At 43.4% G+C, this 122,633-nt stretch overlaps 3 protein-coding genes and 1 long non-coding RNA gene across 8 annotated transcripts; 3 read left to right on the forward strand and 1 right to left on the reverse strand.

Annotated features, from left to right (window-relative positions):
* The first annotated feature begins 10,460 nt into the window (after positions 1–10,460).
* On the forward strand, positions 10,461–12,390 carry LOC144315961 (eukaryotic translation initiation factor 3 subunit L-like). Of its 2 annotated transcripts, XM_077901313.1 has the most exons (2): positions 10,576–10,803; positions 10,875–12,390. In XM_077901313.1, the coding sequence occupies exons 1-2, from the start codon at positions 10,726–10,728 to the stop codon at positions 12,204–12,206; spliced, it is 1,410 nt and encodes a 469-aa protein (XP_077757439.1). In that variant the 5' UTR covers positions 10,576–10,725; the 3' UTR covers positions 12,207–12,390. The 2 variants fall into 2 exon arrangements, with proteins under 2 accessions (XP_077757438.1, XP_077757439.1); XM_077901312.1 differs by having other exon boundaries at positions 10,461–12,390.
* Positions 12,391–20,118: 7,728 nt separating this feature from the next.
* On the forward strand, positions 20,119–22,843 carry MIXL1 (Mix paired-like homeobox; the record flags this gene model as incomplete). The annotated part of the gene is made up of 3 exons (XM_077902565.1): positions 20,119–20,346; positions 21,337–21,544; positions 22,235–22,843. Coding segments are annotated over 3 exons (654 nt in total), but the record flags the coding sequence as incomplete, so codon positions are not given.
* Positions 22,844–26,083: 3,240 nt separating this feature from the next.
* Positions 26,084–104,463, reverse strand: LIN9 (lin-9 DREAM MuvB core complex component). Of its 4 annotated transcripts, XM_077901317.1 has the most exons (16): positions 104,341–104,398; positions 98,824–98,919; positions 97,783–97,815; positions 95,212–95,306; positions 93,806–93,910; positions 80,717–80,850; positions 77,111–77,236; positions 74,024–74,181; positions 63,536–63,669; positions 61,108–61,227; positions 60,722–60,823; positions 55,245–55,325; positions 32,897–33,022; positions 28,427–28,606; positions 28,185–28,282; positions 26,084–27,518 (listed from the first exon to the last, which is right to left on the reverse strand). In XM_077901317.1, exons 4-16 carry the CDS (start codon positions 95,212–95,214, stop codon positions 27,413–27,415), a joined length of 1,473 nt encoding a protein of 490 aa, XP_077757443.1. In that variant the 5' UTR covers positions 95,215–95,306; positions 97,783–97,815; positions 98,824–98,919; positions 104,341–104,398; the 3' UTR covers positions 26,084–27,412. The 4 variants fall into 4 exon arrangements, with proteins under 4 accessions (XP_077757443.1, XP_077757441.1, XP_077757444.1 ...); XM_077901315.1 differs by lacking the exon at positions 98,824–98,919 and having other exon boundaries at positions 104,341–104,463; XM_077901318.1 differs by lacking the exons at positions 98,824–98,919; positions 104,341–104,398 and adding an exon at positions 100,731–100,762.
* On the forward strand, positions 100,877–114,223 carry LOC144315964 (uncharacterized). The gene is made up of 5 exons (XR_013381694.1): positions 100,877–100,987; positions 101,225–101,428; positions 105,311–105,467; positions 112,802–113,613; positions 113,784–114,223. It is a non-coding gene; the product is annotated as an uncharacterized LOC144315964 (long non-coding RNA).
* Positions 114,224–122,633: the final 8,410 nt, after the last annotated feature.

Below are 122,633 nucleotides of genomic sequence, written 5' to 3' on the forward strand. Positions count from 1 at the left end.
GAGCACCAGGGAACATAACCAGTCAAACCCAGGCGGTGAGAGCAGGCAATATTTTCTTATTATTTTTATTCCTTGCAAATTTTATTTGTTAATCTTTCCTAATCTTCTCTATAATTCATACATCTCAATATATGCTGTATTTTAACAAGTACAACATATAAATATATAACTCAAACCAATATATAACCCATTAATGAGATAATCATTAATATAATTATACAAATATCAATCATAATTAATATGAATCCTTAGTAAAGGAAAAGCCTTTATTCCTTATTAACTTTTCTCTAATATATTTATTTTTTAATTAACCACAAAAGGGTGTGTATTTATGGTAAAAATATACTCACACAGCACTGAAGGATATAAGGTGAAAAGTAAAATTCCCCTCCTCCCACCCCCAAAGCCCCAGTTCTATTTCCCAGAGGTTAGAGTTTCTCATGCAAACCTTCCCTGAAATTTTTTCTGTCCATATGCAAATATATACATGTAAATATAGCATAGACCTTTTAAAAAACACAGATGTGTGCTTCTAATATGCATCTTGTTTGGCAGTTTGCTTTCTGCATTTTACAATATCTTGGAGGACTTCTTTCCATAATAGTACACTGAGAGCTACAAGTTCTTTTTGGCTGGGCCTAGATTTCCTTTAAACCAATGCACCCCCATTTATTTAACTGGGAAGTGGGTGCACTCTGGAGCCCCAGGGGGTGCGGGGTACAGCAAACCTGACAAAAATGAACTCACCCATGCAGGCATGTTTCCAGCACACCTGGGGAAGGGCAGAGGGCCCACGTTCCGGCAGGTGGCTATGCTGTGTGGGTCATCCCTTCTCCCTGTGCTAACTGGGTAAGGGTTTGCATCATGGAATTACAAGGAAACTAGGAGTCCAGTGCCCACACCATGTGGATGAGAAATCTGTGGTTAAGGATTGGCCAAATCACTGCCAGCTGGTAGAGGAACCATACTGGCTCCCAAGTCCCCACAGCCAACCTGTCGACCCACCCTATGGCATCAGTTCCTCCCCACCTCACACCCCACCATCCCTGCCTTCCTTCCATCAAAGAAGGATTCTCCTGCCCTGGGAAGAGTTTTGAAACCATTGAGGGCCTCCCTCTTGTGCCCCAAAGAGAAAGGTAGGTAGAGGCAGCAAGCAGCCTTTGAGGTGACTTCTGTGGTGAGTATTCCATCATCCATCTGATGGATGGATTTTTATTTATTTATTTTTATTTTTTAAAGATTTTAAAGATTGTATCTATTTATTCATGAGAAACACACAGAGAAACACAGGCAGAGGGGGAAGCAGGCTCTATGCAGGGAGTCCAATGTAGGACTCAATCCCAGAACCCTGGGATCCAGCCCTGAGCCAAAGGCAGACACTCAACCACTGAGCCACCCAGGTGTCCCCAATTCCTTTTTAAAAACATAACTGCAAGTAAATAATCCCATCCAGCCATGTTGGGTTCTCCATTGCTTCTTTTCTACTGACCCTCCTTGGTGGGAACCCCAATGGGAAGGGAGAAAGGGACTCCAACCCAGCAGCCAGGAGGGAGGAGGTGCAGAGATCCACCTCCCCACTCTACCCTTCTCCACTTCTCCACACTCCCCCACCCAGCACAGGTAGTCAGTGGTGGGAGGGGTTTCAGCCTGGGGCCTGGCTACGTTGGTTTCTAGGTAGATGTGCCTGGGAGCTAGGTCTCCTTAGAAGGCTTATAGGCTGATCTACAATGAAGTATGCTTGGTCAGAGTTCAGGAGAAGATTTTGTAGTGAAAGCCCAATGTATGACATCCTTAAGGGTCTTTAGCAGTCAGATGGCAACATGGCTGCATCTTCCAACAGAGGTGGCAAGGAGGTGGCTACCTGGACACAGTGGAGGGTCAACTTCTGTCCCCCAGAGACAGGTGTTGTAGGAAAGTTGTTGCAGGATGTGACATAGGCCTGGGTGTCACCCAGGGCCTGCTATATAGCCTCAGATGTGGAGGGTAGGGGAAGATTCTGGAATAGTTAGGAGGAGCAGACAGTGATCCTAGCAACAGGAGGGGCCAGGTGCCAAAGAACTCGGTACAAAAGAGAAGCCCACTGGGTATCAGGCCACCTCTGTCCCTGCAACTCCAAACACAGAACCACTCTTTTCCCATTTCCCTTAGTCCTGGAGACAGATGGCCTGAGGGCCACTCTGGGTCAGGAGGCCTTTGCACAGTGTGTTCAAAATGGCCAGACTCCAGAAAGTGGCCTCTCAAGAAAAAATTATGGGGGCACCTGGGCGGCTCAGTCAACTAAGTGTCTGACTCAGTTTCGGCTCTGATCATGATCCAGGGTCCTGGGATCAAGTCCCTGGAATTGAGTCCTGAATCAGGCTCTCCACTCAGCAGGGGAGCCTGTTTCTCCCTCTCCCTCTGCCTGTTGCTCTGCCTGCTGCTCTGCCTGCTGATGTCTTCTCTCTCTCTGTCAAAAAATAAATAATTTTAAAAATCTAAAATAAAATGGAAATACAGACTTTATTCAGGATAATCTGGATAGGGGAGGGGACAGAGTGTGGTCTCAAATGCTAACACAGCACAGGCAAGTGGGGGTTACAGCCAAGGAGCAGGTGGAGCAGCACCTGACCCCTCTAAGAGGTCATTACTAAAATTATATTAAATTACGTGGAGAGGGTGGGGATGGGGGGGGGCTGGATCCTGGCTGAACTGACCCAATGGGATCCTCGCTGAAGACAGGCGAAGGTGGGCAGACATCATGTGGGGACCTTGGGGTCAGATGGAGAGTATTGGGGTCAGATACTGGGGGATGGGGAGGAGTGAGGGTGTGTTCTCGCCAAACTGACCCAGCAGGGTCCTTGCCAAAACCAGATCTGACACGGAAGTGCACAGAAGGGCCTGGGAGAAGGTTCAGGAGCCAGACTAACGTTTGGCCAAGCAGAGAGAATCCCTGTTGTCCGCAGGCACTACTGTTCTCTCTGTGCAGGGTCCAGGGGCAGATCCAGAGCACCAACCACCACCCCCCTCGCCCCCCTGGGAGCTGGTGAGACTCTGAGGCTGGCGCCCCCCAAGCCTGTCCTGGGCAGGGATGGAGGGGCTGGTGTGAGGCCTCCCAAGCAGAAACATGAGAGGAGCCAGGTCTCAGCTGAAACCCCTCCTCCCGCTGACCACCTGCATGGGCACCTCCTCACTCCTGGCCACTGACTTGGGGTCCCCTCTCTCTGCCCAGTGGGGTTCCACCAAGGAAGTAGAGTGAACTCAACACCATCTGATGGGATTATTTACTTGCAGCTCTGTTATTTATTTGTTTGTTTATTTATTTATAAATATTTCATTCATTTATTCATGAGAGACAGAGAGAGAGGCAGAGACGTAGGCAGAAGGAGAAGCAGGTTTCCTGCAAGGAGCCTGTTGCGGGACTCGATCCCAAGACCCTGGGATCACGCCTTGAGCCAAAGGCAGGTGCTCAACCACTGAACCACCAAGGTGTCCCTGCAGCTCTGTTTTTAAAAAGGCGTTGGTCGGGATCCCTGGGTGGCGCAGCGGTTTGGCGCCTGCCTTTGGCCCAGGGCGCGATCCACATCGGGCTCCCAGTGCATGGAGCCTGCTTCTCCCTCTGCCTATGTCTCCGCCTCTCTCTCTCTCTCTCTTTCTCTCTCTCTCTCTGTGACTATCATAAATAAATAAAAAATTAAAAAAAAAAAAAAAAGGCGTTGGTCAAGGGGGAGAAAATCCAACTGGTGAGATTCCCGGAATGATTTCATGATTTCATGGGCCTTGTTCTGCCTTCCCCGGTACAAGTGAGAAGGCACCCTGAATGGCTCTGAATCCTGGGTTAAATTTCTGAACCCCTCACCTAATGCCCCCCACGGAGACTCCTCATGTGGTGGGAGAGTGAGTTACGATTAGTGAATCACAGAGTTCTATGGATCTGGTTCCATTTTCACACCGGGCTGCACATGGAATCACCTGGGAGCTTTAGAATCTTCCCACGCCAGGGTCCCCACACCCCTGCTTGAGGCTCAGCGGTCTTCCGTCTGGGGTGCAGCCGGGAGTTGGGTTTTAAAACCTTCCTAGGTGCTTAAAAAAAACAAAAAACAAACAAACAGACAAACAAAACTGGCAGCCCAGGTGGCTCAGCGGTTTAGCGTGGCCTTCAGCCCAGGGCGTGATCCTGGAGACCCGGGATCGAGTCCCACGTCGGGCTCCCTGCATGGAGCCTGCTTCTCCCTCTGCCTGTGTCTCTGCCTCTCTCTCTGTGTCTCTCATGAATAAATAAATAAAGTCTTAAAAAAAAAAACCTTCCTAGGTGAAAAATAAATAAATAGAATAAAATCTTCCTTGGTAATTGCAAAGGGCAGCCAAGTTGGGGACCCCCACCCCCCAGTTAGCTTCTGCCTTTCCTACATCAGAAAACAGGCCTGGGGAGGGGAAGGTCTTGTCCAAGGCCCTGCCTTTCTGGCCTCCAGTCCTGGGCCCAGTGTCTTCAGCACTTTACCCCAAGCCCCCTCCTCAGGGACATGACAGACCTTCATCCCACATCAGGGCCCCCAGCTCCCCAGCCCTCACACCCTGGGTGTGGCTGATTGGGATGCTAATTCTCCAGCGCTCACCCTCCGGGCTTCACAAGTACCTGTCAGCTCACCACTTCCTCCGGCCTCCTCCAACGCTTCAAAACTGCGAGAAACTGAATATGGCCCCAAGAACCTTTCATCCAGTCCCTGCCTTTCATCTGAGCCCTTTAAAGTGCCGTGGAAAGCTTCAACTATCAGAGAACCTCCAGGAAGAAAGAAGGTGGGAGTCAGGTACCACTTTGCCCATTTCCCTGCTGACAAAACCAAGGCTCTGTGAGAGCTGCCAGGCGTCCCTACTTCCTCGAGGCCCAGTTCCTCCTGAGACGAATCAGTTAATGGGAAATCTACAGGCACTGACCAGACGCCACTGAGGCTTCCAGAAACAGATGGTGAGGCCCACAGTTGCTCTTGGACATATGCTCTCCCATGTCCTTTGTGTCTCAACACCTTCCCTGGGTGCTGTGCTCCTTGCCTCTGCACGCCCAGGAGCTCCTGGCCGTCATGTACCGTGTGAGCTGGGCCCAGAATTCCACATGCCCCTGGGGTCCTGCTCACACACACACCCCCACCCCGCCCCCTGAGAGCTCAAAGGCCAGGTGGGACGCCCAGGTGAGTACACCTGGGAAAACACTAAGATGTGACAGACGGGCAGTGTGGGTGCCGGGGAGCCCTGCCAGTCGCAGGCCATGGAGGGTGGGAGGGGGCAGAGGCAGAGAGCGTGCACAGGGCCCCCCACCTCACTCAATCCACAAGATGGCCAATGCCACAGGCAGGATGGTGTTCATTCTCATGCACAGGTTGGCTGTGGCTTGCACTTGGCCTGACTCCCCAGCTGGGCAAGCCCTCTCCTAGGCGAGCTCCTATGCTGCTCCAAGGCACATTTAGCAGCTCAGAGTGCTTGGGGGCCCTGCTCTGCCAGAGCTCCGACAATGGATAAGGGACTAGAGTGAAGACAAGTGTGAGCACCTGCACCCTTCCTGGTGTGGGAGTCTTGAGCGTGGGGAGCTGCCTGAGCCCATGGAGCATGCCGGTGGCAGAGGCTCCCTGGCCCCCCAGTGATGTACCCTGAGCCCCTGTGGTGTACCAGGTACTGGGCTGGTTGGAGAAAAAGTCAGACCCAGCTTCTGACAGGGAAGGCAGGCAGGTGAGATGGGCAGGCAGGCAGCAGAAGACCCTGACCTGGTCCTGGTCCAAGACAACTTTTGAGTGTTTGCAGCCATACCTCCATGGGGGACAGAACCCCAAGTCATATATCTCAGGCCAGGAGCTTTGGTGTCTGCGTGGGAGGACAGGTGTCACTTGGATGAGGCTGCAGGAGGTTGGAGGCTGTCCTGTTGGGCTCCAGGCTATGAAATGACCTCCCAAGGAACAGCTCTGTACCATTCCTGAACCAGCTCTGACTTCGATGAATAGCCGTGGGGCCGAAACAGGGCGAGGCCTTATGGAGCCTAAAATGGAGGCTCCCCAGCCCCCTTATCCAGCCCTGGACTCCACCCCCAGGCCTGAGATTCCAGGTCTCTCACCTCCAAGTGAGAGACGCAAACTTGTCTGCAAACTTGTCATCCAAATGAGACGTCCACTCAATCTAATTCTCTCTTTGGACCCGCCAGGAGGCAGAGATGTGCTCAAGTTTCTGATCCTCTCCTGCCCTAAATGCTTCCAAAACATCTTGGGGTTAAGACAAAGGTATCTTAGCCCCAAGGGCTCAGCATAGACCTGCCCTCCCTGGAGCCCTGTCTGAAGGGCATCATGCTCCTGGCCCACCTGCAGAGCTGGAGTCAGGTGCTTTCAGAGCAGGGCTGATTCCCTCCAAGCAAGGTCTTCCCAGAATGGGAGCCCCTGGGACTTCCCCTGGGGCATCCTGGACACAGCCCAAGACCTCCCAAATCCAGAACACATGGAAGGTTACAAGAATTTAAGAGTAGCTGCTGTACAAGAAGTATGGATAGTTTATTTATTTATTATTTTAGAAGGGGAGGCAGGGAGGAGCAGAGGGAAAAGGACAAGCAGGATCCCCACTAAGTGCAGAGCCCCACAGAGGGCTGGATCCCACGACCCTGAGACCATGACCTGAGCCAAAACCAAGAGTCAGATGCTCAACCGACTGAGCCGCCCACAGATATTTGACACATGTGTGAGGTAAAGCGTGAAAGCCCCTTGCCCCACAGATGAGCCTACCTACCCAGTTTGGACTGTGGGCTCTGAGACGCTTTGAAGGAATCACATATGTATTGGGAGCCTATTACCTACAGATTTGATGGCATGCTAGGCACAAGATCGTATCATGCATTCATGCTCACCAAGAAATTATTCTCGGGTTCGGGGAACAAGATTTGTCTGTATAAAAACTCTGCATGTCAACTTCCAGGTATGAACGTTACACACATGCCCATACTCGGAGAGGGGTCATAGTGGCTGCCCCCAGCTTGATTTATTTACAGGTTTCTCCTTTTTCCTGGGGCTCTATTTGATTTCTACAGAAAGTAGGACTCACACCAGGGAGCTGTGGGGTGGGAGGAGGGGTGGGCAGGCCCAAGAGGAACTGTGGATTCACGGCAGAGGGTTTGAGCTGGGGTGGCAGGGGTGGGGGGTATCTAGGAGGAGCATGAGCCCTCAGAGGAGCAGGGCCGGAGCAGGGGCCTGAGCAGGGGCAGGTGGGGTTTGGGAGGTGAGGAGGGATGGCCCCAGGTGGAGTAGGGGTGCGAGATGACCTCTGGCTCTGGACCTGTCTCCCCACCATCACCCTCTGCTCAAGTCTGGGAAGGGGACCCCTACACAGGGTCCCCACACTGGGCAGCACCTGGTAAACACCCCCATTAGGTTTGCAGGAGGCCATGTGCAGAACCTGCAACGGGTTCTCTGGCGGCTGTGAACCAAGGGCAGCCTTGCCTCTTCTGGAACGTTGTTTGGTGGGCTCCTGAGCCCCTCACTCTGGGAGAGGCCCCTCACCTCTCGTGGGCCCAGAGGCCCAGGGCCATGCATGCAGCAGGTGGGGTGTTGCTTCCAGCATGCTGAGGATGAGGTGTGGGTCAGCACTTAGGGCCTTCACGGGGCTCAGCCTGGCTGCGGCCTGGCCCCCATCATCCTGCAACATTCCTGCCTTTATGTCCACACTCTTCTCCCCAAGGCTTTGTCCTAATGCACCTACACTCTGCCTCTGCCCCTTGTGTAGGGAGCTCCCCAGGGCTCCCACTGAGCTTACTCCATTCTGATCTGGTGGCTGGGGCTCGTGGGGCCTGAAGCCCAGACACCCATCGTGCCCACTCTCCACACCACCCCAAACTCACCTCCTGTGCCTGTGTTCACAAAGCAGCGGACCCTACCTTCCCAGAGCCATGCTCTTGTCCTCAGGTTCAGTATCTTCTTCCACTTCTTTCTTTCTTTAAAAGATTTTATTTACTTTGAAAGAGAGAGAGAGAGAGCGCGAGCACATGAACAGGGGGAGGGGCAGAGGGAGAGGGAGAAGCAGGCTCCCCGCTGAGCAGGGAACCTCATGTGTGCTCAATTCCAGGATCCTGGGATCATGCATGACCTGAACCAATGGAAGCCACTGAACCCACTAAGCCCCCCAGGCACTCCCTTCCACTTCTTTCAAAGACACTGAGTTTTGCTTTTTTTTTTTTTTTTAATTTTTTAAAAAAATTTATTTATGATAGTCACACAGAGAGAGAGAGAGAGAGAGAGAGAGAGAGGCAGAGACACAGGCAGAGGGAGAAGCAGGCTCCATGCACCGGGAGCCCGACGTGGGATTCGATCCCGGGTCTCCAGGATCGCGCCCTGGGCCAAAGGCAGGCGCTAAACCGCTGCGCCACCCAGGGATCCCTTTTTTTTTTTTTTTTAACTTCTCATTCTGGAAGAATCTCAAACAGTAGAGTGGATGGTATAGTCAATGGTCCAAACCCAGCTTCAACTGTTGTCAATTCATATCCAATTTTGCTTCTTCTGGATTCCCCTCTTCTTCATCCTGCCCCCAAGCTACATTATTGTGGAGCAATCTCAAACATTTTATTATTTCTTCTGCCAGTATTTCTATGTATTTCTGAAAGACAATAAAAATACAGCAAATCACTATCATAACTAAAAAAAAAATTAATCGCAATTCTCTAATATCTCATAGTTAATGTTCACATGTCCTAACTAGTCCTAGACATGAATTTTTCTTCAGGCACCTGGGTGGTTCAGTCAGTTAAACACCTGACTTGGGTTTAGGTCATGATCTCAGGGTCCTGGGATCAAGCCACCTGTCCTTGGGCTCTGCGTGGAGTGGGGAGTCTGCTTGTCCCTCTGCCCCTCCCCCTCCACTTGTGCTCTTTCTATCTTTCTCAAAGAAATAAATATTTTAAAAAACAGAAATGAATTTTTCTTTTTTAAAGACATCTCTGTGTCCAGCGTGGGGCTTGAACTCACAAACACAGGCATCAAGAGTCACATGCTCCACCAACAGAGCCAGCCAGGTGCACCAGAAGTGAATTTTCACAGGTGGTTTGTTCACATCAGGATCCAAACATTGCATCAAGTTGATAGGGCTCTTTGGTCCCTGTTAGTCTATAGATGGTTCTCTCTCTGTCTCCCTCTCTCTCCTATTTATTTGATGAAGCGGCTGACATTTGTCCTGAATTTCCCACAGTCTGGGTTTTGTTGATTGCATTGCTGTGGCAATGTGTGAGCTGTTGCTAGTCCCTGTACTTCTTCGAAGCTGGTAGTGAGTTCCAATAGCCGGCTTACACTCGGGTTCTTTGGGGAGAATGATGCATTCATAGGCGGTGATGTGTATTTCTGCCAGGAAGGAGAGCTAGCAGCCAAGCTGATCATTGCTCAGGCTCATTACTTGACTGGAGGCTGCAAAATGAGGATGTCCTAACCCTATCATTCCTTCCCTGTTTATCAGCAGAGCACTTCCATAAGGAGAAACTTTTCTTTCTTTCTTTTTTTTTTTTTACCATTTTATTTATTCATGAGAGACAAGAGAGAGAAGCAGAGACATATATAGTCAGAGGGAGAAGCAAGCTCCCTGTGGTGACCCTGATGTGGAACTCGATCCCAGGACCCTGGGATCACGCCCTGAGCTGAAGGCAGACACTCAACTGCTGAACCACCCAGATGAAACTTTTCTTTATCAACAGTTTGTTTACCTTGAGCTACAGTCATACAGAAAAGGCAGGACAAATACTTGCTTCATTGTTTACCAGTTCTTAGTATACAGGATTTGTTCCCTAAGACAAACAATTTTTGTTTTTTATGACCATTATGAAATAACAGAGAGATATATATGTGTGTCTATCATCTATCTATCTATCTATCTATCTATCTATCTATCTATCTATCTCCTTTTTTTTTTTTTTTTAGTGCGAGAGCATGTATGTGCATGGCACATGAGCGGGGAGATTGGCAGAGAGGGAGAGGGGGAGAGAGAAAGAGAGAGAGAGAGAGAGAGAATCTCAAGCAGGCTCCATACCCAGTGCAGAGTCCGACGAGGGGCACTATCCTCATGACCCTGGGATCATGACCTGAGCTGAAACCAAGAATTGGATGCTTAACTGACTAGGCCACTCAGGTGCCCTGATTCTAATATATTTGATATGTTTCAACCTATTCATTATTCTTACTGATATTCAAGTCATCCTGTTCAACCAGTGGGAGCCTTTGCAACTTATTTCCTGAGAAGCTAGCTTAATAGTTTTTGTTTTGTCCTCTGCAGATATGATCGACTATTCCAGACTCATCCATTTGCTGCCTCTGACCTAAAATGAGCCATTTCTCACGGAAGGCCCAGTGTAAGGGGACCCTCCTCCTCGTCCTGGTCCTGGAGCTGAGTGCCTGGCCCAAAGTTGACACTCAGAGCGTATTGACTATAATCTGAAAGAGGCCTGCATCATTTCCTCTTCCACTGAGAGAGTGGAACTGTTTATTTAAAACCCTACATCTTGCTCTCCGGAGGTGCTCGTGAGCCCAGAAGCCATGTCTTACCCCGCTGATGATTACGAGTCCGAGGCTGCTTATGATCCCTATGCTTACCCAGGCGACTATGATATGCACACAGGAGACCCAAAGCAGGATCTGGCTTACGAACGTCAGTATGAACAGCAGACCTATCAGGTGATCCCCGAAGTGATCAAAAACTTCATCCAGTATTTTCACAAAACCGTCTCGGATTTGATTGACCAGAAGGTGTATGAGCTGCAGGCTAGTCGTGTATCCAGCGATGTCATTGATCAGAAAGTATATGAGATCCAGGACATCTATGAGAACAGCTGGACCAAGTTGACTGAAAGGTTCTTCAAGAATACACCTTGGCCTGAGGCTGAAGCCATAGCTCCACAGGTTGGCAACGATGCCATCTTCCTGATTTTGTACAAAGAATTATACTACAGGCACATATATGCCAAAGTCAGTGGGGGCCCCTCCTTGGAGCAGAGGTTTGAATCCTACTACAACTACTGCAATCTCTTCAACTACATTCTTAATGCTGATGGTCCTGCTCCCCTTGAACTACTTAACCAGTGGCTTTGGGATATCATTGATGAGTTCATCTATCAGTTTCAGTCATTCAGCCAGTACCGCTGTAAGACTGCCAAGAAGTCAGAGGAAGAGATTGACTTCCTTCGCTCCAATCCCAAAATCTGGAATGTTCACAGTGTCCTCAATGTCCTCCACTCCCTGGTCGACAAATCCAATATTAACCGGCAATTGGAGGTGTACACAAGTGGTGGTGACCCCGAGAGTGTGGCTGGCGAGTATGGACGGCACTCCCTTTACAAGATGCTTGGGTATTTCAGCCTGGTGGGGCTTCTGCGTCTGCACTCCCTTTTAGGGGATTACTACCAGGCCATCAAGGTGCTGGAGAATATTGAACTGAATAAGAAGAGTATGTATTCTCGTGTGCCTGAGTGTCAGGTCACCACATACTACTATGTCGGTTTTGCATATTTGATGATGCGTCGCTACCAGGATGCCATCCGGGTATTTGCCAATATCCTCCTCTACATCCAAAGGACCAAGAGCATGTTCCAAAGGACTACATACAAGTATGAGATGATTAACAAGCAAAATGAGCAGATGCACGCGCTGCTGGCCATCGCCCTCACCATGTACCCCATGCGAATCGATGAGAGCATTCACCTGCAGCTGCGGGAGAAATACGGGGATAAGATGCTACGCATGCAGAAGGGTGACCCACAGGTCTATGAGGAACTTTTCAGTTACTCGTGCCCCAAATTCCTGTCACCTGTGGTGCCCAACTATGATAATGTGCACCCCAACTACCACAAGGAGCCCTTCCTGCAGCAGCTGAAGGTGTTTTCTGATGAAGTGCAGCAGCAGGCCCAGCTCTCCACCATCCGTAGCTTCCTCAAGCTGTACACTACCATGCCTGTGGCCAAGCTGGCCGGCTTCCTGGACCTCACAGAGCAGGAGTTCAGGATCCAGCTCCTTGTCTTCAAGCATAAGATGAAGAACCTAGTGTGGACCAGTGGCATCTCTGCCCTTGACGGTGAATTTCAGTCGGCATCCGAAGTTGACTTCTACATTGATAAGGACATGATCCACATTGCAGACACCAAGGTCGCCAGGCGCTATGGGGATTTCTTCATCCGGCAGATTCACAAATTTGAGGAGCTCAATCGAACTCTGAAGAAGATGGGACAGAGACCCTGAGGACATTCACACTCTTGTTAGGAACTCATTTTAGGGTCTTTGTAGGTGGGGCCTATTTTTGTCTCCATGAAGCCTTTGCCTAGATCAGCCATCAGCAATTCAGCTGAGTTGAAGTTTATTTGGATTAAGGACTATTTGGATTTTAAATAAGTCTCAGTAAAAGATCTTCTTTGGAAAAAAAAATAAAAATAAAAAATAAAACCCTACATCTTAAAAAAAAATTAAAATAAAACCAGACATCCTGGTGCAAATTAAAATGAAATAGTATCTCCTTGGAAGTGCCTTCTCTCCTATGTCCACTGACAGTCTGTGTCTGATCGGACCAACTTCAAGTGGTATTTTACTTGCTCAGATGTCCCTCATCTGTTGTGGGCAACAATATCCAGCAAAGGGTAGTACTGTGGAAGTACACACCCACTGCTTGCCGGTCTGGAACCAATCTTAGGTTACACTGGCTATCTGCTAACACTTTAATAAATTATTTGGGAGTAGAAAAGACAGGTATTGGCAGATTCTGTGTTCTCCTAATGCCTCTCTCTCCGCTTGCCTTTGTCCAGGTGAGCACACGCAGGATATGTGATATACACTAATTCTGTACCAGACCATGTCCCACACAGAGTCAGAGAACTTTTGAAGCAAAGTTTTACCATATGGTGGAAGAGGACAAAATCGTCAAAATGGAACGGGGTTTGAGTCCAAAGTCGATGTGAAAGACGCCTCAAAAAGCTTTCACCAGGGACACCTGGGTGGCTCAGTGGTTGAGCGTCTGCCTTTGGCTCAGAATGTGATCCCAGGATCCTGGGATCGAGTCCTGTATCAAGGTCCCTGCAGGGAGTCTGCTTCTCCCTCTGCCTGTGTCTTTGCCTCTCTCTGTGTCTCTCACAAATAAGAAAATAAAATCTTAAAAAAAAAAAAAAAAAGCTTTTACCACCTCATGTGCTGGCATGGCCACTTCTGAAGAAAGACCACAGCAAGGATTGGCGCCCTGATCCGTGGCCCCATCCGTGGCCCCATCTGGGTGGCACTGTCCAGTGTGGAGATGAGGTCATTATTTTGATGATCCAGAGCTCTGTTTATTTTATTTTATTTTTATTTTTTTTAAAGATTTTATTTATTTATTCATGAGAATGCACAGAGAGGAGAGAGAGAGAGGCAGAGACGCAGGCTCCATGCACCGGGAGCCCGACGTGGGACTCGATCCCGGGTCTCCAGGATCGCGCCCTGGGCCAAAGGCAGGCGCCAAACCGCTGCGCCACCCAGGGATCCCCTAGAGCTCTGTTTAGAGATTTTTTTTTTTTTAATTTATTTATGATAGTCACACAGAGAGAGAGAGAGAGAGAGGCAGAGACACAGGCAGAGGGAGAAGCAGGCTCCATGCACCAGGAGCCCGACGTGGGATTTGATCCTGGGTCTCCAGGATCGCGCCCTGGGCCAAAGGCAGGCGCTAAACCGCTGTGCCACCCAGGGTTCCCTAGAGCTCTGTTTAAACAACACAAAATGAGAGTCCAGAATTCAAATCTAGTGTCTGATTGTGAGCCAACTAAATACCTCTTTGTATCTGCATATGAACAGTTATCAAAGAAGAGGAATTTGCTGGCTGACGACCTGAGCTGTCCTGGTGCATACAGTAGCCACTGGCCACATGAGGCTGCTTACGTTTAAATCAGTTAATGTGAAATAAAGTTAAAAAACAAAAAACAAACAAACAAAAAAAACCCAGTCCAGGGCATCAGGTCCATCGAAAGTGTCAATGGGCATGCTGTGGAAAGAAACACAGACAAAATGTACAGTTTGAGGACCAAATACTCGGCTGTCCTTTTGGTGCTTCCATCATCAAGCATGTGGACACACACCTGGAAAATCAGTGGTCTTCTCTGTCTGAGGTTACGCTGTTCCTTTAACTTCCTTGCTTATGTGAGCCTGGGTGATAAAACACTACCCAGAGGCTTTGGGTAGAAATATTTGAAAGAAGACACGGAGTCATCCTTTAAAAAAAAAAACAAAACAAAACTCCCTGTGTTGAGCTCCAAACCTACACCTCGCTTGTTATTTGAATTTATTTGATGTTAACCTAACAACAAAAGAGGCCCCTCTTAACCTTTTATCACTTTCCTGGCGCATTGATACCTTTCAGGGGATGTGGTCTCTCAATCTCTTGTAACCTCTGCTTCTGGAATACACTTCAGAAACTCCAGAGGCTGGGGCAGCGGGCAGAGAGGAAGTCAAAGCCAGGATCAAAGGAGCCCACAGCTCAGGGGCTCAGGGTGGAAGCAGAGCCATCAACTCTCCTTTTCCCGGTTCTCTGGTCAATAAACACCCCAGCTCCAGCGAGGGCGTGAGGGCTGGGTCTCAGGCAGCGCCGCCGAGGGCCAGACCTGAACAACAAAGCCGGGAAGACGGTACTTAGCACTTAGAGAGGAAAGGCAGGTGGCTGTGATGTTTGGGGGAGTCAGCAACAGGAGCTGTGGTGGGAAATGTGGAGGATGAGCAGGATGGGGTCACCCCGAGGGGCTCCTGCCTCCCCACTGGGGCTGCTCCAAATAATTATATATATATATATATTTTTTTTTTTGTTTAGCTTGTTGCTTTTCTACTGCCTCTTTACCGGCCATCCCTCAGGATACAGGGTGTGTCTCCGGGGACTGTCTCCTCTGTCACCTTGGGCTTCGGGCTGTTTCAACAAGTGTTACCCATAGACCAAACGCAAATAAGGACTGAAGCCCTGAGCAAGTCAGGTGGTTGAGCAGAGCTCAGGTGTGCAGGAGACCCCCTGATGGCGGCGACCCTTGCCTTTGGCTAATCCTGAACTTAGGTGAGGTGTGCTATCCTGGAACCGGTAAACTGGCTTTGGTGCAGGAAGGTTCCTTCTGGAGTCTATTAAAAATATACTTAGGGGCACCTGGGGGGCTCAGTCAGTGAAGCGTCTGCCTTCCCCCGCCCCCCCCCCCCCCGCTTATGTTCTCTCCTTCGCTCACCCTCTCTCTCATATAAATAAATAAATTTTTAAAAGTACTTAAATTTCACAGATTATGTTTTGGGAAAATAATTTGCAATAATTATTTTTTAAGATATTGTCAAGGATCGGGCTCTTTCTGTTTTCCATTTGGGTAAACAGGTATAGAAGAATTAGCAAATATTCAGTGTATGCCTGCAGCAGGATAACTGAGTAAGGAATCTAGAACTTGGGTTTCATGGAACCTGCTTATGATTTTAGAGGTGTCTGTCACAGACAAGAGGAGCAGAAAGTACCTGTGATTTTGAGTGAATGGACACATCCGAGCTTCTTTTTTTTTATTTTTTAAAGATTTTATTTATTTATTCATGAGAGACACAGAGAGACGCAGAGACACAGACAGTGGGAGAAGCAGGCTCCCTACAGGGAGCCCCATGTGGGATTCGATCTCAGGACCCTGGGATCAAGCCCTGAGCTGAAGGCAGATGCTCAACCACCAAGCCATCCAGCGCCCCCACATCAGAGCTTCTGAAGAAAGCTGTGGAAGCTTATAGTTTCCTAACCTACCTGATCAGGGTAAACCCTGGAACTGGGAAATCCATTCCTGGTGAAGCAGTATCTCTTTCCAGATATATTGCTCGCACCCTCTGCTTCAGTTTCATAACGCTAGTTTTATAAAAACATTCACATTTTAACAGTTTTCCCACTAATTTTTTTCTTTCTTAAGGATCCAACCCAAGACGCTTTGCCAGCTCAATGGGTAGAACATGCGACTCTGGATCTTGGGGTTTTGAGTTCCAGCCCCGTTGGGTGTAGACTTTACTTAAAAAAAGGGGCGGAGGGATGCCTGGGTGGCTCAGCGGTTGAGCACCTGCCTTGGCCTCAGGATGTGATCGAGTCCCACATCAGGCTCCCTGCATGGAACCTGCCTCTCTCTCTGCCTGTGTCTCTGCCTCTCTCTCTCTGTGTCTCTCATGAATAAATAAATAAAATCCAGGAAAAAAAAAAAGGACCCAACTCAGAATATCACTTTGCATATAGTCATCTGCATATAATTTAAAAATCATAAGAAAGGGATCTCTGGGTGGCTCAGCGGTTTAGTGCCTGCCTTTGGCCCAGGGTGTGATCTTGGAGTCCCAGGATCGAGCCCCACATTGGGCTCCTCGCATGGAGCCTGCTTCTCTTTCTGCCTGTGTCTCTGCCTCTCTCTCTCTCACTCTGTGTCTCATGAATAAATAAACAAAATCTTAAAAAATAATAATAAGAAAGCAGCACCAAGGAGTGTAAAAGGAAGCCTCCCTTCTCCTATTGCTCACTCCCAGTTTCAATCCTGGGTTTCCACTGTATTCCCACCAAGGTGGCTCCTTAGGTATATACAAGCACACAATTAAAACTTCATTTAGAGCAAAAGGAAGAGAGAAGAGGAAAGGCTGAAATCTTATTGCAATATGGAGGATTATGATACCACAAGCTCCCCAGAAAAGTCAGGAAGGAAAACACTTGTTGGCTGGGTCTGCAGGAGGAGCAGGCCACAGCCTAAGTGCTGGCACCTCTTACTGCCAGTTAAAAATGCAGAAAAGGCTGCATATGCAGGTTGCTCCATCCAGCCATCCCCTGTTCCACCCATGACCAGACTGCTGGTTCCTCTGGGAAGGTCCACCTTCAGGCCTGTGGGGCCCCACAGGGAGCAAGTGCCACAGAGGAACAGGGCTGGGATGCAGGACTAGGGGGTGTCCACAGAGCCAGAAACTTCCTGTGGCTCCTGACCGAGGCTGTTTCTGGCTTGCTGGATCCCCTCCGCTGTTAGACCTCAAGTGGCAGCAAAGCTCTGCCTTGGACAGAGGCTGGTCTTCTGGTCCCGGTAGCTTAGCCACAGTTAGGGAACTGGGGTCTGCAGGGATCTGGCTCCATCACCACTGCCTGCGACTGGGACTCTGATGAACCCAATGAGCCTGCAAGACAACCCTGGAGACTGGGGGGGGGGGTTGCCCTCCTTCCTAAGGTGCAGGGGGACTGAGCGGTGAGCACAGGAGTCTTATCTGAATTGTCAAACTATTCCTGATCCGTAAAATTGGGATGGGAATACCTGCTTCATAGGAACATATGCCTCACACAGGGATGCTTCATAAATGTTCTCAGATGGGACGCCTGGATGGCTCTCTTGGTTAGTTGTCGGCCTTGGGCTCAGGTCAGATCTCAGAGTCCCGGGATGGACCCCTGTGTGGGGCTCTCTGCTTGGTGGAGAGTCTGCTTCTCCCTCTGTCCCCTCTCCCTCCCCCTGCTCATGCTCTCTTTCTCATTCTTCTCTCAAATAAACAAAAAAACCCCACCTTTTTTAAAAAACGGGGTTTGGGTTAATGAAAGAATGACTGAGCATAGTAAAACAGAGGGTCTGACCTCTCACCCCTTATGCCCTCTGCCTGAAGACTGCAATGATCCCGCAAAGGAAAAGGAGGGGAGGGGGTGGGGGTGAAGATAGAGGAGCAGGCTGGGGACCGGCTCGGCTGACTGTTAGAGTCTCAGGGTTTGACACCCAGCCCCTGGCACCCCTGTCACACTCCTGGTCCCCCATCCCCACCCCCCTCCCCCTGGCCCCCGAGAGAGAATCAGGCACAGAGCTTCTGGCCGCAGCAGGCTTTCTGCTCGGATGCTAGGAAAGCCCACGCAGGACGACAACACCCCAGGCCGTCCCGGGGGGCCTCACAGCATCCCAGAATGGGTAGCCAGGCAGGGACAGTGCCTGAAGGCCCCTCCCAAAGGATAGCCACCTTGCAGAGTCCTGGCGAAGTCGGGGCTGCGGTTCTGGGAGCAGGAAGCCGGGCTCCTCCCCTGCGTGGAGCAGTTCGCAGGCAGGACCCACTAAGGGAAGCCAGGGGCATCCTGCGCACCGGCGGCGGGGAGGGTCTGGCGCCGGGGCCTCCCTGACCGCCCGCCAGCGGCGTCGGACGGCAGGCGGGCTTGGCGAGCGCCGCTGGAGGCCCAGGCCAGGTCCCGAGCCTGTAACCCAGGGCGCTTCCAGGCGGGCCGTGCCCAGGAGACCCTCCGGCCCCCCCAGAAGGGCCGCCCCCGCTCCAGGCTAGGTCTCGGCCTCCCTCGGCGGCCTCTTCCTCCGCACCCCCCACCCCCACTCCCACCCCCAGTCCCGACTCGGGATGCGCCGGGGAGGCCTGCGGGACCACCGGGTACCGGGTCTGGCACGTAGCGGGGTGTGTGTGCGCGGGTCGGTAAACACCTCCCGGGACGCGGACGCGGGCCAGGGTCGCTGCCCCGGCCTGGTGCGGCGCCGAGGGGCGGCCGGCCCGGGATGTGGATTGGGGCCGGCGGGGCGGGGCGGGGCGGGGGCATCGCTGGGGGGGTGATTGGGGGAGGCCGGGGCCGGCGGGCCGGGGGCATCGCTGGGGGGGGTGATCGGGGGAGGCCGGGGCCGGCGGGCCGGGGGCATCGCTGGGGGGGGTGATCGGAGGAGGCCGGGGCCGGGGGCATCGCTGGGGGGGGTGATGGGGGGAGGCCGGGGCCGGCGGGCCGGGGGCATCGCTGGGGGAGGTGATCGGGGGAGGCCGGGGCCGGCGGGGCGGGGGCATCGCTGGGGGGGGGTGATCGGGGAGGCCGGGGCCGGGGGCATCGCTGTGGGGGGTGATCGGGGGAGGCCGGGGCCGGCGGGCCGGGGGCATCGCTGGGGGGGGTGATGGGGGGAGGCCGGGGCCGGCGGGCCGGGGGCATCGCTGGGGGCGGTGATCGGGGGAGGCCGGGGCCGGCGGGCCGGGGGCATCGCTGGGGGGGTGATCGGAGGAGGCCGGGGCCGGGGGCATCGCTGGGGGGGGTGATGGGGGGAGGCCGGGGCCGGCGGGCCGGGGGCATCGCTGGGGGAGGTGATCGGGGGAGGCCGGGGCCGGCGGGGCGGGGGCATCGCTGGGGGGGGTGATCGGGGAGGCCGGGGCCGGGGGCATCGCTGTGGGGGGTGATCGGGGGAGGCCGGGGCCGGCGGGCCGGGGGCATCGCTGGGGGGGGTGATGGGGGGAGGCCGGGGCCGGCGGGCCGGGGGCATCGCTGGGGGCGGTGATCGGGGGAGGCCGGGGCCGGCGGGCCGGGGGCATCGCTGGGGGGGGTGATCGGGGGAGGCCGGGGCCGGGGGCATCGCTGGGGGGGGTGATCGGGGGAGGCCGGGGCCGGCGGGGCGGGGGCATCGCTGGGGGGGGTGATCGGGGAGGCCGGGGCCGGGGGCATCGCTGTGGGGGGTGATCGGGGGAGGCCGGGGCCGGCGGGCCGGGGGCATCGCTGGGGGGGGGTGATGGGGGGAGGCCGGGGCCGGCGGGCCGGGGGCATCGCTGGGGGGGGTGATGGGGGGAGGCCGGGGCCGGGGGCATCGCTGGGGGGGGTGATCGGGGGAGGCCGGGGCCGGGGGCATCGCTGGGGGGGGTGATCGGGGGAGGCCGGGGCCGGCGGGCCGGGGGCATCGCTGTGGGGGGGGGTGATCGGGGGAGGCCGGGGCCGGGGGCATCGCTGGGGGCGGTGATTGGGGCCGGCGGGGCGGGGCGGGCCGGGGGCATCGCTGTGGGGGTGGTGATCGGGGGTGGCCGGGGCCGGCGGGCCGGGGGCATTGCCGGAGGCGGGGCAGGATGGGCGGGGGTCGCTGTCCGTGGGGGGGGCTAAGTTCACGCCTCCCCTCCCCCGCGCGCGGCGGCGGAAGCGGCAGTTCCCACGGCGTCTGGCGGGGCTGGGGGCGGGCCGGCCCCTCTGGGGGACACGGGCCTCGGCGCGCCCGGCCCTTTGAGCGCGCCGCCGCCCCTCCCTCGCCCGCGCCCTATAACCCGGGGTCCTGGCCCCTCGGGCTGCGCACTCGCTGGCGCAGCGATGGCCGCGGCTCGGTCCCACCAGCTCGGCTTCGGGGCGGCCCCCGCCCTCCCCGCGCTCCCCGCGCCCCCGCCCGGCCCCGCCGCCCCCGCCGCCCCCGCCGCCCCGCCTCGGGTCCCGGGCCCCTTCCCCGGCTTCCTGGGTGCCCGCCCCGCGCCCCCCACGTGCCCCGCGGGCGCGCCCGCCCCGTCGGCCTCGCAGCGCCGCAAGCGCACGTCGTTCAGCGCGGAGCAGCTGCAGCTGCTGGAGCTCGTGTTCCGCCGGACCAGGTACCCCGACATCCACCTGCGCGAGCGCCTGGCGGCGCTCACCCTGCTGCCCGAGTCCAGGATCCAGGTGAGCCCCCCACCTGCCGCCCCCGGCCGCCCAGGGCGTGAGGTCGGTACGGCTTCATGGGGGCCCCTGCAAGGGTCCGAAAGTCCACCCCGAGCAGGAGGGTGAGAAGGATTTTCGCACTTTTACCTTGTTGGGGAAGAGACAGGTGAGGTGCGGTTGGGGCTTCCCGTGGTGGGACACTGACTCTCCGGGTGGCCCCTGCGCCCCCGAGGCCACTTTCCTGGGCGGGGTGTCTTGGGCCTGGAATTTTGGTTCGAAGGGATGTGACTTCTCGGGGTAAAGCCTGAAGCACGTGGAGCTTCTGGTGACACTTTGAAGAATCCGGTGATTTAGATCGGAATCCTGCAGGTTGCTGTGGACAAGAGCCTGCCGTTTTGCGCGCGAGTCTGCAGCGTGTTGGCCTGTGACACACGCGCTTTTAAGTACGAGTCCTCGGTGTAACCCTGGCGGGAGCGGGCTTGTCTCCCGCGTCCCCGGTGGAATGCTTGTGGGCTCCCGCAGTTGGCACAGAAGCTGCTTAAGAGGACACCCTCAATATTGGCGGGGAGACGGTGAGCAGAAACATCCACAGAGGTCAAGTCCGCAGAGCAAAAACGCCTTCTTGATTGACCTGACAAGGGGCTATACTTCCAGAAATTGAATTTCTAAATTGCTTTAACACCTGTCAGTCATCTTCAAGCATAGAAGCATTTCATTCTCAAATTCTAAGTGCTTCTCTTTTGCCCCCCTCCCCCCCCCGCCCCCGGCTTTTCATTGCAGACATTGCAGGTAGAACTGTGTGGTTTTTCCCATTTTGCGCCTGGGAATGGGGAAGCAGGGCGAGCCTGGGGGCCTGAACCCCTGCCTGTAGACTGGGCCACGTGGGCCCCGTGCTTTCTGAAAACGCTGAGGCTCTGGTGCAGGGAGCCAGGGCCGGTTGGACTGGAACTCAGGAGCCTGGAGCTGGCGGAAGGACTCCAGCCCCTAGCAGCTTCTTTCTCCCTCTTCCAGGTGTGGTTCCAGAACAGGCGCGCCAAGTCCAGGCGGCAGAGCGGGAAATCCTTCCAGCCCCCCTCTGGGCCCGAGCTTTTCCTCCACCAAGCTGCTCAGGAAGCGGAAGCGAAGCGTCTGAAGCCGCAGCTGCCTCTTGAAGTGGACGTGAACTGCCTGCCTGACGCCAACAGTGTTGGAGAGGGCGTTTCCCACCCCAGCAGCCAAGGTCAGAGCTTCGGAACCTATTCTCCCCTCTCCGATGACGCTGGCTCAAAGCTGGACTCATGGGAGGAACACATCTTTTCTACCTTTGGTCACTCTTGAGTCAGGGCGAGGTCAGGATAAGCTCTGAGGGGCTGTCACTGAGTGGGGCGACACATGTCAGAATGCTGTCCCTTCTGGCTCCCATGCCGGGGACACGCGCGTCCTGGCCTTGGTGGGGGTTTTCACCAGCGTCTCTTGCCTGGGAAGCTCCCTCTCCTCAGCCCGTGAGCCTGGACCCAGTTCTCCTTCCTCCGAAGCCCCCTCCCTGCCAGGCCCTCAGTCTTCAGACCCGCGCATCTCCAGATCTGCGCCCCTGCTCCTTCAACCGTCTTGCCCTCACCTTCCGTCCTGCCCTCACTTTCCAAAGGGCTTTGTCGGAACCCCTTGCGCCCTTCACAGGAACACTGCAGCCAGGCTTCCTTTCCCCCTGGCCTTGAACTGACTTGAACCCCGTCCACGCCCTGTCCCTGAGACTTACTGCTCTTCTAGGTGGCCAGTCATCTTTAGGCTCGAGCACGGCTCCAGTGATTCTGCACGCAGATAATTGCAAGAGCCCCCTTGGCATCCCCTGGCTTTTCACACATCTTCTCTTTAGAAATCTGTAGTAGCCTCCAGTAGCCACCAGATGGAAAAAACCTTCTGACCCTTGCAGACAACCACCTGACACTTCCAGCCATCAGGGCAGCTGTGCAGAACTCAAGGTCACTCGTGCACGGCTGTGCCTGTCTCTGGCCCCTCCTGATTGTCAGGGACCTAATGAGTACCTGGTTCCTTCAGTCACTCAAAGGACCCCCCCACCTCACATCTGAACTGTCTTCTAATCCTGATCTTACTTACCTCTTACTCCAGCCGCACCAGCACTGCCTGTAGCACTTGCCATTGTACCTGGTGCAACTTGGGTGGGTTATTAAATGCTTTTCACAAATGCTTCACTGTCATTCTGTTGAAATTAGTTCTGTCCTTTGGATTGCACGTTGTGCAGTACGTCACCCCACAATTGCTTGGCACACATTGTGTGGCCCTGAAAACTGTGGAAGAACAGAGTCTCTGCAGATGTAGTGGATCGCTGGAGGTCCTTGGGTCATCAGGCTGCTGTGCTGAGGGCTCATTAAGAGTGTCACATGAGTGTCGGTTTCAGATTTCTCTCACTTTATGTATTTTCAGAATGTGCAAACCTAAGGAGGGCACTTGATGGGATGGACACTGGATGTTATACTATATGTTGGCAAATTGAATTTAAATAAAATATTTTTAAAAAGGATGAATTGGCATCTGAGAACAACAAAAAAGAACGTATGCAAATTAGTGTCTAAGCCTGAGATAACTTAAAATCTTGTCTTGATGTTTTGAGGGTTTTTCAAACTTCTGGGGGTCTGGGGAGACCATTTGTCTATAGGGTGGCCAGGGGTGTATGGGTCACTCAGGGGGAGGCTTGCAGGAGCCGTGGGTGGAGCCAGGACTCCTGTCTGGGTGTTGCTAGAACAGTCTGAGTTCCTAAGAGTGTCTGGGAGATTAATACAGGCCAGTTGCCCTGGTAAGTGTTATTCAGATGACTTGCCCTTTTCAGAGAAGTAGCCAGGAGACAGTTCAGGCTTCAGTGGCAGATCTGATCTCTGTACCCTTGGAAACGCTCTGAAACTAGACAGGAGATGGTAAACATTAGTTGTGATTATTTACATGCTCACGGTTTGCCATGTGGAGCTCAGAACTCAGCGACGTGGAGCTCAGAGCCTCGGGTCTGTGGGTGAGGCCTGGCAGGAGGTTGTCACAGGGCTGCCTTCTGCTTTCAAATCTGGACTTGACCCACCAGATGTGAGGCTACATTCATATTCACGAGATGGAAAACCTGATGCCCAGAACTTACAGTCCATTCAGGGTCACATGTAAAGGTAAATCTTGTAATTAGCTTATGAATTATATTATTCACTTCTATTGCGTTGTTTTCCCCAGCTAACACCTACAGAGTCTACAAATATATATATATATTTTTAATAGATTTTATTTATTTATTCATGAGAGACACAGAGAGAGAGAGAGGCAGAGACACAGGCAGAGGGAGAAGCAGGCTCCATGCAGGGAGCCCGATGTGGGACTCAATCCTGGGTCTCCAGGATCACACCCTGAGCTAAAGGCAGCTCTAAACCGCTGAGCCACCCGGGCTGCCCAAAGTCTACAAATATTTAAATCTTGTCATTTTTAATTTTTAAAAATTGTGGGACCCTCCAAGAATGTTAGCCTGCACCTCTCTTGAACTCTTGAGACCCTAACTGCTAAATGTTACAGGCACTGGATTTAATTCTTGGGACTGCGTATGAGGTAGGAACTATCAATGTTCTTAGAGAGTAAGAAAGTTTTGGGACGCCTGGGTGGCTCAGCAGTTGAGCATCTGCCTTCTGCTCAGGGCATGTTTCTGGGATCTGGGATCGAGTCCCACATCGGACTCCTTGCCGGGAGCCTGCTTCTCCCCCTGCCTGTGTTTCTACCTTTCTCTCTCTCTGTGTCTCTCATTCATGAATGAATAAATAAAATCTTAAAAAAAAAAAGTAAGAAAATTTTGTGGTTCATAGTCACAAGTGATCAGTGACAGCCAGGACGCAAAACTAGGGATCTGTCCACCGAGTGTCGACCAGCAAATAATGCCTTCTATATTGCCTGGGCCTTTAAGTCAGGACCAGGATTAGTGAGGATGCTTAAAGACAGCTTATTCTAGTGACACTAACATCACTTTGAGCTCTTTTGAAACTTGTTGGTTCATTGCACAAACATTTGCTGCCTATAAGCAGGCACTTTATTGGGGCTTGGAAATAAAATAGTAAGCCAAGCCAGAAATGGTCCCTCCCCTCACGGAGCAGAGAGGCCAGGACACAGACAAAAGAAGAAATATAAAATCGCGAATGTGACATGCGCCACACGGAGAGGTACATGAGGACCTGGAGGTGTGTCGTGGTGAAGGAAAGCTTCCTGGAGAAACTTATGTACAGGATGGTCAGGGGATAGCAAGGTGAGGAGGGAACTGCAGGTGCAAAGGTCCTGGAGTACAAAGCAGGGCAGAGAAGTCGTTGGGGGACATCAGACCACACGTGGCTTTCTAGTTCTGAATTTGCTCTGAGAGCCTAAGACCTTAGATGGAGAGAACATGAGCAATTCTGCATTTTAAGACCATCAGTCCTCAAGGCTGCAGTGGAGGGGGCAGAGTGTGTGCTGCAGAGAAGGGAGGGGCACCGCTGACCAGGTGGGGGGTGCCTGGGGCTGGGCAGAGAGGGAGAACTAGTGCCATCGGCTCAGAAAGTACGTGAATTCAGGAGAAAGAATTTAATAGGCAAATCTTTGGGTAGATTCTCAACACTAGCGAGTGAGTCTGGTGTTGGGAACTCACCGAAGGTAATTCAGAACCAAACCTACACAGCAGCATGTGGTGTGCTAGCTTGTTTGCTGGTATGGCCTGGAGAGGTCCCTAGAGCTCGCGAAATGTGCTGAGTGGCAGCAGCATTGTTCAGATGAACGTACGGCTGCCCCAAAATGACTGGTTTGAGCAATATAGATTTCTTCTTCCCTGAACAGAAATAAAATTCAAATACATTCTTGGGTACAGTTCTAGCCACCAATGCACGGTGGTCCTGAAAGGCGTGAGCAGAGCTGGGTGATGTGTATTTAAAATGAGGCAGAATATAAATGTGATGAGTCAGCCTTAAGAAATTGACCCAAAAAGTGAAAAGTGTTGACATAATTCTAGCAGCCTCTCACTAGGTCTATAGTAAGCCAAGAGCTGGCCTAAGTGTTTTTTCAGAGATTTGTAGAGATGGAAGGACCTCTCCCTTAATCATATTGGATGATATTATAATTCAAAATGACTTGGTAGGGATCCCTAGGTGGTGCAGCGGTTTGGCGCCTGCCTTTGGCCTAGGGCGCGATCCTGGAGACCCAGGATCGAATCCCACATCGGGCTCCCAGTGCATGGAGCCCGCTTCTCCCTCTACCTGTGTCTCTGCCTCTCTCTCTCTCTCTGTGACTATCATAAATAAATAAAATTAAAAAAAAATAAAAACAAAATGACTTGGTAATCAATCTGTGGAAATCACAGTTCCTTAAAATATTTATTTAGGGAGCTGGGTGGCTCAGAGGTTGAGCATCTGCCTTCGGCTCAGGTCATAATCCCAGGGTCCTGAGATCGACTCCCATATCAGGCTCCCTGTGTGGAGCCTCGTCTCCCTCCGCCTGGGTCTCTGCCTCTCTCTGAATAAATAAATAAAATCTTTAAAAAAAAAAAGGGTTTTACTTATTTATTCATGAGAGACACAGAGAAGCAGAGACATAGGCAGAGGGAGAAGTAGGCTCCTTGCAGGAACCCTGATGTGGGACTCCATCATGGGACTCCGGGATCATGACCTGAGCCAAAAGCAGACGTTCAACCACTGGGCCACCCAGGTGCCCCCCTTAAATTTTTTTAAATTGAAGGGATACTTACCGACTTGTATTAATCAAATGAAAATGGTAGTCAATATTACTTTTCATAGATCAATTTATTTAGAATTACAAATATTAAGAATAAAGGATTTATGCATTTCTTAATTAACATAACAGTTTAGCTAAATATAAACTCTGCACTAAAGTTTTGCAGTGGCACCATACCAACAAAGAATATGGAAGCATTTTTAAACTATACAAAAATTTCAAATGGAAAATAATCTTGTTTTAGTTTTATTATACATTAACATATAAAAAGTCCCATCTTATGAGACATCTAAAAGAATCAAAGCCACTTCTACAGCTATATCTTAAACTCCAAATCTGAAAACAATTTTATTATAGTTTGACTTTATAATATTCTATATTAAAACAAAGAAAATTCCAAATACACACTTTTTACAAGATTAACATTTTAGGCAGGGTTTTTCCTTTAAAAAACCAAAAACAACAAAAAACCCCACAACCAAATACAAACCTTTTTTTTCTGCATTTCACAGCACTGGTTATTATATTTGTTTTCCTTATAAAATCTTTTGACTTTATAAATTGTGTATGGTTGGATTTTAACCAGTCATCTGGTTCAAAAGTTGTGCAAATAAACAAAATATGAAAATAGTGTGTTATCAGTCTTTTAAATAAATCTCATAACAATAGCACTTTTTGCCCTGAATTGACGGGAAAGTCATGCCAAATCCACTTGCTGAAATTTAGCATTTTGCAAGTCATTTTTTCCTGCTCCTTCATTTTCTTTCAAAAGACAAACAACAAAGGTTTCTTTTATAAATTATGATAAATTAAAATATTTATTATTATAAAATGATCTCTAGACCCATGTCATACCGCAAGTACCCATCATGTATACTTAAGTCCATACTTCCCAGCTATATTCCAGTGGCTTCCTCCAAGGGTGGACGTGCCATCTCTCGAGGGTGACCTCTTTCAAAGACAGAGAGTGATGAGCTGAGGGAGCCTGAGCTGTCATCTGGTCAGAGCTTCCACACCGTGCCACAGACATGCAAGAAGACCGCGTTTCTGCATGTTCTCCCCTGAAGCTGCTATCTGCGCCTGTCGGCCTGAATTCATGCACGTTCAGAAAAGGGTCAGCACACTCTTCCATGAAAGTGTATTACGTTCAGACATGTTCAGTTTAAAAATACTTGCTAATAAACATGTAACGTAAGCAATGCTACTGCAGCCGAGTAATAAAAGGAAAATAAATAGAATGCTGGTCAGCAACGCTGGTTTAAGAAGCAGTACAGTATGTTAAATGCCTTATCTGTTTCCCAGCACTTGGGTTATTTGGTGTTGGAAGCCTGTGTGAAGGAAGAACAGCGTCTTATGCTGCTGGAGCCATGAAGTTGGCTCAGTCCCTGTTGGTGTCATTGGCTGCAAAGGCATGCAGGTTTCCCATCTGGCTCAGGCCACTCTGAATGTGGGCAACATGGATTTCCACATTATTCTGAAAGCAACTGAAAAAGGCACATGGTTAACTGCTTTATTTCACTGTTAGGAAAATACTTTTTAAAAAGGAAGAGCTGAGTTTTAGTCCCAAGCCCAGCTAAGATAATGATCCCAAGGAAGGACGAAAGCTCCCATCCCATCAGTTCCCAGTCTGCAACAGTGGCGATGGGAAGAGCTGCTGGAGGGCATCCCTGGGTGGCTCAGCAGTTTGGTGCCTGCCTTCAGCCCAGGGTGTGATCCTGGAGTCCCGGGATCGAGTCCCACATCAGGCTTCCTGCATGGAGCCTGCTTCTCCTCTGTCTGTGTCTCTGCCTCTCTCTCTGAGTGTTTCTCATGAATTAAAAAAAAAAAAATATATATATATATACACACACACACACACACACACACACACACTGGAAGGGGCAAAGGAACCGTGGGAGTGTGGGCAGGGGAAGGCTCACTCTCAGACTGGGGAAACTCTACTCAGCGGAACCTCCAACCCAAACCCAAACATAAACAAAATCGGTGTGAAATCTCTGTCAATAGATGGGATATAACTGAAGAGCTCTCTTGTAATTTCCTTACAGGATAAAAATTATATGAATGCTTCACAAATATGCCTAATTCTTAAAACTTGTACTGAAAATCACCATGAACTTCTAGAAATGATTAGGGTCCACCTGACCAATTACCTGATATTAGAAGCATCTATCGTACTCTTGATATCATTTAATGAATCTGTAAGTGATTTGAACTCGAAGGAATTCAGGTCTCCTCCTTCTGCCAGACACTGAAGGAAGAAATAGTTCAAAATTTAGTTAAATTATAGTTCAAATACAGACACACCCAATACAATCTGTGTATTAAAATTGTTTAGCAACAAATTAGTTTGTGTAGGTGTTGAAACTAAGAAAACCTTTTCTCTGAGATGTACCTTAATTTGTAATAAAATAGCGGTAAGCCTGGAGATTAAATCTGTCAGATTTTCGTTCTCAACACAGGGCTGTCCAGTGGAGGAGTTGGCATGCCGGACAATCTCCTGTGCTTCCTCCTCACACCTCCGTCTCATGTCTGTGGGCTGGTCTGCAGGCTGCAGGCCCTGGTCTGGAGCAAGCTGGAAACAGAGGATTCGACCATCAGATGTACATTCATAAGGCCAGAATGTTTTCTGTGTGTTTGTGCCTTGTTTTCTTGGTTGTGGATTGTTATGAAACTAGCACTTATAATGAAAATGGGCCTCACCCGACCTTAGAAGTGATTTTCTCCAACAGTTTTCTTGATTTGTTTTATATTTTTGGCAACCTTTAATTTTGATATAATTTCAAACTTCTAAAAAGGAACAGAACAAAAGTATCTTGAAATCTTTTATCCAGATTCACTGATTATGGTTTATTCTGTGTGGCAGTATTTGCTCTCCCTCCGTGTCATAGATATAATGTCTTCCCCTAGGCTCTTTGAGAATAAGCTCCAAACACTGAGCCTCTTTACCCCTAAATTATTCCAGCTTCCATTTCCTAAGTACAAGGATATTCTCTCACATAACCACAGGGCAACTGTCACAATCGGGAAATTTATCACTAATAGAAGACCATATTCTTTTTTTTTTAAATTTATTTAGGGGATCCCTGGGTGGCTCAGTGGTTTAGCATCTGCCTTCGGCCCAGGGTGTGATCCTGGGGTCCTGGGATCGAGTCCCGTGTTGGGCTCCCTGCATAGAGCCTGCTTCTCCCTCTTTCTGTGTCTCTGCCTCTCTCTCTCTCTCTCTCTCTCATGAATAAATAAATAAAATCTTAAAAAAAAATTATTTGGCAGAGAAAAAGAGAGCATAAGCGGGGAAGGGAAGAGAGAGGGAGAGGGAGAAGCAGACTCCCTGCTGAGCAATGAGCCCTATGCGGCACTTGATCCTAGGACCCTAGGATCATAACCTGAACCAAAGACAGACACTTCACCACCTGAGTCCACCAGGTGCCCGAAGACCATCTCCTAACAGGGCACATGCACGTTCCATCATCCATCCCAACAGTGTCCTACACATAGCTCTCCCTCATGAAAACATCTGGTTGCCATGTCTCTGTAGATTTGTTTATTCTGGAACAGTTCCTCTTTTGTGACCCTGATATTTTGGAAGAGTACCAGTCAGTTATGTTGTATGCTGTCCCTCAACATGGGTGTGTGTTTCCTCATGATTACACTGAAGTTATACATTTTTGGGGAGGAACACTGTTAAGAGTGATGCTGAGTTCTTGCTCAGGGCATCATGGTCAGGAGGCACCTGATGTCGATCTGCCCCGATATGGGCAGTGCTACCTCTTACAACGTGGTTGAGCCAGTCAGGTGCTGGCCAGATCCACCTCCCCAACCTGAACAGGATCCTCCCCTTTGTAATGAGTAAGCACTTGTGAAGAAAGATTTGGAGGCTCCTTGCCATCACACATTTATCTGCTAGGTTACCATGGGTCTTGATGTTACTGGTTATTAGGGTGATGGCTCCCAGATGCCCTTCGTCTCACTCCTATCATTCCTTCTACAGTTACTAGCTGATATTTTACCCTAAGAAGTTTTCCTTAAAAGTTCACTGGTTACTTAGTGAATGTTAGTAAGGACTCATGGATTCTTACTTTATTCAAAAGGCTGTCATCTCCAAGCATACTTACTTATGCTGAAGCCCACAATGCCCCAGATCTAGTCAGTGGGGACCCACTCTGTCTAGCTGGTTCCACTGGACACATTACCTTAACCTGGGGGCACAGCAACATGGCCTGGGGTTCCTCAACCTTCTCTGCTCAGGCTCTGGGATCAGTCGCTTTTTCAAGCTCTGCTTCCTTTTATTGGAGAGCAGCATTTGAAAGCTAAGATGGGGTGTTGGGGGTGCTCACTGCCATCAGGGTGTGTGCTTCTGGGCTCTCTCGGCATGTGCCTATACACATACATACACACTTGTATCTGTGTCCCAGAAAGAAAATGAATCTTGGAGTCAGACCAAGTCTCCTATTCTGAGCCAACACCACGGGGTTCGTCGTAGTCTCCCCTCCTTCAGAGCTGCCTCCTCCAGAGGCGAGAGAGCAGACCTCCCTGGTCCACAATATACTTAGTTTCTCATTTGCTCCATCCTGGAATGCAGAGTTTCAGGACTGTGAATCCACATCACCAGGAGCAAAAACCTTACTAACCAGAGGTCAATGTTTATTTAAAGTTCGATTTACCCTCAGACTAAAGGTCTAAAAATACTAAGTTTAGGTCATTTGGATTCATTTTTGTCTCCTTTAGTGTTTATGTCATTCCTCTGACACAGAGTTGGGTTCATTTATTTCTACTTATATTCCATTTTAGAGTTCATCTGTATTTGTTGAGGAAATACACACTCAGAGAAATGTCACTCCCCCTCACTCCCCAATAGCTGCCCCACCCCCAAGTTAGTTCTAGTTTATCCTTCCTGTGTTCATTCTCAAAAACCTAAGCAGTTATGTGTTAATTTTATTTTTACATATTTCTCTTTTCTCCAAAGGTAACACTTAAAATATATACCTTTGTACTTAATATATCCTGGAAATCACTCCGTATCAGGAAATAGAGAGAGCTTCCTCGTTCATTCTTACAGCAGCAAGGCACTCCATGGTGTGAACGTACCCTAAGATATTCAGCCAATTCTCTATGTATGGGCATTTATGTTTTTCCTAATATTTGGCAATTTCCAGGAATGCTGCAATGAATAACCTTGTCTCTAATACTTCAAAAAAAAATTCGAATTGTTTTTAGGGGCTATGAACATTCTAATGCATATCTTTTGGTAAATACAAGTTCACATACGTATTTGATATATATATTAGGAACAGAACTGCTTAATCATAGAATTCTCTGCATTTATTTATTTATTTATTTTTAAAGATTTTATTTATTTATTCATGAGAGACACAGAGAGAGAGAGGCAGAGACACAGGCAGAGGGAGAAGCAGGCTCCATGCAGGGAGCCCGATGTGGGACTTGATCCCAGACTCCAGGATCACACTCTGGGCCGAAGGCAGGCTCCAAACCATTGAGCCACCCGGGATCCCTGCTTTTATTTTAAAATCAGTATTGTAGGGGCACCTGGGTGGCTCAGTCAGTTAAGCATCTGACTCTTGGTTTTGGCTCAGATTGTGATCTCAGGGTTGTGGGATCGAGCCCTGTATTAGGCTCCATGCTTAGGAGGGAGTCTCCTTGGGATTCTCTCTCCCTCTTTCCCCCTCCCCACCCCTGCTTATGCATGTATGCTCTTTCTCAAATTAATAAATCTTTAAAAAATAAAATCAATATTGTACTTCCCCAAGAGCTTTGTAAAAATTAAATCATTTTACTTCATTGGAAAATGAGCCTATCACAACAGGCCTTGTGTATATACTGCAATTACACAAAAGGATTGATGAGCAGCCCATTTCTACATGTGTCATCAGCTTTGTTATGTGCTGTCTTAGATTGCTTGGTTTGTGTCTCTCATGGGTTAGTTGCTAGTCTGGAGGGGGAAATCGATTTGCTAGGATAACACTTATTGCTATGTGGGTGGCAACTACCAGGAAAATAAAAAAAAATAAATTATAATAGATGGGTAGAGGAATGATCAAAATATCCTCAGAGTTTAGTTAGCGGCAACCACAGTTCATTTCCCTCGGTTCAAGACAGGTGGATTGATAACGTGGCTGGTGGCAGATCTCTGGGACTTAACTAGGAAGCTAGAGTCATAAAGAGCTGCTGAAGAGCCTCATTTCATAAATTGAGGTGGCTCACTGGAAACATTAAACCTCTAAAAATGCAAGTGCTGGAGCATTCTAAACTCATCGCAATCATTTAATTCTTATTTTGTTTTAAGAAAATCAAATTTTAGGTGAAATCATTGAACTGCGTTCCTATATATAATTTCATGTACATGTTAATAATTCACAAATAACCCTATGCTCTACATATTTGAAGTTCAAGAATCTATAGTTCTAATGTAAAGTCTAAAGAAGAAGGAAACAAAATTATATACACAGCATGACCATAACTTTGTGAGATAAAGGGCATATATATAAAAAAAAAACTAGGGGAAATAAACCAAAATGCAGTTTTAAGGACAGTGGAATTAAGAGTTTAAGAGTAATCATTTTTCTGGATTTTTCTAAAGTTTTTTTTTAAGAGGTATACCATTTGTAATTGAAACAAAAGTCAACAGAGTCAAGAGCTTGCTGTGTGTAAAGCACTCAGATGCTGATGCTGTAACGAGTAAAAATGTAGTAAAACATGGTTATACTAAAGGACTTTATAATGATGTTGCTTTAGTTTGAGTTTTCTAAAATGTGAAACTATTTAGCTTCAAATAAAAGAGGGGTGGGCACAGGCCCTCAGGGGAAATTCATACCATCCTGTTGGACTTTATGCAAAGCTCACCTACCTCATAGCAGTATTGTTGAACTTTGTGCAAAACTTTGTTGAGGTCTTTGTTGAGTTGCTCCAACTCCAGAACAATCGTTGCATATCTCCGCTGAAATTCAATGCCAATGGGCATGGAATAGGATTTCTATAAGAAAAAAAATAAGTCAGATTTTGAGAAGGATTTTTTTTTGAGAGAGTGAGAGTGAGAACAAGAGAGAGAGTAAGAGAGAGAGCATACAGAAGGGGAAGTGGTAGAGGGAGAATCCTAAACAGACGTCAGCAAGGAGCCCAGCTCAGGGCTTGATCTCACGACCCTGAGAGCATGACCTGTGCTGAAATCAAGAGTTTGATGCTTAAGTGCTGAGCTGCCCAGGTGCCCCTCATAAGGATTTTTTTTTCAGCAGGGCACTTTCAATGATCTAACAGATCTGATATGTCCAAAACAAACAGAAGTTTATTAAAATTATCTGTACTTGGGATCCCTGGGTGGCGCAGCGGTTTAGCGCCTGCCTTTGGCCCAGGGCGCGATCCTGGAGACCCGGGATCGAATCCCACGTCGGGCTCCCAGTGCATGGAGCCTGCTTCTCCCTCTGCCTGTGTCTCTGCCTCTCTCTCTCTGTGACTATCATAAATAAATAAAAATTAAAAAAAAATTATCTGTACTCAAATAAAATAATCTGTACTCAATGTTCTACTTCTTGTGTGTGACAACAGTATTATTGTCATTTAGGAGACATCCTTAGGAGCATCACAATGTCTGCCATTTACTTTTTCCTAAAGGAGATCACTAGAGAAAGAGGTTACATGCAGAAGTGTTGAATCTGCATACTTTTTCCTTACAGGAGTCTTCCAACTTTCTCATAAGCTTGCCATTTTTCAAAATAGAACGTAAAAGCCTGAATATACTCATCTGAAGTAGTCTAGTTATTGAAACTGCATTACTCCCTGCCTGGAATTGACTGCGTGTAGTGTAATGGTTAAGCGCATGGGTGCAAGAATCACAAACGGAGGTTCACCTCCTAACTCTGCCACCTTCTAGCTGTGTGGCCATAAGCAAGCTCCCTAACTTCCTGTGCTCAATTTTCTCATCTGTAAAAAGGGGGTAATGAGAATACCAACCTAAGAGGACAGCACCTGCCCACACAGAGAATGCTCAGTAAGTGTTAACTCTTATCACCATGGCCATCACTCTGATGTGCTTGCCATCAGTAAGTGCAGGCCTTGGTGGACTTTGGTCCCATCACCCCTCCTTGCTCCACAGTGGCTCCAATAAATACACTACCCATCCCACCCCAGTGCAGATGCTGCAACAAGACGCTCCAGTCAGGCCACATGCAGTCACCTCTTCTCCTCCAGAGGGTTTCCCAGAAGCAGCCCCTCCTGTCCCTGGGAGGCACAACCGCTCCATCTGGGCAGCACAGTGAAGGACAGGGAGCGGCCCAGAAGCCACTTACAGGTGGTACACATCACACAATTATAATGGTGTGAGCTGACACAAGCCTCAGCGATCATCCACTCAACCCTGTCATTTGACGGAAGACAAAACGGAGGCGGAAGGAAGCTGATGAGTTGTTTACCAACACACACCGTCAATAATGTGTTGATGATGAAGATGGAGATGGCTAACACGCATATAGGGACTGGAGATCGATGTGTCAGACACTGTTCTAGGTGTTTAACGGGATCTCACTGACTTCACAACAAACCCATAGGAAGGGGGCTGTACTTATCCCCGTTTTATATATGGAGGAATCTGAGGCCCATGCATCCCAGTAAGTGGTAAGCATGCAGGATCCCAAGGCAGACTGTGTGGGTCAGAATCCTGCTGGAAGAGCAGGGTAGGGGCACACTCCAGGGCTGACCCTGGAATCACATAAAGGCGTCTGACTCAGTTTACCACTGGTGCCTCCTAAACGGTTTCCCCTTCCTAAGCTTCAGATTTGTTCAGTTAAGCCCACAGTACTATTTGAACAGCCAGTATTATAAAAATATTTTTATCTATCTATCTATCTATCTATCTATCTATCTATCATCTATCAACAGAGAGAGGCAGAGACATAGGCAGAGGGAGAAGCAGGCTCCATGGAGGAAGCCTGATGTGGGACTCCATCCTGGAGCCCTGGGATCACGCCCTGAGCCAAAGGCAGATGCTCAACCGTTGAGCCACCCAGGTGTCCCCATGAACAGCCAGTCTTTAATAAAAATGCTAGGATAAAGAGGACACAGTATATTTAACTTCATCTCCTTGGGTTGGCTTGGGGATTTACCCATGACATAGTTTCACCAAACACTTGACTAGTCCCTTTTTTTTTTATTTTTTAAAGAAGTTTTTCTTTTTTAGATTTTATTTATTTATCCATGAGAGATACAGACAGAAGGCAGAGACATAGGCAGAGAGAGAAGCAGGCTCCTCACAGGGAGCCCGATGTGGGACTCGATCCTGGAACCCTGGGATCACGCCCTGAGCCAAAGGCAGATGCTCAACTGCTGAGCCACCCAGGCATCCCGACCTATTTCCTTCTTTTTTTTTTTTTTCCCCTTCTTAAAGATAAGTATATATTTTGGCAAATTCAGAACTAGTTAATCAAAATCAAAATTATTAAAGGCTCTGTATCTTTTTTCCCCCTAAGATTTGTTTATTTCAGAGAGAGAGAGAGAGAGAGAGAAAGAACAAGTGTGGGGGCTAGGGGCAGAGGGAGAGGGGAGTCTCAGACTCTGGAGCATGGAGTCTGACAGGAGGCTTGATTCCATGACCCTGTGATCACAACCTGAACTGAAACCAAGAGTCGGACGCTTAACCAACTGTACCCCCCCAGGTGCCCTAAGGCTCTAAGGCTCCGTATGTTTTTGCACAGAATTCACTACAAGGTGTTAAAGGCCTCGATCCTTAATTTCTGTCTTCAACATATATATGAGGTACTTAAATAAAGACATATGAGGACTATATATATATATCAAAATGTACACAGGGGCGCCTGGCTGGCTCAGCCCATAAAGCATGCGACTCTTGATCTCAAGGTCATGAGTTCAAGCTCCATGTTGTGCCAGTAGCCTAATTAAAAAAAAAAAAATTATTTAAATTCAATTAATTAACATATAACATATTATTGGTTTCAGAGGTAGAATTCAGTGATTCATCAGTCTTATAGAACACCCAGTGTTCATTACATCATGTGCCCTCCTTAACGTCCATCCCCCAGTGACCCTGTCCTGTCACCACTCCCCCTTCCAGAGACCCTCAGTTTGTTTCCTATGATTAAAAGTCTCTTATGGTTTGTCTCCCTGATTTCATCTTATTTTTTCCTCTCTTCCCCTAAGATCCTGTTTTGTTTCTTTAACTCCACATTATCAGTGAGATCATAAGATAATTGCCTTTCTCTGACTTACTTTACTTAGTATAATATCCCCTAGTTCCATCCACGTCATTGCAAATGGCAAGATTTTTTTTTTTTGATGGCTTAGTATTCCATTGTGTGTGTGTGTGTGTGTGTGTGTGTGTGTGTGTGTGTATCACATCTTTATCCATTCATACATTGATGGACATTGAGCTCTTTCCATAGTTTGGCTATGGTGGACATTGCTGCTATAAATATTGGGATGCACATGGCCCTTCAAATCACTGCATCTGTATCTTTGAGGTAAATACCCAGTAGTACAATTGCTGAGTCATAGGGTAGTTCTATTTTCAACTTTTTGAGGAACCTCTGCAATGTTTTCCAGATTGGCTGCACCAGCTTGCATTCCTACCAACAGCAAAAGAGTGTCCCCACTTCTCTGCATTCTTGCCAACACCTGTTGTTTCCTGACTTGTTCATGGTAGCCATTCTGACTGATGTGAGGTGGTATCTCATTGTGGTTTTGATTTGTACTTCCCTGATGCAAGTGATGTTGAGCATTTTTTCATGTGTCTGTTGGCCATTTTCTGTCCTCTTTGAAGAACTGTCTGTTCATGTCTTCTGCCCATTTCTTGACTGGATAATTTGTTCTTTGGGTGTTAAATTTGATAAGTTCTGTATAGATTTTGTATGCTAGTCCTCTGCCCCTCACCTTGCTTGTGCTCTCTCTCTCACTCTCAAATAAATAAAATCTAAAAAAAACCCAAACAAACCCCAAAACCAATGGTTCTTAAAAAGTTAAACACCTTCATGTACCATATGATCTAAGAGAAATGAAATCATCTGTCCATGTAAAGCCTTGCACACAAATGTCCAATTTTCTTTGTAATAGCTAAAAAATGTAAACAATCCAAATGTCCCTCAACAGGTAAATGGATTTTGTGGTACGTCCATATGATGTGGTACTACTGCTCAGCAATAAAAAAGAATTATGGTATGTTGCATGAACTGTGGGACACACAACTAAGTGGATGAATCCAAATCGTTATACCAAATGAAAGATGACAGGCAAAAGGGACACCTGGGTAGCTCAGTGGTTGAGCGTTTGCCTTTGGCTCAGGGTGTGATCCCAGAATCCTGGGATCGAGTCCCACATCAGGCTCCCTGCATGGAACCTGCTTCTCCCTCTGCCTATGTCTCTGCCTCTCCCTCTCTCTCGGTCTCTCATAAACAAAGACATAAATACAATCCTTAAAAAAAAAAGAAAGATGACAGGCAAAAAAGCATATATACAGTATGATTCCATTTATGTGCAATTCTACAAAATGTAAACTAATCTGTGATGACAGCAGGCAGATCAGTGGTTGCTGGGAGCCTGGAATAGATGGAGGAATAGATTATAAAGGGCTTGGGGAAATCTGGTGAGGAGGGGAGAAAGCAGAAATACTTGTAATCTAGTCTGTGGTGATGGTTTCATGGGTGTGTATGTGTATATGGACACACACATATATCTGATCAAACCATACATTTTAAATATATACAGTTTACTGTGCACCAATTATACCTCAACAAAGTTGGGGAAGTCATGGGGAAAATCTACCCATATCAAAAGAACCCTGCTAACCCTTCAGAAGCCCCCATGTGTCACCTTACAAATTTTTCTCTCTTTTCTCTCCAAAGCAACCGTACTTTGATATCAAACATCATAGTTTGACTTTTGAAATTAATGCAAAATGTAATTATATAGTATATACTTTTCTTCCTCACTTCTTTCAATTAACACTGTGGAATTCATCCACATGGTCGTGTGTATCCATTTAGTTCGTTCATTGTGGTATAGTATTCTTTTGTAGAAATATTCAGTTATTCTACTGGCTCCATTTGTTGTTGGGCAATAGGACTGCATGTAGTTAGTTCTTGGCTAATATGAACAGTGCTGCTAGGACATTTTGTACTCAGGTACCCAACATGTTTAATTTTAGTAGACAGAGCCAAAGAGTTTCCCAAAGTGATGGAATAAGAAAGTTCTGGCTGCTTCACAAATGTTCCAATCTTTGATATTTTAAGTGTTTGAATAGTAGCCACTTTTAGAGGGTTTGAGTGATATCTCTTTGTGGTATTAATCTGCATTTTCTCTATTATTAATGAGGCTGGGTACCTTATCACAATTTCTTTGTACATCTGAATATCCTCTTTTTAAAAAGTATCTCTTGGGATCCCTGGGTGGCGCAGCGGTTTGGCGCCTGCCTTTGGCCCAGGGCGCGATCCTGGAGACCCGGGATCGAGTCCCACGTCGGGCTCCCGGTGCATGGAGCCTGCTTCTCTCTCTGCCTATGTGTCTGCCTCTCTCTCTCTCTCTCTCTGTATGACTATCATAAATAAATAAAAATTAAAAAAAAAATAAAAAGTATCTCTTTAATTCTCTTTCCTGTTTTCTATTAGGTTGCTTATCTTTTTCTTTTAAGATTTTATTTGTTTATTCATGAGAAACACAGAGGCAGAGACACAGGCAGAGGGAGAAGCAGGCTCCTAATGGGGAGCCTGATGCAGGACTTGATCCTGACACCCTGGGATCACACCCTGAGCCGAAGGCAGTCACCCAACCACTGAGCCACCCAGGCGCCCCTGCCTATCTTTTTCCTATTGACTTACAGTTCTTTATATATTCTAGATGTAAGCTTTCGGTCAATTATATGTGCTGTAAGCATTTCTTTCCATTCTGTGGTTTGCCTTTTATTTTCTTATAGTTGTATTTTTTCATGAACAGAGGTTCATAATTTCAATATAGTTCAATGTATCAATCTTTTCCTCTATGGTTATTGTGTTCTATACTCTATTGATCTCATTTAAAGACTTCTACCCTAAGGTCCTAATATTCTCCTATATTATCTTCTAGAAGTTTTACATTTTGGCTTTCACATTTAGATCTAAAATACCAATAATTTTTGGGGTTCCTAGGTGGCTCATTCAGAGGGGCATGCAACTCTTGATCTCAAGGTTGTGAGTTTGAACCTCATGTTGGATGTAGACATTACTTTAAAAATATATAATCTTAAAAAAAATGTAATACTGGTCATTTTTCAAGTGAGGCAGGGACCCCACCCCTGCTATATTGATACCCAGTTGACTCAGTACCATTATTTCAGTATGCTGCTGAAGCGAGCACAGCACCATTATTTCAAAAACCTTTCTTTCCTCATTACTCTGAAGAACTACTTTTGTCATTGAACAAGTGTCCACACATGTGAATGTCTCTTCCTGGGATCTCTATTCTGTTCCATGGGCTATGTGCCTATGTTGTGCCAGCAGCACACACATGAATGCTCTAGCTTTGTAATAGTACCAATCTCCAGGACAATAAGTCATTCCACCTTGCTCTTCTTTAAGAATACCTTGGGGGCGCCTGGGTGGCTCAGCAGTTGAGCATCTACCTTTGGCTAAGGGTGTGATCCTGTGGTCCTGGAATCGAGTTCCGTATCGGGCTCCCTGCATGGAGCCTGCTTCTCCCTCTGCCTATGTCTCTGCCTCTCTCTCTGTGTCTCTCATGAATAAGTAAATTAAAAAAAAAAAAATACCTTGGAGATCCTAGCTCTTTGTAGTTCCACATACATTTTAGAATCAGCTTGTCAATTTGCACAAACTTCACACATGCATGTGTATGTGCACAGATGGATTAGGACTCTGAGATTACATTCAATCACCTATAGATAAATTGGGGAAAATGGACACCTTTGCAACACTATGCCTGAAGTCATGAATATATCTTTTTATTTAAGTCTTCTTTAATTTCTCTCAACATTTTAGGTTTTTTTTTTTTTTTTTTTTAGTTTTCTATATAGAAGTTTAATACATGTTAGATTTACATCAAGGTATATATTTATTTTTTCTTTACTTTTTAGAAAAATTTATTTATTTATTTATTCATGAGAGACACAGAGAGAGGCAGAGACGCAGGCAGAGGGAGAAGCAGGCTCCATGCAGGGAACCCAATGCGGAACTTGATCCTGGGACTCCAAGATCAGGCCCTGAGCCAAAGGCAGATGCTCAACCACTGAGCCACCCAGACGTCCCAAGGTATATATTTATTTATTTATATTTTTTAAAAAATATTTTATTTATTCATGAGAGACACAGAGAGAGAGTGAGAGAAGCAGGGACACAGGCAGAGGGAGAAGCAGGCTCCATGCAGGAAGCTGGATGTGGGACTCGATCCCAGGTCTCCAGTATCATACCCTGGGCTGAAGGTGGCACTAAACCGCTGAGCCACCTGGGCTTCCCTGCCCCCAAGGTATATATTTAAATGGTATTTTTGAAATCTCATTTTCTAACTACTTATTACTGATATATGGAAACATAACTGCTTTTTAAAAAAACTAATCTTTAATCTAGCAATTTTGTTAAACTCACTAATTCTAATAATTTATCTGAAGATTCTTTCAGATTTTCTAGGTATACAAATACATCATCAGTGAATAAAACAAATTGGTTTTATTTCTTCCTTTCCAATCTTTATAAATTTTTTGCTTTATTACACTGACTAGAATCTCCACTATACTACTGAATAGCAATTGTGATAGTAGGCTTTCATATCTCATTTTCATTTTTAAAGAGAAAAAAAATGTTTTTAAATAAGCTGTATGCCCAATACGGGACTCGAACTCACAACTCTGAGATCAAGAGTCACATGCTCTACAGTCATGTGTCCCTAAAGAGAAATTTTTTAACACTTCACTAGTAAGTATAACATTTGCTATAAGTAGCCTGGTAAATATTCCCTGTCAGATTAAGGGATCTTGATCTTAATTATTCCTAGTTTGATAAGAGTATTTATTATTCCACCAGGAAGGGATGCTTAATTATGTAATTTTTTTTTTTTTTTTTTTTTTTTTGCAACTACTGAGATGCTCTTGTGGATTCTCTTTACACTCTTAACATGGTAAATCACATTAAAAATTTTCTTATTAGGGCAGCCCCGGTGGCGCAGCGGTTTAGCGCTGCCTGCAACCCAGGGCGTGATCCTGGAGACCCTGAATTGAGTCCCACATCAGGCTCTCTGTATGATGCCTGCTTCTCCCTCTGCCTGTGTCTCTGCCTCTCTCTCTGTGTGTCTCTCATGAATAAATAAAATCTTTAAATTTTTAAAAAAGATTTTTATTTATTTATTCATGACAAATGAATATGACCAATGTCTCAATAAAGCTGTTATAGGGGCATCTGACTTTTGATTTTTGGCTCAGGTCGTGATCTCAGGGTACTGAGACTGAGCCTCGCATTGGGGTCCCCACTCAGCAGGGAATCTGCTTGTTTTCCTCTTCCTGATCACTCTCTCAAACAAATAAATAAATCTTAAAAAAATAAAAAGCTGTTATAAAAAAAGAAACCTGGCCTTTTAAATATTTACTATAATTGAACATGCTTTCCTACCAATACTCCTATAATCAACCAGTCTGTTTTAGACTGCCACGTACAGGTTGAGCGTAACATACAAAATGGACTCTATTTTGAAGACTGGTTTACTAGTAAGCAGGTTCCTGCAGAGATCCAAATAAAAAACGACTAAAAACATGACAAGGATAATTCTGACAACATATTTTGGGCAAGAAAACCAACTTACAACAGGACAGGACAGAGGAAGAAGCACAGAGGTCTATTACCCAGAGAACCCTAATATGAGATTTTAAACATGGTTAATTGAGACAGAATTCTCGGGGATAGATCCCTCCTCCTCTTGAATTATTACTAATCTCCAGGTATGACAAGACACATTTTCAAGTGAGAAAGTAATTATTAGAGATGATTGGTTTAATATCTGCTTTTATATAGTGCTGAAGCAATTCAAACCTATTTTAATAAATTCCATATGCTCTATTAATCTGTGAACATTCTGTATGTGTATTTTAAGATATTCAAAATAGAAAGGGCATTTTGAAATGAATAAACTCACATTTTCACTGATTTTAATATACTATATAATTTGACTTACAACAGGTTGCTCAAAGCTTTAACTTTCAATAAACTCCATAAAAATTTCTCAGGTGTATGACTGAGAAATTTGTCCTTGTTGGATTATAAAAGTGACTAAACATTTTAATATAAAGTAATTTTTCCCTTTCACTTTACAAATAGAAAGTTTGAACATCTGATTTCATAGTTTGACTACTTTGGTTTTAGTTTGCTTTTCCTGAGTAAAGTATGAGATAAACAAGCTTTCCAAATTTAAAGGAGACTTTATCAGACCAATATTTTATTTATTTTTGTAAATTCCATAAGAAAATAAACTTTGAACAAAATAATATGTCCAGTTTTTTGAGGTGAGAAACAGTAAACTAATCAGGACATTTGGTAAAAATAGAATATAAATTAGTTTTCAGCTTCAAAATCAAATTAAATTAAATTACATATATGTTAGGGCAGAGGCTAGATGGGGATAAGGTAGATAAAATTACTCCTCCTTGTTGCTAAATACACGAGGGGTTAGCCATGTAAACTTTCAGTTAGTTTCATGTCATTAACCTGAAGCTTCATAGAAAAATAAGGAAAAAAGTCATAAGGAATAAATGGAATATATACCCAGAAAACTTATAATTCATAAATCTGAAAGAACTACTGTATTTCTGAAAGTTTTTTAAAATATTAGGTCTCAAGGTATTAAAAAATAAAATCTCACATTATATCTGGAATTCTGCAAAGAAGGAATTAAATTGAATAATTTTTTAAAGATTTTATTTATTTATTCATGAGAGACAGAGAGAGAAAGAGAGAGAAGCAGAGACATAGGCAGAGGGAGAAGTAGGCTCCATGCAGGGAGCCGGATGTGGGATTCGATCTTGGGTCTCCAGGACCACTCCCTGGGCTGAAAGGGGTGCTAAACCACTGAGCCACCTGGGCTGTCCAAATTGAATAATTTGTATTTGTCCCTGAAATACTCCGTAAAATTTCCAATTTATAAGTAATACAGAAAATAGGATGAGTAACAGCTGTGTGAAGATGATAAGACAGCATTTGGGGGTACCTGGGTGGCTCAGTCTGTTAAACATCTGCCTTCAGCTCAGGTCTTGGTCCCAGGGTCCTGGGATTGAGCCCTGCATCAGGCTCCCTCCCTGCTCAGTGGGGAGTCGGCTTCACCCTCTCCCTCTGCCCCTCTTCCTTCTTATGCTCACTCTAATAAATAAACAAAATCTTAAAAAAAAAGATAGCATTCGATTTTTACCACTCTACAAGGCACTGTACATATATTACATCAATATAATAGAACTGGTACAGTCTCTAAAGATACTTGCAACATTTTGTTTACATTCTACAACTAATCCCCAAATCATGTATCATACACCTATTTCCTTTTTTTTATTATTTCACTTAAAAGTATGGTTTGTTACATGTAATACAAAGGAGGTACTTTGAATATAAATCCATCCTGCCCCACCATTTGTTTGTAATAAATACAGGTATCAAAAACATTCCTGAACATACTTCTGATACCACTAGTTACAAGCATCTCTTCAAAAATAACATAATTTGCAATAGTATTCATTTTACCTGCTACTTTAAACAATTTAAATTTCAGCTCTCTCACCAAGTAAACATGTTATTTATGCTTTTCCTCCTTTGGGAAACAAACATTATTCTACAGTAATCTGATACTTCTTGTCTTGTTCTTATCCTGTAAACCTGAATTCCAAGTTTATGTTTAGATTCTTTTTTTCTGTTTGTCAGAGAGAGAGCACGAGCAGGGGGAGCAGCAGGTAGAGAGAGAAGCAGACTCCCCACTGAGCAGGGAGCCCGATGTGGGGCTCCACCCCAGGACCCTGAAATCATGACCTGAGCCAAAGGCAGATACTTCACCAACTGAGCCACTGGAGCGCTTCCAGGTTTGTGTTCAAATGATAGGGCCTTGATAGGAGAAAAAATATCGTGGTACATTTTTCCTCCTGTTGTCTGAAAATATGAGCGTGTGTATTTTGTTTTATATTTTATGTTTTAAAGATTATTTAGTAACCTCCACACCCAATGTGGGGCTCAAACATACGAGCCTGAGATCAAGAGTTGCACACTCTTCTGACTGAGCCAGCCAGGTGTCCTGAGTATGTGTGTCTTAAATATTTTATTACCTAACCAGTTGGAATTATTTTATTAAATGTTGAGTGCTTTGCACTGTAATACTCAGTCAAGGTATTAACATAAGTAGAAGGTTGTTGATTTATGACAACTTGGAGATCTCCTAAAATCAATTGCTGTCTATTTCAACTTTTTTGATGCCTGTGGAAGTTTCATATTTTGTTTCAGTATCATCAGACTTCCTAGTTCAAGTAAGGTTTTTTTAAAGATTTATTTATTCATTCATTCATTCATTCATTCATGATAGACACACACACACACGCAGAGAGAGAGAGGCAGAGACACAGGCAGAGGGAGAAGTAGGCTCCACGCCGGGAGCCCAACGCAGGACTCGATCCTGGGACTCCAGGATTGCGCCCTGGGCCAAAGGCAGGCACCAAACCGCTGAGCCACTCAGGGATCCCTTGATTTATTTATTTGTTTATTAATGAGAGACACAGGCAGAGGGAGAAGCAGGCTCCCCACATGAAGCCCGATGCAGAATTCGATCCTGGATCCCAGGAACACGCCCTAAGCCGAAGGCTGACTCTCCACTGCAGAGCCAACCAGGCGTCCTCTTCAAGTAATGTTTTAATGCTACATGAATTTTGCCATTTTGTTAAGTCTGCTATGTTCTGTTAATCTGCCATTAACAGAACATGGGAAATACCCTATCCATATTAAATTTTCCTGCCAATCTAACTAATGGAGGAACTTCTGGATATTTAGATCACTCTGTTAGGCCAAAGTTAGGCATGAGTGACAAGAGGATGGACCTCAGACATCCTGACAGGGAGCAACTGCCCATGGACCACCCCAGTCCACCCATCTCGCAGTTGGTGTGCAGTGACAACATCCTGGCAGAGGAAGAGTTAAGTGCTGTACTTGCAGAAAGTGTTGTACAGAAAGCCACCTGTCCTTATCTGACCTGTACCTCTAGAATAGCAATAATGTGTGGTTTCCTACCAGGTGTAGGCATTTTAAATACAATTGGGTAATTATTATATAATCCAGGCCTGTCACTAGATGTTGTGTCCTTAGGACTCACCCAAAAGAAAAAATTGATGTAAGCTCAAAACCCCGGAGTTTCAAGGCCTTTGTCTCTGTTGACTGGCCTGCTCCTCCCTTGCAGCATACATTTTTTAAAAAGATTTTATTTATTTATTCAAGATTAAGAGAGAGAGAAAGCATGAACAGGGACAAAGGCAAAAGGGAGGGAGAAGTAGACTTCCTGCTGAGCAGGGAGCCTGATGTGGGGCTTGATCCCAGGACCCCAAGATCATGACCTCAGCTGAAAGGAGATGCTTAATTGCCTGAGCCAGCCAGGCCCCCTGATGTATTTTTTAAAATACATATCAAATTCCTATTCGTTAATATTTTGTTTAGGATTCTTGCATCTATGTTCATGAATGAGGCTGACTACTAATTCTTTTGTAGCATCTTGTTAGGTTTTGATATCAAATTATTCAAGCATTATAAAATGAATTGGAAACTGTTCCTTTTCTTCTGTTCTCTAGAAGAATTTTTTTTTCTTAGATTTTATTTTTTATTTATTTGAGGCAGAGACAGAGAGAGAGAGAGAAAGCCTGAAAAGGAGCAGAGGGAGACAGTGAGGGAGAAGCAGACTCCCCACTGAGCAGGGAATGGGAAGCAGGGCTTGATCCAAGGACCTGGAGATCATGACCTGAGAGGAAGGCAGACACTTAACTGGCTAAGTCACACAGGTGTCCCACTTCAAATAAGTTTTGAAAAATGGATGTTAAAGATAACTACTTGGCTGAATTCACTTCTTTGGAAGAATTCATCGAGGGTTGTAGTTTCTTTTTGGTCAAGTTTTAAATTACTGACTCATTTATAAGGTAGTGACAGGACTATTCCAATTTAACATTTCTTCTTGTATCCATTTTAACAAGCTGTATTTTTCCAGAAATATGTCCACTTCACCTCAATCTTCAAACATTATTTGCAGAAAGTTCTTTATAATATGTACAGCTTTGGCCATTATAAGATACCATTGACTAGGTGGCTTAATCAGAAGTACATTTTCTCAGTCTGGAGGCTGGACATCCAAGATCAAGATGCTGGCTGGATTGGTTTCTGATGAGAACTTTCTTCCTGGCTCTCTTCACACTGTGCACAATCAGAAAAATCTCTGTGCCTCTTCCTCTTCTCGTAAGGACATCAGTCCTATTGGCTTAGGACCTCACCCTTATGGCCTCATTTAACCTTAATTACCTCTTTGGAGATTGAAGCTCTACATAAAATCACCTTGGGGGTTAGGGCTTCAACCTATGAATCCTAGAAGGCACAATTCAATGTGTAACACAATATCTTCCTATGATCTTTAGTATCTGTAGGCACTGTAGTAATGTGCCCTCTTTCTTATTTGTATCATTCTTGATTGGCATTTGCAGGATTATCATATTTATTACTTCTTTCAAAGAGCCAATTTTTTACTTTGTGGATCATTCCTATTGTATTTTTTAAAAAGATTTTATTTATTCATGAGAGACACAGAGATAGAGGCAGAAACACCGGCAGAGAGAGAAGCAGGCCCCCCCACCAGGAACCGGGTATGGGATTCAATCCCAGGATCCCGGGATCATGGCCTGAGCCAAAAGCAGATGCTCAACCACTGAGCCACCCAAGTGCCCCAGATCATTCCTATTTTAGATTTGTTTCTATTTCGTTACTTTTCTCTCTGGATTTAATTTGTTCTTATTTGAACTTCTTGAGATGTATGCTTGACTTTCTGCTTTTTCCAGTCTTTCTTCAATTCAAACATGTTCTTTTACTCTGAAATAGGCATGGCTGCATCCCAACATTCTGACATGTAATTTTCAATACCATCCAATTAAAAACATTTAATGGAAATTAAGGGAAATTTAAAATTGCATCCTTTAATTTTCAAGCATGAAAGGTTTTTTAAAATCCTTTTTAAAAAGATTTATTGGGATGCCTGGGTGGCTCAGCGGTTGAGTGTCTGCCTTCGACTCAGGACATGATCCCGGGGTTCCGAGATCGAGTCCCACATCAGGCTTCCTGCAAGGAGCCAGCTTCTCTCTCTGCCTATGTTTCTGCCTTCTTTCTGTCTCTCATAAATAAATAGAATCTTTAAAAATAAATAAGATTTATTTTAGAGACAGAGAGAGCATGAACACGTGAGTGTGTGGGGGAAGGGCAGAGGGTGAGAGAATCCTTAAGCAGACTCCTTGCTGAGTACAGAGCTTGATTTAGGACTCAATCCCAGAATATAATCTGGAGAAGTCTAATCATTCTGAAATTTGTTGAAATTTTATTTAGGGCCAGCATACAATTAAATTTTGTAAATATTCTATGTAAGCTTGAAAATAATAGGTATCCAGCAGCTGTTAGGTATGTCAATGTGATCAAGTTTGTTAACTGTGTTTTTGAAATCTATATCCTTACTTGATTTTTTTTTTAAGATTTATTTATTTATTCATGAGAGAGAGAGAGAGAGAGAGGCCGAGACATAGGCAGAGGGAGAAGGCGGCTCCCTGCAGGAAACCAGGTGTGAACTCGACCTGGATTCTGGGATCGTGCCCCGAGCTGAAGGCAGTGCTAACCACCCCCCTTATTTTTTTTTTTAAATTTACTCATGAGAGACACACACACAGAGAGGCAGAGACACAGGCAGAGGGAGAAGCAGGCTCCATGCAGGGAGCCTGATGTGGGACTCGATACCAGGTCTCCAGGATCACATCCTGGGCTGAAGGCAGTGCTAAACCACTGAGCCACCGGGCTGCCCAGACTTTTATTTATTTAATTTTTTAAAAAATATTTATTTATTTATTTATTTATTTATTTATTTATTTATTCATGAAAGACACAGAGAGCAAGGCAGAGACGCAGGCAGAGGGAGAAGCAGGCTCCATGCAGGGAGCCCAATGTAGACTCGATCCCATGACTCCAGGATCACGCCCTGGGCCAAAGGCAGGAGCTAAACCGCTGAGCCACCCAGGGATCCCTGCCCAGACTTTTAAAATAACATTGATTTTTTAAAATTTTTATTAAAACCAGTAGATTTATTTTGATTTTTTTAAAAATAAGTTCTATGCCCAAAATGAGGCTTGAACTCATGACTCCAAGATCAAGAGTCAGTCAGGACCTCCTCATTAGATTTTTTTTTTTTGCTACTTGCTTTTAGTTATTAAGAAGACTATGGAAATTGTCCCTTTATATAGTGGTAATGTCTTTTTCCTTTGATTTTTGCCAATTTTTGCTTTATGTATTTGGAAGCCATTATTATGTATAAATAACTTTGAAATTATTTTGAAATCTTTCATTAAGAAGCACACTTCTTTATACCCAATAATATCTGTTGCCCTGAATTTTACTGTCAGATATTACTATAGCTATGAGACCTTTGCACTGTATACTTTTCATACATTTAAATTTTTTTATTTTCAGGATCCTTTAATATTAAATGTGTCTCTTACATGCATTATAGAGTTGAGGTTTTACTTTTTATCCAGTTTGGCAATCTTTGCCTTTTATTCAGAAGATTTGGTTCACTTGTATTTAATATTATTACTGATATATTTGGACTTAAATCTACCATCTTACTATTTCCCTTCTATTTGTCCCTGTTTGGTGTCATTCTTTTTTTCTTGCCTTCTTTTTTTAAAGACTGATTGAACATTTTTATTGTTATATTTCCCTACCCACCTCTCCCTGATTAGCTTAGTTGTTATGCATCTTTTATTATTATTTTAAGAGGTACCTCAGAAATTAAAATGTGCATCCCTGATTTATCAAAGTCTATATGTATACCCCCCCATTCTAACCAATAGGCAATTGTTGAGTTTTATTTTTATTTTATATTTTTAAAAGATTTTATTTATTTATTCATGAGAGACCTAGAGAGAGGCAGAGACACAGGCAGTGGGAGGAGAAGCAGGCTCCATTCAAGGAGCCCAATGTGGGACTCGATCCCAGGAATCCGGGATCATGCGCTCAGCCAAAAGCAGACACTCAACTGCTGAGCCATCCAGGTGTCCCAGAGTTGTATTTTAAAATCTTTATGTTTTAAATGCCATAAGGTATGACTTTAAATAGTATCATTTAGATTAATCCACATATTTATCCTTCTTGTTTCTCTTCATTCTCTCTGAAACGTCGTTTTTTTTTTTTTTTGCTTGAACAAAAATTTTATTATTTCTCTTAGTATAGGTATTCTGTTAACAATTTCTATAATTTTTTTCTGCAAATTGTCCTTATGTTAACTTTACCTTGATGCAATTTTCATTGAGTAGAGAAATCTAGGTTGGTAGCAATTTTGTTTCAGCTCTATGAAGATGTCATTCCATTTTCTGTTCTCTATTATTTCTGTGGAGAAGTGAGATGTCAAATAAATTGTTGCTTGGTACCCATGTGGCTCTGGGTACTTTATTTAAGTAATCTCTGCATCCAATGTGGGGCTTAATCTCATGACCCTATGATCAATAGTCACATGCTCTACTGACTGAGCCAGCCAGGTGCCCCTGGTTCAGGGTACTTTAAATATTTTTCACTTTGTGTTTAGTTTTTAGCAGTTTTACTATCTTGTGCCTTAGAGTTTTTACCTTTTTATTTATTCCATTGAGATTCATAGGGCTTCTTGAATCTGTGGTCTATTATTTATCAGTTTTGGAAAGTTCTCGGTCATTATTGCTTTAAGTATTCTTTCTGTCCCATCATCTCTTCTCCTTTTCTTAATATATTAGATATGTTAGACCTCTCACTATCCTTTATTTCTCTTCTGTATTTTCCATCCATTTTCCTTCTATGTTTTGTTCTGGATATTTTCTTTTTTTTTTTTTTTAATTATTTATTTATTTATGATAGTCACACACACAGAGAAAGAGAGAGAGAGAGAGAGGCAGAGACATAGGCAGAGGGAGAAGCAGGCTCCATGCACCGGGAGCCTGACGTGGGATTCGATCCCGGGTCTCCAGGATCGCGCCCTGGGCCAAAGGCAGGCGCTAAACCGCTGCGCCACCCAGGGATCCCTGTTCTGGATATTTTCTGATATATTTTCAATTATTAGCTCTCTCTTCAACTGTTCCTAATCTGCAGTGATAATACCTCCCAACTGAGTTCTTAATTTTTTTTTTAAGACTTTATTTATTTATTCATGAGAGACACAGAGAGAGAGGCGGAGACACAGGCAGAGGGAGAAGCAGGCTCCATGCAGGGAGCCTGATGTGGGGCTCGATCCCGGGTCTCCAGGATCACAGCCTGGACTGAAGGCAGCGCTAAACCACCAGGCCACCGGGGCTGCCCTGAGTTCTTAATTTTGATTGCTGTAGCTTATTTCTAGAGCTTTCATTTGGTCCTTTTTCGTGGCTTCCAGTTCTCTTCTAAAATTTTCCCTTTCTGGGCGGCCCCAGTGGCACAGCGGTTTAGCGCCGCCTGCAGCCCAGGTGTGATCCTGGAGATCTGGGATGGACTCCCACGTTGGGTTCCCTGCATGGAGCCTGCTTCTCCCTCTGCCTGTGTCTCTGCTTCTCTTTCTCTGTGTCTCAATAAATAAATAAAATATTTAAAAAATTAAAAAAATGAAAAATAATAAAACTTTTCCATTTCTTTAAACCAATTAAGGACTTAAAATCTATGTCTAAAAAATTTCATTATCGGGACGCCTGGGTAGCTCAGCGGTTTAGCACTTGCCTTTGGCCCAGGGCGTGATCCTGGAGACCGCGGATCGAGTACCATGTCGGGCTCCCTGCATGGAGCCTGCTTCTCCTCTGCCTGTGTCTCTGCCTCTCTCTCTCTCTCTCTGTGTGTCTCTCATGAATAAATAAAATCTTTAAAATAAATAAAAAATTCCATTATCTAGAACCTGCCAATTGTCTATACTGTCTTTTGTTTTTTGTTAGGGTTATCTTGTTTCCTATTGTGTCTGAGGTTTAAAATTGAGTGTTAGACACTGTATATGAAAAAGTAGGGAATCCCAGGGTGGCTCAGTGGTTTCACGCCTGCCTTTGGCCCAGGGCGCGATCCTGGACTCCCAGGATCGAGTCCTGTGTCGGGGCTCCAGGCATGGAGTCTGCTTCTCCCTCTGCCTGTGTCTCTGCCTCTCTCTCTCTCATAAATAAATAAAAATAAATCTTAAAAAAAAAGTACAGAAATAATTTGAGGCCTGGTGTAATGATATATTATATTGAGAAGAATATTTACTTCTGGTGGGCTGCTTAAGGGCCTCAAGTTCTATAATCATCTTAATTCCATTTTAAAGATGAGATAATCTAGGACACCTGGGTGGCTCAGCGGTTGAGCATCTGCCTTTAGGTCAGGGCATGATCCCGGGGTCCTGGGATCGAGTCCCACGTCCGGCTTCCTGCATGGAGCCTGGTTCTCCCTCTGCTTGTGTCTCTGCCTCTGTCTCTCATGAATAAATAAATAAAATCTTAAAAAAAAAAAATAAAGATGAGATAATCTGAAGCTGGGCCAATGTTGCATTTGGAGTGCCAACACAGAGGATGGAAGGTTTGTCAGCTTCCCCTGACCTTTGGTGGTATCTGGATTCTATTTTGTCCCCTCTACCCTTGTACAGCTTTAGGAATGCCACTCAGCTTCTCAGCTACCCTTTCTGGAACTGTGGAAAACCCCTGAAGAAAAAAATGAGGCTAAATACCAGGTTCCCCTTCTGAGTTTACTTCTTTTCCCAGATTCTATCCCTATAATTCTTTAAGATCTAGTTAATGCTTTAGTGCTTTCAAAGAGGTTATTTTTGTATTTAATTCCAGAGGAAGTAGTTGTTTTCAACTATTTGGATAGAAAGGTTAATCCAAATTACCTAGTCTAGCACTACTAGAAGCAGAAGCCTCAAATTTCCCCCAAATACCATATTCAGATTCTTTAGAGGAGCAGCTGTTTCCTTCTCTTCCTTTTACCCTGGGTAAATGTCACATTTACCCAGTTCTATCACTAGGATAAAAAAGGGGAATGAGGAAACAGACATTAGATCAATTCCTTTTAAGCACTGCACCTCACTTCTGCATTCCTCCATCATACGTGCAACTGTGGGCCTGGAGCCTCTTTAGGGTTCCAACATGCAAATTCTTAGCCATGGTTTGTGTTTCATCCAATATGAAACATTTTTTAAATCTCGCATACATTGTTAAACAGTCTGCTTTCATTTATTCTATTTATTTCTTCTTGTACATCTTATTTTATGTGGAATTGCAGGGGACAGGAAGAAAACATGTTTTCAGCTTACCACCTTAAACTAAAAGTTTCATTAAATCTTTAAAATGTTCATTTACGGGATGCCTGGGTGGTTCGGTTGGGCATTAGACTCTTGGCACAGGTTGTGATCTCAATGTCCTAGGATTGAGCTCCATGTCAGGCTCCTGGCTCAGCAGGGAGTCTGCTTCACCCTCTTCCCCTCCCCTCATGTGTACTGTCTTTCGAATAAACAAATAAATCTTTTTTTAAAAAGATTTTATTTTTTAAAATATTTTTTATTTTTTTATTTTTTTAAATTTTTATTTATTAATTTATGATAGTCACACAGAGAGAGAGAGAGAGAGGCAGAGACACAGGCAGAGGGAGAGGCAGGCTCCATGCACCGGGAACCCGACGTGGGATTCGATCCCGGGTCTCCAGAATCGCGCCCTGGGCCAAAGGCAGGCGCTAAACCGCTGCGCCACCCAGGGATCCCTAAAAAGATTTTATTTATTTATTCATGAGAGACATGGAAAGAGGCAGAGACATAGGCAGAGGAAGAAGTAGGCTCTCTGTGGGGAGCCTAACATGGGACTCAATCCCTGGACCTTAGGATCACGCCCTAAGCCGAAGGCAAATGCTCAACCACTGAGCCACCCAAGTGCCCCTAAATAAAATCTAAAAAAAAAAAACAACACACACACACACACACACACACACACACACACACACACACAAAAACAGGCCTCTATTCGAAGTAGGTAGCACTAACCAGGCTAAAGCAAGCCCAGCACTTTTAGAAGTGGAACCTAGACACAGGGAAAAGTCCTACCTAGTGCTGTAGAAGTAATATGATTTGATTATGCATAAAGATGGAAGAGATGGGGACGCCATAAATAAATAAAACATTAGGGATCCTTGGGTGGCGCAGCGGTTTGGCGCCTGCCTTTGGCCCAGGGCGCGATCCTGGAGACCCGGGATCGAATCCCACGTCGGGCTCCCGGTGCATGGAGCCTGCTTCTCCCTCTGCCTATGTCTCTGCCCCTCTCTCTCTCTCTCTCTCTCTCTGTCTCTCTCTGTGTGTGACTATCATAAATAAATTTAAAAAAATTAAAAAAAAAAAAAGCAAATAAATAAAACATTAAAAGAAAAGATGGAAGAGATGGTAAGATGAACAGAAGAGACATAGCGTGGGAGCAATGAAAAGGCATAGAGAAAAAAAAAAAAAGGCCTAGAGAAAAGGGTAGAAATAGAACTGCTGGAAATCAAGATAAGAATTAAGAGAGTCCATCCCAAGATAAGTCCTGGGAAGCCTGGGTGGCTTAGTGGCTGAGTGTCTGCATTTGGCTCAGGTCATGATCCTAGGGTTCAGGGATCGAGTCCAACATCAGGGTCCCTGTGGGCAGCCTGCTTCTCCCTCTGCCTATGTCTCTGCCTCTCTATCTCTCATGAATAAATAAATAAAATATTAAAAAAAAAAGAAAAAAGAATTAAGAGTCCAGTAGGAAAGAAGCAAATATATACATTTTTATATTTAGCATGTGTAATTGCAATGCGGTATGGCTAATTTTTTGCTGTCTTTGATAGTCTATTTATCTGTCAATACGTTTTCATATTGTGCCTAAATGAGTTAAGCTGGGACCAAGAAGTCTATTTCACTTTTTTTTTTAAGCAGGCTCCATACCCAGTATGGAGCCCAATATGGGGCTTGAACTCATCACCTTGAGATCAAGACCTGCGCTGAGATCAAGAATCAGACACTTAACCGACTGAGCCAGCCAGGCGCCCTGCCCCATGAAGCCTGGTTTAGTATCTCTACTACGAAAGAGCAGGATGATCATAGATTGAAATGCCTTTACATCTTGGGTTTTCAGTTTCCAATTCCATAAAAATGGAGGTTCAAATTAGAAAATTCAAAGTTAAGTTCAGATAAAAAGTTCTATCATCTTAAAAGGAGACTATTCCTCTTTCAGCTTGGCATCCCTTGTCCATCTGTCTGCCCACACATGCTAGAGATGACTAATGCTATGATTTCCTAGTCCTGTACTCAAGGCAGATGCTGGTAATGAGCTACAGTGCTTGCCTGGGTCTAGTGACTGAGTTCTCTCTTACTTTCAAACCTCCACATGGCCATTTGCAATTACTTGGAGATGGTACTTGAGATGAAATGTTTGCCATCCTACAAATCCATAAGCAAGTTATGACTTTCAGTACAATTAAAAAACTTTCTTAAAAAAAAAACAAAAAAAAAATAAAAAAAAAAATAAAAAACTTTCTTAGTGAACATTTTCTACATTAAAAAAAAAACTCTGATAATTCTCTCCTATGACTAAAACTGACTTTCATATTTTTGGACTGACTAGATTAATAGGATATAAAGCACTGTCAAGATAACCTGAATATGCCAACTTACATATTTCCTAATTTATTCTGAATCATTTTTAATAACCTCTGTTAACATGACTTCCTTAGTCAAGGCACCCAGTGCTAGGGATTCTACATTCATGCAAACTGTCAAAGAACCCAGCATACCCATTAATCCTATTCAACCGGACAGTCAGTGGCATAATGAGGTCTGGGGTAATGAACTGCATTGCACTGCTAATTTATTTAGCATGTGTTCAGTATAAAAAGAGCTAAAGATAGCAAACGAGGATTTAAAAATAACATTTATCTCAAGGTTTTCTTCCATAAAGTATTTTTAATTTCTTATAGAAGTCCCCACCATTTTAAAAGTTGACAAAGAAAAACAAGAAACATCCTTACCAATTTTTCTGCTTCTGTGTTCATTTCCCTTAATTTTTTGATATGTTCCTTTTTAATCATGAGAATTTTTGATAATTTGGTCTATAGACAAAGAAAAAGAAAAGTTTTGGAATAGAGGCATATAAGTACAACAAACATCAAATTACCAATTTTTCACTAAGGTATTCTGGCAAATTTTAGTGTTTCAAAATAAATAAATATAACACAGGCATTTTTTAAAAAATAAATCTGACTGGCTTCCAGAAAAATATTTTCTTAAAATCCACTGTAACAAGAACATGTCAAAAGGACTAAGGAGTCAACTTGAACAAGCTTTTGCTGGCCCATATAGGACAATTCATTGAACAGTAAGAATAACCAGCGCAGGGTACTCAGGCAGCTCAGTTGGTTCATCATCTGCCTTTGTCTCAGGTCATGATCCCGGGGTCCTTGGATCAAGCCCCACGTTAGGCTCCCTGCTCAGTGGGGAGTCTGTTTCTCCCTTTCCCTCTCCCCCTCCCCCTGCGCTCTCTCTCTCCTCTCTCTCATGTACGTGGGAATCCTATAAATAAATAAATAAATCAATCAATCAATCTTTAAAAAAAGACTATTTCAGTTAGCAAACAAAGAAGGAATGACAGAACAAGAACAAGGCCATTTTGCAATCCTAATAAACGACTGGATCTAGGCACTGATAATCAGTGGCAGCTAATTTTATCTAAAAAACAAAATAGCGTGGATCTGTCAGAGCACAAAACCACCTATAAAAGTAGTCCTAATAAAAACAAAAGAACAAAATAAAAACCCCAAATCTAATCAAACTATATCCAGTGAGCAACTTACATGAAATACAAAAGACAAAAAAACATGTTGAATGATACCAGAAGGATTCAGTTAGAAAAATCGACTACTGGACTCTCTGGACAAATAATCCAGTTTCTTCAACAAGTAAGTACTACAGGGAAAAGAGAATCCAAAATGATGGGATCCCTGGGTGGCGCAGCGGTTTGGCGCCTGCCTTTGGCCCAGGGCGCGATCCTGGAGACCCGGGATCGAATCCCACATCAGGCTCCCGGTGCAGGGAGCCTGCTTCTCCCTCTGCCTGTGTCTCTGCCTCTCTCTCTCTCTCTCTGTGACTATCATAAATAAATAAAAATTAAAAAAAAAAAAAAAACAAAACCAAAATTTTAAGAGACAAGTATTTGAATTTGAATGCTGACTTGACAACTGATTAAAGCAATTCTGGAAAAAAAAAAAAAAAAAGCAATTCTGTTAACTTTTTAGCTATAATAATGATATTATAGTTATGTTTCTTTTCCTTTTTTTTTTTTTCTTTAAGTAATCTCTACACCCAGTGTGAGGCTCGAACTCATAACCTGGAGATTAAGAGCTGCATGTTACTACAGCTGAGCCAGCCAGATATCCTTTACTTATGTTTCTGCCAGGTATCCTTTAGTTATGTTTCTTTAATTAAAAAAAAAAAAGCCCTTATTTCTTAGAGACACATAATAAAATATTTACATATAAATGATATGTCTGGTATTTGTTTCCAAATAATGCAAAAGTGAAAAGGTATGTGGAAGTACAAATGAAACAGGACCAGCCAGGAGTTGCTGAGAACCATCTAGCCTGATGGGTACACAGTGGAGAGGGAACAACTGTCTGCTTTTTTTTCTTAATGAAAAAATATATTTTTGGGATCCCTGGGTGGCGCAGCAGTTTAGCGCCTGCCTTTGGCCCAGGGCGCGATCCTGGAGACCCGGGATCGAGTCCCACGTTGGGCTCCCTGTGCATGGAGCCTGCTTCTCCCTCTGCCTGTGTCTCTGCCTGTCTCTCTCTCTCTCTGATGTGACTATCATAAATAAATAAAAATTTAAAAAATAAAATAAAAAAATAAAAAAAGATTTAAAAAAAAAAAAAAAGAAAAAAGAAAAAATATATTTTTGGGACACCTGGATGGCTCAGTGGTTGAGTGTCATCCCTGGGTCCCGGGATCGAGTCCCACACATCAGGCTTCCTGCACGGAGCTTGCTTCTCCTTCTGCCTATGTCTCTGCCTCTTTCTCTGTGTCTCTCATGAATAAATAAATAAAACCTTTCTTAAAAGAGTTATTTATTTATTTATTCATTTATGGAGGTGGGGGAGAACACGAGTGGGGTGAGAGGCAGAAGGAGCAGACTCCCCGGTGAGCAGGGAGCCCAACATGGCGCTTGATCTCAGGACCCCGGGATCATGACCTGAGCCAAAGGCAGATGCTTCACTGACTGAGCCACCCAGGTGCCCCTGTCTGCTTTGATATGCTTTAATTTTCAATAATTAAAAACCCCTAAGAATTGGCCTAAATTGATACAGGCAGAGGGCCCCATACTTGTTATGGAACTGAGTGTATTTATTGCTCACCAGGTCCAGAGCTGGGGACACATCTCCCTTCTCTTCCAAACTGTTGGATTTGTACAGAAATATGTGTGATTCTTTAGAGATGAAAGCAGGAAAAGGTGGGTGAAGGCAACTGTCCCTTTTTTGTTTCTACTTCAGTTTTGTGTTGCTTGTTTTTTTTTATTTTTTTTTATTTTTTTTTAATTTTTATTTATTTATGATAGTTACAGAGAGAGAGAGAGGCAGAGACACAGGCAGAGGGAGAAGCAGGCTCCATGCACCGGGAGCCTGATGTGGGACTCGATCCCGGGTCTCCAGGATCGCGCCCTGGGCCAAAGGCAGGCGCCAAACCGCTGCGCCACCCAGGGATCCCTGTTGCTTGTTTTTGATAGAAAATCATGCCGTTACATTTTCATTATTCTCAACCCTGAGTTCTCTGGGAGAAATCAGATCAGTCTCTTTGGATTCCTCAAAATCCTCAACCCCAGGAAATAAAAAGTTTCCTCAAAAAGAAAATCCGTTGTAAACTACGAATTATGAAACTTGCAATTTTCTTTTCTGAGAGTGAGCAGAGGGAGTTGGGGGGGAGGCAGCAGAGGGGCAGATGGAATCTAAGCAGGCTCCCCACTGAGGGCAGAACCAGCCCCGGGGCTCCATCTCAAGACCGTGATCCTGCCTGAGCCGAAATCAAGTCGGACACTTAAGTTACTGAGACATCCAGGTGCCCTGAAACTTGCAAAATATTTTTAATACTTGTTTTGTCATAAGAAAAAACTATTAAGAACAGAGAAAGATAAAAATATATCTATTTCGGGATCCCTGGGTGGCGCAGCGGTTTAGCGCCTGCCTTTGGCCCAGGGCGCGATCCTGGAGACCCGGGATCGAATTCCACGTCAGGCTCCCGGTGCATGGAGCCTGCTTCTTCCTCTGCCTATGTCTCTGCCTCTCTCTCTGTGTGACTATCATAAATAAAAATAAAATAAAATAAAATAAAATAAAATAAAATAAAATAAAATAAAATAAAAAATATCTATTTCAAGGGCACCTGACTGGCTCAGTCAGTAGAGGGTGCAACTCTTAATCTCAGGGTCTTGAGTTTAAGCCTGGGGGGCTCAGTTGAGTACATGTCTGCCTTCGGCTCAGGTCGTAATCCTGGGGTCCTGGGATCAAGCCCCATGTCAGGCTCCCTGCCTGGCTGGGACTCTGCTTCTCCCTCTCCTCCCTGCTTGTACTCTCTCTCGATATCTCTTTCTCTCAAATAAACAAATAAAATCTTAAAAAAAATAAAAATAAAAAAAATAAAGCATCCCACATTGAGCAGAACTTACTAAAAAAAATTATACAGACATATCTACTTCAAACCTTTTTTTTCCTATTTTTTTCCTCTACTTCAAACCTTAAAGTTAACAAGAGCAACCTGAGTTTCATAAAACCTTACAGATTATAAAAGAAAAGTACATACAAGAACTTTTATTTTTACCTCTGAGATGGCTTTAAATAATAATGAAAGTGTTTTAGCTGGGCTTTACACCTAGTTTTTGAAGTTAAAATTAAGCAATTAAACCAAATATGTAAGCATCAATAAAAATATTAGTATATTAGAGGTAGTGCAGAAGTACCTAGCTTCTGGCTCCCTCTGCTGGTATCTCCCTCCCTCTCTCTCAAACATACACACACACACACACACACACACACACACACACACACACACAACACATCCAAATAGGTCATAGTAGCTTTGTTTTTACTTCTACTACCTAAAAGAATTTCTTTAAAAAAACAAGTGTCCTATATGTGAAGAAGATAAGCCTTGGCTCTGTTCATAATTTCAACTTTTCATATAAAAATATCTTATCTTTGGAAGCTAAAAGGCATAAGAAATTCTGCATTGTAAGGATAACCAACAACATATGATCAAGGAATACAAAATGCTATACATATGCACATAAATGACAAAATGTTTCCTTAAAATATCAATTGCAAGTGGTAACACTGAACATTTTAGTGGATTCTGTTACAAATATTTTTATTTATACTCTACCTCAAGCCAAAGTAGTTTTTCTTTTCAGAAAAGGAAATCAAGCATTATTAGACTATGATTCAAAATAAACAACTAATTTAATTTTCAAAGTGGACAGCTCATTACATTCTGATGAGTCAGTCTATTCAAGAATATTGTTCTACATAATAATTCTAAACTTGTTTCAGGTGAGGCTTCTAGTTCTCGGTGTCGATCACTAGTTTAGCAAGCCAATGCACTGTAACTGCTCAAGTGATTGATAATTGAGGGATGCACTGAGGTCACTAATAAAGGCCTTTTTATGTACACAGGTTATTTTTTTTTAAGATTTTATTTATTTATTCACGAGAGACACAGAGAGAGAGAGAGAGAGGCAGAGACATAGGCAGAAGGAGAAGCAGGCTCCATGCAGGAACCTCGATGCGGGACTCGATCCTGGGACTCTGGGATCATGCCCTGAGCCAAAGGCAGACGTTCAACCACTGAGCCACCCAGATGTGGCTCCCCGTACACAGGTTATTAACAGCCAACCATTTAGGTTTGATAGAGCACATGCTCTGATGTTGGAGTCCTTAATGTAGCAAAATAAGAACCAAACCGAAGAAGAGTTCAACAAAAAAGACCTATAGGTCTCTTTTGGCTGTTATGACTTTTACTTTCTTAAGGTTACTTTACTATTATTATTCTTTCTTTCTTTTTTCTTTTCTTTTCTTTTCTCTCTTTCTTTCATTCTCTCTCTCTCTCTTTCTTTCTTTCTTTTTTGAGAGAGAGAGAGAGAGTGGACGGGAGGGGCAAAAGGAGAGAATCTCAAGCAGACTCTTTGCTGAGCGTGGAACCTCATGTGGGACTAGATCTCAGGACCCTGAGATCACAACCTGAGCTGAAATCAAGAGTGGACACTCAACTGACTGAGCCACCCAAGTGCCCTTTTATTTTTGAGCTTTGCTGGAAATAACTGAGTTCTTAAAACCAACACAATGATTTAAAAAAAAAAAAAAAAAACTAAAAATATTTGGTCATAGAAAATTTTTCAATTTTGATCAACACAAAAGATGTTGAGTTTTTTTCATAAACAAGTCAAGATACTCAGAGCAATTCTTACCACTTGGATAAGGAATTCTACCGGAAAACCACCTAATGTTTCAGTGTCAGAGCCAGAAATTTTACTTCTCCAAGGTGACTGTCCTAGTAAAGGGTCATTATCCTATGGGAACAAAAGGGAATCATTTAACTACTGACTGTTCAAAAGAAAGCATTTTATTTTTAGATAAAAAGTAAATCCATTTGTAATTACTATTACATTAAGAATCTTACAAAAAGGAAAATAATTCCAGAGTTGAAGCAATTATTTGCTTATTTAATAACTGACAACTTAAAATAATGCAGCTACCTTCTAAAGTTGCTTTAATGATTTGTATTTCATAAAAACCAACTCCCATTCATAATAATCATTTAAATTACTGATGACATTTAAAAAATATTACTTACTGTGATCGGTGATTGGAGAGGAGGAGTATAATGTAATCGTGGTGGAGTCATAAAGAATCGAGAAGGCCGCTGTTTTTGTCCGAAGGCAGCAATTGGCATCGTCTCGTGAGGCTCATTACTCTTTGAGAAAAGAGAAAAGTCCAGAAATCTTGAAGAATTTTACCAATCATCTTAGCTTTATAAACATTACGTTGCAGCTGGAGATGTGTACCAACTCATGTGCTATGATTTATCACAGAATCTATTATTCTACAAAGGTCAGAGGGCTAAAATTGAAGTCCGAGTATGAAAACACTACTTTGCGATCAAAAAGTAACTCACACACACACAAAAAAGTAACTCACAAAATAGAAGAATTAAGAAAAGAAAAAGACCACTGGACGGAAATATTTGGAAAATAAAAAATATTAGTGTACTATGGTTATCTGTGCTTGTTATGGGCTAAAGGCTGTCTCAGTATTACCTTCTGCAGTTAGAGTCCTCTTTTATCTGTCCAGCAAGAAATATCTCATAAAGGAAACTGCATTAATGAACCAGAAAAGCAACTTTCCTTTTTTGAAAGGGGAGGTTGAAAGATTGCATCCTTTAAGGAAAAACACTTAGGATTCATATACTTTGCTCTACAAATATAGTCCAAATTTTCTCTCCCATTTCTCCTCTTTAAAAAAGTATGTTTAATAAGGAAATGCTCGGGATCCCTGGGTGGCGCAGCGGTTTGGCGCCTGCCTTTGGCCCAGGGCGCGATCCTAGAGACCCGGAATCGAATCCCATGTCGGGCTCCTGGTGCATGGAGCCTGCTTCTCCCTCTGCCTGTGTCTCTGCCCCACCCCGCCCTCTGTGTGACTATCATAAATAAATAAAAATTTATTTAAAAAAATAAGGAAATGCTCACAATAAACAGTCTTAATTTTTAAAAAGTACATATCAGAAAAAGAAGATTCTTCTATATTTGCACTAAGGAGATAAAGAAATTTTGATTTTTAATTGTAAGATGACAATCCTTAAAAATCAAGTTTACAACAAAGAAATGAAAAAAGAAAGATTAAAAGTGAACAATTTAATTTCTATAATGCTTAGAGGCAAACGATTCTTTTTTTTTTTTTAATAAGATTTTATTTATTTATTCATGAGAGACACAGAGAGAGGCAGAGACATAGGCAGAGGGAGAAGCAGGCTCCAGGCAGGGAGCCCAATGTGGGATTTGATCCTGGGATTCCAGGATCATGCCCTGAGCCAAAGGCAGACACTCAACTGCTGAGCAACCCAGGTGTCCTAAAGGCAAACAATTCTGTTATAAAAAGTTCATTACTGAGGTGCCTAGCCACCTCAGTCAGTACAGTATGCCACATGCAACTCTTGATCTCAGGGTTGTGAGTCTAAGCCTCACAATGGGTGCAGAGATTAGTTAAAATCTTAAAAAAAAAAGAAAGTTCATTATTCAACTTTTTAAAAACTTTATTAGATTGCAGAGTTGGTTGTCTTCTTAAAATAATTTTGACTTATTAGAAAGGTGCATAACTCTCATGACACTGCTAAATCACACATGAGCATGAAGTAATGGCCTAGTAGCTTAAAGGACTGATTCAAGAATTTGAAAGATATGGAATCTGTTCTCACCCTGTCAGGAAACCAGCTCTAGAGCCTTGAATAAATTATTTAATGTACTATGTCTTAAGTTTCATCATGCAAAAAATGAGGGTAATTAACATCTACCCTGCATAATCCTGAGGATAAAATAGAAGAATAAATCTTAACATGCAAGATATTACTTCATATTTTTAAAATAATTTTGCAAGATGACCATACTTTAAAAAAATAGCTAGAATAAAAGTATCTTGTAGCTTATCCCCCAAGGTTATTTAATGAGTTCTGTCACACTAAAATGCTCTATGGGTATAATGGAAGGATGTTTACTTCTAGACAATGCTGAAGACTTGAGTGTAGTTCTGGTCTAGGGGCCTGGTAGGTAGGACCGCAAACTCCTAAGGATTTCTTCCTCCGTGACCTGACGTCTTGATTCTACCACAAAATACAGTCTGTAGAAAATTCTACACATTTTTTTTTGAAGATTTTTAAAATTTTGGGACGCCTGTGTGGCTTGGTCGGTTGAGCATCTGTCTTCAGCTCAGGTCACGATCCCGGGGTCCTGCGCTGGGATCTCAGGTTGGGCTCCCTGCTCAGTGGGAAGGAAGCCTGCTTCTCCCTCTACCTGTTGCTCCCCGTGCTTGTGTGTGCTCTCTCAAATAAATAAAATTTTTAAAAAGAATTTTTTTTATTTTTTATTTTTAAAGTAAACTCCACACAGAACACGGGGCTCGAACTCAGAAGCCCAAGGGCAAGAGTCACATGCTCTACTGACTGAGCCAGCCAGGTGCCCCATATAGCATATTTAATAGGCATAAAACAGAAGGTATCATGAAATACTTACAAGAACTTCATAGTCAGGGATGGTATGGGTTCCAAGCCCTGCCCTATCAAAAGTTACTCTATAGGTAGCATTAAAAGTATCCACCGCATCTATTTGTCCAGTGAAGAGACCATCATGAACACCTCGTAATCGAGCTGGAAAAACAAACAAAAAGACATTAAGATATTTGGAAGATACAACAAATTGTCAAATTTAAACTGCTCCAATATATATATATTTATAATATATATATTTAAAATATAGAAAGTATAGTATTATTGTCCATTCTAGTTTCAAAGAAGGATTTTAGGTTTAGAGAAACAACAAAAAAAATTTAAATACAACTATAAATGATGATCGCTAATTTGATATTTGAAGTAATCATATATCTACCTGGGAAAAATATTTTTAAATCATTGCTTTAAACCCCAAATTGAAAAAAAAAAAGTTGACAGAAGAAATTTAGTTATTATACTCAAGTGAAACACTAGGAACAGTTTAACTACAAAAAAAAGGCTGGGATGATGTTCAGAAAAGATTAATACACTACAGCTAAGATCGTTATCCTCACAAAGGCCTGCCTGCACGGTTGGCATCTTGGAACCTGAATTTCAGGAGTGTTTCCACTGTTCTGATACTAACGGAGGTGGTATACTGTACTTGGACTGTGATTGTCCAAGACAACCATTTCAGGGTACTAGAAATGGACCAAATGCAGAAAAACAATTATAAAACGTTTACTGTCGGGGCACCTGGGTGGCTCAGTTGGTTAGGCATCTGACTCTTGCTTTTGGCTCAGGTCATGACCTCAGAGTTGTGGGATCAAGCACAGAGTCTGCTTTACTCCCTCTCCCTCTGCCCCCCTCCCCCTTGTGCCCTCTCTCAAATAAATAAATCTTAAAGAAAAAAAAAAAAAAAAGAAACATTTACTGTTGAAAAACTGCTACACCTTCAGGTAACGACAGGGGAAGTCAGTAGCCCTTTTGCATGAGGCTATTCATATCCCTACCATCACCACTACTTTGGTTGGTAAAAAGGTTTTGTTTTGGTTTTTTTTTAAAGATTTTGTTTATTTATTGGAGAGAGAGAGAGCATGAGCAGGGGGAGGGGGAGAAGGAGAGGGAGAGGTTGAAGCAAACGCCCTGCTGAGCTGCGTGCCCAATGTGGAACTCAATATCAGGACTGAGAGATCATGACCTGAGCAGAAGGTAGATGCTCAACTGACTGAGCCACCCAGGTGCCCCAGTAAGAATGGTTTTATTAGTGTATGTCTGGGTCATGAAAACAGTAGTGTGATCTCCAGAGAGGGCAGATTCAATGTGGACCAATGGGTAAAAGCTGTGAGTCTGCCAGTTAGAAGTGGTAAACTTGATCAGGAGAGAAAAAGAGAAGCCCACAGCTTTGTAAGGCCAAGGTGTAGTATTGCCTGAGGAGATTGGCAGAACAGGGAGATCCTGGAAACCAAAGAGCTGAAAAGGGCTGAATACTCTCCATAAATCTCTAGCTAACTAGAAAACTATATAAATGGCTAGAGAAGATGTAAGCAAGCCTGGTAAAAAGTAAAAGCTGAGGTTCACTTGAAAACTGAAAGCAACTTTGTGTGTGTTTCCCAACTCACATACAGATAAATCTGAGGCCTTTTTCATAACCTCTGCCCAAGTCACTGGGTGCTCACTAAATTATACAGACACAGGTGCAACCACTAGGAGGCCAAGCTTAAAAATATAAGAACAAAAACACTGAGCAGAGACATCAGTGGTTATATAAGGCAAGTTACTAAAGCAAACCCAACAACTACCAAAAAAAAAAAATCAGAAGGCAGAGTTAATATGATCATTATCTAAAATGTCAAGTTTTCAACCAAAAATTACTAGACATGTAATGAAATAAAAAAGCATGACTTTTAACTCAGGATTAAAGGGGTATTAAGTAGAAATTGATGGAAATTATAGAGTTAGCAAAGACTTCAAAAGTAAATACTATAAATATGTTCAGAGAAGTAAAAGAAAGATGACAATACTTGATTGGGTATCTTAACAAATAGAACCTACAAAAGAACCAAATGAAAACTCCAGAATTAAAGAGCAAATTTGAGGTAGCAGAAGAATCAGTGAATGTTTCAAATTATATATTGTAGAAGTCTGGATTATGATCTATGAAGAAGAGACCAACAGAAATTATTTGATCCAAAAACACAGAGAAAAAAAGACTGGAAGAAAAAGAACAGAGCCTCAGACACCTATGTGAAGATATCAAGTTATCAACCTATCTGTAATAAAAGTCCCAAAAGACAGAAAGCAGAAAAAATATCTGAAGAATTAATGGCCAAATATCTCCCATATTTGATTAAAAAATTAACCTACCAATCCAAGCAGCTCACTGAACATTCAAAGAGCTCACTGAAATACAAATAGCATCATACTCAAAACATCATAGTGAAATTTCCAAAATCCAATGTCAGAGAGAAAACATCAAAAGAAAAATGACCTCATATATAGAAGAATAGCAACACGCTTAACAGGTACATCTCACTAGACACAATCTCATCAGAAATAAGGAAGGTCAAGGGCAATAGAGCAATATATTCAATGTGCCAATAAGAAAAAATAAGCAAGAATTCTGAATCCCCCGAAACTATTCTTCACAAACGTAGGAGAAATAAAGACATTCTCTGATAAAAATCTAGAGAATCTGTTGCTACAAAACAAATTAGGAAGAAATACTAAAAAACACCCTTTGAGATAAAAGGAAATACCAGACATTAACTAAAATCCACAGTGAGGAAAGAAGAACACCAGAAATTTTAAATATGTGGGTATCCATAAAAAACTGTGTGTACAGAATACATACATACACACTTTTCTTCCCTGTTCTCTTAATTTCATTTTAAAAACATAAGATCACTTAAAGCAATAATTATAATACTGTATACCCAGGTTTATCACAGATATAAATGTAATACAGATGATGACGACAGTAAAAAGGAAGTGGGAAGAAATGGGGCTAAACTGAAGCAAAGTTGCTATATTTCACCAGAAGCCAGTAATTAACCTTAACTAGGTTGTGACATGTTAAAAATGCATCATACTGCCTAAAGCAAACACACACACAAATCCCTCAAAAATAACAAAAGAAAAATTAAAATTGTATATTAAAAATATTTGTGTAACACAAAAGGCAGCAGCAAAGGAGGTACAAAGGAACATAAAAGATGAGACATATTGTAAACAAATAGCAAAGTTACAGACATCAACACAACCATATCAATAATTACATGAAATGCAAATGGACTTAAACACTAATCAAAAAGTGGAGCTTTGTAGACTGGATTAAAAAAAAACAAACAAGGGCAGACTGGGTGGCTCAGCGGTTTAGTGCTGCCTTCAGTCCAGGGCGTGATCCTGGAGACCCGGGATCAAGTCTCATGTCAGGTCGGGCTCGCTGCATGGAGCCTGCTTCTCCCTCTGCCTGTGTCTCTGCCTCTCTTTCTCTTTGTGTCTCTCATGAATAAATAAATAAAATATTAAAAAAAAACAAGACTTAACTATATGCTATCTATATATTTCTAAATGCCTGAGTCATGTTTAGATTCAGACACAAAGAAGCTGAAAGTGAAAAGATAGAAGAAGATACACCAAGGTAGCAATCACTGTAGGAGTAGCAAAATGGCTATACTAATAATAGACAAAAATTAAAAATAAGGAATATTACTAGAAACAAAAAGGGACATTTCATAATGATGAAAGAGTCAATGTATCAGGAAAATATGACAAATAAAAAAATACATGTATACCTTAATAGAGCACCAAAATACACAAAGCAAAAACTGCCAGAATGTAAAAACAAAATAAATATTTTTCTCAGTAGTTGATATGAGACAGAAAAATCAGTGAATATATAGAAGACATGAACAACACTCTCAACCATTTTGATCTAACACATATGAATGTGTGACCCAGCATCACAACAGTCCTCTGGAACACACATGGGACATTCTGTAAGACAGACTATCTGCTGGCCAAACAAGTCTCAATAACTTCAAGAGAACTGAAGTCATACAAAGTGCATGCTCAAACCATAACAAAATTGTTAGAAATCAGTGAGTCTTCTCCAAAAGCACTTGAGTATATAAAATAACCTGAGAGAATACTTGTAAAATGAAAAATGTAGGAATTTGAATATAAAGCAACTAACTCAAGGGAAAATTGGGAGGGAGTACAAGCTAATTTGTGGCCTGTATGGTACTGTCGCATGTACAGTATTGTAGTGTGTACAGTATTGTGGCATGTATGGTAATTAGTCCATGTATTCTAGGCCTAAATACACCAAACTTTAGAGGAGGAAATATAAAGCTGGGGGCGGGGGGTGAAGGGAGCTACTGGGGATTTTTTTTGAGTATATATTACTTTCATAGATCAAGAAAAAAAGATATTGCCACATTTTAAATAAATTATCTGCAGATGACATTTGTGCCCCTCTTCCACAGATCTCTGCCTGAAGGTCAAGTCAGGTTCCCCAATTATTAAAGTAGTATCTATCGGTTCAAGGGATGACTAACTTCTATTCAAAACTAACTGGTTCAAAAACTTAAAAAATTTTGGTTTAAACTTCTTTGTCTCTAATATAGCTTTTGCCCTAACAGTCATTTCTTTCTTAAGATTTATTAATTTATTTTAGAGAGAGAAAGAGAGAGCATGCACAGACGAACAGTATGGGCAGAGGGAAAGGGAAAGAATCTCAAGCGGACTCTGCACTGAACACGGAGCCTAACGTGGGGCTCAATCTCACAACCATGAGATCATGACTGGAACTGAAATCAAAATTCCGACACAACCGTTAACAGTCATGTTGGGGTGCCTGAGTTGCTCAGTCCCACATCAGGCTTCCTGCATGGAGCCTGTTTCTCCCTCTGCCATGTCTCTGCTTCTCTCTCTCTGTCTCTCTCATGAATAAATAATAATTTATTTATATATATATGATAATAAAATCTTTTAAAAATGTGTATAATTTTATAAATTATGACAAATATCCATGTAAAAGAAACCTTTATCAAGTCACAGAATATTCCTATCACTCTGGAAAGTTCCTCCTTCCTAGTCAACACCTTTTTCAGCAGTAATCACTTTTCTGTTATTTTTCTGCCATGAATTAATTTTGCTTGTTCTACAACTTCATAGATATGAAACCCTAATGCATTCTATAGTTTTCAGCTTCTTTTGCTCAGCAAAAGTTAATCTATATGTCAGTAGCTAGTTTCTCTTAATTGCCAATTTGTATTCTATCATAAGAAAATACCACATCTATCCATTTTCCCATTATTTCCAGGTTTTGGCTTTAAAATGGTGAACAAAGATGCTATGAACATTCTAGGACATAGCTAGCTTTCTGTGGACAGCTGTTTTCACTTCTCTTAATTAAATACCTTGGAAGACAACAACCCGATCACAGGGCAGGCATAGAATTAATTTTGTAAAACACTACAACACTTTTCTACAAAGTGGCGGACCATTTCACAATACCACCAAAAAAGCCCAGGAACTATGGTAGCTCCACATTTTTAACAACACTTGGTGGCATTGGTTGTTTCAACATTAGCCATTCTGGTGTGAGTACTTCATTATGCTTTTAATTTGCATTCTCTTAATGACTGATGATGTTGAGTACTTTTTTATATGCTTATTGGCCATTCATATATTTTCCTTTCATAAGTGTCCATTCAAGTGTTTTGTCTAGTTATTTGAACCAGATTGCCTTTCTATTACTAACTTAGAGTTCTTTATATTTTCTAGATACAGGTCTTTTTTCAAATATATATTTTGGAAATATTTATTCTCAATATGTGGCCTGCCTATTTATTTTCTTAATGGTGCTTTTAAAGAGCAAGTTTTTAAATTAAACCTAAAAATCATCTTTTGTTATCTTCTTTGTCAGATCCAAGAAATTTCTGCCTATTTACAAATCCCAAGGATATTTTCCTGTATTTACTTATAGAAGCTTTATAATTTTAGCTTTCATGTTTGGCCCTTTGGTATTTTTTTTTTTTAAGACTTAATTTATTTGAGAGAGAGAGACAGAGACAGAAAGAGAGAGAAAACAAGCAGAGGGGAGGGGCAGAGGGAGAAGCAGACTCTCCGCTGAGCAGGGAGCCTGATGCGGGGCTCCATCCCAAGAACCTGAGATCATGACCTGCAATGAAGGCAAATGCTCGACTGACTGAACCACTCAGGTCCCTGCCCTTTGGTCCATCCTAGGTAAAGTTTTTTTGCATGGTGTGAGGAAACGCCAAGTTTCATATGGATATCTAATTACTCCAGCATTACTGGAATGCCGTTCCTTTCCACTGAAATACTTTGATACCTTTGGGAAGTCAACTGCACATATGTGAGGATCTACTTCTGAGTTAGATTATCCTTCCCACTTTCATAGAAATATTATAATAAGCATATCAATTTCAATTAGAAAAAAGAAAATGTCCACTGTGATTTGGACTGTCTGCCTCAGCATATCAATCTTGGCAGAACTGACTTTTTAAAAAAAAAATTTATTTTTTTTTTAAGATTTTATTTATTTATTCATGAGACACACACACACAGAGGCAGAGACACAGGCAGAGGGAGAAACAGGCTCCATGCAGGGAGCCTGATGTGGGACTCGATTCCCGGTCTCCAGAATCAGGCCCTTGGCCAAAGGCAGCGCTAAACTGCTGAGTCACCCAGGCTGCCCTATTAATTCTTTTTTTTAGACGTTAAATTCTACCCCCAACATGGGGGCTCAAATCGATGAACAAGAATCATAAGCTCTTCCAACTGAGCCAGCCAAGTACCCCAGAACAGATATATATTTTTTTAAAGATTTATTTAGGAGGGGTCTGGGTTGCTCAGCCCATGAAGCATCTGCCTTTGGCTCAGGTCATGATCTCAAGGTCTTGGGATCGAGCCCCACATTGGGCTTCCTGCTGAGGAGGGAGTCTGCTTCTCCCTCTTCCTCTGCCCCTCCTCCAAGCTTCTGCTTTCTCTCTCAAATAAATAAAATCATTTTTTTTAAAGATTTCATTCATTCATTCATTCATTCATTCAGAGAGAGAGAGAGACAGGCAGAGGGAGAAGCAGGCTCCATGCAGGAAGCCCGACGTGGGACTCGATCCCGGGTCTCCAGGATCACACCCCAGGCTGCAGGCGGTGCCAAACCGCTGCGCCACCGGGGCTGCCCTCAAATAAATAAAATCTTTAAAAATATATATCAACTGACATAATTGACAGTGTTTTTCAGATTCTCTATGTTTGTACTGATTTTTTTCCCTCTTCTCAGTTCCTGGGAGAGAGGTGTTAAAATTTACCATATGATCTTCTGTATATAGCTTCCTTTAGCTGTCTCAGTTTTTGCTTTAAGTATTTTAAAGTTCTGCTATTAGGGACTTACTAATGAATGTAATTAGGATTGTTGCATTTTTCTGCTGAATTGACCATTTTATCATTATCAAATATTCCTCTCTCTCTCTGGTAATACTCCTTGTTTTGAACTCTACTTTGTCTAATGTCAATATAGCCACCTCAACAGTCTGTGGTCAGTATCTGCATGCCACATCTTTTTCACACTTTTTTTTTCTTTAAAGATTTTATTTATTTATTCATGAGAGATACACAGAGAGAGGCAATGACACAGGCAAAGGCCCCTCGCAGGGAGCCGGATGCAGGACTCGATCCCAGGACTGGGATCATGCCCTGAGCCAAAGGCAGACACTAATCCACTGAGCTTCTCAGGAGTCCCTTCACACTTTTGTTTAATCTATCTGTGATTCGGGACACCTGGGTGGCTCAGCGGTTGAGCGCCTGCCTTTGGCCCAAGGCATGATCCTGGAGTCTGGGGAACAAGTCCCATGTCGGGCTCCCTGCATGAAGCCTGCTTCTCCCTCTGCCTGTGTCTCTGCCTCTCTTTCTCTCTCATGAATTAAAAAAATAACAAAAAAAAAATCTATCTGTGATTATATATTTTAAGTACAATTCTTAAAGATAGCATATTGTTGGGCACTTCTTTTTTTTTTTTTATTCAGTCTGATAATCTCTACTTTTTCAGTATAGTGCTTGGTTCACTGACATTTAATATAATGAAAATAGGATCAGACTTGAGTCTACCATCTTGCTATTTATTTTTTATTTACTCCATGTGTTTTTTGTTTCCCTGTCCTTTCTTTCTCATCATGTTTTAACTGTTAGAATTTCAAAATTAACTTCTCTATTGGCTTTTTTAAGTATGCCTCTTAGCATTTTTTTAAAAAGTAGCTCCTAGGGAGCCTGGCTGGCTCAGTTGATTAAGTGTCTGAGTCTTTTTTTTTTTTTTTTTAATTTTTTAAAAAATTTTTTATTTATGATAGTCACAGAGAGAGAGAGAGAGGCAGAGACACAGGCAGAGGGAGAAGCATGCACCGGGAGCCTGACGTGGGATTCGATCCCGGGTCTCCAGGATCGCGCCCTGGGCCAAAGGCAGGCACTAAACCGCTGCGCCACCCAGGGATCCCAAGTGTCTGAGTCTTGATTGTGACTCAATCTTTTGTGAGATTGACCTCCATATCCAGCTCTGCACTGGGTGTGCAGCCTGCTAAAGATACCTTTACTCTCTCTCGCTTTAAAAAAAAGTAGGTCCTTCTACTAGTTCTCAAAGGATAACCCCACACCAACAGCATCAACATCACTTGGAACCTTGTTAAAAAATGAAAATTCTCAGGCCCTACGCCTGATCTTCTGCATCAGAAACTCAGAAGGGGGTGGGGTCTGCAATCTGTTTCATCTAGCCCTCTAGGTAATTCTGATGCACCTTGAAGGTTCTGAACCTCAATACTCTACAGATTAGAATACCCAGTCTTTACTTATTACACTCTACTCATAGTCAACATTGTATGGTCTTATAAAAAATTCAACAAGCTTACAACATGATTGTTCTATTTTACACATATTTGCCATTTTCTGGTGTTTTCTTCTTTCTGTAGATTTGCGGTTCCATCATTTCCCTTCAATCTGAAAAATATCTTTGGCATTACTTCTGGCTTTTTTTTTTTTTTTTTTTTGGCATATTTTTTGATGTAAAGTCAGCTGCTATTCATATCAGTGTTCCTCTTATGTAGTATGTTGTTTTTCTATGACCGCTTTCCAGATTTTCTCTGTACTTTTTCTGCATGGTATCTAATTATGGGCTTTGCATACATGTGGGTTATCTGGCTTGGGTTCAGAGTATTTTGGATCTGTACCTTTTTAAAAACAAATGTGGCAAAGGAAAAAAAAAAATGTGGGAACATTTTATCCTTTGTCTCCCCCCGCCCCCCGGGGCCATTGTGTCTCTCCTTTCCTTTTAGGGACTCTAATTAAACATCTGTTACATTGCTTAATAATTGTCTCAGAGGTCTCTGAGGCTCTACTACAGTTTTCTCCAGTTTTTCCACCCTGTTCTCAGAGTGGGATAATTTCTATGGATATATTCTCAGATTCAATGACCCTTGCTTTGCTGTTTCCAATCTGTTTTTAAGCCCACTTAGAATTTCTTTTCAGATACTGCACTTTTCACTTCTAAATTTGTTACATCTAAATAATTCCTCTATCTACTGAGATATCCCCACTCATTATGATTTCATTTACATTTAAGTTCTTGAACATGTTTTATAACAAACATTTTGAAGCCACTGCTAATTCCAATATCTGAGCCATCTCAGCAACTAATTCTACTGATGGCTTTTTCTCGACTACAGAACTTGTGTTCATGTTTCTTCATAGGTTCAGTCATTTTGTATTGTATGTTAGACAATATGTTGAACTTTTTCTGGTAGACAAAAAATTACTGGCAAATTTTTTTGGCCCTGCCTGCTTGCTCTTATTGTTAAGTCTGTTTCAGGTATGAACTAAATTGAGAGCATCTTTCCTCCTTAATGAGGTCCATTCTTATCTGACAGACCATAGATAAATATGTAGCAAACTAGATTTGGGCCATGGGCCATAGTTTGCTGACCCCTGCTCTAGATCAAATAAAAACATTAAAATATTGCTTTTAGAGAGCTTTAGGGGGCCCTTTCAGTATAATTACTAATTTATCTACTCACTTAACTCCTTTGTTATTTCTTGTATTACATAAATTGTACTTTTTCCCAAGTAGTTTAAAAAATAGACATTACAGCAGTTGAGGCATTACAGGTGGCTCAGCAGTTGAGCATCTGCCTTCAGCTGAGGACCACGATCCAGGAGTCCTGGGATCAAGTCCCGCATTGGGCTCCCCATAGGGAGCCTGCTTCTCTCTCTGCCTATGTCTCTGCTTCCCTGTGTCTCTCGTGAATAAATAAAAAATAAATCTTAAAAAAGAAAAAAAAAACACCAAAAAACCAGACATCACAGATGATAAAATAATAACTTCTATAATATACTCCTATAGAACTATAGTTTACGCTTTTTAAGTTTAAAAGCCATTGGTCTAGTGGTTATCTAGGTTAAAATTATAAAGCAAAATGGTAAGGAGCTTATCTTCACTTACCCGTAACTTTGGTCCCGATAACCAGAGGCAAAGGAATTTCATCTGGGAGATCTTTGAACTGGGAAACATCTGCAACTTTCCTTTGTTGCAAAAGCCTTATTTTCTGTCGTTTCTGTTTTAATGCTGATCTCTCTTCCTCAAAAAATGCAGAAGAACATCTAGAATAAATTATAAAAATCATATAAACTGATAACTATCCTATACAAAAACTTGCAATCAGGGGGTCCATGGGTGGCACAGTCGGCTGAGATCTGACTCCTGGGTTCAGCTCAGGTCATGATCCCAGAGTCATGAGACTGAGCCCCAGGTTGGGCTCCGAGCTCAGGGAGAGTCTGCAAAAGTTTTTCTCTCCCACTCCCTTTACCCACTCTGCGCTCACTCGCTCTCTATCTCTCTAAGTGAATAAATCTTAAAACAAACAAACAAACAAAAAAAACCCCAAAACTTGAAATCAAACCATCCATCTCACTGTTACTTCTTTTCCTCTCTTTCTTTCAAGTAATTGTATTTAAAAATGAGTTCTTAGAAATAATAATTATCTTTAAAGTAAATTATATCTTTTTAAAAACAGGACTTTGCAAGACTTAAAGATTTATAAGCAAGTCTACATCATCCTTTCCTACAAAGCAGGAGGATTTGTCCACCATCCTCTGACAACACTGCATCTGGATCACAGGACTCCCTCTGGGACAATGTTCAATTACAATATTCTATTCAGAAGAACATGATATTTTCCCTGTGACCCCATGAGCACACCAATATAGAACTAAAGATGAGGCTTACCACTGTGTAAATGTTTAATCATACTTCCTGCCTTGAAGCATAAATACCGAATTTACTCTTATCTTTAGGGACTGTTTTACTTCTATTTTCAAATACTGGGATGAATCAAAGTAACTTAAATATAGCTTTCATGTCACAAAATATATATCCATAAAACAATCATCACAGACAAGATAATGAACATTTGAAGACATCAATCACTCCACAAAGTTTCCTTGTGGCATTTTATTATCCCTCCTTCGCATCCCTCCCATTTCTGTACCCCTACTTCTCAAGCAATTGCTGAAGTGCTTTCAGTCATTATAGTTTCTACCTTTTAAAATCTTATACAAAATAAATAAATAAATAAAAATAAAATCTTATACAAATGAAATCATGTAGAATGAACTCTTTTGTCAGGCTTCTTTCACTCAGCAGAATTATTCCAAGATTAATCTGTGTTGTTACATGTACCAATGGTTCATTCTTTTTATTGGAGAACAGTATCCATTTCTATGAATGGCCACCGTTTACCCATTCACCTACTGGTGGACATTTGTATTATTTTCAGTTTGGCGCTATTACAACAAAGTTGATATGAACATTTATGTGTATAGGTTTGTTTGTTTTTTAAGATTTTATTTATTTGTTCACGAGAGACAGAGAGAGAGGGAGAGAGAGAGAGAGAGAGAGAGAGAAAGAGAGGGGCAGACACATAGGCAGAGGGAAAAGCAGACTCCATGCAGGGAACCTGATGTGGGACTCGATTCTGGGACTCCAGGATCATGCCTGAGCCGAAGACAGACAGACACTTAGCTGCTGAGCCACCCAGGTGTCCCTGTGTATAGGTTTTTGTATAAATATAGGCTTTCATTTCTCTTAACTAAATACCTAAGAGTGGAATGGCGGGGTCGTATGGTCAGTGTATGTTTAACCCTTTTAAGAAACCAAAGAAGCCAGGGATGTCTGGGTGGCTATGTTAGAAAGCAAGATAACACTACAAAGGGAAAAGTCATTTCACATGAAAAGTAATTTTCAGAAAATAACATATTGGAGAGATTCACTTGATTTTTCTTTCTGGGGTTTTTCTGTTTTTGTTTTTAGATAGAATGCGTTTTTGTTTTACTGAGGTATAATAGATATATAAGACACTATGTAACCTTCAGGTGTACAAGAGAATGATTCAATATTTGTATATATTGTGAAATGATCACCACACTAAGTCTAGTTAACATCTGTCACCATATATAGTTACAATTTTTTTTTCTTGTGATAAGAACTTTTAAGATCTACCGTCAGCAACTTTAAAATATGCTTTACAGCCACTTGGGTGGCTCAGTTAAGCATCTGCCTTTGGCTCAGGTCATGATCTCGGGGTCCTGGGATCGAGCCCCACATCAGACTCCCTGTTCAGTGGGGAGCCTGCTTCTCCCTCTCCCTCTCCCCACCCTTCACTCATGCTCTCTCACAGTCTAATAAATAAATAAAATCTTTTTTTAAAAAAAGCTTTACAATACTATTAACTATAGTCATCACACTATACATTACATTCCATGACTCATAACTGCAAGGTTCTATCTTTTGATCCCCTTCACCCATCTCACCCTACCCCTTTATCTTGTTTTTATATAAAGTAAAATATGTAAGAAGGCTTTTGCGGTGATAGATGGTTTCTAAAAAGATAACAATGTATTAGTATACCCCGAGAGCTTCATTAAATATAATGTACTCCTAAAAAACAAGGATGTGACCACTCAGGTCCACTTATGCATGGATTTTATTTTTTAATATAGTATGGTACTATAAATGTATCTTCCGTTCTTATGATTTTCTTAATACCATTTTCTTTTCTCCAGCTTATTTTATTGTAAGAACACAGTAATATATATGTGTTATTGACTGTTTATATTATCAGTAAGATTTCCAGTCAATAGTAAACTACTAGTAGTTAGGTTTTGGGGGGAGTCAAAAGTTATATGAAGATTTGACTGTGCAGGGTCGGCATCCCTAACCTCCATATTGTTAAAGGATCAAATATATTTTCTAGTGTATTCTTAAATATTTTTTGGAACATAGTGGGGCATAGAGAATGTAAGAAAATTATGTTCGAATCCTATAATTTGAAAAATGGAACTGTATTTAATTTTAAGATGCATCGATATAAAAAGCACCTATATTAAAGCTAGTTATCAGGATATATTTAAAATATAATGATTCTGAAAAGTTATGTTTCAGGACTAGTCTTTGCAAAGATGAAAAGTAATCAATGTGGTAATTATACTACCAACTAACTTACTGGTTTATTTTAAATAAAAATATTTTTACCTCCGTGGTTTTCCCATAAGTCGCCTGATTTTTCCCCATTCTACTCTTGTTAACTTTCTTGTTTTTAAATTAGGAAAAGATTCCTTCAGACATACACAGAAGTCATTATCACCTTCAAAGAGTGGTCTGTAAGACAGAAATGGTAATTTAGTGGTTAATCACAATTATTTCAGAGGCATAAATTCAAAATATGCTTTACAATTTTCAACATTATACTAATCCTCAAATGCATCTTTCACTTCTACCCAGGACATATACAAAATTGGCACAATTTCAAACTGTTAAAACTAAAAGTGGCATTTGTGAAACAATTAATGTATACAATTTACTCAAGAAATGTCTGTGCTGGAGATTCCAGGAGACTCTGATTTTTGCTAAATCTCACATATGAGTATCCTAGTATATCTTGGCACTGTCATTACATCCAGTGAGGATGAACAATGTTAGCTACAAAGTATCTTTGTCCCAAAGGTAATACCAACAGCAAGGAGTCCTCTTTGAGTTTAAGTAAATTTTAGAAAATTAGAGGACTCTAGAGGGTTATATCAGTTCTTGGGAATTCTAGAACTCAGATCACACCAAGATACCCTGAAAGCCTCATAAACTATGGAAAAATCAGTGGACGAAAATAAAACAATTTCAGGGGGGCATGGCTGGGTCAGTACGTGGAGCATGTGACTCTTGATTTTGGGACTGTAAATCTGGGCCTCACGTTGGATACAGAGATTAGACTTTAATAAGGTCTTTTAAAAAGAAATTAGGGGGATACCTGGGTGGCTCAGCAGTTTAGTGCCTGCCTTCGGCCCAGGGCGTGATCCCTGAGTCCCGGGATCGAATCCCACATCGGGCTCCTTGCATGGAGCCTGTTTCTCCCTCTGCCTATGTCTCTGCCTCTCTCTCTCTCTGTGTCTCTCATGAATAAATAAATAAAATCTTTTTTTTTTAAATTTAATTTTTATTTATGATAGTCACAGAGAGAGAGATTGAGGCAGAGACACAGGCAGAAGGAGAAGCAGGCTCCATGCACCGGGAGCCCGATGTGGGACTCGATCCCGGGTCTCCAGGATTGCGCCCTGGGCCAAAGGCAGGCGCTAAACCGTTGTGCCACCCAGGGATCCCCAAATAAATAAAATCTTATAAAATCAAATCAATTAGGGCAGCCCTGGTGGCGCAGCGGTTTGGCGCCGCCTGCAGCCTGGGGCGTGATCTTGGAGACCCGGGATCGAGTCCCACATCAGGCTCCCTGCATGGAGCCTGCTTCTCCCTCTGCCTGTGTCTCTGCCTCTCTCTCTCTGTGTCTATGAGTAAATAAATAAAATCTAAAAAAAAAAAAAGAAAAAAAAAAGAAAAAATCAAATCAATTAAATTAAAATAAATAAAATAAAATAAATAAAATAAAGTAAATAAATAAAATAAATAAAAATAAATAAAATAAAGAAATAAAATAAAATAAAGAAATGAAATGAAATGAAATGAAATGAAATGAAATGAAATGAAATGAAATGAAATTAGGGGGCAGCCCGGGTGGCTCAGCAATTTAGTGCTGCCTTTAGCCCAGGGTGTGGTCCTGGAGACCCAGGATCGAGTCCCACGTCAGGTTTCCTGCATGGAGCCTGCTTCTCCCTCTGTGTCTTTGCCTCTCTCTCTCTGTCTCTCTCATGAATAAATAAATAAAATCTTAAAAAAAAAAAAAAAAGAAATTAGGGGTGCCTGGGTGGCTCAGTTGGTTAAGCATCTGCCTTTAGCTCAGGTCATGGTCTCAGGATTGGGATCAAACCCCACATCGGGCTCCCTGCTCAGCAGAGAGCCTGCTTCTCTCTCCCTCTTCCTCTGCTGCTCCCCATGCTGTGCTTTCTCTCTGTCAAATAAAGAAATAAAACCTTAAATAATAATAATAATAATAAAATAAATTTACAATTTTGGGGCATCTGGGTGGCTTGGTGAAGCATCTGCCTTTGCTCGGGTCACGATCCCAGGGGTCCTGGGATTGAGCCCCACATCGGGCTCCCTGCTCAGTGAGGAGTCTGCTTCTCTCTCTCCTTCTGCCTGCTGCTCCCCCTGCTTGTTTTCTTCTGTGTCAAATAAAATTAATAAAGCTTTAAAAAAAATTAAAAATTTTAGGGCAGCCCGGGTGGCTCAGCGGTTTAGTGCTGCCTTTGGCCCTGGGCGTGATCCTGGAGACCCAGGATCGAGTCCCACATTGGGCTCCCTGGGTGGAGCCTGCTTCTCCCTCTGCCTGTGTCTCTGCCTCTTTCTTTGTGTCTCTCATGAATAAATAAATAAAATCTTTTACAAATTAATTAAAAATTTAAAACACAAAATAAAACAATTTCATTCATGAGTTTAGGAAACCAGGAACCAGTCTCAGCAATCAATGACACATGAAGGTCTTGGGTTCAAATACATTCGGACAGCCCCGGTGGCCCAGCGGGTTTAGTGCTGCCTTCAGCCCAGGGTGTGATCCTGGAGACCCAGGGTAGAGTCCCACGTCAGGCTCCCTGCATGGAGCCTGCTTCTCCCTCTGCCTGTGTCTCTGCCTCTCTCTCTCTCTGTGTCTCTCATGAATAAATAAATAAAATCTTAAAAAAAAAAATACAAACATTCACGAGATTCCCTGTAGCATAGGTAACTGGTTTAAAAACCAGGAAAGGGAAGTAAAGACAAGGAACCAGCAAAGCAAGCATCAGTGACTAGCATGGATTCAATTAAATTAAGATGCATAAGAAATTTAAATTTTTCTCAGTAAATACTGCTGTTGAATAATTGGATTTCACCCAAATCTCTTACTATGTTCTGTTTAAACATTTACGTATAATTAAAGTATATAAATGTTATGTCTGAAATAGAAAGACTATCCTAGAGGCGTCTGGGAGGCTCAGCTCAGGTTAAGTGTCTGCCTTCAGCTCAGGTCATGATCCCAGGCTCCTGGAATCAAGCCCTGCGTCAGGCTCCCTGCCTAGAGCGGAGTCTGCTTCCCCCTTTCCCTTTGCCCCTCTCCCTGCTCATACTTCCTGTCTCTAAAATAAATAAAAGTCTTTAAAAAAAAAAAAGAAAAAAAGAAAAAACATATCTCGTTCATTACAAATAAAGGAGTTTTGTTCTAGGGTATCTCCATTCCACAGTCTTTGTAAATTATAATATAGGTTATACTTTCATAAAAATGTATAACAAAAAAAAAGTATAACTTCTCCAAAGCGGGGAAGGGGAAAAGAAAGCTATGAGGAATGGAAATGGATCAAAGAAGAATGAAGAATAAAAAAAAAAAAAGAAATTGGGCAGCCCCAGTGGCACAGCGGTTTAGCGCCGCCTGCAGCCCAGGGCGTGATCCTGGAGATGCTGGATTGAGTCCTACGTCAGGCTCTCTGTATGGAGCCTGCTTCTCCCTCTGCCTGTGTCTCTGCCTCTCTCTCTCTCTCTCTGCATCTATATGAATAAATAAATAAAATCTTTTAAAAAAAATCTTGCTGCTAAAAAAAAAAAAAAAAGGAAAAATTAAGGGAAAAGAAGAATCAAAACAGGCCTACAGAAAAGAATATAGCTTGTAACGTTTGAAAAACTTAAATTTCTGGTTCAAGTGATACCCATGATGTAAGCCATGATACATACTTATCTATATTTGAGTAGAACCATTCGTATATGCACCATTTATGTGCTTTGGGAAGCTTCAGTAGGTTACGTAATCGAAAACCAATCTTCTGTGAGGCTTTCTTATCTGGTGTAGACATTGTTGCTGTAAATTTCTATACAATAAAAAAAGAGATTAATTACAGGTCCAGCAAGTAAAAATGAACATCTGTAACATCGAATACATTTGTAAAAAGGTACATTATGGTTAAGTACTCAAAAAAGACTCAACAACATAAGTTTTTTTTCATATTACTTAACAAAATAAACATTCTGATTATTTCTTACAAAGTTAAAGCCTCCAGTTTCTTAACATATTCTGACAAGGAAAGTGATATCATTTGCCCCCACCATGTTTGTACTATGGTACAATTTCAATTTAGGTATGTAGGGAGAAGAGAATTGTGAAAGAGAGACAGAGAAAAGGCAAGCAAACAGCAGCACTAGGCCCAGAAAGTTTCACCAGTGAATTCTGTATCAAATCACAGCACCAATGCTATTAAAATGTTTCAACTCATTTACATATAAGTGGATGGAACTAGAGAGTATTATGCTGAGTAAAAATAGGTCAATCAGAAAAAGACAATTATATGGTATCACTCATACGTGGAATATAAGGAACAGGGCAGAGGACCTTAGGGGAAGAGAGGGAAAACTGAATAAGAAGTAATCATAGAGGGAGACAAACTATGAGAGACTCTTAACTCTAGGAAACAAACTGAGGGTCGCTGAAGGGTAGGTGAGTGGGGGGACGGGGTAACTGGGTGATGGGCATTAAGGAGGGCACATGATATGATAAGCACTGGGTGTTACATGCAACTGATAAATTATTGAACACTACATCTGAAACTAATGATGTACTTACTATAAATTGGTTAATTGAATTTAAATTAAAAAAAAGAAATGAAAATAAAATGCTTCAGTTCAATCAAGAAAAAAAGAGCTTCCCAACTATTTTATTTATTTATTTTAATTTATAATATTTTATTTATTTATTGGAGAGAGAGGCAGAAACACAGACAGAGGGAGAAGCAGGCTCCTCACAGAGAGCCTGATACCAACTATTTTTATAAAGGCAGCATAAATAGGTAAAATTTACCAAAGTACAATAAAAGGAAATCTCAAAAAATATCATGTACTTTATTATTATTTTTTAGGATTTTATTTATTTGAAAGACCAACAGAGAGGGATGTTTGGGTGGCTCAGTGGTTGAGCATCTGCCTTTGGCCCAGGGCGTGATCCTGGAGTCCCAGGATCAAGTCCCACATCGCCTGCATGGAGCCTGCTTCTCTCTCTGCCTATATCTCTGCCTGTCTCTCTCTGTGCCTCTCATGAATAAATGAATAAAGTCTTAAAAAAAAAATGAAAGGAAGGAAGGAAGGAAAGAAGGAAGGAAGGAAGGAGCGAGCCCATGAGTGGGGAAGTAGCAGAGAGAGAACCAGACTCCCCGCTGAGCATGGAAACCAATGTGGGGCTCATATCCAGGACCCCAAGATCATGATCTGAGCTAGAGTCAGACACTTAACTGACTGAGCCATCCAGGTGCCCCTGCATGAATTTTTTAAATTCTTGGAAAGATATTCCATTCTCATAGATTGGAAGAATACTGTAAAAATATCCATATTATCTAAAACAATCTAAAATTCAATGCAATCCCTATGAAAATTCCAATGGCATTTTTCACAGAAGTAAAACAATCGTAAAATTTGTACGGCATCAAAGAAGATCCTGAATAGCCAAAGCAATCTTGAGAAAGAAGAACAAAAGTAGTGGCATCAAATTCCCTAACTCAAAAAAAAAAAAAAAAAAAAAAATCCCTAATTCCAAACTATATCATAAGCTATAGTAATCAAAACAGTATCATAATGGCATAAAAACAAGTATACAGGGGATCCCTGGGTGGCTCAACGGTTTGGCATCTGCCTTTGGCCCAGGGCAGGATCCTGGAGTCCCGGATCGAGTCCCGCATCGGGCTCCCTGCATGGAGCCCGCTTCCCCCTCTGCCTGTATCTCTGCCTCTCTCTCTCTCTCTCTGAATGAACAAATAAATAAATCTTTAAAAAAAAAAAAAAAAAAAGAATATACAACGGAGAAAGGACAGTCTCTTTGATAAATGGTGCTGGGAACACTGGATAGCCATATGCAAAAGAATCAAACTGGACCACTGTCTTACACCATACACTAACACTAGCTCAAAATAGATTAAAAACTTGGGGCACCTACATGGCTCAGTGGGCTAAGCATCCAACTCTTGATTTTTGGCTCAGGTTATGATCTCAAGGTCATGAGATCGAGTGTCACATCAGGCTCCACACTTGGTGCAGAGCCTGCTTAATATTCTCTTTCCCTCCGCCCCTCCCCCTCTCCAATAAAATAATAATAAAAAATAGATTAAATGCTTGAATGTAAGACCTGAAACCATAAAAGTTCTAGGAAAAAATGTAAGTGGTGAGGTAGACACTGGTCTTGGTGATGATTTTTTTGAATTTGACACCAGAGGCAAAGGCATCAAAAATAAAAATTAGGGATCCCTGGGTGGCGCAGCGGTTTGGCGCCTGCCTTTGGCCCAGGGCGCGATCCTGGAGACCCGGGATCGAATCCCATGTCGGGCTCCCGGTGCATGGAGCCTGCTTCTCCCTCTGCCTGTGTCTCTGTGCCTCTCTCTCTCTCTGTGACTATCATAAATAAATAAAAATTTAAAAAAAAAAAGAACTTAATATTTTAAAAAAAATAAATAAAAAAATAAATAAATAAAAATTAACAAGTGGAGCTCCATCAAACTAAAAATCTTCTGCATAGCAAAGGAAACCATCAACAAGAGGAAAAAGAGATCTACAGAACTAGTGAAAATATTTGCAAGTTGTATATTTCATAAAGAGTTAATATTCAAACTGTATAAAAACTCATGCAACTCCATAGCAAAAAAAACAATCCTGGGTGGCTCAGTGGTTGAGCACCCGCCTTTGACCCAGGGTGTTATCCTGGAATCCCAGAATCAAGTCCCACATCTGGCTCCCTGCATGGAGCCTGCTTCTCTCTCTGCCTATGTCTCTGCCTCTCTCTCTCTCTCTGTGTGTCTCATGAATAAATAAATAAAATCTTTAAAAACAAAAACCAAATCCAATTAAAAAATGGGCAGAGGGTCTGAAGAGACACCTTCCCAAAGACATCCAGATGGCCAACAGGTGCATGAAAAGATACTCAACATCACTTATCATCAGGGAAATGCAAATTCACAGTGGGATATCACCTCATACCTATCAGAACAACTAGAGTCAAAAAGATAAGAAATAATAAGTGTTGGTGAAAATGTGGAAAAAAGGGAACTCTCCTGCACTGTTGGTGGGAATGCAAACTAGTGCAGCCACTGTGAACAACAATAAGGAGGTTCCTCAAAAAAATTAAAACTAAAACTTATGATTCAATAATTCCAATGCTGGGTTATTTATCCGAAGCAAACAAAAACCCTAACTTGAAAAAAATATCTGCACCCCATGCTCTGTGCAGTATTATTTATAATAGCCAAGACATGGAAGCAACCTAAGTGTTCATCACTGGATGAAGAAATAAAGAAAATGTGGCACACACACACACACACACACACACACACACTGGAATATTATTCAGCTATAAAAACAGAATGAAACCTTGCCATTTGCAGTAACATGGATGGGCCTTGAGGGCATTATGCTAAGTGAACTAAGAGAGAGACAAACACCAGGTGATCTCACTTATATGTGAAATCTAAAAAACTTCCCCTGAAAAACAAAACAAACAAAAACCCAAAAAAACCAACAACAACAACAACACACATACACAAACTTAATTCATAAATACAAAGAGCAGACTGGTGGTTGCTAGGTAATGGGGTGAAAGGGGTGAAAAGACACAAACTCAGTTTTAAAATCAGTAGGTTACGTGGATGGAACTGGAGGGTATTATGCTGAGTGAAGTAAGTCAGTCGGAGAAGGACAAACATTATATGTTCTCATTCATTTGGGGAATATAAATAATAGTGAAAGGGAATATAAGGGAAGGGAGAAGAAATGTGTGGGAAATATCAGAAAGGGAGACAGAACGTAAAGACTGCTAACTCTGGGAAACGAATTAGGGGTGGTAGAAGGGGAGGAGGGCGGGGGGTGGGAGTGAATGGGTGACAGGCACTGGGGGTTATTCTGTATGTTAGTAAATTGAACACCAATAAAAAATAAATTAAAAAATAAATAAATAAATAAATAAATAAATAAATAAATAAATAAATAAAATCAGTAGGTTAAAAAAATTAATAAAATAAAATCAGTAGGTTAGGGAGATGTAATGTACAGCATGGTGACTATAGTATATATTACAGAGTTAAAAGTCACTAACAGAATAGATTTTAAAAGTTCTTATCACAAGAAAAAAAATTATAACTGTGCTGACAGATGTTAACTCAACATAGTGATCATTTCACTACATACACAAATATCAAATCTGTTGTGTACCTGAAACATACAATGTTATGTCAATGTTGTCTCAATTTCTTTATTTTTTAAAAAGATTATTTATGTATTTATTTGAGAGAGAGAGAGAGAGAGAGAGTGTGCACGAGGCGGGGGGGGGGGGGGGGGGGGCAGAGGAAGAAGCAGACTTCAGGCTGAAGAGGGAGCCTGATGCGGGACTCAATCCCAGGACTCTGAGATCATGACCTAAGCCAAATGCAGGTCAACAACAACAACAAAAAAAAGGTCAACAAAACTGACAAGGCTTTTAGCTCTACTGACCAAGAAAACAAAAACAGATGGATACTTTCTTAACCTGTAAAACTTATTTCTCCTCATTCCAATCCAAAAGTCATGATCACATTCAATGTTAAGATACGAAAGACAGAGGCGCCTGGGTGGCTTAGTCAGTGAAGCATCTGCCTTTGTCTCAGGTTATGATCCAAAACACTGTCATTAGAGGAAGAAGATGTTGACAATCACTACTATTTTTTAACTAATAATTGTAAAGGAGAAGATAAAAGCCATTATTTGCAAGTGATAAGACTGTCCTAGAAAACTCAAGAAAACAACTATAATCATTTAAAATAGTAAGAGAATTTAATAAAGTGGGCAAATACAAGGCTGACATATAAAAATCAGTATCTTAAAAAAAAATCATTACTTTTCTCTATATAAGGGAGAATTAGTTAGATAATAAAACAGATGAAGGGGGGATCCCTGGGTGGCGCAGCGGTTTGGCGCCTGCCTTTGGCCCAGGGCGCGATCCTGGAGACCCGGGATCAAATCCCACATCGGGCTCCCGGTGCATGGAGCCTGCTTCTCCCTCTGCCTGTCTCTCTTTCTCTCCCTCTCTCTGTGACTATCATAAATAAATTAAAAAAAAATTAAAAAAAAATAATAAAACACATTTAAAAAAAAAAAAAAAAAAAAAAAACAGATGAAGGGATGCCTGGGTGACTCAGTGGTTGGGCGTCTGCCTTCAGCTCAGGGAGTGACCCTGGGGTCCCGGGATCAGGTCCCGCATCGGGCTCCCTACATGGAGCCTGTTTCTCGCTCTGCCTGTGTCTCTGCCTCTCTCTTTCTGTGTCTCTCATGATAAATAAAAACTTTCAAAAAAAAAAAAAAAAAAAGCAGAAGAAATATCCTGTTTATGAAAGCAAAAATGACAAGCACAAAAGTATTAAACACCCAGGAATACACTAAACAAATGTGCAAGATCAACATGGAAAAATATTTTATTTTATTTATTTATTATTTTTTTTTTTGGAAAAATATTTTAGTCTACAGAGGGACACTGAGGCTTGAATAAGTGGAACTAGGGAATGCTTGGGTGGGCTTTGTAGATCAGCAATAGGGGTTTAGATTTTTATTCTAAATATGAGGGAAAATCCTTAGACAGTTTTTTTTTTATTTTATTTATTTATTCATGAGAGACACAGAGAGAGGCAGAGGGAGAAGCAGGCTCCATGCAAGGAGCCTGATGTGGGACTCAATCCCGGGACTCCAGGATCATGCCCTGAGCCAAAGGCAGACGCTCAACCACTGACCCACCCAGGCATCCATCCTTGGATAGTTTTGTTTTTTTTTAAGATTGTATTTATTTATTCATGAGAGACACAGAGAAGAAGCAGAGACACAGGCAGAGGGAGAAGCAGGCTCCATGCAGGGAGCCCGACACGGGACTCGATCCCGGGCCCCCAGGATCAGGCCCTGGGCTGAAGGTGGCACTAAACCACTGAGCCACCCGGGCTGCCCAAAAGATATAATTTTAGACCAGAGAAGATCTTTCTAAGTATAAACCAGAAAGACACGAAGGAAAACACAGTTATATTTGACCTTTACATTTTTTTTTCAATCCTGCATGTCTGTAGAAAAATTTAAAAAGTCAAAAGACAAACTACAAACTGAAAAAAAAATTACAACCAATATAAACAGCCAAAGGGCTAATATTAATATATACAAAATTCTTACAAACGAATTAGAAAATAGGGACAGGGATCCCTGGGTGGCACAGCGGTTTGGCGCCTGCCTTTGGCCCAGGGCACGATCCTGGAGACCCGGGATCGAATCCCACGTCGGGCTCCCGGTGCATGGAGCCTGCTTCTCCCTCTGCCTATGTCTCTGCCTCTCTCTCTGTGACTATCATAAATAAATAAAAATTAAAAAAAAAAAAAAAAAAAAGAAAATAGGGACAAAAGACAAACAGTTTATGGGAAAGAATTTTTTTTTTTTAAGACTTCTATTTATTTACTCATAAGAGACACTGAGAGAAAGGTAGGCTCCATGCAGGGAGCCCAATGTGGGACTCAATCCCGGGCCCCCAGGATCAGGCCCTGGGCTGAAGGCAGGCACTTAACCACTGAGCCACCCAGGCATCCCAAGAAATTGTTTTTAAACATATGCGAAGGGCAGTCCCAGTGGCTCAGCGGTTTAGTGCTGCCTTTAGCCTGGGGTGTGATCCTGGAGACCTGGAATCGAGTTCCACATCCGGCTCCCTGCATGGAGCCTGCTTCTCCCTCTGCCTGTGTCTGCTTCTCTCTCTCTCTGTGTGTGTGTGTGTGTGTGTGTCTGTCATGAGTAAATAAAAAATCTCAAAAAAAAAAAAAAAACATGTGAAAAGTACCTCAACATCACTCATAGATGAAATGCCACCTAGAATCAGGGAGATGCTATTATCAGATCGGCAACAACTCAGATGTTTGTTTATATACTGAGCTGGCAGGCATTTGGGGAAACAGGTACTATGATATATTGTTGGCAGAAAGTATAAACCAGTACAATGTCCTTGGAGAATAATTTAGTACTACTTCAGACTGTTTAAATGTGCATATCCTATGATCCAGCAATTCTACATTTCAGGCATCCATCCTTGAAAAAACACTTGCAAATTTATACAAACATGCTTGGTTGGGGTATTCGCTATAACACTGTCTGTAATAGTAAAACCTTAGAAACCACTTAAATGCCCATAAATAGGAGAATGTATAAACTACGGTATCATAAGACTGCATAATATATAACAGGAAAAAGAAACAAAAGATTGAAGTCTGCCTATCTGTTATCAAACTAAATCAATCAGCACAGCCAAATCTCAAAACCAGATTTTTAAATGAAAAACTGAATTACAGAATGATGCATGACATATGATCATGAAAATATTATAATTTTAAAACTACAAACATTAAAAACTACCATGAAAAAAAAACTACCATGTATTTTCTATGAACACACATATAAACTTTTAAGAAAGGTCTATAAAGATCTAAAAGTCTGGGCAGCCCGGGTGACAGCGTTTTAGCGCCACCTTCGGCCCAGGGCGTGATCCTGGAGTCCTGGGATCAAGTCCCGTGTCGGGCTCCCTGCATGGGGCCTGCTTCTCCCTCTGCCTGTGTCTCTGCCCCTCTCTCTCTCTATGTCTCTCATGAATAAATAAATAAAATCTTAAAAAAAAAAGATCAAAAGGCTAATCAAACTAATTCCAGTGGTTACCAGTTAATGATGTAGATCTGGAGAATTAGTATAGGTAAATAATTTTTTATTATCAAAAGCCTTTAGCTTTGGAAAAATTGTAAATTTATAGGAAAGTGGCAAAGATAGTACTGAGTTCTAATATGCCTTTCACCCAGCTTTCCCTAGCGTGAACATCTTACATAAACATGGTGTGTCAAAATTAAGAAACTAACACTGTACAATACTATCAACTAAACTACAGATCTCATGTAGATTTCTTCAGTTTTTCCATTAATGTGCTTTTTCTGTCCCAGAATCCAATTCAGGATAGCATACTGTACTTTGAAAAATTAACTTCTTAATGTAAAAAAAATTTTTTTGTGGCACACCCGGGTGGCTCAGCGGTTGAGTGTCTGCCTTTGGCTCAGGGTGTGATCCCGGAGTCCCAGGATTGAGCCCCACATCGGGCTTCATGCATGGAGCCTGCTTCTCCCTCTGCCTGTGTCTCTGCCTCTCTCTTTCTCTGTGTCTCTCATGAATAAATAAATAAAATCTTTAAAAAAAATTTTTTTCTGTATTCTAGGAGTGGTTTAGAATAACAACCAAATAACCAAATTATCATAAAACACTATTATCAGAAATAGTGTCATTTTTCTATTGAGTTACTGACCCAGATTTTATTTCAATAAGGTATTGGTGACTCCCTGGCTATAAAACCATTAAAGATCCCCTGTTAGTGGAAGTATCAATTACTACAACTTCCATGAACATTTAGTAGCATCTTCCAAAGTTTAAATGTAAATGTCCCAGCTGTAGCAACCACCCTTGTAGGGTAGTTTTTTTTTTTTTTTTTTTTTTTTTTTTTTTATTCATGAGTGACAGAGAGAGAGAGGCAGAGACACAGGCAGAGGGAGAAGCAGGCTCCATGCAGGGAGCCGGATGTGGGACTCGATCCCAGGTCTCTAGGATCACACCCTGGGCTGAAGGCAGGCACCAAACCACTGAGCCACCCAGGCTGCCCTTTGTAGGGTAGTTTTAACAGAGAGAAAACAGAGTCACTGGTACAGGGTTTTCTGGGGGGTGATGAAAATGTCCTAAAATTGCTTACAAACTCTGTACGTATATTAAAACACTGAATAGTATGCTTTAAATGGTTGAAACGTATGGTATGTGAATCCTATCTCAATAAAGCTGTTAGGGGACGCCTGATTGGCTCGGTGGGTTGGGCATGTGACTCTTGGTTTCGGCTGGGGTCAAGATCTCAGGGTGGGAAGATCCAGGCCCCCATCAGGCTCCGAGCTAGCAGGGAGTCTGTTTCCCCTTTCCCTCTGCCTCTACCCCTCCCCCTGCTCGCTTGCTCTAAAATAAATAAATAAATCTTGAAAATTAATAAATAAAAATAAAGCTATTAGGACAACACAAAAAAGGAGGCCCTGGAGACAGGCTGCCGGCCATTCGCCTCTTAGCCTTCGCTTGCAATCTTTGGGATCGGGAGCAGGATACTTCACCATGTCTGTTTCCTCAGCTGAAAAACGGGAAATAAGGCAGTAGCCTAGGTCATCAGGGTTGTTGAAGACTAAATCAAAGCCATGTATATGCGGGGCTTAAAACAGAGCCTGGTACACACTAAGTACTCAGTCAAATTTGGTTTTTACAACTAGTTAGTTCCAGACAGGGCTCCTTAAAGAAACCCACAAATGAACAGATTCAGATCAGAAGGGGAAGGGAACAAGCCACACCACATAAATCAAAGTGGATAGAAATAGGAAAGTTACAAGAAAAGAGAAAACTCACAGGATATAAAACCTTCTCACATATCTGAAGCAGTCTTGTATCATGTTTGTCTTACTTATGCCTGCTCTGTGTGGCTCAGAAGTAGAAAGCACTCTGTAAACTACCTCTGGAAGGAATGATGTACCTGGGGGAAGGAGAGTGCACAGAGATGGGGCAAGATGGTTTCAGAGTCATAAAGACCCGTTTTCTGTCAGTTTGAAAATTTTCCTAATAAATAGTTGGAGAGGAAAAAAATCTTAAAAAAAAAAAATCACTATTTGAAACTTTAAAATCTAAACAAAGTTAAGGCATCTAAATTATTCTAATAACACAGCTCTTCTAAAGTCAATACAGAAATAAGTGCTATTCATTTAACTGTTGTTAAATATTGCTGGTCATGCCTTTATTTTATTTGGTGCCAAATTCTGATAGAGAAAAATCACCCCTACTATGATCCCTCCTATGGATAATTTTATACCACTTTTAGAAACAAATGAAAGGGAAGAAAGTGGGCAGCCTGGGTGGCTCAGCGGTTTAGCGCTGCCTTTAGCACAGGGCGTGATCCTGGAGACCTGGGATCGAGTCCCATGTCAGGCTCCCTACATGGAGCCTGTTTCTGCCTCTGCCGTGTCTCTGCCTCTCTCTCTCTCTGCATGTGTGTGTCATAAATAAATAAAATCTTAAAAAAAAAAAAAAGAAGAAAGGGAAGAAGGCAATAATTACATCAGAGATTATAAATTTGACAAGTGGGATCCCTGGGTGGCTCAGCGGTTTAGTGCCTGCCTTCGGCCCAGGGGGTGATCCTGGAGACCCGGGATCGAATCCCACATCGGGTTCCCTGCATGGAGCCTGCTTCTCCCTCTGCCTGTGTCTCTGCCTCTCTTTCTCTATCTCTCATGAATACATAAATAAAATCTTTAAAATAAATAAATAAATAAATAAATAAATAAATAAATAAATAAATTTGACAAGAGAAAAATTACATTATTTTTAAAAATAGTATTTTCCTTACATAATTTTTATTCTTCTCTTTGATTCTCACGTGTCCACTATTATTTTTTTTAAGATGCCAAAAAGGGGTAAATACCCAAAATAAGGGCAGCCCAGGTGACTCAGCGGTTTAGCGCCACCTTCGGCCCAGGGCCTGATCCTGGAGACCCAGGATCGAGTCCCACGTCAGGCTCCCTGCATGGAGCCTGCTTCTCCCTCTGCCTGTGTCTGTTCCTCTCTGTGTCTGTCTTTCATGAATAAATAAATAAAATCTTAAAAAAAAAAAACCCAAAATATATAAATAACTTATACAAGTCTCTAAAATAAATAAATTCTTTTCAAAAATTTTTAAAAAGAGGGGGCACCTAGGTGGTACATCGGTTGGGCATCACTGTTGGTTTCAACTTAGGTTGTGATCTCAGGGTCATGAGACTAATCCCCAATTTCGGCTCTGCACTCAGTGTGAAGTCTGCTTAAGACTCTTCGTCTTCCTCTATCCCTCCTCCCACCTCTCTGCACTCTCTAAAATAAATAAATTTGTTTAAAAAACTTTTTTAAATTACAGGGTGCCTGGGTAGCTTACAGACACATGTGCACTGTTGCTAGGAATACAAACTGGTGCAGCCACTCTGGAGAATAGTATGGAGGTTGCTCAAAAAAAATTTTTTTTAAAAAAATAGAACTACCTTATGATTCAATAATCCCACAACTGGGTATTTACCCAAAGATAATAAAAATACTAATTCAGGGATCCCTGGGTGGCTCAGCAGTTTAGCACCGCCTTCAGCCCAGGGTATGATCCTGGACATCCGGGACTGAGTCCCACCGTTGGGCTCCCTGCATGGGGTCTGCTTCTCCCTTTGTGTCTCTGCCTCTCTCTCTCTCTCTGTTTCTCTCATGAATAAATAAATAAAATCTTAAAAAAAAAAAAAAACAATTCAAAAAGATAGGTTCCTATGTTAACTGCAGCATTACATACAATAGACAAAATACGGAAGCAGCCCAAGTGTCCCTCCATAGATGAATGGATAAAGAAGAGGTAGTACACACACACATACACACACACACACACACACACACACACACACACGAAAACTACTCAGCCATAAAAAAGAATGAAATGTTGCCATTTGCAACAACATGGACAGACATATACAGAATATAATGCTAAATGAAGTCAGAGAAAGATAAATACCATATGATTTCACTCATACATGGATTTTAAGAAACAAAACAAAACAACAACAAAAAAGAGACAAAAAAAAACCCAGACTCTTGAATGTAGAGAATTGGTGGTTACCAGAGGGATGATGGGTGGGTGAGCTACATGAACGGAATTAAGAGTACACTTATTGAGCGCCTGAGCCATGCAGTCAGTTAAGAGTCCAACTCTTAAAAAAACAAAAACAAAAACAAAAAAATCCAACTCTTGCTTTTGGCTCAGGTTATGATCTTGGGGTCGTGAGATCGAGCCCCCCATCGGGCTCTGTGCTCAGCTCAGAGCCAGCTTGACATTCTCTCTCCCTCTACCCCTCCCCACCCTGCTCTCTTTCTCTATAAATGAATAAATAAAATCTTAAAAAAAAGAAAAAAGAGTACACTTATCATGATGAAACTGAGTAATGTATAAATTGCTGAATCATTGTACTGTACACCCGAAACTAATGTAACACTGTGTGTTAATTATACTTCAATTTTTTAAAAAGTTAAAAAAAAAAAAAAACTAAAGAGAAAAAATTGGGTGCTCAAACTGTTAAGTCTCTGCCTTCGGCTCAGGTCATGATCCCAGGGTCCTGGGATGGAGCCCAGCCTCAGGCTCCCTGCTCAGCGGAGAGTCTGTTCCTCCCTCTCCCTGCCATTCCCCCTGCTTGTGCTTGCTCTCTCTCTCTCTCTCAAATAATTAGATGAGATCTTTAAAAAATAACAATAATGAGGAGAGGAAATCAAATAAATTAATCTCTTACTGAAAAAAAGAGTGCCAAAAATGAAAACTATGATGCGATCTTGTGCTATAGTTTCCTCTTTTAGATAAGGAAGTCTTCAACATACTTTCCTCAGCGATAAAGTGTTATTCACCCTCTCATTTCCATGAAAAACTCCAAACTGATTCCCTATTGCCAAATCCATCTCTCCTCTCCATGCTTAAAACTGTGCATTTGTAAGACTGAGAATTGGCTTTCTACTCCTGGAAAAAGTCCATCAATAAAATAATGGCCTTTCTAGGTGACGAACATAGGAGCCGAGTTGGAGCACTGATTTAAGAAAAATAGCTTGTTACTCAACATGTAATAGAACACTAAAACATAAATTTTATTATGCTGAGCAACTGCTCACTTCCTTTCACATGGAACCAAACGCTAGTGACACACATACCTGTGGGACCATCGCAACCCTCTGGTTTCTTTTGGGTGACCTTGTATTTATTTGTCTGTCATCTTCATCAGAAAAGAGTCGACTTCGCTTTGAATTTCTGAAAGGCTGTGACAGAAATTTGTTGATTTAATAAAAAGACTGAACACTCCCCATTTTTATTCCAAAATACATTTCTCCACTTGGGAGATAGAGCTAAGGCTGGACCATCAGCAGCCTGGAAGGATAAGTATGGGTAATACAAAGTATACCACATTGAATACAAATAATCTTAGATTTACAAAGTAGTACATATGTATGCAATTTGTTTACAATTGAAACATCTAGCTGATGACTAAATGAAACACCTAGCTGACAATTAAAACTGGAACCCTAGTATCCTTAGCAGCCTTGAATGGTGACAAGAGGAAAACAAGTTCTGGAAATTCCAGTTCTCATTATGCTAGTGCTTGGAGTAAAAGCAGCTGGGTGTATTGCATGCTGTGTCTGCTGCATAGGCCCTGAGCTGGACAAAGTTACTAATCACTCTAGAGAGTCAATCTCAATGTATAATAACGCACTATATGCACTGTCAAAATTTGTTAACGAATTTCCATCTGTGAATAAAAGTACAAGGTACCTGTAACAGGTATTTGGTAAGTGAGTATAGACTACACTAGATTGCAGAACTAGAACTAACTTGCTGAAATACCCAAAGGACATCATACACTTAAGGCTCTGTAATATGAACAATTTTACCATCCATTCTAGGTTCAGAGGCCTCATAAAGGCAGAAGAACAATAGAAATAATATCCCAATCATACCAACATCCTGTTTCAAATTCTTCTGCCAGAACTTCAGACAGACTTGCATGCCCAGTCGGAAGGGAGGTAGGTTACAGAGGACTAGCAACATACGAGCAGCATCCAACTGGGTCAAAGCCAGAGGTCCTGACTCTTGAAATTAAACCCACTGAGAGCCTTAATACTCCATAGCCCTGAAAGAAGTCTCTTCTACCCTTCTACCCTACATGTAATTATCCTTGATCTTCATGGGATTTTGTTATCTTACACTTATTTATACATCTTTTTGCAGGGACCAGAATCATGCGAAATTTTTTTATATTCTAAATAAAGTATTATTTGGGGTTGTTAGAGTTTTTTGCCCTGCCTATTTAAAGAATTGCAATTACTTAACAAATGCTTACCGATGACCAGATTATCAAAGGCTACAGACCATTTATCTAAGTTTGATCTCATACGCTACACTCAATGGCACTTAAAGACTCAAACGCAAAAAAACCTCAAACACTTGGGTTTGGGGAGAACCTTGGAAAACTATTACTGTCGTATAAGAACTGTGCACGTGACAATAAATACAAACAATTTAGTTATCATATTCTAAAGAATAAGAAAAATTAATTCCTTACCATTTCCACAGCAGAGCCCGTATTCCTGCCTTTCCAAACAGGTGTTTTTTGTAAAGAACTGTACTTTTCATTCCATGTGTTAGATAAGCTTCCCTCTGTAATATAAGTAATTACTACTAGTAAGATTTAAGTTTAGGTCAAAGGATTTTATACAATTAACACTGCCTTCTATTAATAGCAATATATATGAAATATTTACCAATATGGAAAAAATACACTAACCACAGTAATTTTGGTTTATCGCAAATGAAAAATCTTTTTTTTTTTTTTTTTTTGGTCAAACTCTACATAATTTGACAAGGCGCTGCATCGTGAAAGTATTACATTCTCATATTAAAGTATGTGTGGGGGACACCTGGGTGGCTTAGTGGCTGAGCAGTGTGTGTGATCCCGGTTTGGGAATCGAGTCCCACATCAGGCTCCCTGTGAGGAGCCCGCTTCTCTGTGTCTCTCTCATGAATGAATGAATGAATGAATGAATGAAGAAAGAAAGTGTGTGTGGTTTCCTTCTTTGTATTTTTAGTAATTTCTTTATTCTAATTTGCTAAGAAGCTTAAGTATAATCTGATTGAAAACAGGGCAGTGGAAAATGGAAAAAAGCTTCTAACCTTGAATTTAGAGTATATTTCTAAATGTTTCCTGCTTTAGTAAGTGAAACCATGGATATACAAAAATAAAATGTGTGGGTGTTTCTGTTTTCCTTGATTCAAAGAAATGTCTTCAGAGTTGTATGCAACCAGAAAAAAATTCCAATCAAGTAATTGATTAGACATATTATGAAAATACAGAACAGTGAGTTTAATTTTTATAAAAAGGATATGTTTATGTAGAGAAAGTCACAGAAAGCCAGGATGAAGACACACAAGATAGTTATTTTCATTTCTTCTAGCTGTTCATCAGCATTTACTAATTTTTTTCTGTAAGAAATATATCACTTATATATTTATTGTTTTGAAAAGAAAAATGGTTTTGATATTGAGAGGAAAAGAATAATGAAATACTTTTTCAGACGTACCTTTTAAGTACAAAAGAAAAGAGATGGACCAGGACTGATCCAGCTAGGCAAATAAATTAGGGTAGTTCTGGAAGGTAGGTGTTCTCAAGCCAGGAATTGATTTGATAAATCACCAGTCCAAAGCACAACATAGTAGCTTTAAAAACTAAAAGTATTAGTGAACTTTTGAGCACAGTTTGCTTCCAGATTTACTTACTCAGTAGAACCCTGCCCAAGCAAAAATTCAAAACAAACCACAGTAAGAAAGGTGGTCTAAAGTACTTCCAGAAAGAAAGAACAAGACCAAGGCATATGTATAACTCTGCTCTCAGATAAAGAAAAATACTATCATTCTTTTATTTCAAGAGACTTGCATCATTACTTAGAAAGCAGAATTTCTAAAAATAATAATAAACTCAAACAAAAATACAGCTGAGCACAGCTGTTCAATAAATGCTTTTACTCTAGTAAGATATCTGCAATGTTTAACAAAAAAGTTCCTGGTGAGGAGCACCTGGGTGGCTCAGTTGGTTGAGTGGCTGCCTTTGGCTCAGGCCATGATCCGAGGATCCTGGGATCGAGCCCTGCATCAGGCTCCCTGCTTCTCCCTCTCCCGTTCCCCCAATTTGTGCTCTCTGGCTCTCTCCATCAAATAAAATAAAAACCTTTAAAGAAATAAAAATAAATAGTTCCTGGGGTTTGGAGCATCTGACTGGCACATGGGAGTGTGTGATTCTTGATAAGAAGTGATAAGTTCGGGGTCCCTGGGTGGCGCAGCGGTTTGGCGCCTGCTTTTGGCCCAGGGCGTGATCCTGGAGAGCGGGGATCGAATCCCACGTCGGGCTTCCGGTGCATGGAGCCTGCTTCTCCTTCTGCCTATGTCTCTGCCTCTCTCTCTCTGTGTGTGTGACTATCATAAATAAATAAAAATTAAAAAAAAAAAAAAGGGAAGTGATAAGTTCAAGCCCCATATTCAGTGTGGAGATTACTTAAAAATAAAATCTTAAAAAAAAAAAGTTCTTGGGGTGCCTGGCTGGCTCAGTTGGTGTAGTGTGCGACTCTTGATCTCTGGGTCATGAGTTCAAGCCCCACACTGGGCAAGAACTTACTTTAAAAATTTTTAAAAAGAGGGACTCGGTGGCTCAGTTAGTTGGGTGTCTGCCTTTGGCTCAGGTAGTGGTCCCGAGGTTGGGATTGAGTCCCACATTGGGCTCTACACTTGGTGAGGATCCTGTTTCTCCCTCACCCTCTGCCTGCCCTCCTCCCCCTGCTCACACTATCTCTCCCTCTCTCTGTCAAATAAATAAAATCTTTTAAAAAAATAAAAATTTTTAAAAAGAAAAGTTTTTTTAATCAGTATTTCTCAGAAAAATAAATTTCTTAATAATTTCCAACAACCAAGGACCAATTCTTCTAAAACAACCCATGAATTTAAAATTATCATCAGTGAAAACCAATACTTAAAAGCTATAATGAATGCTAACTTTGACAGTAAAGAGAAACACTATATCCAAATCAATTTAATGAATTAAATTTCTAGCTTATGCCATACCTACAGAGTCGTGCTATGATCTTACCTTTTAAACTGACAAGGGCCTTTGCTGAAGAGCCTGCAATTAAAACAAATCAATATTATTTCATAATTAATGTGAGAGAAAAAGAACTTGGGCTACAGGGTGAGAGTGACCCATCTGATTTTTTAGTAGTGCTAAGGCTGGAGTGATGGTGGGATGTGCAAATAGAAATAACCAGTGGGCCATTCAAGCTATCAGCCAGAAGTCTGATAAGGTAAGGAAGAGCTGGAGAGATTTGGATCCAGAAATGTTCTGGTGCTGGAGAAGAAGAGACAGGAACTGACATTTACTGAAGCAAAGATCAGAAGCGGTAATAGAGTGGAGAGAAGAGCAAACAAAAATCATCCAGGGGCGCTGTTGTTATCAAGCAACAAGTGCCTCGGAAACTCTAGAATGCAGGTGTGTGCAACCTTTCAAGACCCAAGCTGGAAAAGGGATTTCAGAAGAGCCAAGAGGGGTTAGCACACCAATGGAGGGGTTCACAGGTGAAAACAACCCTTAGTGTACATTAAAATAAGCAGGAAGCTCCTCATGCAAGCAGAATCTGTATTGTTAATAAAGGTGCTTGGGGGTTCTGTTGAAGGTAACCCTCAGGCCCACTCTGAAGACACACTGGGATACAGGGTCTGGTGTGAATAAAGGATGGGATCTATGGGTGAAGGGAAGCAGGAGAAACCACAGGGAAATACATTTTTATGAGACTGGGAGAGTACTAAATTAAAATCTCAGAATTGGATATGGATATTGCAAAGTCCAAGTCATTCGAAAAATAATAAAGGATGATCTCTCTCACTTACATTTGGCATCTTAAAAAAAAAAAACAAACCCCAAAACCTGAACTCCTAGATACAGAGAACAGACTGGTGGTTGCCAGAGGTGGGGGCTGGGGGTGTGGGCAAAATGGGTAAAAGCAGTTGAAAGGTACAAACTTCTGGTTACAAGATAAATCAATCCTGGAGATGTAATGTACAGCACAGCGATCACAGTTAAAAATACTGTATTGTAGACATGAAAGGTGCTAAGAATGATCTTAAAAGTGCTCACCATAAGAAAAAAATTTGTAACCAAGTGTGGTGATGGGTGTTAACTAACCCAGGTGAGGCAATCCTTTCACATATATCAAATCAGTATGTTGTACACCTAAAACGAATACAACATTAAATGTCAATTATAGCTCAACAACATCAAAAAAATTAACAGGAAAAAAAAAACCCTTTCCATGCTCCAAAATAAAAATTAGTCACAGAATTCTGGATGAGTGAAATCTTCCTCTTTAACTTAAAAAAAAAAACCTGTTTAGAACGCTTTTTTCTCTTATTATAGTCAAACTATTACATATCATTCCTCATTTTTAAAATTAGGTACTATGACATCCATTTATGTTTGATAGAATGTAATCTAAGATTAGGCTGTACTTAATGTTATTCGAAAGGCTGGTCATTTACCTGCACTGAGAAAAGACAAATTTTTAAATGGCAAGTTAGGATGTGTGTAAATATCTCTAAGAAGCCAATCCATTATGGCATTTCATAAAACATAAAAATAAAAAAAATAAAAAATAAAAAATAAAAATAAAATAAAACATAAAAATAAATAAAGGATGATCCCAGGGGATAAAGTAAGAAAGAAGAATACTAACTAGGGAAAAACAATCAGAGAAGACAGATTAATTCTTCTTGGTGTTTACCAGAAGTAGCATGATTTACAACTCTTACAAATGGACAACACTTTAAAGGAGAAGCAACGAGAATGTACTGCAGTTCGGGCAATGAAATATTTTTATGCCACTCCGATCCCTAAGCTTCAGCTGACTTTCCCTCTGCAGGGCAGTATGAGAAGCCTGTAGAACAGATAAGCCATCAACACCAAAGCCACCCTTGCTCTCACTCTACTCTCTTGCCTAGATATGGAGACCAGGTAATAGGATACCTGAGCGGTCTCCAAACAGCAAGCTGGTTTAATGAGAAGCAGAAGCAGTACTGCTGGGGCAGAGTCTAGCTAAAAAGCCTCACACAGAACAGCACAACTGGGAAGCAGCTACTGGACAGGGCACATATCCATGTAGCTACCAAAAAAAAAAAAAAAAAACATGGTTTGGAGATCCCTGGGTGGCTCAGGACGTGATCCTGGAGTCCCGGGATCAAATCTCACGTCGGGCTTCTGCATGGAGCCTGCTTCTCCTTCTGCCTGTGTCTCTCCCTCTCTCTCTCTGTCTCTCATGAATAAGTAAATAAAATCTTAAAAAAAAAGAAACATGGCTAGTTTTAGAAAAAGTAATAGCATCCACTCATCCCTGTGAATATGTAGTGCCATAGGACCCCCCCAGTCCCTGCTCTAGGCACTAGGTATAGGACAGCATACAGAAGAAGCAAAGTCCCCACTCTCATGGTGTTTACATTCCAGTGAGGGGAGACAGACAAATACATACATCAAGTGATGTTGAGCACTGGAGGGGGTGGGGGATATAACAGGAATGTGGGCGGGGAGTTGGGAGACAGAAAACTATTTTTCTAAGAAGTGTTCTTGATCAGCTTCTGTGAAAGGTGATATTTGAGCAGAGATCTGCAGGAAGAAGTCCAAGCCCCAAGGATATTCATTCCTGCTCCATGAAGGCAAGACTCTGTCCTGGCGATTCTGACCTACCACTCTCAACCTTTTCTCTGAGAAGCAGTGTAGCCTAAGGGTTAAGAGCACACATTGGAGGTGTGTTTGAATACTGGTTCTTTTTGCTGGGTTACTTAAGCAATTTACTTAACTTCTCTGTGCCGCTGATCATTTGTAAAATGGGGATTAAACAAGTTACATATGTAAAAGTGCTTAGAGAACAATGCACAGAGCATATGACTAATTTTTAGATCATGCGTATTGCTACCATTACTTTGATCAATCAAAACAACAACAAAGTACCCACTGAATGACTGCTACAGCACTATTCTGTGGGCTGGGATTACCTGAAGGCACAGAGAGGAGGCCTCTGCTGAGAGCTTACACTCTAGTGGGAGGAGACACACAATAAGCCAGTATGTAGTGATAATGATACATAGCAGTTGTCATAAAGGAAACAAACGAGGTGATCTGGGGTGGGGGGTGGGGGTTGCTTTACACAAGGTAGTGAGAGAAGGTTTTCTGGGAAGGTTAACATCTAAAAAGGACTCATCTTGAGGGAGTAGGAGGCCAAAGCAACGAGTCTGGGCAAAAGAAATAACAGGTTAAAAAAAAAAAAAAAAAAAGGCCCCGAGATAGAACATTTAGAACATTCAAGGAACAGGGGGAAAGGGCAGTGTGCTTAGGGACTAGCTAGCAAGGGAAGAGGGTCATGAAAAGGGTCAGAGAAGTGTGCCAGGTGTTACTCATGGAACCAGAAATGCATGAGCCAGGTGTTAGGCATGTAACCATCGTAAAGTTGCCACTGTAACAGCTTTAATAAGATGTAATCTTTGTCAAGGACAGAAAATAATTTTCTAAAGAAGCTGAAATGGGATCTGAAGGATAAGTAGCCGTCAACTGCAAGCGAGGGGAAGGAAGAGCATTCCAGGTAATGAGAACAGCATATGCAAAGGCCTTGAGGAAGAAGGAGGAAGAAGAAAAGGAGGAGGAGGAAGGAGGAGGAGAAAGAAGAAGAAAGAAGAAGAAGGAAGAAGAAAGCCTGGTGAGTACAGGGAACGAAAAAGGCCAAATTTAGCCCAAAGGGACAGGATGAGAGGAAGAGTGGTACAAAATGAAGCTGGAGAAGTGGGGTGTGGCCAGAGTCCAAAGGCTCTTGTGGCTACGAAAGTGTTCCAAGCAGCAGGATGACATGTACACATTCTGGAAGGACCACTCTGACCGCAGGAAGGCTGCAGGGTAGGGGCGGGGTGTGGGTTAATGGTGACTGGTGCCCAGGAGTGTCACCTGGACTGGGGCAGGAGATGGTGAGAAGTAGGCAGATTGAGACGTGGAGAATCAAAGTCACAAGATGAGAGTATGGGCTTCAGTGTGGGACATGGAAGGGCCAAGCTAGCTTTTAGGTTTCAGGGAACACACAGTGGAGCCATTAAGACAGGACCCCTGGAAATATCTCTGTCCTAGAGGGGTGCAATTATGATGTAGGTCTTTAACCCATGAGGTCTGAGGGGCCACTGAAGCAGCTAAGAGGAGATGTGAAACAGCAAGGGATATGGGTCCGGAAGCTCAGAGGAAAGGTCTGGGCAGAAGGGAGCCTCGTACACACAATCCTGCTGGTGAGAGTATGTAGTCAACTGAAATAAGCATTTAATGAGTAAATGTGTATCATACACTTTGTATAGCATCTGGTTCATAGTATGCACTCAAATGATAGCTTATATTATTGATAATGTTATACCGACTATTGGCTAGTTTATTAGCTAGCCTCTTTGACAAAAAAAAAATTGCAAAGAAACATACTATTTCCAGTATCAAACTGAAATCACTTTCCTTCCCTTTCCAAGACTCCGCTCCAGGTTTATTAGGCATGCCTCTCATCCTATCTTCCATTCAGTATAAATCAAGTATTTACATATACCTGATACGTAGCACTGTGTGACCAACAGAGTAAGGCAATTCCTGCTTTCTACAAGTTGTGGTCTAGCCAAACAAGGCCTACACCACACAAACACGATGTACTCCTATATATACCCCAATGCAGCAGAGCTGTCACAAATATAAATGTCAGCTATATAGTCTGAAAGTGTGGCTAGAATTTGAACCCTACTGTGAGTCCCAAGTCTCTACAAAGAACCACAGTTAAGTCCTCAATAAATGTTTAACGATGACAAGCAAATATTTCAAATGACAGTTAAAAGAAAGCCACTTAGGGAGGCCTGGGTGGCTCAGTGGTTGAGTGTATGCCTTTGACTCAGGTCATGGTACCGGGATCAGGATCGATTCCAGCATCAGGCTCCCCACAGCGGGCTTCTCCCTCTGCCTATGTCTGTACCTCTCTCTGTCTCTCATGAATAAATAAATAAAATCTAAAAAAAAAAAAAAAAAAAAGGCATTTAAAACATTGGTCATCTCAACAGAATGACCACAGCAATCAAAATGAGAGGTCTAGTGGTTGTGACTTCTCAGGCGTGATAAAACATCTTTATCCTTAAGACAGCAAAGATTTTCAGATGACAAGCGCTTTGTTTAGTAGGTTCACCCTTATTTGGGAGCATCTAAAATCACAACTGTGCTCTCCAAACAAGAAACTATAAAACTCATCCATGGTCTACCGATGTGCCCTGTCCAACGAAGTGGCCATTAGCCACCTGTGACCACTTAAATTTCAATCGATGAAAATAAAACTTAAAATTCTGTTCCTGGGCCAGTCTAGCCACATCTGAGGGTGCCCAGTGGCTACCCTCCTGGACGTTACAAAATAGAGTATTTCCATCAACCAGGAAATTCTACTGGAAGGTAGCTCTGGTCTAGAACAAATTTAAAATACAAACCCTTTTTCACCAGTTTGGTAACTTGAACCTTTAACTTTGTAACACATTAAGGATACAGGACCCCCACAAAGAAGACAGAATGGGCTGTACAGGGCTCTCCTTTTAAAAGGGTCTATTTGCCCGAGGGTCGCACAGTTGGTTGAGCAGTGATTGAGACTTGGGCTTGTTTGTTTGTTTCACCCAGAGGCACACACCAACTGAGTAACAGTGTGGGCCAGGACCCTTCTGTAATGAAGTCAAGTACCTGCCTTTTCCCACGCTTCCCGCAACACTGTAAATGACAAGATCCCAGTCCAGTCGTGCAGAAACTAGGAAACTGGTGCTGGCACTTCCTCAACGCGGGGGAGCGCGCGGGTCAGAGGCGGCGGGGGGGGGGGGGGGCACACAGGGTCAAGGCGGGCAGTGGCAGGGTGGGTGTCAGCAGGGGCGCCGCGCGTGCAGCCGCGCAGAGGCTCCCCCGCCCCCTCCGTGCTCCGAGGGCACCGGAGCACACCAGGAAGTCTGCGGGCCGGGGCCGGGGCCCGCTGCCCCCCGCCCCCCGCCCCCCCCCGGGAAGGGCCACAGCCACCTGTGGTCCCAGAGGAAGGGGCCGGCCCGGTGACACGGAAACGCTTCCAGGGGTGGACGCCCCGGGGGGGGGGGGTCGCGGGGAGGGCAACGGGGACCCCGAGCTCCTGCAGAGGCAGGCGCCGCGCCTGGACGCGACCCCGGGCCGGCCGCCCCTCCCCAGCTCCCGCCCCGCGCGGCCCCGGCGGGACGGCTTACATAACCCCCCGGGCGTCCCTGGGCGCCGGGCGAGCGGGGCAGGCGGCGCGGACGGCCCCCGCGGCCCCGCGGCCGCTCCTCCCCCACCCGGCCGCGGCCCCCGCCTCCGCCGCGCGCGCGGGGCCCCCGGGCTCCCGGTTTCCGGCCCCGGCGCTCACACCACCCCAGAAAGCGGCTCACACAGACACCATAACAAAGGCGGCGACGCGGCGGCAACCCCAGGGTGGGAGCGCCGGGGGAGCGCGGGGCGCTGGCAGCCGGCCCGCTCGCCCGGCGGAGGGCACGGCCGCCCACCCCGGCCGGCGCGGCCCGGGGGCGGGCGGCCGGCGGGAGGCGAGGGGCGCTTTGAGGCGCTACTCACTCTCGTCAGGCAACTGGTCGAGCTCCGCCATCTTGAACGAGCCGCGCCGCTTTTTCAAAGGCTGCCCGCCGCGGTGCATTGTGGGGCGGAGACTGTCTTTGCGAGGGAGGTTCGAATGCGGAGCTCGCTGCCCGCGGCGCTGCCGCTCCCGCTCCCGCTCCCGCTCCCGCCGCGGCCCGCCCGGGCGGGTCGGCTCCGCCCGCGGCCGCCGGGGAGGGGTCCGGCCGAGCGGGCCCGGCGCCGCGCCCCCCCCGCCCCGCGGTCCCCGGGCCCGGCCCCCCGCCCCGGCCGGCCGCGGGCGGGAGCGGGAGGGGGAGGGGGAGGGTGGCGGAGGAGGCCGCGCCGCCAGGCCGGGCGCGGGGCGCGGGGCGCGGCTGCCGGAGGCCCGCACGGAGCCCGCCCCGGGTCCGCCCCGCGGGGCTGCGGCTGCGGGCGGGGAGGCGCGGCGGGCGGGCGGCATCTGTGGGCCTGCGGGAGGGCCCCGGCCCGGTCACCGGCCCGGGCAGCTGCCCTGCTGGCGGCAGGACTCCGCGGCGGCAGCTCCGAGAACCAAGGGGGTCTGCGGCAAGGCGGGGGGGGGGGGGGCAGTGAGGCCACGACGGTACAGCACAGGTGAGTGCCTGGAGCTGGGGTGCAGACGGGGCGGGCCGCTGAGGCCAGTCGGCACCCAGACTTGCTGAGAGCGCCGGAGCAGGGGGAGCCGGGCCCTGGAGAGAGCATCGCTGCTGCAAAACAGAAACGCGGGCGGCGGGTTGCGGCGCGGTGAGAGCAGAGCAGAGGCCGCCCAGCTCCTGCCGGTGGTGGCGGGGAAGCTGCTGCGAGCCGGCAGGCAAGGGAGGACAGACCTGTCTGCACCTGGCGCTAGGGCCCGGGTGCGGCTCTGGCTACCAGTTGTATAATCTATATTGCAAGTTTGTTTCCTCCTCTTCTTCTTCTTCTTCTTCTTTTTTTTTTTTAAACATTTATTTAGGGAGAGAGCACTACCGCGAGGCTCTGGAGGGGCAGGCGGAGAGAATCTCAGACTCGTCGCTGAGCCTGGGAGGCTGATTGCAGGGCTCCATCTCACCACCTGAGCTGAACCCAAGCGTTGGGCCTTAACCAACTGGGCCACCCCAGGCGCTCCGCAGGTTTGTTTCTTAAATCTCTGTGCCTCTTCTCCTGTGCAAAGTGCAGATGATCACAGAGCGTTTTAAGGATTCAGCGAGTTGGTAGAGAGGTACAGGCCTGATTATAGTTTCTCGCCCGATGTGGCTCAGATGTTTGCTATTGCTAGCACCACTTTGCAGTCGGGAGTGTCACCGGTGCTGCCAGCTTCTGCCTTAGACACTGGGTGCTGCTGGGGTGTGGTGAAGAAAATTCAGTTTTACAAAATAACGCTGACTTCGCTAATTGAACGCCTCCCTGCCTTCTAAACACATTCTGATTTACATTCTAAGAAGCTGCAAACCAGGAGTCCCTGTTGTCAGCAGGTGGGAGTAAGTCCTACCCATTTGGGGATGAGTTCAAGAAAAGGTCAGCTCTGAGAATGGAAAAAATAGAGGACTGGAGTAAGTCAACTTTGGCAGAGTAACCCATGGTCAATGTATCATTAGACTAAGGCGATAAAACTTAATGCAGATTTCACATGTAACAGCAGGCCAGCTGTTAAGTAACTTTAGGCCCTTCTTCTGATAATCTGCATTTTATTTTTTCTTGTTTTCTTAAACTTTTTTTTTAAAATTCCAGTATTGTTAGCATACAGTGTAATATTAATTCCAGTTGTATGATTCAGTGATTCAGCACTTCCGTACGTCACCTGCTGCTCGTCTGGACAGGTGCACCCCTTAATCCCCATCACCTGTTTCCCCCATACTCCCACCTACCTCCCTCAGTGATCATCTTCTGTATAAAGAGTCTGTTTCTTGGTTTGTCTTTTTTCTTTAAAGATTTATTTATTTACTCATGAGAGACAGACACAGAGAGAGAGGCAGAGACATAGGCAGAAAGAGAAGCAGGCTCCTCACAGGGAGCCTGATGCGGGACTTGATCCCTGATCCCGGGATCACAGTCTGAGCTGAAGGCAGACACTCAACCGCTGACCACCCAGGCATCCTAATGTCTTTTTCTTTTTTTCCTCTGTTTCCTTGTTTCTTAAATTCCACATGTGCGTGAAATCGTATGGCACTTGTCTTTCTCTGATCTACTTCACTTAGCATAATGCTCTCTAGGTCTATTCATGTTGTTGCAAACAACATGAAAAATTTCATTCTTTTTTTATGGCTGAGTAATATTCCATTATGTATATATACCACATCTTTATCCATTTGTCCATCAGTGGGCACTTGGGCGGCTTCCATATTGTAGATAATGCTGTTGTAAACACAGGGATGCTTGTTTCCCTTTGAGTTAATGTTCTTATGCTCTTTGGGGTAAATATCCAGGAATGTGATTACTGGATCATAAACTAGTTCTATTTTAACTTTTTTTTTTCTATTTTAACTTTTTGAGGAACCTCCATACTGCTTTCCACAATAACGACACCAGTTTGCATTCTCACCAACAGAGCAGGAAAGTTCCTTTCTCTCCACATCCTCACCAACACCTGTTGTGCTTGTGTTGTTGATTTTAGCCATTCTGACAGCTGTGAGGTGGTATCTCATTGCAGTTTTGTTTTTTAAAGATTTTATTTATTTTTTCATGAGAGACATAGAGAGAGAAGCAGGCTCCATACAGGGAGCCTGATGTGGGATTTGATCCCGGGACCCCAGGATCACACTCTGGGCCAAAGGCAGACGTAAACTGCTGAGTCACCAAGACATCCCTGTTTTTTTAAAAAGATTTATTTATTTATTTATCCATGAGAAACACACAGAGAGGCAGAGACATAGGCAGAGAGAGGAGTAGGCTCCATATAGGGAGCCTGATGTGGGACTCGATCCTGGATCCCCAGGATCATGCCCTGGGCCGAAGGCAGACACTAACCTGCTGAGCCACTCAGGCATCCCTCTCTCCCTCTCATTGTAGTTCTGATTTGTATTTCCCTGATGCCAAGTGATGTTGAGCATCTTTTTGTGTGTCTGTTGGTCATCTGTATGTCTTCTTTTTTCTTTTTTAACTGGTTTTATTTTTATTTATTTTTATATTTTAAAGATTTTATTTATTTATTCATGAGAGACACAGAGAGAGAGGCAAAGACACAGGCAGAGAGAGAAGCAGGCTCCATGCAGGGAGCCTGACATGGGACTCCATCCCAGCTCTCCAGAATCATGCCCTGGGCTGAAGGCGGCGCTAAACCGCTGAGCCAACCCGGCTGCCCCATCTGTATGTCTTCTTTGGAGAAATGTCTGTTCATGTCTTCTGCCCATTTTTAGTTGGATTATTTGTTTTTATGGCGTTGAATTGTATAGTTCTTTATATATTTTGCATACTAACCCTTTATTGGATATTTCACGTGCAAATATCTTCTCTCATTCTCTAGGTTGCCTTTTGTTTTTGTTGAGTGTTTCCTTTACAGAAGCTTTAAAAAAAAAATTATTCACGAGAGACACAGAGAGGCAGAGACATAGGCAGAGGGAAAAGCAGGCCCTGTGCAGGGAGCCTGATGTGGGACTCGATCTCGGGACTTGATCCCAGAATTCCGGGATCACGCCCCGAGCCAAAGGTAGACGCTCAACCTCTGAGCCACCCTAGCTCCCTTACAGAAGCTTTTTATTTTAATGTCCCAATACTTTATATTGCTTTTATTTCTCGTGCCTCAGGAGACATATCTAGAAAAACATTGCTATGGCTGATGTTGGAGAGATTATTCTCTGTGTTCTTATCTAGGAGTTTTATGGTTTCAGGTCTCACATTTAGGCCTTTGATCCATTTTGAGTAAATTTTTCTGTATGGTGTGAGAAAGTTGTCCAAATTCATTCTTTTGCACATGGCTGTCCAGTTTTCCCAGCATCATTTACTATAAAAAGACTATCTTTTCCCCATTGGATATTCTTTCCTGCCTTGTCAAAGATTAGTTGATCATATAATTGTGGGTTTATTTCTGGGTTTTCTGTTCTGTTAATCTATGTGTCTATTTTTGGGCCAGTACCATACTGTCTTGATCACTGCAGCTTTGTAATAAAATTTGAAGTCTAAAATTTTGATGTCTCCACCTTGGCTTTTCCAAGATTGTTTTGGCTATTCGGTGTCTTTGGTGGTTCCATGTAAATTTTAGGATTGTTCTAGTTCTGTGAAGAGTGCTGTTGGTATTTTGATAGGGATTGCATTGAATGTGTAAATTGTTTGAGGTAGTAGAGACATTTGAACAATATTTGTTCTTGGGATGCCTGGGTAGCTCAGTGGTTGAATGTCTGCCTTTGGATCAGGGTGTGATCCTGGGGTCTGGGATCGAGTCCCACATCGGGCTCCTTGCGGTGCGCCTGCTTCTCCTTCTGCCTGTGTCTCTGCCTCTCTCTCTCTCTCATGAATAAATAAATAAAATCTTTAAAAATAAAAACAATATTTGTTCTTCCAATCCATGAGCATGGACTGTCTTTGCATTTCGCCTTCAGTTGCTTTAATCAGTGTTCTATACTTTTCAGAGCACAGGTCTTTCACCTCTTGGGTTAGGTTTTGGTGCATTTTTAAATGGGATTGTTTTCTTTTTCTTTGTGCTGCTTCTTCATGCACAGAAATGCAACAGATTTATGCACATTGATTTTATATCCTGTGATTCCACTGAATTCATTTATCAGTTGAAGCAGTTTTTTGGTGGAGTCTTTCAGGTTTTCTATAGATAGTTGGTAATCTGCATGTTAAGCAAAAACCCTAAATAAGTCTTCTTATACTCTGAAGCCTGAAGCTGTGTCCCAGCCCCATATCCTACCACATGTTAACTGTGGGACTACAAGCAAGGCACTAAGCTACTATTTTCAGTGAGGTTCTTTGTTGGATATTTATGAGAAAGAGTTTAAGTCATTGGCTTACTCGATTCTCCCAATAGCTTGGAACCTTGTTCAAGGACAACATCCAGCAGGTGAAAGAATCAGGAACCTGGCCCACTCTCCCTGCCTCAGCCTCTCCCCCTGTGGTGTGACAATAACACATCCATTACAAGGCTGTTAAATTGTGTATTCCAATTTAAAATGACATAAGAGGGGTGCCTGGGTGGCTCAGTTGGTTGAGCGTCTGACTCGATTTTGGTTCAGGTCATGGTCCTGGATCCACGACCCAGCCCCATGTTGAGCTCTGTGCTGAACATGGAGCCTGCTTGAGATTCCTCCCCTTGACTCTTATGCTCTCTTAAAAAAAAAAAAAAAAGGAAAGTTCTCAGATATGCTTTGAAGACATTATGCCAAATAAGATAAGCCAGTCGCAAACAGACAGATACGGTAAGGATCTCGCTTACATGAAGTACCCAGAGCAGTTACCTTTGTAGAGCCAAAAAACAGAACTGTGGTTGCCGGGGGTAGTCATTGTGTAGGGGGTACTGAATTTCAGTTTGGAATGAAATGGAGATGGATAGCCATGGTTGCAGAGCGATGGGACTGTACACTATACCCCCAGACTATACACTTAAAAGTTAAAATGGTACCCAGCCAGCTCTTTCAGTGGAACGTGCAACTCTTGGTCTCGGGGGTTGTATGTTCAAGCCCCACGCTCAGAGTGGAGATGACTTAAAATCTTTTTTAAAAAAGGTTAAAATGGGGCAGCCCAGGTGGCTCAGTGGTTTAGCACCGCCTTCAGCCCAGGGTGTGATCCTGGAGACCTGGGATCGAGTCCCATGTCAGGTTCCCTGCATGGAGCCTGCTTCTCCCTCTGCCTGTGTCTCTGCCTCTTTCTCTCTCTATCTCTCATGAATAAATAAATAAAATCTTTAAAAAAAAATGGTTAAAATGGGATGCCTGGGTGGCTCACCAGTTGAGCATCTGCCTTCAGCTCAGGGCATAATCCCGGGATCTGGGATCAAGTCCTGCATTGGGCTCCCTGTGAGGAGCCTGCTTCTCTCTCTGCCAGTGTCTCTGCCTCTTTCTCTGCGTCTCTCATGAATAAATAAAAGCTTTAAAAAAAATAAATTAAAAATAAAAATGGTTAAAATGGAGAATTATATATTATGTATATTTAACAACAGTAAAAAAAGTCCATGTTGCACAAACAGTACACACAGTATGATTCCATTTACACATATACATGCGTGAACTAAAATCCAGAACAAAACATACGCAGCAGTGGCTGTCCCTGGGTAGTGTGATTACTTTTTTTTTTTTTTTGAGATTTTATTTACTTATTCATGAGAGAGAGAGAGAGAGAGAGAGGCAGACACAGGCAGAGGGAGAAGCAGGATCCATGTAGGGAGCCCGACGTGGGACTTGATCCAGGACTCCAGGATCACACCCCCAGCTGAAGGCAGATGCTTAACCGCTGAGCCACCCAGGCGTCCCAGGGGTAGTGGGATTATGTGTGATTTTTATTTTCTTTGTAGCTGCATTTATCACTTTTCTATAGTAAATTTTTTTTAAATTAGACAGAGTGAGAGTACGGGGGAGAGGGGCTGAAGAAGGAAAGAGGACCTCAGGCAGACTCAGTGCCCAACACAGAGCCAGACCCAGGGCTCAATCTCAGGACCCTAAGATCACAACCTTAGCCGAAACCAAAAGTCAGACGTTTAATTGACTGTACCACCCAGGTGCAGTCAATTAAAGTTTTTATTTTATAATAAAAGCAGCCACTTTTTAAAAAGCTACATCCATATAACAGAATATTCTTTTTTAAGAAGATTTATTTATTTATGATAGAGAAAGGCAGAGACACACAAGGAGGGAGAAGCAGGCTCCATGCCGGGAACCCGACGCGGGACTTGATCCTGGGACTCCAGGATCGCGCCCTGGGCAAAAGGCAGGCACTAAACTGCTGAGCCACCCAGAGATCCCCTATAACAGAATATTCTTCAGAAGTGAAGTACTACAACATAGATGAACCTTAAAAGCATCCTAAGTGAAAGCAGCCAGTCACAGAAGACCACATATCGTATGATTCCATTTATAAGAAATGTCCAGAATAAGCAAATAGAGACAGAAAGTAGGTCATCAGTTGACTGGGGGCTGGGGTGTGGCAGGATATCAGATTGCTAAAGGTACAAGGTTTCTTTTGGCAGTGATGAAAATGTTCTAAAATCGTTTGACTGGGCAGCCCCGGTGGCTCAGCAGTTTAGCGCTGCCTTCAGCTCAGGGCGTGATCATGGAGACCTGGGATCGAGTCCCACCTCAGGCTCCCTGCATGGAGCCTGCTTCTCCCTCTGCCTGTGTCTCTGCCTCTCTCTCTCTCTCTCTCTCTCTCTCTCTCTGCCTCTCATGAATAAATAAATAAAATCTTTTAAAAAATCGACTGATTGGCTATAGTGATGTTTGTACAACTCTACTAAAAACCATTGAATTGTACATTTTAAATAGGTGACACATTTGGTATATGAATTATATCCCAATAAAGCTCTTAGAAGAACCATATTTTCAGACTTTTTGGGTTTTGTCTCCATCAAAAACCCTTGGGAGTCACTTTTTACAGAATGCTTTTCTAAGCCACTTAATGAAAATGCAAAATCAAAGACACTCTTCTGGGCAATTTTCAATGATAGCTGCAAACCAAAGACCAAAGAAAAGACATAACAGTATCCAAATGTCCTTTCCACTGTCTTTTCGCCAAGCGTGCTACTTACTATTTTGCAAACTACACAGGAAAGAGAAGCGACTTCTCCCACTGGAACCAAGTGACTGCAGGTAGACGCAAATTGAATTCTTGACAGATCCTGTTTCTTTAGAATGACCCTTAGGAGGGTCATCAAATACCTGTTTCTCCTGAGACCCAAGTAAAGTATCATTTGGTTCAAACAAAATGAAACAAAGCAGAAAGCATCATTAGACTTATTTCCTGGGGCTCTAATGAGAAGTAAACAGGGACACTAAGATAAAACACAAGACTCACATCCCAGCATGTAAAACCAGCTCCCTGCCCCACCTCGTCACCTACCTTTTTTGCTGATTTGTACTCAAAACGAACTAAATGTCTGTTGTATTTCTGAGGCACTACTTCTAAAGACTTGGCTCAGCAAAATTGGTGTACCCTAGGTGATTTCTGGAGGCCTCTGTTTTTCAGCCTGTGAAATGGGGCCAGAACTAAGAACACCACTTCCTTGAAGGAATAATAGCAACCTCTTTCACCAGATATCTTGTGTAACAAACTATGAAAAAGTTATGACAGGTTATCCCATGGGAGGGAAAGTAGAAAGACCTATAGCACACATACACATGAAAAATCATCGTCCAGAATTCCTACCTGAATTGGGGGACACTGATGAGGGAGCACAGGAGACCAAGGCTGCACAAGGAGGAGCGCCTTGTCATCAGAGCTTCCCAAACCAGAGGGTTGGACAGCTCCATAGAGTGGCTTTTGGATTCTTTTTTGTTGTTGTTGTTAAAGATTTATTTATTCATTCATTCATTTATGATAGACACACAGAGAGAGAGAGGCAGAGGGAGAAGCAGGCTCCATGCAGGGAACCCGACGTGGGACTCGATCCCGGGACTCCAGGATCGCGCCCTGGGCCAAAGGCAGGCACCAAACCGCTGAACCACCCAGGGATCCCTGGCTTTTGGATTCTAATCTAGGAAAGCTATCCCTTCGGGACACATATGTGTCCACAGGATAAGGAAACACAGGATAATAAAACACTTTTATTCCATGAATAAAACAAAAAAGACAACTCAAGTAAATACTTTGTTTTCATTCGGATTAGCTTTTTCAAAATGTGTCAGAACTCTGCTTTTGGATAATCATATTCATTTCTGAGTAAATACTGACTGTATCCATCACTCACTGTACCCCAGGTAGATGCAGGTAAGCCGACAGTCCTCAGTTTATTGATACAGTAAAATGAGGATCTTCCCTCTGGGTTTTTTTAATTCACAGCTGAGGCCTTTTAGTAGATATTTCTAGTAGAATTAAGTAAAATCATGTAATACATTTAAGTATTCAATTATGGGAAGCCCGCTGACTCCATGCAGGCTCTGGCTCCAGCTCCAGCTCCAGCCCCGGGGTCCTCCAGCTAACCTCCCCACCCAGCCCTTCCAGCAGAACAGCCAGATTTCTGAGCACAACAGAAGCTACCAGGAAGCTGGAACTGGCCCAATATCACTTCTGCCACATTCTGTTTGTTAAAGCAAGCCATGGGTCTGCTGAGATGCCAAGTGAGGGGAATACATACTAGGAGGCATAGTTCCTGGGGGCCATCAGCTTAACCAACTATCACAGTGCCTTGGACAAGTAAGTGACTTTACCTCTTTAGGCCTTATCTCCTTGTGTTGAATGATGATTATAATGTAACCTACTTGATTAGATTGTAATGCAAATGGAGTGAAACAGCCAATTCAGAACAAAGCTGGAAAACGGTCTTAAAATGATCTCCTTCATCTTTATTTTTTATTTTTTTAAAGATGTATTTATTTGAGACAGATCATGAGCAAGAGAGGAAGAGAATCTCAAGCTGGCTCCAAGGGGAGCTGTGCTCCACTCAAGCTGAGTGTGGAGCACAATGTGGAGCTTGATTTCGGGTACTTGAGATCATGACAAGCCAAAATCAAGAGTCAGATGAGATGCCTGGGTGGCTCAGTGGTTGAGTGTCTGCCTTTGGCACAGGGCTTGATCCTGGGGTCCTGGGATTGAGTCCCACATCAGACTCTGCTCAGTGGTGAGTCTGCTTCTCTCTCTCTGCTCCTTACCCCATTCATGCTCTGTCTCTCACTTACTTTCCCTCTGTCTCTCAAATAAATAAAAATCTGTGAAGAAAAAATATGTATAAACTACTGACATTGAAAAGAGTGGCACAAGGATTTCCTTAGTTGCTCCCAGCTTCATATGTTTTTCTGTTTGAATGGAATACTTTACCTTTTTCAAATTAAAAACAAGTAGTCATACATCAAATGTAACTGTGTCAATAGTGTACTTGTCTCTGAATCATAGTAATAGAAATTATTTGGCCTGTCACAACTGCCAGGGATCCACGATTGCAAATTCATCACCCTGATGTCATTGAGTCTGTGCCCATTTTCTCTGCCCGAGTAAATCTTTTGTATGTTTCAAGACCCAGCTCCTATGTTTTGTGGTCCCTTCTAGAATCATTCCAGCAAGTCTGCCAATTTCCCCTTCTCTGCATCCCAAAGACGTAATAGCCTTGATCCAACAATTTGCTCCTTGATCATATATTGTCTGGTTGACTCAACTAATATTTATTGCATGCATCTTATGTGCAGGATGGAGTGCTCTCCAATGGCTTCTTGAGAGGAAATCTTATACTTTGGTTGCGAGTGTTGTTGGATTTATGGTGTCACCTGCATGAGTAAACACAGAGTGGGTATTAATGACTATTTGTGCATTCCCTGGCTCCCACCTGGTCCTGGAATTTATTGTTTCTCTTACCACCTTAGCTCTTGGGTTCTAATCCTCCCCTTGGGCCTCTGTGTTCAGCAACCATGTTGCGACTCCATTGATCACCAGCATTTTTGTCCTCAAAATTATTTAGCACCTCCTCCAACCTAACTTCTTCCTTTATGATTCTAATTCCTCTTCTAAAGCATAATTTCCTCCCCAATTTTTGTCTGTATTTAGGTCTTGGCTTTTTTTAAATAAAGATTTCATTTTATTTAAGATTCTACTCTTTGAGAGAGAGCACAGGGGATCCCTGGGTGGCTCAGCGGTTTAGTGCCTGCCCTTCAGCCCAGGGCATGATCCTGGAGTCCCAGGATTGAGTCCCATGTTGGGCTCCCTGCATGGAGCCTGCTTCTCCCTCTGCCTGTGTCTCTGCCTCTCTCTCTCTCTCTCTCTCTCTCTCTGTGTGTGTGTCTCTCATGAATAAATAAATAAAATCTTAAAAAAAAAAAGGGGAAAAAAAAAAGGGCACACACATGAACAGGGGGGAGGGGCAGAGGGAGAGGGAGCAGCAGACTCCCCGTGGAGCAGGGAGCCCCATACAGGACTCGATCTCAGGACCCTGAGATCATGATCTGAGCCAAAGGTAGATGTTTCACTGACTGAGCCACCCAGGTGCCCCTAAAGATTTCAAGTAATCTCTACATCCAACATGGGACTTGAACTCACAACCCCAAGATTTCTGAACCAGCCAGGAGCCCCTAGCTCTTGGCTGTTTAGTCCTCTCTCCTCCTCTGTTTTCATGTTGTGTTTCAATTGCTCCTCTCCTCCTTGCTTTCCTCTGGGGGAAACACATGATCTCTCGATCTCTCTCTCTCTCTTTCTTGCTCTCTCTTTCTCCTCCCCCACACATACACACACTATCATGAAACTTTTCCTCCAATGAAGTGAATCTTTTTAGTCTTTTACATATTGAGAACTCTTAACCATATCAGTTATACCTTTGTAAGTCTTTGAATGATAAGGAAATGATGTGTCTTCAGGCTGGGGGTCGTGCAGTTTGGGGAAGGTATCAGGGACCTGGGTCCTGCCCCTGTTGTCAGCCTGCCCCCCTCAGCACATCAGCTTGTCCTGGAGAAGCAGAGAGCTCTTCTCATGGTGTCTGATGGTTACCACATCCACGTGTGCAATCATCGGGGTGCCCAGGGGAAGGAGCCAACTCTTCTACCTTACCTCCATGAGGACCTCTTTTCCCAAAGCCCCTGGCGAAGTTCCCCTCAAGCCTCATGGACCAGAATTGGGCCACATGCTTTGTCCTAAGCTGTGTGCCACCAAGGGGAATGGGACCACCGTGATTGGCTTAGATCACCAATGTCAGGTTATCGACCAGCTGCCTTGCGGGTGTGGAATCAGCTGAGGAGGTTTAAAAACTGTGGATGCCTGATGCCCACCTCGCCCTGGTCCACTTCAATTGGGCTGGGATGTGCCCTTGGCATAGGGATTTTAAAAATACCAAATGTGTAGCCAAGATTCAGTACCACTGTCTTAGGCTCCTAAGGATTCACCCTGAGTATAGGTTAGGGGTAGAGGAGTGGGATGGGGGTGGGGGAATAGGAAAAAAAAAATGGGGCTGGGAAGGTGGGGAATGATTGTTGCACTGGCAACAACAAGAACAACAACAACAAAATCACCCCCCTGAGAGCAAAGTATGTCCATTAATTCTTTCATGGATTCATTTCCTCTTCCAGCAAACATTTACTGGGTTCCCACAATGTTCAGGAGATGAAAAGTCAAAGGGCACTCTTAGGGAATGATATTTATGAATCAGATAAAATAGAACTACACTCCTGGATAGACACAACCCCAAATTGTGGAGTTTGATTAAGGAAGAACAGACTGGTATTAAGCCCAGGCTCACTCCCCTGGCTGGGCATCCTTGTACAGTGTACAAACTCATTATCTGTACATGGAGGACTGAAGGATACAAAGACAAACAGAACATGGGTCCTGCCTGCTTGGATCTCAGTCTAAAACAGAGAAACAGGGGGATCCCCGGGTGGCTCAGCGGTTTAGCGTCTGCCTTCAACCCAGGGTGTGATCCTGGAGACCCAGGATCGAGTCCCACGTCGGGCTCCCTGCATGGAGCCTGCTTCTCCCTCTGCCTGTGTCTCTGCCTCTCTCTCTGTCTCTCATGAATAAATAAAATCTTTAAAAAATAAAAAAATAAAACAGAGAAACACACAGGCAAGCATATCAACTGTTTTTGAGAGTTTATCAAATTTATCCCAGGTGGACAAAGTCAGCACAAGGCATGTAAAAGTTCTATTGTTAGAATAAATTGTTAGGGCTTTTCAGGAGACAAATGCTTTTAATTTGGTTAGTCTATTTTCTAAATAGGAGAGTAAATATATGTGCATATTCTTACATAATGCCATCCTGCTAGCACTAACTCGTTACAAGGTTACTTATCTTTAGAAATATTTTTATTTAAGAAACAAATAGGAATGCCTGGGTGGCTTAGCGGTTGAGCGTCTGCCTTCTGCCCAGGGTGTGATCCCAGGATCCTGGGATCGAGTCCCACATCGGGCTCCCTGCCTGCTTCTCTCTCTGTGTCTCTGCCCTCTCTCTCTCTCTCTCTCTCTCTCTCTCTCTCTTCGTGTGTGTGTCTCTGATGAATAAATAAATAAAATCTTTCAAACAACACCCAAGCACAAATTTTCACAGGACCGGGTCACTCTTTCCCCTGCTCTAAGAGTACCTTCATGTCTGCAGTCTTAGCCAAGACGAGCCGGCTGTGCTGTGTGCCTGAGCCAATGAGCGCCAGCATGGGCCTCCTACTGCGTGAGCTCTCAGCCAATGAAAGTCTTGCATTCTCCTTGATTGAATGGGTTCTGGAAAGAGGTTCATTGCTCTGTGGTTTCTCTTTATGCAGCTATTTTGTTTCTGGCAAGTGGTTCTGGCCCACAGTGGCCAGCTTTGGAAGTCATAGGGCTGGACCTGTGTCAAAGAGGTGAACGAGGGACGCCTGGGTGGCTCAGTGGTTGAGCATCTGCCTTCCGCCCAGGGCATGATCCCAGGGTCTTGGGATCAAGTCCCACATCGGGCTCTCTGCATGGAGCCTGCTTCTCCCTCTGCCTATGTCTTTGCCTCTCTCTCTCTCTGTGTCTCTCATGAATAAATAAATAAAATCTTTAAAACAAGAAACAAAACAAGCCCAAAGAGGCAAAGAAGTATCAGGTTGGATTGCAACAGAAACTATAGGGGCCCTGGAGGTAGCAGCCCAGGAAAGGAAAGATGGGCAGGCAAGTCAGGGTAGCCAGAGTCCTCAAACATCGCAGCAGTTCCAGGGAGCTGGCAGGAAGAAACTGTTTGCAGCATGTCCAGGACCTCAAGGAATTTGGAGAGAAAGGCCCAGCAACTGCAAGTTGCCAATGCCCTGAACTCAAGTGGGGACCTCCACCAGCAGAGAGCACTCCTGAAATGATTTGTCCAACACTCTTATTTCCAGGAGTGTTAAACAGAATATGCACGAGCTTTTGCTAGCTGTTATTTTCAGAATGGCAAGAATTAGTTCACTAGTTAACGAGGGTCTGAAGAAAGGGTGGGGGAGGAAGGAGAGGAGTAGAGGGCTGAAGGAGAGGAGGAGAAGTGAAAGAGGGGCATAGAGAAGCTAAGTTTTGACAGGGATCAAGAGCTGGTAAGGAAATCTGAAAAACCAGGTCAGCCTCTCAGGCTGGAGCTCAGGCAGCAGATTTTGGCTCAGTACAGTACAGCCAAATTTTTTAACAAACTGAGTGACCTTATGAGGTAAGAAAACTGGGACCATCCAAGCAGTCCTTTTGACCAGCGCTCAAGCATGTTGTGGAAAGGAATTTTACACTGGCTGGGAGGCTGGACCAGATCTGGGATCCTCAAGCCTTTTGGAGTAGGATGCCCCCTGAGAACCAGAAGAAAGGTAGAGACTCTTCTTTTCCTCTGAAAAACTATGTGCATTGAATTGAATTTATGGCTGCACAATAAATCACCCCCAGGAACTTTAGATACTCTATATATGCTATTTATTGTATTAATTATATGTTGTAGGTATTATCTATAGTATATTATCTCAGTTTCTGTGGGTCAGGGATTGGGAAGCAGCTTAGATGGGTGCTTTGAGCTCATGATGAAAATGACCCAGCCACAATTGTTCATAGTGCCAAGGCTGAGAAGCCTGATCCACTGGCTGAATCCATCCCACAGATCTCCTTCCCAGGGGCTCACTCCCTCCATGGCCTCGGCTTCTGGTGTCCTCACAACACGGCCCTAGGCTTCCCCCAGAGAAAACTAAGAGATGGCAAGGAGCAGCCACAGTCAGTGCCTTTCAGGCCCTATTTTTCTAGAAGCAATTACCTGAATACCACCTACGTGGAAAGGGAAATAAATTAGCTTTCACTCTTGGAAGGGAAAATCGCCAAAGAACATGTGGACGCATTTTTAAACCAACACACCTGCATGCAACAGAAGTTTCCATGTTAAAGTTGAGATGGCCCAGATCTTGCAGCCCCTCCGTGGAATCCTCCATAAAACACCCCGAGGACCGTCCAGCTCCAGCACTTGTGCTCACAACTCGTGATCGGGAAATCCGCAAGGACAGGTGCAGTCTCCAAAACCAACCCCAGAGGCTTCCTGGCTCAGCCTGGTTTCCACGTCACCCCTTCACTCCCCTCCTTTGTGTTTTCCATCCAAGGTCCTTGCCAACTACCGTGTGGTTCCATTTGGTTCTTGTTTTCTTCTCTTTACTTTTCTTTCTTTTCTTTTCTTTTCTTTTCCGTTTCGTTCTAAAGCGGAGCAGGGGCACTGAGCCCCTGATGTTTGCCGACTGATCGAGAGCTGAGGCCTCAGGACAACAGGACTGTCTCCGTGGCTGGAGGCGGTGCTCAGCGCCTGGGCCCAGAGCCATTCACCCATTTTCTGCCACCTTCTTTTTTTCTTTTTTTAAGATTTTATTTATTTATTCATGAGAGACACAGAGAGAGACACAGAGACACAGGCAGAGGGAGAAGCAGGCTCCATGCAGGGGGCCCGACGTGGGACTCCATCCCGGGACCCCAGGATCAGGCCCTGGGCTGAAGGGGGCGCTAAACCGCTGAGCCACCCGGGCTGCCCTGCCACCTTATTTCATTTAAGCCCAGCAACTAAGTTACTGTCCATTAAATCCGAAGGATTTCCAAGTTGGTGGTTCCAAGAGGGTTTCTTGGAATAACAAAGAACAGAAGATATTTAAATATTTGACTTCGGTGTTTTTCAAAATCATTTCTTTTTTTTTTTCTTTTGTTCTTTCTTTCAAATATTTTATTTTTAAGGCATTGCCACACCCAACATGGGGCTCAAATTTATGACCCCAAGATCAAGAGTCGCTCGCTCTACTGACTGAGCCAGCCACTTGACCCCCCACTCACAAAATCATTTCTTGCTAACAGTATTCTCTTCAAAAACGGAGAGGGAGCGCTTCCAGGCTTCAGGAGGTGACGTGGCCTCCTCGGTCCAGTGGTTTGATAGATGGAAGGAGAGAACTCTAGGAGAGTTGGCTACTTGCCCTTGGAATGCCTCAGCTGAGCACCTGGGGCAAAATACCAATGGAGGAAAGGTATTAAAAAAAAAAAAAAAACTGGGTCCCTGTGTCTTTCCCACCTGGAGATGGCATGAGGCATGGAGGAAGTTTCTGGGGCATGGAGGCCAGCAGCCATCATTCAGGGACATGCTCTGGAGGGTAAGGGCCAGGAGCTCCTTGGAGATGTGGCCCTGGCTGGTGCAGATGGAGGCCATGGTCATGGGGGGCCCAGCAGAGAGCTGCCTCTGTGCCCGTGGCCCCTGCCACTTGTGTCTTGTCTTAGGCCTGCCTGCCCCAGGGAAAACTCAGGAAAGAGGAGGTGCCCCCAGTACCAGGGCTTCTCTGTAGTACATAGTGGGGATCAGGAGAGCGTAGCCAGAAAGCAGAGATTCGTCAACCATATTAAAAACATTCATTGTTTCTATGACCTGATTGTAAAGGCTTATTGTGGAAAAAAATGTGAAAAGCCCAAAAGATAAAAGTCCCCTGTGAGCCTACCACCTAGAGACACTGCTACTTTTACGTTTTGTGGTTGTCTTAATCATATTTTTCTAGGCATGTATATTTTAATGTTTTTCTCTCACAGAATTGCATTATACTGCATAATACAGTTTTTAAAAATTTTAGATATAGTCTTGAACACCTTTTAAAACTGATTTCAATCCTAATAAAGTCAATACTGTAGATGGCACAATAAGCAAGTACAATGGTTGAAATGCTTGAGATGGACAGAAGCCACCGAGAGGAGGGGGGCGTGGGGCCAGTGGCCACTGAGTGTCGGGGGACTTTCCAGAGCCATGTGGTCCTTGCTGCCATGGTCACACGCCAATAACTGTGTTCTGAGCACCCATCTAAGAACTTCATGCCTATTAATTCATGAAAATGAGATAAAACAGTTCCGTGAGCAGGTGCCGTGAGCCCCACTTCACAGATGAAAAAGAGGAGGTGCAGAGAGGTCAGTGAGCCGTCCCAGGGCTCACAGATGATGGAGCCAGGGTTCAAGCCCAGGCAGCCTGGCAGGGGCCACTCTTACCCTCAGGCATCGGCTGGTGGGCTCTCCGGGTCAGGCCCCCCACCCTTCAAGCCCCAAGGGAGTCAGAAAAGGGTCCCAGTAACTCCCATGTTCGGACAAACCCAGGGCTCTCTCCGTTCAGGGGCATGACCTCCTGTCTCTGGTTCAGGACTCAGGATCAGTGGCTTCTGTGTGGCTTCCCTCTGCGACTTCCCTCTGCCTTCCTTCTCCTAGCCGGAGCCACACCTGCAGGGGGCTGTGTCTTACCTCCTGGGGTCATTGTGAATGTCACCGTTAGCTGCGCTTTTCCCAGAGAGGCCCTGGTGGCAGTTTGTAGGGATGTGAGGGTCGCTGGCTGTGCACCTGGAGGGACAAGGCCAGCCCAGCAGAAATGTGATGCTCAGGATCACAGGCAGGGAACTGGGCCTGAGAGCCTGAGCTTGGGTCCCCTTGCTGCACAGGCTCTCGGGGCTCTGGGGTTAGGAAGACACCCACCTGAACTGATTCAAGAAAGGAAGGAACCGGAGATCCCTAGGTGGCTCAGTGGTTTGGCACCTGCCTTTGGCCCAGGGCGCGATCCTGGAGTCCCAGGATCAAGTCCCGCATCGGGCTCCCGGCATAGAGCCTGCTTCTCCCTCTGCCTATGCCTCTGCTTCTCTCTTTCTCTATATATATCTATCATGAATAAATAAATAAATCTTAAAAAAAAAAAAAAAAAAAGAAAGGAAGGAAGGAACCTTACGGTAAAGTCACAAAGTCCATAGGAAGAAACATGGGGAATCGTGCTCTCCAAGAAGCAGGAGGCAGAAAGTCAAGAGCTGGTCTTCTCTTCCCCTCAGGGTGGGGTCATGTGGCTTCTCTGGAAACCTGCTGGATACCTCTGTACCCTTTCATGACTCCCCAGGGCTCATCACGCAGAGTCCAACCCGGCCTTGGATGCGAGATGTGCATAATGATGCCTCTGGCTCTAGTCTTCACCTCTGAAGGCAAGAGGCCATTATTACTACTTAATCCATTGGTGTTTTAAAAATCAACTGAAGGGGCAGCTGGGTGGCTCAGTCCATTGAATGTCTGACTAGATCTCAACTCAGGTCTTGATCTCAGGGTCCTGAGTTCAAGTCCCACGTTGGGCTCCATGCACCATGTGGTGCATATTTAAAACAAAAGCAAAAAAAAAAAAAAAGAAAAATCAACTGCGTTGAGGGGTTACTTAATTACAATAAACTGCATCTATTTAAAGTATGCAACATAGTAACTTTGATACCACAACCAGTGTACCTGGCACCTCTACCACCACCAGAAGGTTTCTTGGAGGTG

Source organism: Canis aureus, chromosome 6, assembly GCF_053574225.1.
Source record: "Canis aureus isolate CA01 chromosome 6, VMU_Caureus_v.1.0, whole genome shotgun sequence".
Lineage (NCBI taxonomy): Eukaryota > Metazoa > Chordata > Mammalia > Carnivora > Canidae > Canis > Canis aureus.

What these genes read in the sequence shown, in the direction of transcription:
- LOC144315961 (XM_077901312.1), top strand. Translation starts at nt 10,512, where the DNA reads ATGTCTTACCCCGCTGATGATTACGAGTCCGAGGCTGCTTATGATCCC.
- LIN9 (XM_077901315.1), bottom strand. Translation starts at nt 104,419, where the DNA reads ATGCACCGCGGCGGGCAGCCTTTGAAAAAGCGGCGCGGCTCGTTCAAG. An exon ending in GGCCCTTGTCAGTTTAAAAG is followed by an intron (nt 95,307 to 97,782) that starts GTAAGATCATAG and finishes CTTATATTACAG; the next exon opens with AGGGAAGCTTATCTAACACA. An exon ending in TCCCTGACTATGAAGTTCTT is followed by an intron (nt 61,228 to 63,535) that starts GTAAGTATTTCA and finishes CTTTTCTCAAAG; the next exon opens with AGTAATGAGCCTCACGAGAC.